The sequence below is a fragment of the Sminthopsis crassicaudata genome, chromosome 2, assembly GCF_048593235.1.
Source record: "Sminthopsis crassicaudata isolate SCR6 chromosome 2, ASM4859323v1, whole genome shotgun sequence".
NCBI lineage: Eukaryota > Metazoa > Chordata > Mammalia > Dasyuromorphia > Dasyuridae > Sminthopsis > Sminthopsis crassicaudata.
This window is the reverse complement of record NC_133618.1, coordinates 439,908,560-440,051,349: the sequence shown is the minus strand read 5'-3', so window position 1 is coordinate 440,051,349 and position 142,790 is coordinate 439,908,560. Positions and strand designations below refer to the sequence as shown.

Below are 142,790 nucleotides of genomic sequence, written 5' to 3'. Positions count from 1 at the left end.
CTGAACTTCGTGGAGCTGTTTCCACCTCTCACCTCCCGCATCCGTCTGCAGCTGATGGACGATGCTCAAATGGGTGACGTGCCCATTGCCACCCATGTCCTGGATCTTAGGCAGATCTCCCACCCAGGCCGTGCTGGTGAGCCCCCTACTCCTTGTCCCCAAAAGATCCCACGGCTCCAGAAACATCCGGAGGCATTTAGATCTAGAGTTGGAGGCCATCAAACCCAACCCCCTCATTTTACAACCGAGGAACGAGGTCCTCCAAAGTTAAAGGACTTATACACCCCTTAGCAGGCGTTTGATTTGAAGGCTTCCTGTCCCCAGGTCCTGTATCCCATTCAGGACACTACAACATACCACCAGATTCCTACCCAGCACACTGGGAAGTTCTTAATGGAGGCCCTGTTCTCCCTCCTACCCCTCCTTGCCCTGAAAGCATATCCCAGACTTATCCCAGCACCCCTTTTCCGGGAGTGTGCCCCTCAACCTCCTGGGTCAGGAACACTTCCGTCCACACTGACTGGCATCCCTTGGTCCTCTCTCCGCAGTGGGGTTTAAGCCTACCTTTGGTCCCACCTGGGTTCCTCTTTATGGGTCTCCCCCAACTGGGGGACTTCGGGATAGTCTGCATGGCCTCAACAGCGGCCAAGGCCCAGGTGTGTGGTTCCGAGGCCGCCTGCTGCTAGCTGTGGGGCTGGAGATGTTTGGCAGTGGGGCCCGTCCCGAGCCCCGCCAGGTCCCACAGGGTTCCAGGATGGCCCAGATCACCAGGAAGAAGAAAAAGGGCCGGAAAGACCGGGGTCCAGCCAAGGAACCAGAACAGCCAAATGTCACCCAGGATGGGCCAGAGCTGCCCAGTGCTGTGGAAGTGGAAGTGGAAGAACTGTATCCGCTGCCTGAGGTAGGGGCCTAAAACAGCAGGTCTTGGGCTAGGGCCTAAGAATTGGGGTCTTCCTTTCCTTCCTGGCCCTGGAAATTTTCCCATGAAGAAGATGAAATCTCTGGTAGGAATAACAGTAGCTTTGATTTATACAGCACTTTAAGTTTGTTATTCAGTTGTATCCAACTCTTCCTGATCCCATTTGGGGTTTTCTTGGCAAAGATACTGGAGCGGTTTTGCCGTTTCCTTCTTCAGCTCATTACAGAGGAAACTGAGGTAAATAGACTTCCTCTGGCACACAGCTAGGAAGTCTTTGAGGCTGAATTTGAACTTAAGGACATTCTTATTCACTGCACCACCTAACTGCCCTGCTTTAAAGTTTGCTTTATAATCTCACAACAACCTAGGGGAAGTAGGTGGTATTATTATCTCCATATTTTAAACAAATGAAGAAACTGAGGTAGATAGTGTATAAATGAGTGCTAGTAAATATTCAGGGTCACACAGTCACACAGGGTAACACAGTTAAATATCTGAGAGTAGATCTGAACACTTGTCTGTCTACTGTGCCATCTAGCTGTCTCTTTAAGGAAGCATTTTAAAATGGAAATTATTCTAAGGGAAGGTAGCCCTGAAAACCATTATCACTGTGGGCGATACCTTATTAGTTTATTAAAGTTAGTTTGTTAAACATGGGATCACAGGGCTGGAAGGGACCTCAGAGGTCATTGACAGATGAGGAAACTAAGGCCAGAGGTTAAGTGGCTGTAAGTGGTGAGAAATGGGATTTAAATTTGGATCCTCTGATTCTAAATTGACTATCTTGTCAGTGCATCATGCTGCCCTTTGGGGAGCCTCTGTCTAAGGGGTAGGAGGTGAGGGTAAGAGAAGATGACGTTAGCAAATAGATCTCTGCAGGGAAGGGACTTGTGACCATGGAAGTGAGTGCTTGGCAGGAAGTTCAGGAGGTGGGAGAAGGGTCCTGGAGGGGACAAGTTCTGCCAGCTTAAATTACGCTTCTGCAGTGGTTCCTGTTCCAATGTCTTGTCTTCTCGCCATTACCCAGCAAGCTTTGGCTGCCCAAGAAGATTTTCTGCTCTTTGCCGTTCTTTTTGAAGCCGCGATGATTGACCCTTCTGTGGGCCCCCAACCCATCAGCTTTGAGATCTCCATTGGTACAGTATCTGCCGGCATGTGCAGTCCGGGCTGACTTCTCTAAGGCACCCCGAGGTGGATCCTCGCCCGGGGGGATCTGAATCATGGGCCTTATGGAGGTGATGGAGGGTCACTTGAGGGAGATTAGGGCTGTGGTCACTCTGGAATCTGAGCTACGGTCAGTGCTGGGGATGGGGCAGCCCCAGGGCTTTGAGTCAGGATCGCTGCTGCTTTGCCAGGCAATCACTGGGGCTTCTGAACTGTGCTCATTCTGGGGTAGGAGGGGCTGGCCGACAAGAGGAATTGCGGAGCCGAAGATCACAGGGCAGAGAAGCTGAGGCTGGAGTCACGATGGATGTTCAGACCAGAGAGACCCAGCCTCTGCTGGAATTAGACCCAGAACCGGAGACCAGTCAGGGCCTAGATGAGCAGGGAGGACCTGGGGAGCTTATGGGAACTCCGGGGCTGCAACCAGAGCCCATGGAGGGTGATGGGTAGGTCCACGGGACTGGGGCAGGGATCACTGAGTTCTGGCAAGGCAAGTGGGATCCAAAGATGGTCCTGCTGGGGGTGGAGGGGGAAAGGTGAAGGTACAATAGCCTTCACCTCTGAATTTGTCTAGGCCCTACCTTTGCCTGCCCCTTCGATATGAGAAGCCATGTATTCATGTCTGGAGTCGCTGGGAAGACCATACTTGGCGCCTTCAAAGCAGCAATTGCATCAAGAAAGTAGCAGAGAGACTGGTAAGGGCAGAGCCACAGTGGGGAAGAATGCTGGAGATGGGGTCCCAGAGAAGGGAACCATGAAGGTCTGGGAGGGAAGGGTGGAGGGAGGAAGCTGGACCTTGGGGAGGAGGGTCCAGTGTCCAGGTCTCCCTTTTCCACTGTTTCTGCAGGACCAAGGGCTGCAGGAGACAGAGAGGCTGCTGAAGAGGCCAGGACCGGGGGCATGGGTACGGCTGCGGCAGGCCCTGGAGGAACTGGTGGCTGGGAGCAGGTGAGAGGGCTCCAGGGTTCTGTGGCCCAAAATGGGCAGAGGATTGTCCTAAAGTCACACAGCTAGTCTAGCACAGCAGGCTGGAGCACTTGAGGGCATTTTTCTCCCCTCCTTCTTCCATTATGGCTCATCATAGCTTGTTGCCAGTTATGCTGGCTTTGTTCCAGAGCATTTTCTCCCACTGGGACCAACCAAAGGATCATTTATTTAGCACCTACTAGATTCCAGGAGAAACAAGGACAAAAGTCAAACAAAACAGTCTCTGCTTTCCAGAAGCATATTATAGAACTATCTAGAGTAGCAATTCTGGCCCTATTTACACTCTTAAAAGTTATTGAGAGACTCTTCTCCAAGAGCTTTTGTTTATGTGGGTTTCATTTATCAATGTTGACCGAATTCAAAATTAAAACATCTTAGTATTACTAGGGAAATAGAATTTTTTCATTTAATAGTATTTTATTTTTTACAATTACATGTAAAAACAGGTTTCAACATTCACTTTTGTAAGATTTTGAGTTCCAAAATTGTTTTCTTCCTCCCTTCCTTCCTTTCACCTCCCCAAGACAGCAAACAATCTGATATCGGTTATATATGTACCAATATTTTAAACATATTTCCATACAAGTCATGCTGGGAAAGAAAAATCAAAACAAAAGGGAAAAATCACAAGCAAGAAAAAAATAAAATGAAACAAAAAAGGTGAAAATATTGTTCTTTGATCTGCACTTAGTCTCTATAATTCTCTCTGGATGCAGGTGGCATTTGGAATTGTCTATTAGAATTATTTTGGATCACTGTATTTCTTAGATTACTGTATTTTTTTTTTTTGATCGCTGTTATTTCTGAGAAGAGCTAAGTCTATCTATTACTATATGCAATTTTCTTCTGGTTCTGTTCACTTCACCCAGGATCAGTTTATAGAAATCTTTCCAGACTTTTCTGAAATCAGCCTATTCACCATTCTTTAGATGGCATTTTATTTTTCCAAATACATGCAAAAATAATTCTCAGCATTCACCTTTGCAAAACCTTATGTCCAAATTTTTCTCCCTCTCCTTTTCTCTCCTACCTTCCCAAGATGAAAGCAATCTAATGTAGGTTAAATGTGTTGAATTCTACATATTTCCATATTCATCTTGCTAAGCAAAAACAAAAACAAAAACAAAAACAAACAAAAAGCTCCAACAGATCAAAAGGAGAAAAAAAAAAAAAACACGAGAAAGGGGAAAAAAACAAACAAACAACAAAAAGGTGAAAATCCTATGCTTTGATCCACATTCAGTCTTCATAGTTTTCTCTGGATGCGGGAGGTTCTTTCCATTCCAACTCTATTAAAATTGCCTTGAATCATCTCATTGTTGAAAAGAGCCAAGTCCATCACAATTGAGAATCACATCATCTTGTTGCTGTACAATGTTCTCTGGTCCTGCTCACTTCACTCAGCATCAGTTCATGTCTTTCCACACTTTTCTGAAATCAGCCTACTCATCATTTCTTATAGAACAATAATGTTCTGTTACTTTCTATACCATGGTTTGTACAGTGATTCCTAATTGATGGGCCTCTACTCAATAGAAGAATCATTTTGACCTTGCAGCCTGCCTGAAGGATCTCTAGCACCACACTCTGAGAGCCAGTGATCTAGGGACCATTGTCCCACCCCCTCAGTTTAAATGAGAGAAAACAGGCCAAGGGAGAGAAACACAGGCAGAAAGCATCAGAAGTGGAATTTGAACCCAGGTCCTCTGAATCTAAGGTGGTGTAGTGAATAGTGTCCTGGGCTTGGAATCAAGAAGATCTGAGGTCAAATCTAGCCTTTAAGCTTCTAAGTCCAGAGTTAGGTCCCCTTTCTACTGTGCAGAGTAGCCTTGATACCCTTTTAGGAAAGAATCTACACTCTTTGATGCACTAAAACTAGAGGAGTCAAGGAGGCCAGTAATTGAACTAACCCAGTTTTAGAATTCAAGGGCAGCAAGGTGGTTTAGTGGATAAAGCACTGGGCCTAGAGTCAGGAGGACCTGAATTCAAATTTGACCTCAGACACCTCGGAGCTGTGTGACCCGGGGCAAGTCACTTGACCCTGTTTGCCTCCTTTTCCTCATTTGTAAAATGAGCTGGAGAAGAAAATGGCAAATGACTGTGGTATCTTTGCTAAGAAAACCCCAAATGGGGTCATGAAGAATCAGAATGACACCAAACAAATAATGAGCACCAATGTTATATAGTTCAACTCTTCTCTTTATTTTTTTCCTTCAGGGATCATTGGACTTTTTCCAAAACAGAATTAACAGCCAATGACATTTTAAAATTACAGGATACAAAGCTTATAGCACTCCAAGTTATTTTCTTTTACTGATAATCCCTAAGACTCTCTTTACTTCCCTTACTTCTTACCTCCACAACTCTCTCCCTAAAGTTTCTATGACCTCCCTGGCCTTTCCCCACAAACTCCCATAGCCTCCCTGATCTCTCCTCATGATTTTTATGGCTTCTGTCACTTTCTCTTGTAAGGAGTGCTAATCTTTTGGTCACCCTGACTTCTCCACATGGACCTCTGTGACCCCCCCCCTTATAACCCTGTAACCTATAACTCCTTACCCCATGCTCCCCATACCCAGGCAGTACTGTCGGGGAGCTGAGCGAAGGACAATGACCCGGCCCAATGCCCTGGATCGGAGCCGCAGGAAGCTGCTGACACATAGCATGGTAGGCAGGAAGGGGAAAGGAAGAGAGGGGAAAGGTAGGAGGGGTGACTCTTTGGATCTGTCTGTCACTTAATTGACCTTCATGTCAGCACATGGCATCCTCCCCTACCAACAGCTTGAGCCCATCTCCATCCCTGTCTCTCTCTGTCACTCAGGCTGTAGCTGCTCGGCAGGGCCTGCGTCTCCTAGGAGGGATGAGGCCCAGCAATGTGGACCAGAAAGTGATACTGGCTAAGAAGATACTGGCCAAGCTAAATTTCCTCTTCCAGGAGGTAAGAGAACCTGCCCTGGGTGGGAGGGGGGGAACTATCTTTTCCTAATTATTATGACCATAAAAACAATAGCTCTTTCTTATTGTATTTTATGATTTATAGAGTATTCACAAAAACAAGGTGAAAGAGGTTGTGAAATGTTATCTAACCCATTATTATAGGTGAAGAAATCAGGATTTAGAGAGAATAACTCAGCCAGAGTTACAACACTAGTGTCAGAGAGAACTGGTGTTTGAACCCCCATCTTTTAACTCCTCAGGCCTTTCCTTCCTTCCTTCCTTTCCTTCCTTCCTTCCTTCCTTCCTTCCTTCCTTCCTTCCTTCCTTCCTTCCTTCCTTCCTTCCTTCCTTCCTTCCTTCCTTCCTTCCTTCCTTCCTTCCTTCCTTCCTTCCCTTCCTTCCTTCCTTCCTTCCTTCCTTCCTTCCTTCCCTTCCTTCCTTCCCTTCTTTCCTTCCCTTCCTTCCTTTCCTTCCTTCCTTTCCTTCCTTCCTTTCCTTCCTTCCTTTCCTTCCTTCCTTCCCTTCCTTCCTTTCCTTCCTTCCTTCCTTCCTTCCTTCCTTCCTTCCTTCCTTCCTTCCTTCCTTCCTTCTTTCCTTCCTTCCTTCCTTCCTTCCTTCCTTCCTTTCCTTCCTTCCTTCCTTCCTTCCTTCCTTCCTTCCTTCCTTCCTTCCTTCCTTCCTTCCTTCCTTCCTTCCTTCCTTCCTTCCTTCCTTCCCTTCCTTCCCTCCTTCCTTCCTTCCTTCCCTTCCTTCCTTCCTTCCTTCCTTCCTTCCCTTCCTTCCTTCCTTCTTTCCTTCCCTTCCTCCCTCTCTCCCTTCCTTCCTTCCTTCCTTCCTTCCTTCCTTCCTTCCTTCCTTCCTTCCTTCCTTCCTTCCTTCCTTTCCTTCCTTCCTTCCTTCCTTCCTTCCTTCCTTCCTTCCTTCCTTCCTTCCTTCCTTCCTTCCTTCCTTCCTTCCCTCCTTCCTTCCTTCCTTTCCTTCCTTCCTTCCTTCCTTTCCTTCCTTCCTTCCTTCCTTCCTTTCCTTCCTTCCTTCCTTTCCTTCCTTCCTTCCTTCCTTCCCTCCTTCCTTCCTTCCTTTCCTTCCTTCCTTTCCTTCCTTCCTTCCTTCCTTCCTTCCTTCCTTCCTTCCTTCCTTCCTTTCCTTCCTTCCTTCTTTCCTTCCTTCCTTCCTTCCTTCCTTCCTTCCTTCCTTCCTTCCTTCCTTCCTTCCTTCCTTCCTTCCTTTCCTTCCTTCCTTCCTTCCTTCCTTCCTTCCTTTCCTTCCTTCCTTCCTTCCTTCCTTCCTTCCTTCCTTCCTTCCTTCCTTCCTTCCTTCCTTCCTTCCTTCCTTCCTTCCTTCCTTCCTTCCTTCCTTCCTTCCTTCCTTCCTTCCTTCCTTTCTTCCTTCCTTTCCTTCCTTCCTTCCTTCCTTCCTTCCTTCCTTCCTTCCTTCCTTCCTTCCTTCCTTCCTTCCTTCCTTCCTTCCTTCCTTCCTTCCTTTCTTCCTTCCTTTCCTTCCTTCCTTCCTTCCTTCCTTTCCTTCCTTCCTTCCTTCCTTCCTTCCTTCCTTCCTTCCTTCCTTCCTTCCTTCCTTCCTTCCTTCCTTCCTTCCTTCCTTCCTTCCTTCCTTCCTTCCTTCCTTCCTTCCTTCCTTCTTTTCCACCTCTTTTTTTTTTTTTTGGTCTTTCTCTTTCCCCCTTACAAATGTTATAAATGTTCTTCCTTTTTCAATTGGTAAACATTTATTTTCTTCCCTCTCCCTCCCCTCCCACCCCACTGAAACTGGGAAGTAGGGAGAAAAAGAAAAGTTTCGGGAACAAATATGTATTATCAAGCAAACCAAATGTGTATTCTTCCACATGAGTACCATTCCTTGCCCCTGGTCCCTGCAGTGTTACCTTTGCCTATCTCATGGTCTCCTGACTTCTTTTGGCCAACCACCTCTCTCCCAGATGTGTTGGTTTGGATGTTCAGTGGGCGGCGGCGTGTGGCCCTTGCTCGGGTCCCAGCCCAAGATGTGTTATTCTCTGTGGTAGAAGAACGTGGACAGGACTGTGGTCATGTCCAGAGCCTCCTGCTCACTGTGGGAGCCTGGGGACAAGGCTAGACCTGGAGGGAAGCAGCGGGTGGGTGGCCTGGGGTAGGAAACGGTGCAGAGGTGATAGATGTGTTTGACTCAGCTGTGTTCCTTCCCTCGGGTACCTGGAGCTCCTCCTGGTGAGGTCTGTGCCAAGCTGGAGATGCTCCTATGGCTTGGCCAGGGCAAACATGCCAAGGTCTGTACCCAGGAGCTTCCCCCAGGTTGCTGCCCCAACCCCCGGGAGGTCTGCCTCACACCTTACACCGAGACAGTGGCTCACACTTGGAAACAGGGGGTGGAGGGGAGAGAGAGGATCAGGGGCAGATCCTCTGATAAGCATGGCCCTTCTTGTCCCACCCCAGACTTCAGCTACTTTCAGCTCCGAGCTCACCTCCTCAAGCAAGGGGAGTCCTGGCTGCTGATGACAGCGGCCTCTCCGATCCCTTTGCCCACGTCCTTGTCTCAACCCAGTGCCAGGCCACACAGGTAAGGGCAACGCTGTCCCTCCCCGGACTCTAAGTAGTCGGGAGAGGATAAACAAGTGTACCGTCCTGGTGAAGCTGGATCTTCAGGGGTCAGTTCTGGGGATGGAAGTTGTGGGAGAGTTTGGGCTCTTGAGGTAGTTCCCTATCTTCTGAGTGAATGGGGAGGCATCAAGCTTGGGGTACAAAGAGCAGAGATGAGGTATTTCACTATCTTCATTCTTAGTCAATTAACAAGCACTTATTAAACAACCACTATGTTCCAAGCACTGTGGTAAGTGCTGAGGACACAAATAGGCTTAATATATAGTCACTGGCTTCAAGGAGTTTACGTTCCAATATGGGAGTATGACGCATTAAAAAAAAGAGAGAACTAGAAAGAGGAATAGGATAAGGAGGGAAAATGTAAAGTCAGGAGCGGAGCAAGGCCTGCAAAACCAACTCACACATCAAAAAAGTCTGGCTCTGTAATGTTCATCAGCCATAGTCCCCACTTCCCAGTAAAGCAGAAGGACAGACGTCTTCGTTTCTCCATTCCTCTTCTTTGGGATCAAGCTTGGGTATTACAATTTTGCACCATTTCCCCCATGACTTTAAAAACATATTTAAAACCACCAAGTTACTAAACAGCGATCCACCCTCCAGCCGAAGCATTCGTGCTCTTTCCACTCTCTCCGGCAGCCCGTAGGTCCCCTACCCTTGGTTATCCCTCCCTTCTCTACGAACCCTCTGGATGTCTCCACCAGGTCCTGGAGCAGACGCTGAGCCCACTGTGGGACGAGCTCCTAGTGTTTGAGCAGCTGATTATAGATGGTCGGAGAGAGCAGCTTCCTGCCGAGCCACCCCTTGTCACTATCAATGTGTTTGATCACAACAAGTTTGTGAGTGTGTGTGGGTACATGCCCATAGATTTGTCTGTCTCTCCGGAGTTTGTCTCCGTGTTTCAGCCCAGCCCAACTGCTACTACAGCCACCATCATCCTGTTGCTGGCTCAGTTGGGGCCTTCTTGTCCCTGCTGCTTTCCATCTCAGGTCCCTGCTCCTCCTCCAAGCCTGACTTGTTCTCCTCACAGGGTCCCCCTGTATTCCTGGGTCGAGCTCTGGCAGCTCCTCAGGTAAAGCTGATAGAAGAGCCCTACCGACGCCCTGAGCTGCAGTTCTTCCCCCTGACTAAGGGTCTTCAAGCTGCAGGGGAGCTCATTGCCACCTTTGAACTCATTGAGTTGGATTATAGTGGCAGGCTTGAGGTAAGAGTGGAATCATAGGTTTGTCTCCCCTCCCTTTCCCCACTCTCCAACAGGACTCACCTGATTTCAATTTTTTCAGTTTTTTTTCTTTTTTTTTTTTCCCCCCCTGAGGCTGGGGTTAAGTGACTTGCCCAGGGTCACACAGCTAGGAAGTGTCTGAGACCACATTTGAACTCAGGTCCTCCTGAATTCAGGCTGGTGCTCTATCCACTGCGCCACCTAGCTGCCCCCTTTTGGGGGTATTCTTAATAGTATTTTATTTTTCCAATTACATGTAAATATAGTTTTCAACACTAATTTTTATAAGACCTTAAATTCCAAACTTTTTCCCTTCCTCCTTTATTTCCTCCCTGCCCAAGACAGTAAGCAATCTGTGCGGTTACACACTTAAAATCATTTTAACCACATTTCCATATTGCTCATATTGTGAAGGAAAAATCAAAACAGAAAGAAAAACTCACAAAAGAAATAAAGCAAATTAAATAAAGGATAAAGGGGCAGCTAGATGGCATAGTGGACAGAGTATTAGCCCCGAAGTCCTGACCTGAGTTCAAATATAGTCTCAGGCACTTAACACTTCCTAATAATAAACAAACAAAGAAACAAATAAAAACAATATGTTTCAATCCACATTCAGTCTCCTTAGTTCTCTTTCTGAATGCAAATGGTATTTTACATCCCAAGTTGATTGGAATTGCCTTAAATCATTATATTTCTGAAAAGAGCTAAATCTATCATATTTGATCATCATAAAATTTTGCTGTTACTATAGGCAATGTTCTCCTGGTTCTGTTTACTTTACCCAGTATCAGTTTCTGTAAGTCTTTCCAAGCTTTCCTGAAATCATCCTGCTCATCATTTCTTACAGGATGATAATATTCCATTACATTCATATACCATCACTTAGTCAACCATTCTTCAGTTGATGGGCATCCACTCAGTTTCCAATTCCTTGTCCCCACAAAAAAGCTGCCACAAATATTTTTGCACTTGTTCTTTCCCCTCTTTTGTGGGGACAGACCCAGTAGTGAAATGGCTGGATCAAAGGGTAATATACATTTTTTCCTCTGAGGCGATTGGGCTTAAGTGACATGCCCAGGATCACACAGCTAGGAAGTGTTAATTGAACTCAGGCTCTCCTGACTTCAGGGCTGGTACTCTATCCACTGTGCCATCTAGCTGACCTTTTATCCTTTATTTAATTTGCTTTTTTCTTTTGTAAGTTTGAGGGTAATGCACATTTTGATAGCCCTTTGAGGATAGTTGCTCTCTAAAATAGCTGGATTAGTTCACAACTCCACTAAGTGCATTACCCCTCCTTTTCTTTCTTTCTTTTTTCTTTTCTTTTCCTTTCCTTTCTTTTCTTTTCTTTTCTTTTCTTTTCTTTCCTTTCTTTTCTTTCTTTCTTTCTTTCTTTCTTTCTTTCTTTCTTTCTTTCTTTCTTTCTTTCTTTCTTTCTTTCTTTCTTTCTTTCTTTCTTTCTTTCTTTCTTTCTTTCTTTCTTTCTTTCTTTCTTTCTTTCTTTCTTTCTTTCTTTCTTTCTTTCCTTTCCTTTCCTTTCTTTCTTTTCTTTCTTTCTTTTTTTCACCACATCTCCAACATTTAACATTATCTTTTTCTGTCATCTTAGCTAATCACTTGATTCAATTTAACAACCACTTAAAAGGTCCAATTCTCAAAGACTTAACTTGGTATTCTGCATTTTCCTGGCTGAGCTGAGACATATTTATTACCAATGTATATAAGAGAAGACCAGTAACATGGGCAGGCAAGCAGGTTGTTCAAGGAAGCCTTGTTCTCCCACCAAATTGAGGAGAGCAGGCTACTCTTACAACTGGGTGGAGAAGACAGAATACATTAGGATGCTACTGAAAGATTGGGCGAGAAGGATAATACTGTGTTGGAAGAGAGAAAAACAAAGTTAGGAGATTAATAAAAGTTTAGTTAGTGAGGTAGACACCAAATCATGGGAACCAAGACTGAGGAGGTGGATGGGAGGTCTCTATTGTCCTGCCCAAGAATAGTATTCTTTTCTAGGGGAACATATTTTCCAATAGTTTCTTTATGTAAACAACACTTGTTTATCCAGAAATCTTTGCAATTATTCCAAGCTCTCTAAAAGCACAACAAAATAAGAAAAATCTAGAGTTTTTCTTTCATATTATATCCTAGGATCTACACTTCACAAAGAAGGAGAGAAGAATTATATAAGACAGGGTCCCTGTCCTCAGGGGCATGAAATACCAACCCAGATAACTATGATATAAAGTTTTACATGAAAATTTAGACAGGAGCAGAGAAACGAGAAATCCAAAAGAGAGGAACTTTTGTGTCAAAAATATGGCTCCAAGGACACAAACACGTACCTGTCCCTCATTACCACCTCTAGAGCCCACATTTTTGAACATGTCCCCCTGGACACAATTCCCAAGTAACTCATTCTCTATTTGATCCCTGCCATATATCATCTGCCTTCTGCACCTTTCTAGCCCTCAGTACCAGAAGATGTAGAGCCCCAGGATCTGGAATTTCTGCGTGACACTACTTCTGGATGTCTCCATCTACCCCCAGGGGTACGACCCTTGCTCAAGGAGTTCAGAATTGAGGTATCTGGGACCCTTATAACCCCATTCTACTTGCTTCCTGCCCTGGGGCTCCTTTCCCAGAATCCCTCTCCAAATATCCTCAAACCTCATTAACTGATCCCATATACCCCCATATGCGTAGTTTTCCCTCTTTCATATCCTGCCTAGAATTATGTCCCCTCTCTCTCTTCTTGGTAATAAATATGTCTCATCTTCTCCCTACTCTCTTTCTCTGTCTCTCTCGGTCTCTATCTCTGTCTCTCTCCCTCTCTCTCCCCACCTTCTCCCCTCCTCCCCCACATACATCCAGGTACTGTTCTGGGGTCTTCGGGGGCTGGGCCGGATACACCTATTTGCAGTGGAGCAGCCACAGGTCGTGCTGGAAATTGGGGGCCAACGTGTGGAGTCTGAGATTCTGGCTAGTTACCGAGAGAACCCCAACTTCACAGAACTGGTCAAGCATCTGACTGTGGTGAGAAGCCATGGGGAGAGTGGGAGGCATCCTTTCTCCAGGGTTCTTGGAATTCCCAACATCCCTAGAAAACCCCTTGAAGTACAGGAAGTCTGATTGGGCTCATAATCTTTGGTCTGTCTTGGGGTACTGATTCATAAAACCTCAGAATCTGTTGGGGACCTACTTAAAGTTGGTTCATTGATTCCCCACCTGGACTTAAGGTCCCTTAAACCCTCTGAATTCATAACCTACTTTTTGGGTAGGTTATTGGAAATGGCTTCCTTTTTTTTTTTTTCTTGCATCTCTTCTCTCAACTTCCAAACTCACTACACAAACTCACATCCTGAGCAGAGTAAAGGGATTCCCTGAGTCTCAGTGACCACTCTCTCGCTTTGTGACTTTCCATCCCCTTTCCTTACTCCACACAGGAGCTCCCTGAGCAACCGTATCTGCAGCCCCCACTCAGTATCCTTGTAGTGGAGCGTCGAGCCTTTGGACGTACCATTCTCGTAGGTTCCCACATCGTCCCCCATGTCCTTCGGTTTGCTCTCCAGGAGCCCACAGAACCCTCTGAGGAGGATGGAGATAGGGGACTCCAAGGTGAGTGATCTTTACCTTCACAGAACCCATGACAAGGCTGGCCAGTTCAGCCTTGGCTGCGCTTTGGGGCTCAATTCTAGCTTGAAGGTTGGTGCTGCTGTCTTTGCTGCACTGGCCTTACAATACTGATTCTCCTTCTAAACCCTGCAGACATTGGCTCCTTCAAGAACATTTTCCCAATTTCTTCCCAGACTCAGTCTTTCCCTTTCTTCTTTTTTTCAACCTGGCCATTATTAGGGTCCAAAATATGTCTTCTTCCCTCCCTTCCCTCCCTCCCTCCCTTCCTTCTCTCCTTCCCTCCCTTCCCTCCCTCCCTTCCTTCCCTCCCTTTCTCCTTCCTTCCTCCCTTCTTTCCTTCCTTCCTTCCCTTCCTCCTTCCCTCTCTCCTTTCTTCCTTCCCTCCTTTTCTCCTTCCTTCCCTTCTTCTTTTCTTTCTTTTTGGTTTCAGGATTATAATGACACACATTTAAAGCTGAAAGCTTCTACCAAAGGTCTCTTTCCTTTAATTGCTATAAAAAACATCAGTCAAATCAGAGAATCACAGAAACTCAGAGCTGGAAGGCCTGAAGAGGCTTCTAGTTCCACTTGTATTTATATTTATATTATTTTCAACAAATGGTCATTCACCTTCCATAAAGATCTCCCAAATGTTGGGAAATTCTCTCCCCTTTGCCTCTCCTGTCAGTGGAGGTCCTTTGCTGTTGCTCAGTTATTTCAGTAGTGTCTAACTCTTTGTGATTTGGGGATTTCTTGGCAAAGATACTGGCCTGGTTTGCCATTTTTCTCTGCAGCTCACTTTATAGATGAGGAAACGGAGGCAGACAAGGTTAAGTGACTTGCTCAGAGTCAAAAAGCGAGTTAAGTGTGTGAGGCCATATTGGAACTCAGAAAAAGGATCTTTCTAAGTCCAAGCCTGGCAGTTTAGATTCCCTGCTCTCTCCCCAACACCGTCCTATTTTGTGATGCGAATTAAATATGGGAGACCAAATTGAGCATAAATGGATATATTAGTAAGCTAAGGAATCTGTAGTCCCTCATAGCCATTTGGTCTTCACGAAGAGTTGTTTTTTATAACTTATCACCTCACTTAGAGAACACAGCCAATCAGCAGTATTCTGCAGCAATTTAGGATAGAAAAGTAAAGCATTTCAAGGTAGAGGGAGGGTAGAGAAAGAAGAGAACCAGGAATAAAAAGAGAATATTTGGATGCACTTGGCTGGATTTATTATTAGAATAAGAACAAATTCAATGTCAGGAAACAAGGGAAAGAGACTAAATACTTTCACAATCATGAGTTCTTTTAGATGAAACTAGAGTCTCTTATCTGAGGATTTGTTACAACAGTGGATAAGCTCTTTCCCTTCAACCATATCCTTACATAAGGTTTGGGGACTTTCTAATATTAGGCCACCAGTCAGTGAGGGGATTTCCACATTGTTAGTCCATCCAGATGTTGCAAAATAATTTGGGTACTCTCTTTCTTCCATATATGACAAAAAAGTAATTAACTCCCAAGGCAGCCTATTTTATTTCTGGATTATCATTCAGATGGTTTTAATTTTTTTCCTTACAACAAGGTGAGGTCTCCTTTTTTTTAATTAAAGCTTTTTATTTTCAAAATACATGCATAAATAATTTTCAACATTCATCCTTGCAGAACCTTCTGTTTCAAATTTTTTCTCCCTCTCTTCCCCCTACCCCTTCTCCTAGACAGTAAGTGATCCAATATGTATTAAACATGTGCAATTCTTTTATACATATTTCCACAATTATCATGATACATAAGAAAAATCAGATCAAAAAGGAAAAAGTGAGAAAGAAAAAAATGCAAACAAACAACAACAACTAATAGTGAAAATGTTGTGATCCACACTTCCTACAATCCTCTCTCTGGGTGCAAATGGCTCTCTTCATCACAAGACCATTGGAACTGGCCTGAATCAGTGAGGTCTACATCTTTGCAACTTTTAGCTACTGTTTCTAGTTCTATCTTTGGTCCCAGGAGGACATATCTAATCCTTTATTTAAAGGACATCCTGAGGATATTAAACAAAAAAGTCAAAACTACATTTAAAAAGTGATTGTGACTGATTGTATAGGCAAATATATACTTTACGTTACCATTTCTGAAGGGTATGTTGTTCAACAGTTTTTCAGTTGTGCCTGACTCATCATGACCTCATTTGGGGTTTTCTTGACAAAAACACTGGAGGGGTTTGCAATTTCCTTCTCCAACTCACTTTATTGATGAGGAAACCGAGGCAAAACAGGATGAAGTGACTTGCTCAGGGTGACACACTAAGAATCTGAAGCCAAATTTGAACTAAGCTTTTCCTGATTTCTGGACCAGCGCTCTATCCACTGAGTCACTTTAACAAGTTGATATCAATAGTCAGTTTTGTTATTTTAAAAACTTACCCACTTTTATATTATCACTATTGGTTATGCTTTCCTTATCCTTCCTCACTTTCTATGTCTTCCCATATATCTTTGAATTCTTCATGTTCATCATCCCTCAGAACTCATTTTCTCTACTTACTTTAAATTCCCTATTTACTATTTTTGTTCTATTCTTTCATTTAAACCAAAAACCATTCTCCTTTATAGAGAAAACAAAAGAAACAAAAATATGAACTGAGTAGTTTTTTCTTCATGTCAACTGTTATCATTACCTTAACACATTCTGAACAGTGGTCTTTTCCCTTCTTTGTTCTTCCTGTCATCCTCAATGTAACTTAATAATTCCAAAGTATTTCCCCCCAAATGTGGAGTATATATTCTTCCACAAATAATCACAGAATTGGGGGGGAAGAGTGGAGCACAAACATAAATATGGTATTATGACACATTCTGAGAACACAGTTTCCCAATGAAACCAGTAAATTGCTCTGACACTTAACTTGTCTTGTTCCTTATAGGACAAAGTATTTCAGTTACCTGAGTCCATTCTGCTAGACTAGGGTCAATAGGGTTTTTCAGCTGCTGCTAGGCTGAGCAAGTTGCTTGGCTATAGAGAGGTGACACTTTTCTGGTCTGGACAAGTCATTCTTCTCAGGGAATAGTATCTCTGCTGATTCAATGGCCTTCTTGGACTTAGTCTTTTTTTTTTTTTTTTTTTTTCAAATTTATTTCATTATAGTTTTTTATTTACAAAACATACACATGGGAAAAATTTTCAACATTGACCCTTGCAAAACTTTCTGTTCCAAGTTTCCCCCTCATTCCCCCCACTCCCTCCCCTAGATGGCAAGTAGTTCAATATATGTTAAATACGTTAAATCCAATATATGTATACATATTTATACAGTTATCTTGCTGTACAAGAAAAATCGGATCTAGAAAGAAAAAAAAAAAACAAACCTGAGAAGGAAAACAAAAATGCAAGCAAACCATAATAGAAAGAGTGAAAATGCTGTTGTGGTCCACACTCAGTTCCCACAGTCTTCTCTCTAGGTGTAGATGGCTCTCTTTATTATTGAACAGTTGGAACTAGTTTGAATAAATCTCATTCTTGAAAAGAGACATTGGACTTAGACTCTTGAATGATCAACTGCAGGCTCACTTTAGTCATTATCTCAGAAGGATTGTCCTTTTATCTTTTTAGTTAGAATATTACCATGGTCTTTAGCTAGAGCCATGATCTTTACCCTAGGACTGGAAGAAACTTTAGCTCTGAAATATATCTCCTCCATAGGAGAAGTCTAACTGACTTAACAATCCCAAAGCTAGTTCTCTCTGCAAAGTATTCTACCTTGGCTTGTGAGAAACTGTCCTAATTCTATCAGTTATATTTCCTAGACTCCTTTGTGGGTCTCATGCAGATGAATACTTTCTTTATTATTGTCTTTATTTTCTGTAAGTAATGGAGCTATTTAAGTTTCTGGTTGTTGTTCGGTTATCCAACATTGAAGTTTTCTTAGCAAGGAATTTGATTTTCTAGTTCCAGCAAGGAGGATAAAGGGTCACATGGCTAGTGTCTGAGACCAGATTTGAAATCAGAAAGATGAGTCTTCCTGGCTCTAGACTTGGTGCTCCACCCAGCTGCCCTTTAAAGTTAAAACTTATCCTAATAAGGACTATTTATTCTTTTAAAAAATTATTTGCAAGGCAATTAGGGTTAAATGACTTGTCCAGGGTCACACAGCCAGAAAATATTGTGTCTGAGGTCAGATTTAAATTCAGGTGTTCCTGCCTTCAGAGCCAGTAATCTAGCTGCCCCAGGGATACTTATTCTCTATGGGAAGGTCTTTCTCTTTAGTTTTCAATGTTTTTGTCTTTTCATTTCTTCCAAACTCCCAGGACCACCCTTTTTTAACTAAAAGTCTTTTACTTTCCTGGTCAGCTCCTTATTAGGACTGTGTCTACAGGTCTACAAGACCTGCTCTTTCTTCCATCAGTGTTCTTTTCCAAATTTCAATTACTCACTGAATTCCCTCTGTGACTTTAACTGTCTCTTTCTTTTTATTCTTGAGTATTTTTTATCCTTCCTAAGCTGTCTTCCCCTATAGAATTTTAAACCAGAGGACACATCCTTCCTCTAAACCCTTTGATATTTACTTTCCCTAAATCTGATGGGTGTGTGTAAATTATGCCCTGCTTTCCTATTCTTTCCTGTCATGAATTCTGAGATAAAATAATCATTATCTCCCAGCAGCCTCACCTTTTCTATTTTAACAACAAATTCTTCCTTTTATTGGTCAGGATCATGCAGAGAATTAAAGTTCTCCTTTGTCACTTCCTCTGCCTTTTGAAAACTGAAATTATTAAAGCAAGCAAAAAATGTATCAGTTGTTCCACCTTTGAAAGAGAGAAAAAGAGAGAGAAAGAGAAAGAGATCCAAAATGTGCAGTTTTCTACTACTTTTGAAATGTAAATTTACATTTTCATAGTGATCAGGAAACAAAGACAAAAGTCAGTCTACATAGACACAAAACAAAGATACAAAGTTCAATTTTAGGGTTTTTCAATTTACTTAAACAATAGAAATGTTAATGTTTAGAGGAATTTGGTAATAATCTATCTTTCTGGAACTCTAAAGGTGCTTTGACTTTAGCTAGGATGAATCTGTGGGTGGTTTTTTTGATTAACAAATGGATTTTTTTCTCTTGATCCTCTACCAGCAGGGTTGCAGCATTCTTGTCTTTTTGTTCTTGAATCCCTTTGCCATCTAGTGGCAAAGTGAAGCCTATTGAGCCTTTTTCAGAATATTGATTTTAATGGCAAAAAATGAAATACAAAAGGGCTACAAAGGAAACCAGTTATGTTGAAATATAATTATAAAAAAAAATTTAAGTTCATGGGATCCAGATTGAGTCCTTGTACTATTTTACCAGTTATGTGCAGATCATTCTCAGATCTATATATTCAACCTTAATTTCTCTTCTGAGCTATAATCTCACATCTTCCATTGCTTTTTAGATAGGAACTGGATGTCCCAACAGTATAAACTGAGCATGTCTAAAACAGAACCTATCTTCCCTCTTCTCAACTTCTCTGTTACTGTTAAAGGCATCATCATTTCCCCAGGCACCCTGCTTCAATATCTTAATGATATCTTTGAGATATTATCTATGTGTTCTAGAAACAAAATCTTCAAGTCCCCTATTATTACTGTTAGTTTTTGTGACAAAGTCTCATGGAACACTCTGGCTATTGACTATTCCTGTCTGCTGTGCTAGGGGCTCTCAGTCACTGGGTGACTGAGTATGGCATTATACCTTTCTCATCACCTGAAACTAACTTGTTTAGATGACTTAGGCAAATAGAATTTATTCATCACACCCTAATACGATCTGTTATACTCAGGGAGAGGATCTCATACAGAGCTCCAATTACCAGCCATGTTGTACCTCTTCTAACCCTTTATCTCTTCTTTCCATAGCTAGTCCTTCAGATCTGGCCATAAAACCTGCACCCTTTATTTAAAAATTCATCAGAATCCTAATCAAAGTTACAGAATGTCATAGCTTAAGAAACATTAATGAGGGAAAGGAAAGGGGGAACCCCATTTGTCAGCGCATAGATAGTAAGATAATCCCATGAGGCGCAGTGTCCCCTGTAAATGAATTTACAGGCCCGGAAACCTAGATTGAAAATAAAAGGTTTATTGTAGAAATTTGGAAGTAAAGCTCAGTTAGAAAGATGCCAGGGCCAGAGGTGGTTGCTGGGCAGGCAGGAACCCTTACATGGTCGGAAGGATACCATGTGTTGGCAGGGAGAGCTCCTGCAAAGAGAGAGCTCTGCTTGGCTCTTTTATACCTGAAAGATTGTGGGTAGTTCCAAATTCTTGGCGGGCTTTTCAGTTAGCTCAGATCAGGTGAGGGCTGGGAGAAGCTGAGCTGAGGGTGGGGCTGGGCCCGGATATTCAAAGGATGCCTTTGACCAGAATTTGTGAATCAAGGTCAGCCATGGGGGTTGGGCAATTAGAAAGGAATCTTAAAGGGATCTCAACCCCCATAAACATCAAACCTAATTCTCCCAGTTCACAGATGAGGAAACTGAGTCCCAGTAAGAGAAATGATTTTATTATATAATATTATATTATATAACATAATAAATAGACATTAAGTGGCTTAATTGGGACTTTTTTGGGACACGTTTTAATTAATTTTTAAAAAGCACAGATACTATTTTATTCCTTTTGTTTGTTTCAAATTTTCTCCTTTTTCCTCCCCTCTTTCTTACTCAATGGCGATAAAACCAAAACAATTGTAAATATTAGCTATGTTAACATTAGCCATGTTCCAAAAAAGAAAGGGGAAAAAATAGACCTCAATCTGCACTCTAAATTCATTAGTTCTCTATCTAGAGGTGGATAACGTGTTTCATCACGAATCCTTTGGAACTCTTGTTAGTCATTATCTAGATCAGAATTACAAAATCTTTTTTTTTTTAAATTGTATTTAAAATGTCTGTTTTCAGTTCCAAATTTTCTCCCTCCTTTTATTCCTTCACATCTATTAAGATGGCAAGAAATATGATATTCATTATACATACAAAATCAGACAAAACATTATTTTCACATTAGTTATACTGGGAGAAAGCAAGAAAAATAAAGAACAAAAGAAAAAATGTTTCACTTTTCATTCTGAGTCCATCATCTCTATCTGGAAGTGAATAGCATTTTTCATCATGAGTCCTTTGGCACTGTTACTAATCATTATCTTGGTCAGTTACAAAATCTTCTAAAATTAATTATCTTTACAATTTTATTGTTACTATGTAGAATGTTCTCTTGGTTTTGTTCATTTTAATCTGTTACAGTTTTCCCAAATTTTTCTTTCTTTTGGGGAGGCAATCTGTGGTTAAATGATTTGCCTGGGATCATACAACTAGAGGTAGCTGTCTGAGATAGCATTCAAACTCAGGTCCTCCTGATTCCTAGGCTGCTGCTCTATCCACCATGCCAGCTAGCTGTCCTTTCCCAGGTTTTTCTAAAGCCATCCCCTTCATCATTTCTTACAGTACGATAGTATTCCATCACATTCATATACGATCCAGCCATTCCCCATTTGATGATCATCCCTTTAGTTTCCAATTCTTTGCCATCACAGAGAACTGCTATAAATATGTTTGTGCACCTTTTCCTTTTATTTTGGAATATAACCCTAGTAGTGATATTACTCTGAAATGGGATTTAAACCTAGGTCTCTTACTTCCAAGTCCAGCACTTTATTTTTTAAGCTGTGAGCTTGGGTAGTCAGCATGGCTCATTGTTCTAAATTAATCCATCTCTAACTTCTAATCTAGTCTTCATATGAAACTAGGGCATGGAATATTACAGTGCCCATCTTTATTCTAGGCAACATAAGAATCATTTTATCTCTGAGAAAGGTGCGAATCAGACCAAAGACCTCATTATCTTCCTTCTCTCCATTCCCCTTTCCTCCAGGACAGAAATATCTGGATTCCCCTATGGTATGGCAGCTGCCTGTGGCTAGGACTTCCCAAGAGCTGATGAATGTAAGAGCTGCTCTCCCTGTGGGTGAGAATGGGGTGGAAAAGGATCAGTCCCAAAGTGGGGAGACTGGGCAGAAGGAACTCACTCCCCTATCTCCCCCAGAGGCCCCTTAGGAAGCTACGTCAAGGCAGTGTCTTGGAGAAAGGGCAACAGCTACAAGAAGATGTGCCCGAGCTTGATGAGCTGGATTGGTGGTCTAAGTACTATGCCTCCCTCCAGGAGCTTGGGGACCAGGTGGGACCTGGACTAAGACAGGGAGGGAGCTATGATGGGAGAAGGGCATGTGGAAGCCAGAGGCTATGTACATACCAGGGTATGTAAGAAAGATTCCTCATCTCCTCCCATGATTCCAGATGACCATGGATGAGGAAGACAATGAAGATAATGAATACTCAGGTGAGGGACTCTTGTGCATCTCTTATTAATTGCCTTATAACCTAGACATCTCTGATTGGATAATTTCTACCTTTCTCAGATGTGCTGAACCCCTTTTCTGGGGATATGGAAGCTCAAGATGGCACCAAGGTTAAAGCTGAGGTCCCAGTAACCCAGAGAAAACCAATTGCTACTCTGAAGGTGCTAGGCTGTGATGGGGCTGGCTTTGGGGCAGGGCTAGGGAACCTGGACTAGATTCTGTAAGGTCCTAATCTATGTAGGTTTCTTGGCTGCCCTGGGCTAGGCTCTCGACTAATATAGGAATCCCACAGATCTACAACTCACCCCTGGAGGATGAATTTGACCAATTTGAGGACTGGCTACACATGTTCCCCCTATATCGAGGCCGTAGCAGTAATGATGGGGATGGAGATGAGGACAGGCCTGGATATCCCATGGGCAAGTTCAAGGTGCCAGAACTGTGTGTGGGAGAAGGGGAAGGGAAGAGAAAGAGAAAGAGAGAGACAGACCACTGTCCAAATGTAGTGATAGGATTTTTTATCCTACTCAGGGCTCCTTCCTCATTTACCCTGAGTCAAAGTCACTCTCTGAGCCTCGGATTTCACACAGGATACCCCAGAACCGTCCCATAAAGCTGCTTGTTCGTGTGTATGTTGTAAAGGTGAGCCTTTTCAGTCACATGCCTAATTCATTGATCTCTTCCTCTGTTTTATTTATGTAGCCATTTAGAGATATAAAATTTCCCCTAAGAACTGCTTTTGCTGCATCCCATAGGTTTTGGTATGTTCTCATGACATTTTCTTGGATGAAATTATGGATTGTTTCTGTTATTTGTTGTTTGATCCACTCATTCTTTAGAATTAGTTTAATTCCCAATTGGTTTTTAGTCTATCTTTTCCTGGCCCTTTATTGAATATAATTTTTATTGCACTGTAGTCTGAAAATGAAGCATTTACTGTTTCTGCCTTTTTGCATTTGGTTGTGAGGTTTTTATGCCCTAATATAATACATGGTCAAATTTTGTGTTGGTACCATGTACTGCTGAGAAAAAAATGTATTCCTTTCTGTCCCTATTCAGTTTTCTCCATAGGCCTATCATATCTAGGTTTTCTATTAACCATTCTAGTTTCTTTCTTGTTTATTTTGTGGTTAGATTTGTCTGATTCTGAGAAGGGAAGGTTGAGGTCCCCCACTAGAACAGTTTTGCTTTTTCTTCCTGTGACTGGCTTAAAATCTTCTTTTGGAATTTGCCTGCTCTACCACTTAGTGCATACACATTTAGTATCATTACTTCATTATTTACTGTACCTTTTATCAAGATATACTTTCCCTCCACATCTCTTTTAATAAGATCTATTTTTACTTTTGCTTAATCTGAGATCAGAATTGCTACCTCTGCATTTTTTACTTCAGGGGAAAGGGTGAGCCTTTTCTAGTAGCCTCTTCTGTTCCCTCACCTCTCTTCCACAAAACCCAGACTCACGACCTATGTCTCCAGTGCAGTCCTGCTTTCCTGACTTCTGATTTATTCCTGGTCTCCTAATCTCCCCTCACAACCTTTTAGGCCACCAGTCTGGCCCCTGCAGACCCCAATGGCAAAGCAGACCCTTATGTGGTGGTGAGTGCAGGCCGGGAGCGCAAAGACACCAAGGAACGCTACATCCCCAAGCAGTTGAACCCCATCTTTGGAGAGTGAGTGAAGCAGCAGATGCCAAGTATCTGAGGGGACTGGGATAAGTTAGGAATGCACATGTGTATCCAGGCCTCTGACCATGCTGGAGAAGAATTACACCAGCAGGCAGAAGCCCCAGAGCTGTCAGGACACTAAGTATGTCTCCCATCTCACCTCCTTCCCGCTTCAGAGTCTTGGAGTTAAATATCTCCCTCCCTGCTGAGACTGAGCTCACAGTGGCTATTTTTGACCATGACCTTGTGGGCTCTGATGACCTGATTGGAGAGACCAGGATTGACCTGGAGAATCGGTTTTACAGCCACCACAGAGCTAATTGTGGGCTAGCTTCCCAGTATGACCTGTAAGTTCAGGGGTGTGTGGGGGGTCAGCTGGTCCTGTAGGGGCTAGCGTGTGTGGTTGCATCTCTGACCTTTCCGTCTTATGTTCAGTATTCAAGGCTGGGCCGCCTCTGTCTGTGTCCCCAGCAGTCCTTCTGAGACTCACTTTCCATAATGAGCAAGGCTGTTCTTTATTTTTGTCTTCAAGCCAATCCACATTGTATTTCACTGTGTCCATGTTACATATCCTTATCAGCCATGCATGTGGCCATGTTAAGGTCCTTGTCAAGTCACATGTCTATGTTCCACTTTCCCACGCTAAAGTAGACATTTGCATCCCATGTCTGTGTGTCCTGTGTGTACAGGGAAGGCTACAACACGTGGCGGGATGCTGTCAAACCTTCTCAAGTGCTGGCCAGTTTGTGTCAGCGCAGTGGTCTCCCTGCCCCTGAGTACCGCCCTGGGGAGGTCAAAGTGGGCAGCAAGCTCTTCCAGGTACCCTCGGGGGCCACCTCTGCAGGTAACACACACACTTGGACTAGAGAGGAGGTGGCAGAAGCCCACCTTCGAGGTGCGTTTTATTTCTATCTTCTTGTGGCCAGGTGGGAAGGGCCCAGAGGCCTGTGAGGAGGAGCAAGCCCTGTCCGTGCTGCTGCGATGGAGGGAGATGCCCCAACATGGCTGTTCCCTGGTGCCTGAACACGTGGAGACCCGGCCCCTCTTCCACCCCAGCAGTCCGGGTCTGCTGCAGGTAAGAAGCTTCCTTCCCATGCTCTTTGGCACCTGAGGTATGGCTCTTCTCTCATACCACAGGGACTGGCGGGAGACGAGGCAGGGGAGCTCAGCCATGACTTCTGATCCCATTCTAGGGTTTCTTGCATATGTGGGTAGACATTTTTCCCAATGATGTGCCAGCCCCACCCCCTGTGGACATCAAGCCGCGACAACCAATCAGGTAAAGGGAAGAACCTTAGCTGCCATTCCTACAGCACACACAGTGACAGAGTTTGGAGGTTCCTCTCCCTGACCTTTCCCCCAATTCTTTCCTATAATTTGGCTCCTCAGAGTCTGATTTCCATCTCCCCCAAGACTTAGGAGTCAGGTTTGAGTCTGCCTTTACATCCCTGATGCACACTATGTCTGGTAAAAGGCATTTAACCTCTCGGTGCCTCAGCATTCCCATCTGGAAAATGCAGGGATTGGAGCTGGTGGTCTAAGGTCCCTTCCATCTCTAGGTCCTCGATCCTGTGATCAGCCAATAGAAAGAAGAGACAAAACTAGACAGACATGAATATGTGGGGGGACAGCACTAGAGGGAATACAAAATTTAGGGAAGACAGGACCCCTGATTTTAGGAAGCTCTTAGAGAGAGAGAGAGATTGGAAAACAAGCAGAGGGACTCAAGGGGAGATGCAGCTATTGTCCTGAAACTCTGGGAAGGACTCCTGAGGAGGCAGAATCCAAGATGACTCCATTAAGCTCCATACTCTCCTATTTATTGGGGAGGATTATACGGGGGAGGCAGCAAGGGACAAGACCAGGCCCAATTCTGACCAATGTGGCCCTGGGGTAGTTTACCGGAAAGAACTGGAGCCTGAGGTGATCCCTAGGCTTAACTCACCAGGACTAGATTCACCAGGACCGAAGGCAGGGGGTTTTGGGTCTGGGGCTGGGCAGAAGGCAGGGGTTTTGGGTGTGGGGCCAGACAGAAGGCAGGGGTTTTGGGTGTGGGGCCAGACAGAAGGCAGGGGTTTTGGGTCTGGAGCCGGACAGAAAGCAGGGGGTTTTGGGTCCGGGGCCGGACAGAAGGCAGGGGGTTTTGGGTCTGGAGCTAGGCAGAAGGCAGGGAGTTTTGGGGCCGGACAGAAGGCAGGGGGTTTTGGGTGTGGGGCCAGACAGAAGGTTTTGAGGCCGGACAGAAGGTTTTGGGGCCGGACAGAAGGCAGGGGGTTTTGGGGCCGGACAGAAGGCAGGGGGTTTTGGGGCCGGACAGAAGGCAGGAGGTTTTGGGTCTGGAGCAAGGCAGAAGGCAGGGAGTTTTGGGGCCGGACAGAAGGCAGGGGATTTTGGGTCTGGAGCTAGGCAGAAGGCAGGGGGTTTTGGAGCCGGACAGAAGGCAGGGGGTTTTGGGTCCAGGGCCGGACAGAAGGCAGGGGGTTTCGGGTGTGGGGCTGGACAGAAGGCAGGGGGTTTTGGGTTTGGGGCCGGACAGAAGGCAGGGGGTTTTGGGGCCGGACAGAAGGCAGGGGGTTTTGGGTCTGGGGCCGGACAGAAGGCAGGGGGTTTTGGGGCCGGACAGAAGGCAGGGGGTTTGGGGCCGGACAGAAGGCAGGGGGTTTTGGGGCCGGACAGAAGGCAGGGGGTTTTGGGGCCGGACAGAAGGCAGGGGGTTTTGGGGCCGGACAGAAGGCAGGAGGTTTTGGGTCTGGAGCAAGGCAGAAGGCAGGGAGTTTTGGGGCCGGACAGAAGGCAGGGGGTTTTGGGGCCGGACAGAAGGCAGGAGGTTTTGGGGCCGGACAGAAGGCAGGGAGTTTTGGGGCAGGACAGAAGGCAGGAGGTTTTGGGTCTGGAGCAAGGCAGAAGGCAGGGGGTTTTGGGGCCGGACAGAAGGCAGGGGGTTTTGGGGCCGGAGAGAAGGCAGGGAGTTTTGGGGCCGGACAGAAGGCAGGGGGTTTTGGGTCTGGAGCTAGGCAGAAGGCAGGGGGTTTTGGGTCCAGGGCCGGACAGAAGGCAGGGGGTTTCGGGTGTGGGGCCGGACAGAAAGCAGGGGGTTTTGGGTTTGGGGCCGGACAGAAGGCAGGGGGTTTTGGGTCTGGGGCCGGACAGAAGGCAGGGGGTTTTGGGGCCGGACAGAAGGCAGGGGGTTTTGGGGCCGGACAGAAGGCAGGGGGTTTTGGGTTTGGGGCCGGACAGAAGGCAGGGGGTTTTGGGTTTGGGGCCGGACAGAAGGCAGGGGGTTTTGGGTCTGGGGCCGGACAGAAGGCAGGGGGTTTGGGGCCGGACAGAAGGCAGGGGGTTTTGGGTCTGGGGCCGGACAGAAGGCAGGGGGTTTTGGGTTTGGGGCCGGACAGAAGGCAGGGGGTTTTGGGTCTGGGGCCGGACAGAAGGCAGGGGGTCTGGGGCCGGACAGAAGGCAGGGGGTTTGGGGCCGGACAGAAGGCAGGGGTTTGGGTCTGGGCCGCTGGATCGCAGGTGAGAGGCAGAGGGGACGAGGCGCAGCACTGGTCATGGGGCTTCTGTGGGATTAAGGCGGACCTCCTAACCCGCCTCTCTCAAGCCTCCGCCCCCACCCCCAGCTATGAGCTTCGAGTTATCATCTGGAACACGGAGGACGTGGTCCTGGATGACGTGAACCCCCTCACCGGGGAAATGTCCAGCGACATCTACGTGAGAAGGTGGGCCGGCAGTGCGGGCGGGGGCGGGGAGCCGGGCGGGGAGCGCCCCCGCGGGGAGGCCCTGACTCCGAGGGTGCGTTACCTCCCCCGCTTCCCCACCGCTCGCCTCTCCCAGCTGGGTGAAGGGCTTGGAGTGTGACAAGCAGGAGACGGACGTCCACTTCAACTCGCTGACGGGGGAGGGGAACTTTAACTGGCGCTTCGTGTTCCGCTTTGACTACCTGCCCACGGAGCGGGAGGTGAGCGTCCGCAGGAAGCCCGGGCCCTTCGCGCTGGAGGAGGCCGAGTTCCGACAGCCGGCGGTGCTGGTCCTGCAGCTCTGGGACTACGACCGGATCTCCGCCAACGACTTCCTGGGTATCGGCCTTTGGCCCTTTGTCTCCCCGGAGCCCACAAGCCCGCCCGCCCCGCCAGACCCGGTTCTCTGCCCTGGGCCCCGTAGGTCCTCGCAGAGCGCGCCCTGGCCCGCTCCCGCCAGCCTGGAGCTGCCTGGGCCCTCCGGGTCCTGACCGGCCCGCGCTTTGCCGCCATCCCCAGGGTCCCTGGAGCTGCACCTGCCGAACATGGTGCGCGGCGCCCGGGAGCCGAACCTGTGCACGGTTCGGCAGGCCCGGGACCGGGCCGGCCCCCGCTGCAGTCTCTTCCGCTCTCGGCGCATGCGTGGATGGTGGCCCTTCGTGAAGCTCCGGGAGCTTGAGGACCTGGAGCGGGAGAGGCGCGAGGCCGAGAGCAGGGAGAAGAGGAGGAAGAGGAGGAGGAGGAAGGCCAAGCCGGAGGACGTGGAGTTCACGGACTCGGGCGGGAATGTCTACATCCTGACGGTGCGCGGGGCGGGGGCGGGGCAGGGAGGAGGAGACGGTCCCGGCGGGCGCTCATCCCTCCTTCCCGCCTTGCCCACTTTAGGGAAAGGTGGAGGCCGAGTTTGAGCTGCTGCCTGTGGAGGAAGCTGAGAAGCGCCCTGTGGGAAAGGGGAGGAAGGAGCCCGAGGCCCTGGAGAAGCCCAAGTGAGTTCGGGTGGGCCGGGGCATTTGGGTTCCAAGATCTGCGGGAAACGCTGGAAGGCGGACAGGTGGGGGCCGCCGAGATGACCTCAGGCCTCCGCCAATCCTCCGCTCCCCTCCCCTCCCCACAGCCGCCCGAAGACCTCCTTCAACTGGTTTGTGAACCCACTGAAAACCTTCGTCTTCTTCATCTGGCGCCGGTACTGGCGCGTGCTGGTGCTGCTGCTGCTCCTGGCCCTCCTCACCGTCTTCCTTCTCCTCATCTTCTACACCATCCCTGGTCAGATCAGCGAAGTCATCTTCCGCCCCCTCCACTGATGGCCAGCCGCGTGTGGCTGCCGGCAACCCCCCCAAATTATGCCGCCGAATCCTCAGCAGGACAAAGCTCAAGCAGTTTTGGAATAAAACCTATCATAAGAGAGAGCACTTTAGTTTTTGTGCTGGAGACCTGCAGTAGAACGGAGTTTCCGCAAACAGCCTTAGTCAGTTATCCAATGAGGCATTTGTGGGCTCGGCTTTAGAGAGGAGGATCTCAGAGAACCAAGAGGATCTTCTGAAGCCCCTCCAAAGTCTCAGCGTACCAAGGGAAGCCCGAGGCAGGAATCTTGTAAAGTCGTGTTAGCCATCTTCAGCTAGACTGGGGATTCCTAGGACTGAATGGCAGATTTCTGTTCAGATGTCTTATTTATGGAGAAAGGTCACAGCCAAAGTGGAGATTGGATACCTAAAGAAGTGAGGACATAGGCTCTGGGAACTAATGCTTTTAACCTTGGGCCCAGGAGGGATGCTCCAGACTACACATGTTCAAGAGGTTCCTAAAGTGTGTGTGTTGGGGGAAGAATAGAGCGTGGAAGAGACATGTCTGATATCTCATCCACTCATCCCAGGGAACTAAAGAGAGTTCAGGAGAATATTTTACAGGCAGTTCTTTTTTACATACACAAAAGGAAGTAAAGTAGAAACGAAAATAATTCACAATAGAAAAAAAATTTTAAAAAATCATTTCTATTTTATTTTGAACACAATTTGTTGTCTGATATTTGGGAAGTTAATTTTCAACCAAACAGGTTGAAGATTAAAGATTAAGTCTGTATCTTTAAGGAGACTGTAGACTCAGGAGAGTCAAAAAGTTGTACCATTTTATTTATGGTCATCAATCCCCTTGTTCCTCATTCACTCTGTGCTGGGAATAGACAGCATTGCCTCTCAGGCATATACACAACAGCAGCCTTTGCAATGTCTTTCTTTTGTCCGTTTCATACTTTTCTCTGGGAAAGTTTGATTTTCCAGCTCTGCTGGGAAGTGGACTTTATGCAGGTGAACAGAAATCTTAGAGAAGTCAAGGAAGGGTTGAGGTGACGTTTGCACTGTGACTAAGGCACAGATGGAACCCAACTAGCATTAGAGACAGCAAAAAGTCAGAAATTCTTCCTCTCATCCCGGAGAAGCCATGGGAATTTGCATATTTTCCCCTTCACTTTCCCTTCTTCTCAGCTTCCATCCCAGTCTGAGGCTGAACGCAAGAAGGAAAAGGGGTTTGACTTCGGGGACAGAAACCTGGAGCTTTTTAGTTCCTTGGCTTCCTGTGGGTGCTGCTTTTATCCTGGTGCTTCCCATCCCAAGAAGACCCAGTTAAAGAATTAGGGTGTACATTTCCTGAGGGAAGGCTATCCTCTTGAATCCTCCTAATCCAGGTGTGATCAAAAGCAAAACGATCCTACTCCTTGATAATGCCCCATACTGGTAGCTGGTCAGCTTCTCTTCCAAGCTCAGTGCCTCCATCAGCCTCTAGGAGGAGCGAGGGAGGTGAAATTTGGGAGATCAGCATCTCTGGGAAGAGGTTCACTTTGCTCTTGACTCCTGGCAGGTGATTCCAGTACAGAAAAGAGCTTGGTTAAGTGAGAATATAACAGGAAAGACCAGGAAGAACTGTCCTTTGAGACACAGGGTAGCATGAGAGTTGAAGCAAAGAATTAGGAGGGGGGGGGGGAAGAAGAAAGGGAGGAGTGACCAGGAGACACACTTAGACCTCAATATCATCACAATACACAATTTTATCAACTCTTGGGGGTGGTGTGGGGCTAGGAGGACAGAGGTTTTATATGTTGCAGAATAGCATTCACGAGGGACAGGGCCTGAGGAAGTTGGGAGGAACTGGGAGACAGATGGACCCGAGTAAGACAGGGGTGGGCATGCAGCTCCTGTGACTATGTTGCCTTTCCTAATTCAATTTTCTTCTGGATGGCCCGAGCAGAGTGATAGATCAGAGAATCGATGAGTCCAGCAACTGGGAAAGATCAATCCATGATTAGGCAGCTGTCCAGTCCAAATTATCTTTTTTCCCTCCCACAATTATGAAGACTCCTGGCTAAATTCCAACTCTCCTTCCTCTATTCTTCCCCACTCTTCAAGTCTAAGGGCAAACATTTCAAATCCACTCCATAGCGGGCCAGACTCACCTGTGAACATGCCTCCAATGATGGCGCAGACACCAGTGAGGAAGTGGGTGAAGGATCTAAATGGGGGAGTAACCGGTGTGGTTTGCTAGAAGCCACTTGGAGAGAAGACCAACTATGGCCTATGGCTCCTCCCTGCCTCCTCCTCACCTGTGCTTTTCTGTCAGTTTGACCATCATGGGCGAGAGCTCATACAGCACAAAGACTCCAGGAAGCCCCTGGTCTCCAATCAGCCCATTGGCAACTTTCTCATGTCTTGTCACAGAGAACTGATTTGTCCTCAGCACCTGGTTTTGGGAGGGAGAGGAGCAGTAACAAGGAGTAGAAATGGTAGGGCTATGTTTGCCTCAGCTTGGTGGTCAGTCAGTCAATTAGCTTTTAAGAGCCTACTATGTGCCAAATGCTATGCTAAATTCTGAGGTTGCCAAAGAAAGGAAAAAAAAAAAAATTCCAATCCCTGTTCTCACAGAGCTCACTGTCTAAAAGATGCTTTGTAATAGACAGACAGAGCCCTGGACAGGGGAGGAGGAAGTGGTCAGGTTGTAGAGCTAGCAGCTGGGGACTCTGACTTACCTCCCCATTCACTTTCATGTATACTGTGGGCACTACCTTCACAAAGTACTGGAACATCATGGAAGCTATGAGAACAATGAGAAGTAAACTCAAGAGCAAAGTAGCAACTAAGACAAGCCTTTTGCCTGTATCCATGTAAACATTTTTGGCCACCCTCCCCTTGCCCTAAGGGGAGATCTAGAATGGCACCTCCAGCCCTAGCCCTCCTTGGTACCTTGTGGGGCAGTGATGTTGGTATCATCCAGAGGGTTCACAATTCCTGGATAATCTTCCCCAAAAGACAGACGTCGTATGTAGTGTGTCATATTGATCTGGAAATACGAACATAATATTCTGGTCATACAAAGGAGTGGTCTCAACTCAGAGGACAACCAAAGGCACTACAGAGGGAGTTTATGGTGGCCAGCCTACCCACTATCCCATGCTGACATGATTCACCAGAGCCAGTGGGAAGGACTGATGAAAGCTGATTGGTTTCAGTTATTTCAGTGAACTTGGAGATCTAGCATTCACTAAAATCAGCAACAAGGGTTGGGGGTGAGCCCCTTCTAAGTGAATCAGTTCTTAAGGGTCCTAAAAGCCAAGAACCCTGGTCAGCTGCTGGGGAGGTACTTACCACCTAAGTTTGGTACCTACATTGTCTAGTCCAAAGCTCTGCAGGTCATGAACTAGAAAGAAAAAAATGAGATAAGTAGGCATGGTTGGATCCAACTTAGTATCCTCAGGAGCTTCTTTCTCACTTTCTTCCCCAGGAATATGGCTTTCCCATATTTTCTCGTAGTCACTTTATTCCCTAAATTACTTTCTAGTCTCAATATGTGCCTCCTGAAGTTCCCAGGAAGGGTGACAGATCTGGAGAACATATTGGGGATGGAGAAAAAGTCTCTTCTTTACACCCTACTTCTGTGAGAATGGGAATGTTAGATCTTACTTCCCTAGGATCACTTCAACTGGGGTGAGGGTGCCCTTCTAAAGCAGAAGGCAAAATTTGGAGATATTGCTTTGTGGAGAGTCCTGACGAGAAGTCAAGACCCAACTCAGCCATCAAATAATATGACTGGGGTAAATTACTTCCTATAGCTTCAACTATAAATTAGAATGGACTACAAGGAAAAAAAAATTTCTTAAAGTTTTATCTTATTCTAATACTGTGATTTTCTATAGATCCCTTGCTTAAATCCCATCAGTGAGCTACAGATATGAATTTTCTGCTCTATTAGCTTTACTTTTTATTTAACTGAAATACAGCATAGAACAGAAAAAAAAAAAAAAAAAAAAGTAAAATGGAACAAAGTTACTGAGAAGTCTTTCCCATTCTAACTTCCTCTATGGTAACACAAGCTCACAGGTTTGAATCTTTCATTATTGGATCAAATGACTGATTATGGGATCAAAGGGTGAGAATGGCCCTGAAGATACCTTCCAATTTATTTCTTTACCTTATTTACTATCCAGTCTAGGTTCTTTCATAATTCTTCTAGCCCTAGTCTCTCATGTTGGACAGATCCTTGCCTTAAACATAGGCAACTTTTTCAACTGCTATAGACCTAGCTCCATCTTAACCTTTGTCAAGAAAAGGTAGAGTTACCATCTAATCCCCAACTCTTGACAGCAGGACATGCCAAAGACAAGTTTGCTCTCCCCCCTATGGAAGAGTTTGGCCACTTACTCTCTACAGCATGAACTGCAGCATGGAGGGGAAAAGGGAAAGAAAAAAGAGTGAGAGTCAGTGTTTTATAATGACAGTCCAAGAAATTAGTGTGGCTTGTATGTGTGAGAACATCAGCCATTAAGGATCTGGGATGCTCCATTCTGGGTCCTGAGCTCTACCCTAGTTTCTAGAGTTGGGAAGAGATAGTGATGGACAGTTGAGAAAGGAGTTTGGACATCTTCAACCTTGCTCCAAGACATGTGAAGGGGCAGGACATGGATTAGATATGAGCTTACCCATCTCCCTTCTCTTTCATATCCCAGAATCTTCCCATCTCAGATATATAGGCCACAACCCCAGCTCCTGAGCTGGGAAGGGAGGAGGGGAACTCAATTCACTATACACCCCCTGAATAAGGTAAACTGACTTTATGAGAGCCTCATCCCCATCTCCTCATACTGTTTTGTTTCCTGAAAGACGTCCTAACTCTGAACCCTGTCCTCTTCCCTTTTGGGTGCTGATTAAACAAGGAGGTAGCCATGTCTGTCTCCAGCTTAAGCTCTGGTGATTAGATCTTTGGGAAACAAGACATGGAGAACTTAAACCAAATTCCCTCTTCATAAATTTGTTGGAATACTTGAAGAGACACCTGCAGAGATTAGGGCAGCTAGCTACATGTTAACAACATTAACTGAGAAACTGTCTCCTGTCCCACCCACAGTGCTTTCTGATGTTACAATCTTAAGAATTTTTCCTTGAGAGCAGGAGAGCTGAGGGACAATATCTGAGAAAGATAAAGCAAAAGCAAAGCAGTCAAGCTGTTTATGCTTACAAACTTATGTGTATATATGTAGGGGTAAAGGTGGGAGTGGGATTGTAGCAGGGAGATTAGGATCTTTGGAAGAGTGGGGACAGAGATTTTTCCAATAAATACCTAGCTGTATTTTCTGAAAAAAATCTTCACTTACCATGCACGTGAGACTGTTGGAAACTTTTCCCAGGAGCAAAGTGAAAGTTCCCGGCCACCTAAAAGAAAGATTCATTGGTTCTATTCCTTCAGAACATGACCTTCCTACTTTTTATTATATTTACTGGTGTCTCTACTTAATCCTACAGGCTAGACTATAAGGTCTTTAGGAGCAGAAACTAAACACAATAGGTGATCAGGAAATATCTGTTAAATAGCTTCAGACAAAAGGACTGTCCCCTTTTGAAAGAACCATGTCTAGTCTTCCCATGAATAGGGTACCAAGAAATTATCCACATCTAAGGAAATTTAATCAGACCTCATCGCAGAGCTTTGTCCTCTTTTTTTCTGGTTCTGTGACATGACCAGGTCCTAACCTTGTTGACTTCTAGGAAGCCATAGACCTGGCAGCCTTCATTCTTCTGTTCTTGCATCTTTTGGCTGAAGCCTTCACGTCGACACTGTTCAATGGTGTCTGGGTTCTTGAAAGCCCAACCCCTCCGCCGGTATGCTTCCCGAACATCTTCACATGTGTTACAACATCTAGAAGGGAGAGATAGGGAAGGCAGACCTGGCTCAGGGTAGGGCAGAGAGGGACTGGGCCCATTTCCAGGCTCACACAAATGCAGCAAAGCCCTGGCCCAAGCTCACCCTGTGGGTGACACTCACTTGCTATCCTCAGACTCGGCACCATAGCAGCTCTCACAGCGCTCAGGATCCAAGGAGCTGGGGTCAAATACCTTTTCCTCCTCTTTCCCCAGCTCTGAGGGTAAGCAGAGCCCAAGGCATTAGCCAGGAGTAGAGGCAAGACCAGGTGATAGATTTGATAGACTCAGCTGCCATAAAGCAAGCATTTGATAAGAGTACGGACAAGGCAAGGAATCAATGGCAGGAGCCTTGTAGTAGGTTGGGGAGGCAGCAGGAAGGGTGGCAAATATTCCAAGAGCTTTAGTTCCTACCATAGGAAACCCAGAGAGGCAACAGGTAGTCAGACTCCAAATGACAGAAAAGGGCTGAGAGACCTCGGAGATCAGATCCCTGGGCGGGGGAGCAGCAGGGTAGTGTGGAATCTAGTTCCACTGGTACTAATTAGCTTTGTGACCTTGAGCTCTAGGTCATTTGATTTCTCTAGGCCTATAGGCAAGGGATTAAACCCTGTGGTTCCATGAATAGCCTTTCAGCTCTAGAAACTGACTCTCTGAGTCCTCACCCACTTCAAAGAAAGGATCCTAGTCTGAAAAGGGAGTCCCGGGGTGAGGGCAGGGTGATTGGGCCTATGTGTCCCAGTTACCATGGCGCTCGGCTTCGGTGGTTACAGGGTGGCCGTCCTTGTCCAAACGCTGTTTGTACAAATTGTGTTCCACGTCCAGCTGCTGTTCCCCAGCCACATCCATGGCATCAATACTCAGATCTAGGACCAAGGAGTTTAGATCTTAGATTAGTTCCTATGGCTGGGCCTCCTTGTGAAGAGAATAAGGGCAATGAATAGGGTACCAAGGCTGTACCTCACTTTTCTAAACATGCAAAGAAAACACAACCACATGTCAGCCTAAGAGCCGGAGGGGGAAAGTTCCCAGAATGACTTTTACCAATGGGTTTGGGACGGGATTGGATAAATGGGAGAAGGTGGGGTCAGCCAGCACTTACAGGCGCAGGGCATATGCGGGAAGAAAATATCAATATTGATCTTCAGTTTGTCCCCCCGGGACTTGTCCACATAGAGTTCAGGATGAACCTACAGGTGGGGGGGGCAGCTGCCTCAGGCTGGAGGGACCAGTTCCGGGGCAGCTACCATCAATCCTCTTCTAGCCTCCCATCAACCTCCTCCCCTGTACAAAGAACTCGGTTCCACGTCTCACTCAGATTATTTATAAATCCTTAACAGTGAATCCTTCCCACCCCTTCCCCATCCCTCCCCCACAGAGCTCCCACTGTTTGTCAGGCCACAGAGCTCTCTGGAGGGTCTCCGTCCCAGCACTCTTCCCTGGCTCCAGAGGAGCACAACAGCTCCAGGAGATTCCTCCATTTCTACCCACTGCATTTCTCCCCTTTCTCCCTTGGCTGCTTCTGGGGGAGCCCTCTCCCCAAGCACCCCGCAGACCCAGATAGTGACTCCACTGCACCCATCCTTCACTTCCTGGGATCTCCCCTCTAGCCCCAAAGAGATCCCTGAGGGGCTCGATTCAGCACCCTGAACCCTTCTTCCCCTGGCCCCATGGTCCTCCCGATTCAGCACCCTGAATCCCTTCCTACCTGGCCCCATGGTCCTCCCGATTCAGCACCCTGAATCCCTTCTTCCCCTGGCCCCATGGTCCTCCCGATTCAGCACCCTGAATCCCTTCCTCCCCTGGCCCCATGGTCCTCCCGATTCAGCACCCTGAATCCCTTCTTCCCCTGGCCCCATGGTCCTCCCGATTCAGCACCCTGAATCCCTTCCTCCCCTGGCCCCATGGTCCTCCCATTTCAGCACCCTGAATCCCTTCCTCCCCTGGCCCCAGGGTCCTCCCGATTCAGCACCCTGAATCCCTTCCTACCTGGCCCCATGGTCCTCCCGATTCAGCACCCTGAATCCCTTCTTCCCCTGGCCCCATGGACCTCCCGATTCAGCACCCTGAACCCTTCTTCCCCTGGCCCCATGGTCCTCCCGATTCAGCACCCTGAACCCTTCTTCCCCTGGCCCCATGGACCTCCCGATTCAGCACCCTGAACCCTTCCTCCCCTGGCCCCAGGGTCCCCCCGATTCAGCACCCTGAACCCTTCTTCCCCTGGCCTCATGGTCCTCCCGATTCAGCACCCTGAATCCCTTCCTCCCCTGGCCCCATGGTCCTCCCGATTCAGCACCCTGAATCCCTTCCTCCCCTGGCCCCATGGTCCTCCCGATTCAGCACCCTGAATCCCTTCCTCCCCTGGCCCCAGGGTCCCCCCGATTCAGCACCCTGAACCCTTCTTCCCCTGGCCTCATGGTCCTCCCTATACAGCACTCTGAACCCTTCTTCCCCTGGCCTCATGGTCCTCCCGATTCAGCACCCTGAATCCCTTCCTCCCCTGGCCCCATGGTCCTCCCGATTCAGCACCCTGAATCCCTTCTTCCCCTGGCCCCATGGTCCTCCCTATACAGCACTCTGAACCCCTTCTTCCTCTAGGTCCCCCAGTACAGCTGCCTCCCACAGCGCCGAAGGGGGAGTGTATTTCACTTCACCACGCTCGGCGCTTCCTGATGACGTTTCTTTCCCCCGCCCCCAGAATGCCCCTAGCGGCGGCCCCGGAGACTCACCTCCGCGGTAAGGTAATACTGCAGTTCGGACAGGAAGAGCAGCAGCATTAGGAGACCGCTGATGATAGTCACTACAGGGACCGGGGGTCAGATGTCAGCGAGCCCCTTTCCCTTGGTACTTGTCTCATCTTCCATAACCAACCCAGGCCAGCACGGGGCCTGATGTCGGGGCGAGGACAAGGGGCAAGGGGAAGGGCTCGGGAAAAACACCCCCCCCATTCCCATCCCCCGTCCCGACCCCTGACCTTGTCCCCTTCTCCTACCTGTGGCCCCACCGCATGTCTTGACCCGGAAGTCCTCCAGAGTCTTTGGGTAGGCATCGAACTGCTTCAGCTTACCCAGCGCCTCCATGGGGACCTGCCGGAAAGGGAAAGTCAGGGGACCTGCCCACGGCCGCTCACTTCCGGGAGGGGACCCCGCCCCCTTCTATCTGTGGTTGAGCTTAAACGCATGCGTGGCACTGAGGCTAATGGCTCCGCCCCTCAGCCAAAGATTTCTTCCCCTTTCCCTTCTTCCTGGGTAGTTTTCTGCGCTGGCATAGAAGGTCTGCCCCGGCCTCGGTACATCTGACCCACCCGACCCAGACACATGGCCGCTCAGTCTTGGTTCGAATCTCTTTAGTGTTAGAGAACGCACCGCCTCCCTAAGAGACCTTCCGCTTTTGGAGGGCTCTAATTATGAGAGAGTCTTCCCTGACATCAAGCCTGCACATATTTTTTTGGTCAACTTTCACCTTTGCTCTTGCCTCTGCCCCTTGGGGTCAAACTGAACCAATCTTATCAGTCTTCATTATGACAATCTTTAGATATTTGAAGAAAACTATAAAGTTTAAGAACGACTGACTACCTTACAGTACAAGCAGTAGAGCCTCCCCCAGTGCAATGATTATTGCTACGCTAAAATAGGGCTCCGGTTCTGTTCGGTCCGGGGTAGCTCGCCGTTCGCCCCTCCCCCTCTCCTTTTTCTTGTGCGCAATTAGACTTGGGGAAATTGAATTTAAAAAGGAAAACTTAAACCTTGAGACTCCAACTGCCCTTCACCTACCATTGCAGCACAGTGAAGGACAGAAAAGAACCGCTCCAGTGCTCGCCCCTCTGGTTTCATTAGAGAATCTTTGTCCAGAACAAAGAGACCTAGTTAGGTTATCGAGCCTTCCTCCCGGGTCCCAGTGGCGAGCCCCGAAGTGTTAACGCCAAGGTAACTCTCTCCCTTTGCTTGGTCTCTGAAGTGAGATAACAGCTAACTGCCTTCTCAGCTGGCGCGTCTCTGCGTCTCTGCACCAAGTGCTTTGGAAGCGTATTCCCAGTACTGTCAGCTCCAACGCCACACTAAAATCACAACGTCTTCTCACCTCAGTTTCTCTGGTATTACAATTCATCAGTGCTTCTGAACAACTTTCAGTAATACCGTATGATTTCTTGCCAGATGCACATTGCACACTGTTTATGGAAGGATAAAAAAATCATTTAAATGCCTTTGCCATTTTGATAAATTTTTTTGGTACAAAATGTCTGTACCAACTGAAAATCTGCTACTATGTATAGGATTTTCTAGTATCGGGATCAATGTTACATAAAAATTAATGTTCAACAAACACTGTATTTGCAGATAATCCAAGGAGAAGGGATGCTATTTGGTTTGTTCCAAACCAACAGCAACTAAGAAGTATTATATTTCTATATCTGTAATTCAATTAAATTGTATTTGATTGAAACATTAAAAATCTGACATTTTAAACATAAAAAGAAAGAAAAAAAGAAAAAGAAGGAAAAAAAAGAAAGGAAGAAAGAAAAGAAAAAGAAAGAAAGAAAGAAAAGAAAAAGAAAGAAAGCTATAGCTCCTTATTAAGTCTTCTCATCTCCTGACTAAATACCAGGTTGATTGGTTTAACTTTTTTCTATCAATCTTTAGCAGGGGCTTGATATCTTTCATCACTTTGATATCTCTGGATATTTTCTGCTTGTCATTGTCCTTCATAAATTGTTCCCAGATTCACAAAATAATATCCCACACGTGGTCTGCTGGTACATTGGGGTAATCTACCATTAGATTCTTAGGTGTATGTTTTCCTTAATGTTACCTTAAAACTATATCACATTTTTGGCTCATATGAAGCTATTAGACCATTAATACACTTGTCTTTTTCAGATGAACTGAACAGCTCCCCATTCTTGTGTTTGTGAAGTGGATTTTCTGAATTCAAACATAAAAATTCACATTTACTTTATTAAATGTTAACTTATGCTATTGGCCCACTGAGGTCTTCTCTGATCCTGACTTTGTCATCCTGTATTTAGCCAACCCTACTAATTGTGTCATCTATAAATTTGATAAATATACTCTCTCTGTCTTTAAGTCATCCATAAAAATGTTAAATAGTAAAAAGTGAAAGACAGATCCTTAGGTCAGTTAAATATTTATCTTATTCCAAGCTGACATGCTGTCTCATCTAGCTCACATTTCTGTATTGTGTAGGAGAATATTGGAAGATGTGAATCAGGCCAAGGAAAAATAGGCAAAAGTAGAACAGATTACATGATAACTATGGCATTAGAAAGAAAAAGTTATGTCTAAAGACATCAGAACTTGTTTCAATGTAGTCACCAATCTACACTTAAGAGGTCTGCTGGTAAAACATATCTCCCATTATTCAAAAAGAGGTAGTGAACTGTGGATACAAAATGAAATATATTTAGTCAGACACGGACAATGTTAGCTTGTTTTTGCTTAACTATTTCTTTGCTACAAGGAAGAATTCTATTGAGAAAAGTCATTGGAAAATAATGATGAATTTGTGGTAGTTTGTACTTTTTATTTACATTATTTTAGTTTCTGGATATATTGTTTTCTTGGCTTTGCTTATTCTACTCTGCATCAATTCATATAGATTTTACCATCTTTTTGTATTCAATACTTATATAATTTTTATAGCACAGTACTACATGCATGTTATCAAAAAATTTTAAACTATTTCCCAATAAATCTACTATATTTCTAATTCTTAGCTGTAATAAGGAGTGCAGCTATAAATACTTTGGTGTATATAGGAAACTGTCTTCTTATTGATGACTTCCTTGGGGTATAAGCTCAGTAATGGGGTCTTTTGTTCAAAGGGTCACTTTATATAATTCCAAATTGTTATCCAAAATGATTGTACTATTTCACAGCTCTGTCAGTGATGTATGTTCATATCTTTCATTTCGGTTTTTTTTTTCCCTCTGAGGCTGGGGTTAAGTGACTTGCCCAGGGTCACACAGCTAGGAAGTGTTAAAGTTTCTGAGGTCAAATTTGAACTCAGGTCCTACCTAGCTGCCCCAAGAGAACAATTATTAACAACTATTGTGTTTTACCTCATACTTGCAAGTTGGCAGAAATGACAAAAGTCAGTGTTGGAAGGATTGTGAAATAAAAAATACGGGGGCCAGCTAGGTGGTGCAGTGGATAGAGCACCAGCCCTGAATTCAGGAGGACCTGAGTTCAAATCTGGCTTCAGACACTTAACACTTCCTAGCTGTGTGACCCTGGGCAAGTCACTTAATCCCAGCCTGGGGGGGGGGGGAAGAAAAAAAACACTTGTTCTCTTATTATTAGTAATTTGGGGCATTCTTTCATGTGATTGTAAAAATTTTGCAATTCTTCTGTGAAGTGTATTTTTAAATCCTTTGACCACTTATCTGTTGGGAATGGCTAGCTATTAATTATTTATCTATGTATATATTTGTCTAAATTATAGTTGTATCTTGGAAATAAAAATCTTTTTTTTATTTTGAAAGGGAAAAGTTGAATTTTTTATTATATATTTTTATTTACAAGATATATAAATGGGTAATTTTTCAGCATTGATAATTGCAAAACCTTTTGTTCCAACTTTTCCTCTCCTTTCCCCCACCCCCTTCCCCAAATGGCAGGTTAACCAATACATGTTAAATATGTTAAAGTATAAGTTAAATGCAATATATGTATACATGTCCAAACAGTTATTTTGCTGTACAAAAAAGAATAGGACTTTGAAATAGTGTACTATTAGCTTGTAAAGGAAATAAAAAATGCAGGTGGACAAAAATAGAGTTATTGGGAATTCTATGTAGTGGTTCATAATCACCTCCCAGAGTTCTTTCGTTAGGGGTAGTTGGATCAGTTCATTACTGCTCTAGGAACTGATTTAGTTCATCTCATTGTTGAAGAGGGCCACGTCCATCAGAATTGATCATTATCTAGTATTGTTGTTGAAGTATATAATGATCTTCTGGTCCTGCTCATTTCACTCAGCATCAGTTCATGTAAGTCTCTCCAGGCCTTTCTGAAATCATTCTGCTGGTCATACATTCCATAACATCCATACACCACAATTTATTCAGCCATTTTCCAGTTGAGGGGCATCCACTCAGTTTCCAGTTTCTGGCCACTACAAAGAGGCTGCCACAAACATTCTTGCACATACAGATCCCTTTCCCTTCTTTAAGATCTCTTTGGGATATAAGCCCAGTAGTAACACTGCTGGATCAAAGGGTATGCACAGTTTGATAACTTTTTCAGCATACTTCCAAATCGCTCTCCAGAATAGCTGGATGTATTCACAATTCCACTAACAATATATTAGTGTCCTAGTTTTCCCACATCCCCTCCAACATTCCACATTATCTTTCCCTGTCATTCTAGCCAATCTAACAGGTATTCTCAGAGTTGTCTAATTTGCAGGAAATACAGTTTCTTAAAGGGATCCCAACCTGCTTCATTTTCATTCCCTTTCATTTGGCTTTATTGCATTACATCCTCTTCACTATCTCTTTGATCCCCTTCTCCCTTTAGATGTATGTACTCTTCCATTTTGTAACATATTCCTTCTGAGGTTCAAAAGGAGATCCCAAAATGTTGGGGTTCAAACTATTGTCATGAGGTGTCTCAAAAGAATTTGTAGACTTGAATCCATTGCCAAGTCAAGGAACAAATTTTATTATAATTATAACACCAATTGAAATGGCCTATACCCATTCCTTGAGAATATAAAAATAAATGGACTATTCCTTAAAATAATCAGGAGTATATATTTAAAATCAAGAGTAAACATCATATGTAATGGTGATAAACTGGAACCTTTCCCAGTAAGATCAGGAGTGAAGCAAGGTTGCCCACTATCACCATTACTATTCAATATTGTACTAGAAACGCTAGTCTTGGCAATAAGAGCCGAGAAAGAGATTAAAGGAATTAGAGTAGATAATGAGGAAATCAAACTATCACTCATTGCAGATGATATGATGGTATACTTAGAGAACCCCAAAGATTCTGCTAAAAAGCTATTAGAAATAATTCATAACTTAAGCAAAGTTGAAGGATACAAAATAAATCCACATAAATCCTCAGCATTTTTATACATTACCAACACAATCCAACAGCAAGAGATACAAAGAGAAATTCCATTCAAAATAACTGTTGATAGTATAAAATATTTGGGAATATATCTACCAAAGGAAAGTCAGGAATTATATGAGCAAAATTACAAAACACTTGCCACAAAAATAAAGTCAGATTTAAATAATTGGAAAAATATTAAGTGCTCTTGGATAGGCTGAGCGAATATAATAAAGATGACAATATTCCCTAAGCTAATCTATTTATTTAGTGCTATACTAATCAGACTCCCAAGAAATTATTTTAATGATCTAGAAAAAATAACAAAATTCATATGGAAGAACAAAAGGTTGAAAATTTCAAGGGAATTAATGGAAAAAAACTCAAATGAAGGTGGCCTAGCTGTACCTGATCTAAAACTATATTATAAAGCAGCAGTCACCAAAATCATTTGGTATTGACTAAGAAATAGACTAGTTGATCAGTGGAATAGGTTAGGTTCACAGGGCAAGATAGTGAATAAAAATAGCAACCTAGTGTTTGATAAACCCAAAGATCCCAACTTTTGGGATAAGAATTCATTATTTGACAAAAACTGCTGGGAAAACTGGAAATTAGTATGGCAGAAACTAGGCATGGACCCACACTTAACACCACATACTAAGATAAGATCAAAATGAGTCCATGATTTAGCAAAAAGAACGAGATCATAAATAAATTAGAGGAACATAGGATAGTTTACCTCTCAGACTTATGGAGGAGGAAGGAATTTGCGACCAAAGGAGAACTAGAGATCATTATTGATCACAAAATAGAAAATTTTGATTACATCAAATTAAAAAGCTTTTGTACAAACAAAACTAATGCAAACAAGATTAGAAGGGAAGTAACAAATTGGGAAAACATTTTTACAGTTAAAGGTTCTGATAAAGGCCTCATCTCCAAAATATACAGAGAATTGACTCTAATTTATAAGAAATCAAGCCATTCTCCAATTGATAAATGGTCAAAGGATATGAACAGACAATTTTCAGATGATGAAATTGAAACTATTTTCACTCATATGAGTGTTCCAAATCACTACTGATCAGAGAAATGCAAATTAAGACAACTCTGAGATATCACTACACACCTGTCAGATTGGCTAAGATGACAGGAACAAGTAATGATGAATGTTGGAGGGGCTGTGGGAAAACTGGGACATTGATGCATTGTTGGTGGAGTTGTGAAAGAATCCAACCATTCTGGAGAGCAATCTGGAATTATGCCCAAAAAGTTATCAATCTGTGCATACCCTTTGATCCAGCAGTGCTACTACTGGGTTTATATCCCAAGGAACTACTAAAGAAGGGAAAGGGACCTGTATGTGCCCAAATGTTTGTGGCAGCCTTTTTTGTAGTGTCTAGAAACTGGAAAATGAATAGATGTCCATCAATTGGAGAATGGTTGGGTAAATTATGGTATATGAATGTTATGGAATATTATTGTTCTGTAAGAAATGACCAACAGGATGAATACAGAGAGGCTGGGAGAGACTTACATCAACTGAATGCTGAGTGAAATCAGCAGAACTAGGAGATCATTATACACTTCAACAACAATACTGTATGAGGATGTATTCTGATGGAAGTGGATATCTTCAACATAGAGAGGAGCTAATCCAATTCCAATTGATCAATGATGGACAGAATCAGCTACACCCAGAGAAGGAACATTGGGAAATGAGTGTAAACTGTTAGCATTTTTTGTTTTTCTTCCCAGGTTATTTTTACCTTCCAAATCCAATTCTTCCTTTGCAACAACAACAACAACAACAACAACAAAATTCAGTTCTGAACATATATATTGTATCTAGGATATACTATAACATACTTAATATGTATGGGAATGCCTGCCATCCAGGGAAGGGGGTGGAGGGAAGGAGGGGAAACTTCGGAACAGAAGGGAGTACAAGGGATAATGTTGTAAAAAAAATTACTCATGCATATGTACTGTCAAAAAATGTTATAATTATAAAATTTAAAAAAAAAAAGAAATGACCTATTCCAAAAGAATTTAGCAAAGAACCAGGAGCAAAAAAGATAAATTTATAGGACAAAGTTAGAGAGATTAAGAACTTCATGTTACTTATTTGCTAATTTTATGGCTTACACATAGGTGTAGCACACAGGTGGTCTATTAACTATTGTCTTAGGAACTTGGTTTTAAGTGACCAACATTGTTTATCTGACAGTCAATAATGTTTGTAGGACTATATTATATATTGCTAAGGCCAGGAGATTCTAGAATCGTTTTCAGACAGATTTTTAGAACATTAACACTGTTAAGGCCAGAGGACCTCAGGATTACTGGTATATCTTCCCTAAAATCTAAGCGAAATATATATGAAGATAAATATATATATATATATATATATGAAGTGGTTTGGGGTTCCTATTGATCTGTGATTCCTTTCAGATTTCCAGCCCCTTCTGGCTGAGTCATATTCTCCCCAGACAAGTTGTCTTTCCAGGATGCCAGAGCCTTTGATTCAATTACAAATCCTGGTCAAAAAGCATCCCTTTGAATTCCAATAGGAAATCAGGGCTTGTCCCAGCCCCCATTCTGACTTGCTTGGGCCGCCCATCCCCCACTAAGATATCCAATATAATAAGTTTCCATTGACTAAGGTCTTTGCAGATGGACCTTGGTAGTTCACCCAGCTGCCAGGACTTTCTGTCCACTAAGAACTGCATTCTCAGTGCAAAAACTCCATTGTCCATAGATCTACCACTATAGAACTCAGTCTCTGGGTAAAATGATTTCTACCTAACAATAAACTTTCATTTTACAACTAACATTCGGGAATGAGTGAATTCTTTCACTCCTAAAATCTGTGGCCGATTTAAAGGGGATTCTTAACAACTCTTTTATAGCCACTAACCTCTAGACCACCAGGAATCTAGAACACTCTAAACCTCATCGTGTATATATATATATATTCCTAAGGGCAGGAGACTTCAGAATTACTGCTATATATCCCTTAGAAGCTGCACCCCATACACCCCATCAGTCTCTTCACTGTTTCCTTTACCAGATTTCAATCTTCACTCTTCACCTCTTTGTATACTCCTCTGTCTCCCTGTGTTTATTCAGAAATACTGGTCTTCCTGTTGTCACTGTGGCCGTTGTTGTCTGTATCTACTGCATTTAATTTTCTCCTCCTGCCAGTTCTATTGTTTGGGGCATTTGAGAAGCAAATAATTTCTTAAATTCTGATATTCTTTAAAAAAGTGTTTCAAACTCTTCTTGTTGAAGTCAATCTTTTATGCTATATAATTCAGCTCAGAACTGTAGATTAGGGTACCTTGAACTGCATCTAGATCTTCATAGCTCATTATTCTATTCTCTCTTTCTTTTTTTAGTGGGCGAAGAATAATTTTGCTTATTTGAATGCCCTTTCCTGTATTTGAAAGTCTTTTTTTCCTGTTGGCTTGCAGAACTTCTAGTTTCTGAATTGAATTGTTAAATTTAACTCTCTGTGTTTCAGAGTTGGCAAACTTGTGTTTTGTTTTGTTTTGTTCCCTTGGAGGCTATCTGTGAATTTTTTTCTATTGCAATTTTCTTTCATATTTTTAGAAATTCTGGGAAGATTTTTTTCTACTATTTCCTTCATTATGCTGTTAAGATTTTTTGTCCTGTCATGTTCTTCTAGGAGACTTATGGTTCTGAGTTTGTCTCTACACATCTGGTCTTGAGAGCAATATATTTTGTTTGCATAATGAGCGTGTTTTCTTTTATGTTGTTTTTTTCTTCTGATATGTTGGCCTTCACTTCTGTATATTTGCATCCCTTATCTATTGTTCTCCTTTTTGTTTCTTTAGTGAGGCTTGCTATTACAGATTCAGGTTTTTCTATTTCACTCATAATTTTCTGTGGAGAACATAAATTCTATTCTCAGAATTTTCAGTTTTCTTTTAAACCACTCAGGAATAATGTGTTACACTTCATGTTCTTCTCAAATTCTGCAGTTTTATATCTCATTAAATGTTAGATCATTTTCATTTATTTTGTAGTATTTATTTATAGAAGCCTAAACTTGTTTGCTAGCCTTGGATGTCATGTTTTCTTCTATTGTTATTGTTTTTCCTGTTGATATATCTATTTCTTTTCAAAGTCTTTTGAGTTTTCTTCTTGAAATCTTTGGTATAAATCTTTCAGTATTTCTTCCTTTATTTTCCTTATCACTCACTTATTAATTCCTCCCCTTCTGATTGTGGTTTTTTTAGGGACTAGATCTCTAAGTGTCTCAGCCTCTCCCATACTAGAAAATTTACAATTTTCTGTTCAAATTGCTATTTGGTGGTCAAAACTGACCTTAACTGGGTGCTGTGCTTTTTCTTTCAGGCTTAGGGTCTTACTATTTTCAGAACTTATTTTCTCTGGAATAAGCAGTTTAGAGCTTTGCAGTGCTGCTGCTTTTGTTCCTCTAGAAAAGCTGTGACCAACATCTATAGTCATATAAAAAAAATGGGTTTAAATCACTATTGACTAGAGAAATGCAAATTAAAACAATTCTGAGATACCACTACACACCTCTCAGATTGGCTAAAATGACAGGAAAAGATCATGACAAATGTTGGAGGGGATGTGGGAAAATTGGGACACTGATACATTGTTGGTGGAGTTGTGAAATGATCCAACCATTCTGGAGAGCAATTTGGAACTATACCTAAGGGGTCATCAAATGATGCATATCCTTTGATCCAGTAGTGCCATTACTGGGTCTGTATCCCAAGGAAATCATAAAGGATTTAATACAAAATATTTAATACAAAAATGTTTGTAACTATTTTTTGTGGTGGCAAAGAATTAAAAAATGAAAAAATGCCCATCAATTGAGGAATGGCTGAATAAATTACAGTATATGAAAGTATTGGAATGTTATTGTTCTATAAAAAATGATGAACAAATTGATTTTAGAAAGACCTGGAAAGATTTACATGAACTGATGTTGAGCAAAACAAGAAGAACCAGGAATACATTGTACACAATAACAGCAAGATTATGGCATGATCAACTATTAAAGACTTGGTTCTTTTCAGGAGTTCAGTGATCCAAGGCAATCCCAATAAACTTTGGATAGAAAACTCCATCTGCATCCGGAAAGAGAACTATGGAGATTGAATGTAAATCAACACATGATATGTTCATTTTTTTTTCCCCTCATGATTTTTTCTTTTGTTCTGATTTTTCTCTCCCAACATGATTCATAAAGAAATGTATATTTAGGGACAGCTAAGAGGCGCAGTGGATAGAGCACCAGCTCTGAAGTTCAAATCTAGTCTCAGACACTTAACACTTCCTAGCTGTGTGACTCTGGGCAAGTCACTTAACTCCAATTGCCTCAGGGGAAAAATGTATATTTAAAAAGTTAATATACATGTATAAGCAGAAAAATATAAAACAATACATGAAAAGCTGTGGCCAAGCTGGCTGTTGAGGCCCAAGAAAAATTCCACAGCCTAGATCTAGGTTCACCATGGCATTAGAAATAGGGAGGAAAGTATAGGGGGTAGATTTTGATGTAAGCTTGTATTGTAGTGTGGGAAGTACGGAAGAAATACTGAGGGAACTCACAGTCCATGAACATTAGTTCTTGTGTTTTGGCCTTTGTAACAAAATCTTTTTTTTTTTTTTTTTGTATTCTGATTGTCCTACACCATGGAAAACAAAATTGTTTAATCTTTGGGACATAATTTCTCTTTTGGAGAAGACTAAGAAGTTGTGAGGATCAGGGAAAATCCAGTCCATCATCTTGTTGCTCTCATGATCTGAAAGTCCCTCCAAAAAATTTCACCTTTAGGGAAAGGGACCCACATATGCAAAAATGTTTGTGGCAGCCCTTTTTGTAGTGGCAAGAAACTGGAAACTGAGTGGATGCCCATCAGTTGGAGAATGGCTGAATAAATTGTGGTATATGAATGTTATGGAATATTATTGTTCTATAAGAAATGACCAACAGCTTGATTTCAGAAAGGCCTGGAGAGACTTATATGAACTGATGCTAAGTGAAATGAGCAGAAGCAGGAGATCATTGTGCACAGCAACAACAGGAGTATACAATAATCAGTTCTGATGGATGTGGCTCTTCAGACCAGTTCCAACGATCTTGTGATGAAGAGAGCCATCTACATCCAGAGAAAGCTGTGGGAACTCAGTGTGGTTCATAACATAGCATTTTCACTCTTTTTGTTATTTGCTTGCATTTTATTATTTCTCATTTTTTCCCTTTTTGTTTTGATTTTTCTTGTGCAGCAAGATAATTATATAAATATGTATGCATAAATTGGATTTAATATATATTTCTACCATGTTTAACATATATTGGACTATTTGCCATCTATGGGAGAGAGTGAGGGAAGGGAGAAAAATTCGAACACAAGGTTTTCCAAGAGTTAATGTTGAAGAATTATCCATGCATATGTTTTGGAAAATAATAAGCTTTAATTTAAAAAAATTTAAATAAAAAAATTAAACTGTAAAAAGAAAATTCTACCTTTTAGAGTTTGATGAGATTTTTTTACCTATAACTCAGAGCTTACTGTATAGCTCCTCTTTATACAATGAAAGACAGAAAATATGAGTCGCATTTTAAAACTTGCAAACATTATTAAAATAGATCAGCCATATTTTTATTAGCCTAATCATGTTCAATTTATTTTTCAATCACATTGGTGATTTTTAATCCTTATGTTGTTTTCTGGACAAATGTACCCAGACAAAATATAGAAAATTCCTTATTCCTTTGGCCCATTTGTAGAATAAAGGCAATAGATAAATATATGCAGAAGAAATATAGAGAATAAATACAAGGAGAAGTATTATTGTAGATTGACCCTTACTCAGACTTGTCTGGTGCTTCAGGTTCAGAATGAAATGAGATACTTGGAGATCATTTAACTGTTAACAGAAGAAGATTTATTAAGCCTGTTATTAATGTACATATCAGGAGGTCCTCTCTTTTTTTTTTTTTTTTTTCATTTTTTAAAATTAAAGCCTTTTAATTGTCCTCTCACTGGGTATAGATGGCTCTCTTCATCCTAAGATCATTGGAACTGGCCTGAATGATCTTATTGTTGAAAAGAGACATACCCAGCATAGTTGATCATCACATAATCTTGTTGCCATGTACAATGATCTCCTAGTTCTACTCACTTCATTCAGCCTCTCTGAAACCATCATGCTGATAATTTTCTTTCCCTCCCCCTGAGGCAATTGGGTTAAGTGACTTGCCCAGGATCACACAGCTAGGAAGTGTTAAATGTCTGAGGTCAAATTTGCACTCAAGTCCTGACTTCAGGGCTAGTGCTCTATCCACTGCACCACCTAGCTGCCCCCTGATCATTTCTTATAGAACAATAATATTCCATAACACTCATATCCCATAACTTATTCAGCCATTCTTCAACTGATAGGCAGCCATTCAGTTTCCAGTTTCTTGACCCTACAAAAAGGGCTAATGCCCTCTCTTTCATGGTTGATTCATGGATTTTCTTTAGAACACTCTTCTCCATGGCTTTATTTTTGAATGCAACTGCCACATTCCTCAGTCACTACATAGTTGATGGCAGACAATTCCTTCTTTTTCATTTCATTTATTGGGAGTAGTCCAACACAGGAGCACATTAGAAAACAAGGCTCCCAATAATCTTTGAAAGATCAATGGTGAGTAGGAAATGAGGAAATCAAACTATCACTTTTTGCAGATGACATGATGGTATACTTAGAGAACCCCAAAGACTCTGCTAAGAAGCTACTAGAAATAATTCAAAATTTCAGCAAAGTGGCAGGATACAAAATAAATCCACATAAATCTTCAGCATTTTTATATATCACTAACAAAATTCAACAGCAAGAGATACAAAGAGAAATTCCATTCCAAACAAATGTTGAGAGTATAAAGTATTTGGGAATCCATCTACCAAAGAAAAGTCAGGAATTATATGAGCAAAATTACAAAACACTTGCCACAAAAATAAAGTCAGATCTAAATAATTGGAAAGACATTCAGTGCTCTTGGATAGGCCGAGCGAATATAATAAAGATGACAATACTCCCCAAACTAATCTATTTATTCAGTGCTATACCAATCAGACTCCCAAGAAACTATTTCAATGACCTAGAAAAAATAACAACAAAATTCATATGGAAGAATAAAAGGTCGAGAATTGCAAGGGAACTAATGAAAAAAAACTCAGAGGAAGGTGGTCTAAGTGTACCTGATCTAAAGCTATATTATATAGCAGCAGTCACCAAAACCATTTGGTATTGGCTAAGAAATAGACCGGTAGATCAGTGGAACAGATTAGATACAAAGGACAAAAAAGGGTACATCTATAGCAATCTAATCTTTGACAAACCCAAAGATACCAACATTAGGGATAAAAATTCATTATTTGGAAAAAACTGTTAGGAAAACTGGAAATTAATATGGCAGAAATTAGATATGGATCCACACTTAACACCATATACCAAGATAAGATCAAAATGGGTCCATGATTTAGGCATAAAGAATGAAATCATAAACAGATTAGAGGAACAGAGGATAGTCTACCTCTCAGACCTGTGGAGGAGGAAGGAATTTATGACCAGAGGAGAACTAGAGATCATTATTGATCACAAAATAGAAGATTTTGATTACATCAAACTAAAAAGTTTCTGTACAAATAATACTAATGCAAACAAGATTAGAAGGAAAGTAACAAATTGAGAAAATATTTTTAAAAGCAAAGGTTCTGACAAAGGTCTCATTTCCAAAATATATAGAGAACTGACCCTAATTTATAAAAAACCGAACCATTCTCCAATTGATAAATGGTCAAAGGATATGAACAGACAATTCTCAGATGAAGAAATTGAAACTATATCCACTCACATGAAAGAGTGTTCCAAATCACTACTGATCAGAGAAATGCAAATTAAGACCACTCTGAGATACCACTACACACCTGTCAGATTGGCTAAGATGACAGGAACAAATAATGATGAACGTTGGAGGGGATGTGGGAAAACTGGGACACTAATACATTGCTGGTGGAGTTGTGAAAGAATCCAGCCATTCTGGAGAGCAATTTGGAACTATGCCCAAAAAGTTATCAAACTGTGCATACCCTTTGACCCAGCAGTGCTACTACTGGGCTTATATTCCAAAGAAATACTAAAGAGCGGAAAGAGACATATATGTGCCAAAATGTTTGTGGCAGCTTTTTGTTGTAGCTAGAAACTGGAAGATGAATGGATGTCCATCAGTTGGAGAATGGTTGGGTAAATTGTGGTATATGAAGGTTATGGAATATTATTGCTCGGTAAGAAATGACCAGCAGGAGGAATACAGAGAGGCCTGGAGAGACTTACATCAACCGATGCTGAGTGAAATGAGCAGAACCAGAAGATCACTATACACTTCAACAACAATACTGTATGAGGATATATTCTGATGGAAGTGGAAATCTTCAATATAAAGAAGAGCCAACTCACTTCCAGTTAATCAATGATGGACAGAGGTAGCTACACCCAGAGAAGAAACACTGGGAAGAGAATATAAATTGTTAGCACTAATATCTGTCTGCCCAGGTTACATGTACCTTCGGAATCTAATGCTTATTGTGCAACAAGAAAATGGTATTTACACACATGTATTGTATCTAGGTTATATTGTAACACATGTAAAATGTATGGGATTGCCTGTCATCGGGGGGAGGGAGTAGAGGGAAGGGGGGGATAATTTGGAAAAATGAATACAAGGGATAATATTATAAAAAAATAATAAAAATTATTTAAAAAAAAAAGAAAGAAAGATCAATGGCAGGCTCAACAATCATATTAACCTGTTTTCTATTGTCCTTGGAAGTAATTTTTAGGGCATAGACACTTGAACAGAAAGGCCTGGAGAGACTTACATGAACTGATATTAAGGGAAATTAGCAGAACCACGAGGCCATTGTACACAGCAAGGATAAGCTTCTGTGATGTTTGTAGTTCTTTTCAACAATAAGATGATTCAGGCCGATTCTAGTGGACTTGTGATGGAGAGTGCCATCTGCATCCAGAGAGAGGACTGTGGGGACTAAGTGTAGATGACAATATAGTATTTTCACCTTTGTTGTTGTTGGCTAGTTTTTTCTCATTTTTTCCCCTTTTTCATATGATTTTTTTGTGTGTGTAGGATGATAAATGTGGAAATATGTTTAGAAAAACTGCACATGTTTAACTCATATTGGATTACTTGCTGTTTAGAGAAGGGGGTGGGGAGAAAAATATAGAATACAAGGTTTTGCAAGGGTGAATGTTAAAAACTATCTTTGCATGATTTTGAAAACTAAAAAGGTATTATTTTTAAAAAAGAAAACCATATAAAATGGTGTTCTAAAGATGAGAGAGAACAAGAAATCACAGAATTTAAAAAACAAATGGTGTTCCCTAGAACACTGAAAAGTACCCATCACAGGCATCTTGCCATTTAGTCTCGTCAACCAGATCATCATTAGTGTAGTTGTGGACATTAATGACTTTAGAAAATGGAGTCTTTTTGAGTCTTTTTTTTTTTTTTTTTTTTTGCTGAGGCAATTGGGGTTAAGTGACTTGCCCAGAGTCACATATAGCAAGTGTTAAGGTCCTGAAGTTAGATTTGAACTCGGGTCATCCTGATTTCAGGATTGATGCTCTATCTACTGGGCCACCTAGCTGAAATGGAGCCATTTTAAAAGCCCTTTTCTATTAGTATGTGACAATATAGGAGAGTTCAGATAGCTGTGGGGAAGATTAGCAAATGTAAACTGGGCTAGGTTTTTGACTAGTCTCAGCCATAAGAATAGACAAAAAAGCATCAATAAGGTCAAAAATTCTATAACACACATTTGGGACCCGGGATATCTGGTCTGTCAAATTGATACAATTGGGAACAGCCTCAGTGATCGGCATAACTGCTCTGTTAAACTTTCTGCAGTACACTATAATGGCATAAACCCAAGGTTCACTTATCATTGGGACATGCTCCCAGTTCTTATCCACATTTCTGCTGATTCCCTCTCTCTTATAATCATCTTCTGAATGGAATTCACACATTCTTCAGTGAGATCTCTGGGTTAGAGACAATACTTTTTAGCTGTGTCTTATTTATACTTGCTCCTACAAGCAACATCTCTTCTACTAATAGTCACTAAGTCCATAGTATTGTATTTCCAAAACAAGAGTTCTGTGTCCAAAGGATAATCAAATTGTGCATCCCCTTTGATCCAACAATACCATTACAAAAAGATCATAAAAAGGAGAAAGGGACCTATGTGTACAAAAGCATAACAGCTCTTTTGGTTGGCAAAGAATTGGAAATTGTGGGAATGTCCATCAAGTGAGGACTAGTTAAACAAGTTGGGTTTATGAATATAATAGAATACTATTGGCCTATAAGAATAGATGAGAAGGGAGACTTCAGAAAAACCTGAGAAGACTTATACAAACAGATGCTGAGTAAAGTGAGCAGAATCAGGAGAACGTTGTACACAGTAACTAATGGCAACATTGTGTCATGATCAACTATGATAGATTTAGCTCTTCTCAGCAATGCAATGATACAATATAATTCTAATTTTAAAGAAATTATTCAATGAGTTTTTGTACCTCCTTTTCAATTTGGTAAATTCTACTTTTGAAGAGGGTTCTTTTTTTCAGTAATTTTTATATGTCTTTCTCCATTTGGTCAATTACATTTTTTAAAGCATTCTTCTGTAGAAGTGGAAGCTAATGATTTTATGACACCTCAAAAAACAATAAAACAAAATCAAAAGAATGAAAAAATAGAAGAAAATGTGAAATATCTCATCATAAAAATAACGAACCTGGAAAATAGATCCAGGATAGATAATTTAAGAATTATTGGACTACTTGAAAGCCCTGATTAAAAAAAAAAAGAGCCTAAATGTCATCAATTATCAAGAAAAACTGCTCTGAAATTATAGAATCAGAGAATAAAATAGAAATTAAAAGAATCCACTAATCATCTCCTAAAAGATATCTTAAAATGAAATCTCCCAAGTATATTATAGCCAAATTCTAGAGCTCCCAGGAAAAAGGAGAAAATATTGCAAGCAGCCAAAAAGAAACATTGTGGAACTCCAGTCAGGATAACAGGATTTAAGCATTCATAATGAAAGGATTGGAGAGTTTGGAATATAATTTTCCAGAGGACAAAAAAGCTGAGATTACAACCAAGAATCATTGTTTTTTCTTGTATAAAGTGACAAATATAGAAATATATTTAAAAAGTTTGTACATGTTTACCATGTTTAACCTATATCAGATTGCTTGCTGTTTTAGGGAGGCAGGTTAAGAAGGAAGAGAGAAAGATTTGGAGCACATAATTTTGCAAAAATGAATGTTGGAAATTATATGTGTATTTGGAAAATAAAATACTATTGAGGAAAAAAATTTTTAAAAAGATCATGTGATAAACAACTGTAATGGACTTGACTCATCTTAGGACTGCAGTGATTCAAGACAATTCCAATTTTCTTGAGATGCCACATGCATCCAGAGAGAGAGCTATGGAGACTTAATAGGGATCAAAGCATAGTATTTTCACCTCTTTTTTCTTTCACCTGTTTTTTTCCCTTTTGATCTGATTAATTTGGAACATAAAATCTTGCAGAAATGAATGTTAGAAACTTGTCTTTATGTATATTTGGGAAAATATATTGTTGAGAGGGAAAAAAAGAGAGGTAGATTTTTATACAGGTAGACTTAAGAATCATCAGCATAGGGATGGTAATTAAATCTATGGGACTTGATAAAGATCAATAAATGAAATAATGCAGAGGGAGAAAAAGACTCAAGACAGCACCCCAAAGGACAGCTAAGGTTGGAAGCTATGATCTGGAGGAGGATCCAGGAAAGGAGAGAGAGGAGCAGTCAGATAAGTAGGAGAGCAAGATGAGGGTGATTTCCCAAAAACCAGAGTATCAAGGAGGGGAGGGTGCTCAAGAATGTTAAAAATTGATTGCCATAGAATATTATTTTCAATTTATTCAATCATTCCCCAATTGATGGAAAATTTTCAATTTTCAAAACACTCTTTTGACTTTCCCCTTCTTGCTGTCATCTTCTATCTCCTGCCTTTTATAATGGTACTCAAAAAGACTATCTACAATAGATGCTTCAGCTTTCTCTCCTTCCATTCTCTTCTTAGTACTTTATAATGCTGCTTTTGATCTTATCATTTCACCAAACCTTCTCTCTCCAAAGTTACCAGTCATCTCAGTTGCCAAATTCAAAGACCTTTTCTCAGTCTCTTCATTTCCTTGACCATTTTTCAATCTTTAATACTCTTGAGCACCCTCCCCGCCTTTAAAAAAAAAAAAATCTCTTTTTTTTTTCATGCTTAGTAGTGGTATTGTTAGGTCAAAGGATATGCATATAGCCCTTTGGACATAGATTATATCTTTTGATCATTTGTCATTTGGGTCATGGCTCTCATTTTTTATAAATTTGACTTAGTTCTCTCTATGTTTGAGAAATGAGGACTTAGAGAAATTTGCTTCAAAATTCTTTTTAGAAACTATTTAGAATTACTAGAATTACTATTTAGAATTACTGTATTTCTCTCCCATTTATTTTAATCTTTTTCTTCTTTCACTGTCTCTCTCTCTCTCTTTTTTTTCTTTTTCTTTCTTTCTTTCTTTTTTTTTTTTTCCTGAGGCTGGGGTTAAGTGACTTGCCCAGGATCACACAGCTAGGACATGTTAAGTGTCTGAGACCAGATTTGAATTCAAGGCTGGTGCTCTATCCACTGCACCACCTAGCTGCCCCCTCACTGTCTCTCTTTAAGTGTTTTGCTACTGACCACACTCTCCTCCAATATGCCCTTTCTTTTATCATTCTCCTCCTTCCTTTCCAGGGGTCCTCAAACTACGGCCCATTGGCCAGATGCGGCCCGCAAATGGCAAAATCAGACCTGAACTGACATTCAACCTAAACTCGAGGTTAGCAACACACACTTCCAGCACTGGACTGAGATGGCGGAGACAGAGTGTGAGGCGCTCCAAAAGTCTGAGGGACAGTGAACAGGCCCCTTACTTAAAAAGTTTGAGGACCACTGTGTGTATTCTATTCCCTTCCTAATTTCCTACTTTTCCTCCTACAATACAAGATAGATTTCTATACCTATATTGAATGTGTATGTTATTTCCTCTTTGAGCCAATTCTGATGAGCAAGATTCACTCACTCACCTCTCCTCTTCCTCTTCCCCTCCTACTGTAAAAACTTTTTCTTGCCTCTTTCTATGGAAGATAATTTACACATTCTACTTCTCCCTTTCCCTTCCTAGGGTTCATTACTCTCTTACTCCTTATTTTCATTTTTAAGATATTATCTCTTTGTATTCATCTTATCCTTGTGCTTTCTGTCTATATATACTCATAACTGCCATGATAATGAGAAAATTCTAATGAGTTACAAGTATCATCCTCCCATGTAGGAATTTAAACATATAAATATTAAGTCCCTTATATTACTTTCCTGATTACCTCCTTATGTTTCTCCTGAGTCTTGTGTTTGAGAATCAAATTTCCTATTCAGCTCTGATCTTTTCATTATGAATGCTTGAAAATTGTTTATTTTATTAAATATCCAACTTTTCCCTTGAAAGATTATACTAAGTTTTGCTTATGGAAATAGAAAGAACTTATGACCAAAGAAGAACTAGAGATCATTATTGATCACAAAATAGAAAATTTTGATTATATCAAATTAAAAACTTTTATACAAACAAAACTAATGCAAACAAGATTAGAAAGGAAACAATAAATTGGAAAAACATTTTTACAGTCAAAGGTTCTGATAAAGGTCTCATTTCCAAAATATATAGAGAATTGACTCGAATTTGTAAGAAATCAAGCCATTCTCCAATTGATAAATGGTCAAAAGATATGAACAGACAATTTTCAGATGATGAAATTGAAACCATCTCTACTCATATGAAAGGGTGTTCCAAATCACTACTGGTTAGAGAAATGCAAATTAAGACAACTCTTGAGGTACCACTACACACCTCTCAGATTGGCTAAGATGACAGGAAAAGATAATGACGAATGCTGGAGGAGATTTGGGAAAACTGGGACACTGATGCATTATTGGTGGAGTTGTGAAAGAGTCCAGCCATTCTGGAGAGCAATTTGGAATTATGCTCAAAAAGTTATCAAATTATGCATACCCTTTGATCCAAACAGTGTTACTACTGGACTTATATCTCAAAGAAATCTTAAAGGAGGGAAAAGGACCTGTATGTGCAAAAAATGTTTGTGGCAGCCCTTTTTGTAGTGGCTAGAAATTGGAAAATGAATGGATGCCCATCGATTGGAGAATGGTTGGGTAAATTATGATATATTAATGTTATGGAATATTATTATTCTGTAAGAAATGACCAGCAGGATGAATACAGAGAGGCCTGGAGAGACCTACATGAACTGATACTGAGTGAAATGAGCAGAACTAGGAGATCATTATACACTTCAACAACAATACTGTATGAGGATATATTCTGATGGAAGTGAATATCTTCAACAAAGAGAAGATCTAATTCAGTTCCAATTGATTAATGATGGACAGAATCAGCTACACCCAGAGAAGGAACACTGGGAAATGATTGTAAACTGCATTTTTGTTTTTCTTCCTAGGTTATTTTTACCTTCTGAATCCAATTTTTCTTGTGCAACAAGAGAACTGTATGGATCTGCACACATATATTGTATCTAGGATATACTTTAACATGCTTAATATGAATGAGACTGCCTGCCATCTAGGGGAGAGGGTGGAGGGAGGGAAGGGGATCAGTTGGAAGAGAAGTGAGTGCAAGGGACGATGTTGCAAATATTACCCAAGCATATATTCTGGCAATAAAAAGCAATAATAATAATAAAAAAAAGAAATGGAAAGAACATTGAAAAAAAAGTGGGGCATACAGCTAGACATATACAGAGGTGACACAATTTTGAGGGAAATTGAGATTTCTCAAACTATTTGAAAAAGATACCGAAGAAATGTATGTGTGTGGAAATCTAATCCCCTTATTACCCAAAAAGGTAACATAGAATATTTATAACTACCAACCCAGATGCCCCTTGAGAATAATCTATACATATGTTGATGGCATCTTCGATTGAAGGTATGAAAAGGGAATAGGCAGGTCTATGCAAATGGCATTCTATAGTATATAATTTTTTTGTTTTTGTGAGGCAATTAGTGTTAAGTGACAGACACAGCTAGTAAAGTGTCTGAAGTAAAATTTGAACTCAGGTCCTCCTGAGCCACAGGGCTGGTGCTGTATCCATTGTGCTACCTAGCTGCCCTGCAATATCTTTAGTCAATAATTGACTGAAGGGGCAGCTAGGTGGTGCAGTGGATAGAGCACCAGCCTTGAATTCAGGAGGACCCAAGTTCAAATCTGATCTCAGACACTTAACACTTCCTAGCTGTGTGACCCTGGGCAAGTCACTTAACCCCAGCCTCAAAAAAACCAACAAAAAACAATTGACTGAAAATTTTAAAGATCACCTGGATTGTCACTGGACTTATCATTTGTGGATCTTAACAAGAATCTTCTTTTTTAAATTTTAAAGCTTTTTATTTTCAAAACATAAGCATGGATAATTTGACAACATTGACTCTAGGGTAGCCTTGTGTTTCAGATTTTCTCCTGCCCTCCACCCCCCTTCTAGATGGCAAACAATCCAATATGTGTTAAACATGTTAAAATATAGGTTAAATCCAATATATGTAAACATATTTATACAATTCTCTTGTTGCACAAGAAAAATCAGATCAAAAAAAAAAAAAGTAAATGAGTAAGAAAACAAAATGCAATAAAAAAACACCAAAAAGAGTGACAATGCTATATTGTTATCCACACTCAGTCCTCTCAGTCCTCCCTCTAGGTGCAGATGGCTTTCTTCATCACAAGATCATTGGAACTGGCATCAATCATCTCATTGTTGAAAAGAGTCACATCCATCAGAATGGATTATTGTATAATCTTGTGTTGCCGTGCACAATGATCTCCTGGTTATGCTCATTTCACCTAGCATCAGTCCATGTAAGTCTTTCCAGACCTCTCTGAAATCATTTTGTTGGTCGTTTCTTACAGAACAATAATATTCCACAACATTCATATACCATAACGTATTCAGCTATTCTCCAATTGATGGGTAGCCATTCAGTTTCCAGTTTCTTTCCATTACAAAAAGAGCTGTCACAAACTTTTTGTACATACGGGTTCCTTTCTCTCCTTTAAGATCTCTTTGGGACCCTGGGCAAGTTACTTAACCCTAGCCTAAGGAAAAAAAAAAGAAAAAAAATCTCTTTGGGATATAAGCCCAGTAGTAATACTGCTGCATCAAAGGGTATATACAGTTTGATAACTTTCTGAGCATTTAATTGCTCTCCAGAATGGTTGGATCCGTTCACAGTTCCACCAACAATGTATCAGTGTTCCAGTTCTCCCACAAACCCCCAACATTCATCATTATCTTTTCCTGTCATCTTAGCCAATCTGACAGGTGTGTAGTGGTATCTCAGAGTTGTCTTAATTTGCATTTCTCTGATCAATAGTGATTTAGAGAACCTTCTCATGACTAGAGATGGTTTCAATTTCTTCATCTAAAAATTGTTCATATCCTTTGACCAGTAATATAATCAAAATTATCTATCTAGTGTTCAATTATGAATTCCAGTTCTTTGGTCACAAATTCCTTCCTTCTCCACAAATCTGAGAGGTAAACTATCCTGTGTTCTTCTAACTTGCTTATATCACTCTTTATGTCTAAATCATGAACCCATTTAGGTCATCTCAAAATGTGGTGTTAGGTGTGGATCAAGTCCTAATTTCTTCCAATTTTCCCAGCAGTTTTTGTCAAATAATTCAAAATAATCCAAAAGCTGGGTTCTTTGGGTTTGTCAAACACTAAATTGCTATAGTTATTGACTATTTTGTAATGTGATCCTAACCTATTCCACTGATTGACTACTCTTTCTTAGCCAGTACCAAATGGTTTTGAATATAGTCAACCTTGATAAATGAAACCCACATAAACAAAAGCTCTTGGAGAAGAGTCTCTCAATAACTTTTAAGAGTGTAAGTAGGGCCAGAATTGCTACTCTAGATACTCCCATATTATACTTTATATAGTTTTAGGTACGGCACAGTTAGACTGTGCATTTTTTTTTCCCATTAATTCCCTTGAAATTCTTGACCTTTTGCTCTTACATCTAGATCTGCAAAATAATTTCTTGGGAGTTTGATTGGTATGGCACTAGATTAATTTAGGTAGTTTTGTCATTTTTATGTCATTTATTGTCATGTCATAATTATGTCATTTATTGTTATTTTATTTTTATTTATTGTCATTAGCTTGGCCTACCCATGAGGACTTGATATTTTTCCAACTGATTAGATCTTTGTGTGGAACATGTTTTGAAATTGTGTTCAGAGTTCCTGACTCTCCCTTGGAAGATAGATTCCCAAATATTTTATATTATTGACAATTATTTTGAATGGAATTTCTTTTTGTATCTCTTATGGCTGGACATTGTTGGTAATATGTAAAAATGCTGTTGATTTGTGTGGATTTATTTTGTATCCTACAACTTTTAACAAGAATTTCTGATGCAGTAGAACAAAGTCACTGCCCTCTTTCCCTAACTTCTATTTATCCTGTAAGTAACAGGTATATATTGTCCTCACCCACCCCGCTGCAGAATCCCTTGACAGTTGGGATTATTTCATTTTTTATGTTTTCCCCAGGGTCCGGACACCTTATAGCCATTTAGCATGACAGTTGATTGATTAAAAAAGGAATGCTGTTGATTTGTGTGGATTTATTTTGTATCCTGCAACTTTTAACAAGAATTTCTGATGCAGTAGAACAAAGTCACTGCCCTCTTTCCCTAACTTCTATTTATCCTGTAAGTAACAGGTATATATTGTCCTCACCCACCCCGCTGCAGAATCCCTTGACAGTTGGGATTATTTCATTTTTTATATATGTTTTCCCCAGGGTCCGAACACCTTATAGCCATTTAGCATGACAGTTGATTGATTTAAAAAGGAAATTGGTTAAGTTACACAGCAAGGTAAACTTGCTGCATTAATCTACTATGACCTGGACAGAAACCCCCCACTGAGAGGAACACATATGGGAGGAGTTGCATAGGATGATAAATGTGGATTGATAGCACTCTGGACCCCTACAGAGAGCCCAAATATCTACATCAGACATCCACTGAAGTGTTTCAAGGCCTGGCCTGTAGTTCTTTGCTTCTGAACAAACTTCCCAGATTAAATAGTCTCTTGGCTTGTGGATGGCACTACTTCAGCTAGGAAGTATTGATTTCCCAGGTGCCCCATAATGGCTAGAGATAGAGCCTGGCTACTCCAGCCAGACTTCTGTTTAGGTAGCTCATGGCTAAGGTGGGTGCCTTGTACTCTACCTCCTGCTAATGGGTTAAGATCAGAGATATTGTCCTCTTCTGAATCCCTACAGCATAGGAGTGATATTATCAGCGTGCGTCATTATGCTGCCTGTAATACTACAATTTAGTGTGTGATTGTTCTCTCATTGTTCCATGTGTAGGAGTCTTGTTATTCTAAATGGATTGTGTATTCTCTGAGAGCAAAGTCCAAGTTCTGTTATATTCAACTATATATAGCAGTATAGTAGCTCGGACCTAAATCTTCAATAAATCTGTGCCAACTGACAGGTGGATATGTGGAAGGGCTAGACTGTCATGAGCTTATCACATACAAGGTGTGGATTTCACCCTGCTGACAAAAAGGACAGAAGATCAAAGGAAAATAGAAAATATTTTATTATAAGGGGTTAGGTAGACTAGATGGATTCAATAAATATAGGTCAACACCTGAAGCCATCTCATTCAGGGCTGACCTCTCTGTAAGAAGAGATGCTGATGAAAGAGGGCATCAGGGGAAGGGCTGTCCTGTAAGCAGAACTGTCCTGTGCTCTGGATCAGAGAAACTGGCTTTTCTCTAGAAAAGGTCTTCACCTTTGAGGAAACTGCAGGAAGGGGCCTAAGCCTTTTAAAGGTATGTTGATCAAGGCTTCAAGCTTTCTCAAGCTTTTCTCAAGTCCTTTCCCCGCTACATACCATCAATTACCGTAGGGTAGCGTGGGCAGATTTGGGAGTGCAACATGGAGGGGATGGCCTAGGAGATGTCAGGCTGTGGGTCAGTGATTTATCAAGCTTTTGGGCCTCTGCCTCCAGGACGTTGGCTTCAGGGGCTTGAGCTACGGCCCACAGTGAGTTGGAAAGACTGTGGTGCAGGTCTGTCAGCTCTCTGTTTGTCTGCACACAGCGGGAGATGTAGTCCTGCTTCTGCTGCCGCTCCAAAGCCAGCTGTGCCTGAAGGACGGCCACCTGTGGGAAGTGAGAGGGACACCTGCCTGTTGTCCAGAGACAAGTGGTAAAGAAATTCCTGCACAAGTCTCAAACAGGAAGTCCTCTGTTCTCCCAGATATGAGTGATGTCTAGAATGATTCTGTCTTGGGGAGAGTTATGACCTGTTTTTTGAGTCTTTCTCAATTAGATTATCAAGAGATCCCCTCACATGCCTAAGAACAGGGCTGACATGTTAATAAAAATCAGCTTACAGAAAGGATTTTTTTGTTGTTGTTGAAGCAACTGGGGTTAAGTGACTTGCCCAGAGTCACACCACTAGGAAGTGTTAAGTGTCTGAGGCCAGATCAGGACTGGTACTCTATAGACTACATCTAGCTGCCTCCTCCAAAAAGCATTTAAAAAAAAAAAAAAGACACTGAAGCTACAAGCTCTCACCTGCTTCTGTAACTCAGCTACAAGTTTCAATTCTGCAGGAGACTCTGGTTCCCTTTTTTCTTCCTGAAAAAAACATCATCTCTTTGTTGGGCTGCCACAAGCTCACCCTGTGTTTCAGCCTTCCTTCCAGAGATGGAGCAGCCATCCCTGAGGGGCTGCCAGTGCTTCAAATAGGACCAAGCCTGCTGCACAAGGCTTGGGAGGCTAACAGGAGAATAGGCACCAGGGGCCAACTGGCTGGCATGGCACGGCCATGAGAGGCTCCTCGATGGACCAAATAAGTGTCCCACTTTCCAGACAAAGCTCTTTCCCTCAGTATTCTAGATCCTAGATATCTGACAAAGAGCCCTCCATAGCTTAGGAATTAGAGGAAACAATTACCTGTGAGGCTGGTATGGGGGCTGTGGTCTTGCTGGGGGCGGGACTTGCAGCACAGGTCATGCGGCTGAAATTCCTCTTCAGTTTTTTCCGCTCCCGCTCTACCTGTAACCAGGGAAGAGACATGGTCAGGCCTTCTAGACATGGGAGTCTCCTTCCCATCAAGGAAAGTGGAGAAAGGAGGGGAAGGGAGGTATTAGAGAGAGTGTGGGGAGAGATGGGAAGGAAAGAGACTGGAGCTCAGATGGAGTGGATTCTAGGTTCAGGTGGTTGAAGGTGCTTGGGTGTGAAGAGGGATCCAATTACTTACATGCTCTAGGGTGATTCTTAACTGGAAGTTGTGTTGCTGAAGTCGGTTCCTCTCATGCTCCAGACTTGCCATAGCATCCAGAAAGTACTTTAATCTTTGCTGCCTTTGCTGTGCCTTCTCATGCTCTGTGCAAGACCCATCATCATCTAATCCTGTGGACTGAATGAGGTGCATTCCAATGAGGAAGTGTACCAAGTCAGGGAGGAAAGGTACAGAGGTCAGACTGCAGGCACGCAAGCACAGTATTCAAGGTCATGACTAAGCCAGAATAGGTGCAGGACCCAGAAATTGGCTATTGTTCCTCGTAGTTCACCTTTTTTGTGGTCCCTTACTCCCCCAGTGTACCCAACTCACCTGTCCTCGGGTTGCACCCTGGTTTCCCTGGACTTTTGGCTCTGCCTCAAGGGCAGATCCCTGGCTCTGAGACTGCTCCTCCTCGAGGGCTTGTCTTGTGAGCTCCAACTGCTCCTGTGTGGTAGCCGGGAAACAAGGACATCCCCTCAGCCAAGATCCTCACAAAAGCCCTATCTTCCTCTCACTAAACAGGAAGAGAACAGCCTATACTCTTCCCCCAAAGCCCTGCCTTAACAGTTGAACAAGTGATTATCTCCCTAGTTAAATGTTGGCTCTTTGATAGCACCAACTGTCCCACAAGTGTTTGGTACATAGGATGTACTTAACAAATGGTTAAGTATGTTTCTTTTCTATTCCCAAACCACACAATGGTTACAGTGAATGTTGCCTTTTATCTCTATAAACTTCTGGGAATCCAGGTCCATGTCTGTCATTAAATTCTTTAGGTCCATATTATGACTAGGCTGGACATATGCTACAGACTCTCCCTCTATAAATATAGGTTGAAAGGATAGACCCACCACTAGATGGAGTCAATGCGAACAGGTACCAAAAGGACTGAGTGCAGACTGGGGAGTCTTCTTGAAATAATCTATCAAGCTGGTGATCCTTCTTATTCTGAAGTACCAAATTGGAGGTGTGTGGATGTCTGATCACATGACAAGCAAAGGAAAATCAAGCAATGGCAGGAAATATCTTTTGAAAACAAAAGCAAGGGGCTAGACTGTATCATTATGGGCATCATACCATAGATGTCAATTAGTGTATTTTTGCTTGGCCCCTCCATCATGTGTAGCAGAAGTATGTCCCCATGCTACAAAAAATTTTTATTCCTACACTCCCAAAATTATCTGAGGATATGGGAGCAGGACCAGAGGGAAGGAAAGGAGTTCCCAAGTTCAATTTAACAAACGTATGTGAAATGTGTACCATGTATAGAGAACACTGTGTAAAGAGAGAGAATGCTATAGCAACTTAAGATCAAGGGTTTGTCTTCATGGGTCTCACAGTCCAGTAGGGAATAAATGTTACGTGAAGTCTGAAGGGACAAAGGCGACTGATGGGTTAGCCCAGAGACTTGGGCAGTGCCTTAGAAGAAAGCATGGTCTTAGGGATTGCATCCCTCTTGACAAGCTTAAGGTTCTGGGTTTTCTTTTTAAACTCCTGATGTTTTCTCTGAGACACATTAAACACCTGCTAACATGAGTGAGTTAGCTCTGCAAGAGAAAGGGGTCAACTTCTCTTGGCTAGAAGTATCAATGCCTTCCCGAGCTCCTGACCCTGACCTCACCAGCCCCAGAATGCCCTGGGAAGTAACTGATCCCTGGGCTAGTTTTGTGGGGCCCCTATTTTGGCCCTCCTTCCCCACCCCATAACTGACCTGATGCTGCAGCTGTTCTGTGTTTTGCTCTGCTGCTTTGGCCTGTAAGAACAGGGCTGCCTCCCGCAGGTTACAGATGCTGGCCTCACTTTCAGCCAGAGAACGTGCCAAGGCTTGAGCCTTCTCTCGCCACTCAATTTCACGGGCCTCCGTCTGCCTCAGAGCATTCCTTACCCGGTTAAGCTCCTCCTGGAGCTTGGTCTCCTCCAAGGACACAGGCAATAGCTCACGCAGGGACATTTTCATCATCTCCATCCCACAGGCTTCCTCGTCTTCTTCCTTTCTCCCTGGGCTGTGGCTATCATGGTAAAACTCCTGGTCCTGTCTTTGAGAGCCCTTCTGTAGGATCCCTCTGTCAGCCCTGGACAAGGATAGCTGGAGATGCTTGAAACTGTCTCTCAGGACTTTGCTCTCTCCCTTTTCTTCCTCTGCTCTGTCAAGCTGGCTGGGGACTGTCTCTTGTTGCTGCCCCTTTTCGTCGAGGTGCCTCAGCTCCCGGTCCCTCTGAGCCAGGGCCAGCTGCAGATGCTGGACCATCTCTTGGTGCTGCAGATGTTGCTCCCTGATCTCCCTCTCACGCTCTCTCAGGGCCTCCTCCAGGTGCCGGGCCTGCAACTGACAAGCATCTAGGGCTGCCTGCAGAGAAGCTGCACTGACTTCCAGGCGCTGGCTCAGTTCTGCCCGCTGGAGGAGCTCCTGGTCTTTCTCCTGAAGGGAAGCCTGCGCAGCTCTGAGGGCCTCCTGAAGGGCCTGCACCTGGCTTGCTGCAGCCTCTTCCCACTGCCTAACCTCTGCTTGCTGGTGCCTGTTCTCCCGATCGTTTCCCTTCTCCATACACTGTTGTTGCAGGACCTCTAGAACCTTCTCCTGTTCCTGAAACTCAACCCTGAGATCTCCCAGCAGCTCTTCCAAAACTTGGACCTGTAGCTCTGCAGCTGTCTGTTGTTGTTGCACCTTCCAGTTCTGTTCCTTGTGGGTCTCAACTGCCTGTTCACACTCTTTCAGGGCTACCCTGGCCTGCTCCAGGGATGCTTGCAGAATGCTCACCCTCTCTTCCTGGCTTTCCTGCTGTTCCCGTGCCTTCTGCTGAAAGGATTCCAGGTCTTGCTCCCTTGCCTGCAGGGCCTCCTTCACTTTCTTCAACTGGTCCTGCAGAACCCTTTCCCTGGACTCCCCTCTTTCCCGAGCTTTCTCAATATGCTGTTGGTGAGTCTCCAATTCTTGCTCTTTCTGTGTTAAGAGCAGTGTCATCTCCCCAATCTCTCTCTGAAGGCCCCACAATTGCTCTTCACGCTGTTGCCCATATTGTTCTAACACCTGGATCCTCTCCCTCTGGTACTCAGCCTGCTTCTCCTTGTCCCTCAGGATCAGTTTCATGTGTTCCAAGCTGCTGCGCTGGGCCTTGGCTTGTCCCTTTTCCTCCTCTTCCCACTCTATCATGAGTTTTCTCTGAGACTCAATTTCCCTGTCTTTTTCCTTTAAGGCCAATTTCATCTGTTCAAGATCTTCCTTTAAAAATGTGTGCTGCAATGTTATTTGTTCTTCCATGACCAGAATTTTCTCTTCTCGTAATACCAATTCCTGGCCTTTCTTCTCTAGGTCCCAAGTAAGTTGATCCTTTTGTTTCTGGAGCTCCTCCATTTGGTCCTTGTGAGATTTCATCTTCTGGCTCCTCTCCTCAAGATCTGCTGTTAGTAGAGCTCTGTGGTTTTCTAATTCTTTAATTCGTTTATTCTGTGACAATATTTCTTGACTCCTCTTCTCCAAATCCAAAGTTAAGTGAGTCAGAGTGGTCCTCTGCATTTCTCTTTGGTTCTCTAGATCCTCAATCTTTTTTTTCTGGGATTCTATTTCTTCATGATTTTCTTTTACTTCTAAAGTCAGATGTTCTAAAGTGATCAACTGGTTTTCCAGATCTTGAATCTGATCTCTCTGGGATTCTATCATTTGTGTTTTCTTTTGTAAATCCAGAACCTGAAGTTCCAGGATATTTCCCTGAGTTTCTTGCTTCTTCTCAAGCTCTTCAATCTGTTCTCTCAGTGATTTTACCTGCCTCTCTTTCTCCTCTATGGCCACAGGCAGATGTTCCAGCATAGCTTTTTGTTTTTCCAGCTCTTGGAGCTGTTCTCTCTGGGATTCCAGTGCTTGCCTTTTCTTCTCTAGATTGAGAGACAAATGTTCTTGAGTTACTTTTTGTGCTTCTCTCTGCTCTTCCAGTTCTTGAATTGTTTCCTGCAAGACTTCTAGCTCCTTCTCTCTCTTAGATAGGCAACTGGTCAGGAGATCCAGTTTTTCCTGGGCCATCTTCTGCTCCTCCTTCAAAGCCTCTGTGTTCTCTCGCTCCCTCTCTGCTTCCTCATTCTTCTGTTTCAGGGTTGAGCATGTTGCTTGCAGTTCTTCTTCAAGGGCTTCCATGACACTAGCTTGTGCTTTAGTGGCTGCACTAGTGGATGCTTGAAGGTGTTCCATCTCTGATATCAAATTTTCCTTGGCTGCCCACAACAGTTCCCGTTCATTCTGAAAATAGAAACAGAATCCTCTTAAAAACTGGACTATCCTCACCTACTATCTACCCTATAAGGCAATGCCGAAGCAAATCCAGCAAAATTTACAAAGAAGGTCATTGAAATACAGAAAATTAGATCTGAAGTCACAATGCTGAACTAGAAGCCAGCTGCAAAGTACTTGGGCTCAAAGTTGATTAAAAAAGAAAAGCCTCCTGTCTCTGGACACGGCAGTTTTCTAGACTACTAACATAAAATATTCCTTTCATCTAATTCTGCCATCTTAGAATTTTGGGACACTGGTGTTTTGAAAATAATGTTCTTCATGTCTCTGCTGGGTCCCAAAGAGATCATAAAAGAGGGAAAATGACCCACATGTACAAAAATGTTTGTAGCTATTCTTTTTATAATTGAAAATGAGTAGAACTGGGGAATGGCTGAATAAATTATGAATGTAATGGAATATTATTGTTCTATAAGAAATGAGCAGCAGGCTGATTTCAGAAAGGCCTGGAAAGATCTACATTAACTAATGCTGAGTGAAGGGAGCAGAACCAAGAGAACTTTGTACACAACAAGATTATGGGACGATCAACTGATGGTGTTGTCTATTTTTAACAATGAGGTGATTCAGGCTAATTCCAATACACTTGGGATGGAAAGTGCCATCTATACCCAGAGAGATAGTCCTCTAAAATTACCATGTAAAATTGGGAGAAGATTCTCTTATTTTGGCTGAATAATGAAAAGTATAAATAATAGGGCCCCAAATTCTATTGTGTAACAGACAGCCTGGTTGATCAAGGCTCTTAATGTCCATTTCCCATTTCCTAGGAAGTCACAAAATTAGTCCAAACATGTCTAAAGAAAGTTTGCCATATGCTTGCCACAAATGGAAGAATTTGAACAAATATATTTGTGTTGGGGTTGGGCCTAAAGATGTCAATGCAGAGAAGAAGAAACTATGGGAGATACTCATCTCAAAAAAGAAATGGGAAATGGAAGTGAAAAACTGAACTATGGCTAATATTGAAGAGTAGCCTTTGCCCATAACACCCAAACAAAATTCTTGCTCAGGAGTGAGAGAAAGAATTGAAGAGAAAGAAAATTCTTAATCCAGAGAATATAATTGAGTGAAGATCCTTCAAGGCCTTGCCAGCAATTCTGAGGAAAAAATACAGATCATAAGGCATAAGGAACAGGGCAATGTGAGGTCATAATTAAATTTGGGGCAGGTAAGTCTTGGACTCTGGGCTGCTAGGGAGCCAGGGCCCTTGGTTCCTTGTGTTCCCCTGTGCCAGTTTTAGAAGGAAACTACTGAAGCAATCCTGGCTCTGAGGCAAGTATCATCTCACCTGTGCTTCTGCTCTTTGTTGCTCAGCACTCTCCAGGCTGCTCTGTAGGGAGACCACTCTTTCTTGAAGTGCTGTCAACTCTATCTCCAAGGAGGTCTGTTCCCCATCCCGTTTCAATTTCTCTGTGGGAAGAGAAGGAGGGGATATAGAAAGAACAAATAGTAAGGGGAAGCATGGAGAAGAGGATGAGGGGAGTAAGAAAGGAAAAGAGAGAAAAGAAGGTTACAAGATTTTTACAAATTCTTCAATCTGCTGTCATTACCAGGCCCTGGCACTGCTCCCAGCTACCATTTCAATACTGTTCTCAACCTGTTTGCTGCTCCATTTAGCCAACCTGTGCTTCCCTTTTGTACCTAGTATTTCAGACATGCTGCCCACAGTAACGTGCCTAATGCATTGATGTACTACAAAGAGAGCAGAAAAGAAGCCTCCCTGGCCTAGAATCTATTCTCCTAGGGGACATATCCTTACCTTTCTTACCATTCTCCAATGGCCTTATTCACTTTAGGGTGGACTGGGCCTCCCATCTTACCTTCCTGATCTTGGGAGAGCAGTCTTTGAAGCTCCTCAACTTCAGCAGAAAACTGATTTCGTTCAGTCTCAGCTTGGGACAGTTGCTGTTCCAGCTTTTTGATCTGACACTTCATATTATCCTATGGGAGGAAATAGGAAAGATTGTTTTGGTTCTCACCAAATTATATGGTCCAGGATGAAGGCAGGGGAAGGGGATGTTTGAAAAAATAGCACCCTCCATATTAGGGTGAGACCCTAATATGAATTGTTTCATCTATTCAATTAGATTCAATTTCTGAGGTTAGTCTGATTCTTTTAAAATTCCAGAGGTTCAGGCTGAGACCAAGCTGGTCCAACCCTGAGGTTTCTATCCTCCTTACGCTTGAGATTGTTTCTCTCTGTCCTTCAAGGTCCAGCTCAAGTCTTTTTCCCCAGGAAGTCTTCAGACATTCTAAATTACAGAGTATATTATAACATTCTTTCTCTGTGCCACATACTTAGTAGCATGTACAATCCTATGACAACTCCAACATTGTCTACTAATGTTAAACACATAAAGTTCCTGTACTTTTCGATTATATATATCTTGTCTCCTTGATGAAAAGTCAAAACTCTGGAGAGCAGGACTGTAGAATATTGGGGCTGAAAGGGACTAATTTCATGGATGTGCAAACAATAGAAGACATCCAGTAAGTATTTCTGATTTGCTGGACAATTCATTGGAGGGATTTAACTTTAATAAATAACTTAGTCCAAAGACCTGTGAATAACATGGTCTTCTGGAAGATGACAATCTCAACTTCTAAAAAAGCTGTGGAATCATTGCTCTATTGGAGATCTTGAAACCAAAAGTGATCCAGTCTCGAATAGGAGGTAAGTCAGCAGAAACTCCAAAATAAGAATGGAGACCGGCACACACCTGAGCATGACGAGCCTTCCAGAAGTCTTGCTGAAGCTTGTGAAGGGCAGATGCCACATCCTCATTAGTGAAGTTAGTAAAGAAATTTTCTGCATTCTCTTGTTCTGAAAAAATGAAGGATATTATCTTCAGAAGTGGGTATCTGAGAAAAAGGGAAGATAAAGTTCAGTCATGATATATTTACCTGCTCTTCCTTTGGTCCTATAGGGCAATGCTGAAGCAAATCCAACAAATTTGCAAAGAAGGTCATTGAAATACAGAAAATTAGATCTGAAGTCACAAGTCTCTTCTCTTATCACAGAAATTTCATTCCCTTTTTTTCTCCTGGTCCCACCCCTGTCTCTACATTGGACCCCATGTTGCTACATGGACAAAATGAGCAATTACTCAGCAGCTGACTCACCTGGCCTCATGATGGTAGGGTTCCATGGAAGGGGAGAGGCGTCTCCAGCACCGCTCAGCTCTAGCTTGCTCTCAAGAGCAGTTGGAAAGGTTTGCTGTAGAATGGAGTAGAAACTGGCTAGCTGTGCCTGTGCCTGACGTCCACGTTGCTGCTCTAAAACCAAAGCCTCTACTTGGCTTTCCATATTGTCCAGCTCTAGTTGCAGCTGGGCTGCCTTGGCCTCCTGTGTAGACAGTGAGGCCCTCAACTGCTGCTCTGTCTTCTGTGATGCTTCCAACAGTTTTTCTTGATCCAGAAGAGAAGCTTCCTTTTTCTGCATTTCTTCCTTCAGAAACTGCACCTGACGGGGAAGGAACATACTCACTGGAAGAAAAGAGAAGGGAGGAGAACATCTCTAGAGGTGGTGAGATTGCACAGAGGACAGAGCACTGGAGAGCTTGAGTTCACCTACAGCCTCTCTGGGGAAATAACTTAATATTTGTTTCAGTTTCCTCAATTGTGAAATGGACATAACAGCCTCTACCTCCCAGGGTTGTTGTGAAGATCAAATGAGATAATATTAGCAAAGTACTTAGCACAGTGTTATTAACAAAGTAATCACTATATGAATGCTTATTCCTATAATGATACAATGATACAAAGAACAGATAATATACCGGATGACAGAATCCAAAAAGATCCTAACAGATTGGTACAGTGGGCCAAATAAAGTAACATTTAACAAAGATTATATATATATATATATGGCCTTATATTTTACTTTAAATAATCAACAAATGCATGCCAGGAAAAGGTTTATTTGAAAAATAAGACTTTGAAAAAAGAGAAGGTTTATTTGAAAAATGAAACTTCATGGATTACAAATTCAATATGGTGGGCAGCAATGCTAATGTGATATTAAGTGGTATTAAGAAAGACAAGTCTCAGGACTACAGAGCTGAATGATTACAATGTACCCTGTAGTGTTGTGTATATGCCTTTCTAAGTAGGAGAGGTTGTCTAGAATTGTGAAGGATCATTCCATAAAGATCGTGGCTGAATGAAGTAGGACAATTTTGCCTGGAGATGAGACCTGATAGCTGTTTTTATTTGAAGGACCACAGGCAGAATTAGGATTATGCTTGGTATGCTTGATCCCAAAGTTAAGAAAAAGGAATGGGTGAATTGTTGAAGGAAGGCAGAGCCAAGGGTTAAGGGAGAATTTCTTTAAATGAATTAGAGCCATTCCAAAGTTCAGTAGGCTTTCTAAAGGCTGCCTCAGCAGATGGCAGGATCTTATTCACTAGAAGTTTTCAAGTAAAGATTGGATGACCCCTTGAGATATGTTAGAGGAATGAGACAATGAACACAGACAGAGGCAAAGACCAAAACAGAGAAAGGCAAAGACAGAAATGGAGAAATCTAGAAAGAGAAACTAGAAAGAGGTAGAGGCTGGACTAGGCAATCTCAAATGAGAGGCAGAGATACAGAGAAACATGAACACAGAGGCTGAGGGAAGCAAGAGGAGAAGTACTCTAGTCTCTTCCAAACCTGCACATAATCTTTTACAGAGGGCATTCATGTTTAAGGTAGCCTCTGTGAATCTGTGATGGCCTGGGCCCAGGCTTCTATAAGCTGCTAGATGTACAAGACAAAAAATCTCACCTTTATTCTCTACAAAAGGAGAGACACACTGAACTAAGAAACAGAAGACTTGGGTCCTATTCCTGACTCGGCTGTAAACTAGCTATGACTTCAGATGTTATTTTCCCTTTCTTAGACTCAGTGTTTTCATTTGTGAAATGAAGAACTAACTAGATGATCTGTAAGTTGATGAGTTGATGACTAAAGACTCTTTAGAAATTAAGAAAGAGCAAATTTGGTAAAGCTGATAAAAGAGAGAAATAGCCCATTTTGGATAAACTGGGGGAAGACAAGCATACTAATATAGTGTTGGAGCTGTGAACTAATCTAACCATGGTGGGAAACAATTTAAATAAAATTTCTAAGAAACTGACTCAAAAACTGTGGTCATAAATCCCAAGGAAGTCAAAGACTTCCTTGGACGTATGTACCAAAATGTTCATAGCAATTATTTCTCTGATGGTAAAAAACTAGAAACAAAATGGATACCCAATTATTGAGAATTGGCAAACTGTGGCATATGATTTAATGGAATATTATTGTGCTATTAAAAATGACAAATTAAATTAAGAGAAACATGGAAAGATTTCTACAAACTGTTCATGAAAGAAGTTAGGTGATACGTTGGCTAGATCAGTTTGAGTCCTGACTCATTTAATCTCTTAAATTTCATTCCCCCATTTGCAAAAATGAGGAAAATAATGGCATATATCACTTCTCTTGCTCACGGTGAGCATTATATAGATGTTAGCTATTATTACAGAGTGAGATAAACTGAACCAGGAAAGTAGTATATACAATTACAAACTGTAAAATAAAAGAATATTAAAACAAGGATGAAAGTGTATCAGTAATGGCCAATCTTATTCTCTGAGATAAGAGAAATTTATCTTTTCATTGCACTGCTTATGCAACATGTTTCACACACCACCATACTTGATGCCAGTTAGTATTTAAATATTCACTATTGTAGGAATATGTGTCTTAGGGATAGGCATATTCAGAAATAACTAATATAAAAACAAAAAACATCAATTAAGAATTATAAAACTTTAAAAAGTTGAGGGCCACGCACCCAACTTTATTTTCCTCTATCTGGGAGTAAGAGGAAAGATTAGGAAGCACTAAGATACCTGAATACTTAGCTGCGCCTGTTCTCCCTGAGCTTCCTTCACATTCTGGTGTAGCAAGTTTAGCTCTTGCTTTTGGACTGAATCAGCTTCTTGTAAGATGAAGAGTATTTCTTCCTTTTCTGCCAGAGACTGAATCAGGCTGCAAATAAAGGAAGAAGCAACAGAGACATGTTCATCTTCCTGGCTGATCAAATTTTTAAAAACTGACTAACAAGATGATCTAGCAAAGAAAAGATACTGGAATATGAGAATACTCCAAACCTCAAGGAAGCTGCTTTAGTTCTAAGGTAATCATAAAAGTGGGAAGTGAGTATTGTGGAGCTATGCCCAACTAGAATGATTTCCCTTGGAAATTATCTCACTTTTCCGATTAAAACTTTTGACTAAATGGGTTCATGATCTAGATATAAAGAATAAGATTATAGATTACAAATAAATTATAAGAACATAGGATAGTTTATCTCTCTGACCTGTAGAAGAGGAAGGAATTTGTGACCAAAGAAGAACTAGAGTTTATATTAAGTTTTTTGTACAAACAAAATTAGAAGGCAAGCAATCAACTGGGAAAACATTTTTACATTCAAAGGTTGTGATAAAGGCCTCATTTCCATGGCACCGTGGATAGAGCACCAGCCCTGAATTCAGGAGGACCCGAGTTCAAATTTGGTCTCAGACATTTAACACTTCCTAGCTGTGTGACCCTGGGTAAGTCACTTAACCCCAGCCTCAAAGGGGGAAAAAAAATTATAAATTAAGGATAAATGAAATGTCCTTATACACTTAACACCATTAACTATCATGAAAACATGAGAAAACTAATAATTATTGAAATTTTGCTATTTGAGGTAAAATCTTTTCTCAGTTTTGATTTCAGATATGATTGAATTGTCATGAAACCATTGTCATGTTCATCATTCAAGGAATGTGCTGCCCAGAAAAGTGCAACCTGATAATGACTGCAAATAGATGTCTATGTCTAGAAAAGTTGAGGAGTAGGCAAGAGTGGGATCCTCTTCATTCAGTTTTCTCATTGTATTATTTCCTTTCTGAACAGGAAAATTTCCCACATAGTTACTTCTGACCCTGGTTTTGATCCCCTATGAATAATGTGGAACTTTGTTTTATGATTGGTTATTAACTATGACTGAAATCAAACAGAGGTAAGGGAGTTTTTCCCCTTTATGTCTTGTATCAGACCAATCTATGTCCTGGACGGGTCTTGAATATTGTCATAATCATGCCCCTCTTTTTCCCCAAATTTCTATAATCAGAGCAAGTGAACAGTGGAAATTTGTCATTGCAATACCATATCTATTAATAGACACAAGTATGAAAGATATTTTTAATCTATATTAGTGGTTACCATCATAGTCATAACTAGGTAAATGAGTTCTTCAGCTTGCCATCCTCTTGCTTATAATTATAATTATGTATATTATAATATTATTTTTATATTGTATAATTTTGTTATGTATAATATTAATGTATAAGTAAGTACCTCATTCTTCAAATTGATACAAGAAATCTGTATGTGTGTGTGTGTATATACATATGTCTAGGGTATTGGTGTGGGTATATATCCTCTAAAAAGAAGAATAAGACTAAAAGATTATACTTTTTTTTTAATTTCACGGAGCACTAATCTAAAAAAAAATAATAATAAGAAGAAAGCCAGCCATTCTCCAATTGATAAATATATTTCTAATTTTTTTTTCTCTTGAGGCTGGGGTTAAGTGACTTGCCCAGGGTCACACAGCTAGGAAGTGTTAAGTGTCTGAGACCAGATTTGAACTCGGGTCCTCCTGAATTCAAGGCTGGTGCTCTATTCACTGTGCCACCTAGCTGCCCCCCCAATTGATAAATGGTCAAAGGATATTTGACAATTTTCAGATGAAGAGATTGAAACTATTTCTAGTCATATGAAAAGGTGCTCCAAATCACTCTTGATTAGAGAAAAGCAAATTAAGACAACTCAAGTCCAATTAGAGAGTATGGGAGTGACTCTCTATTAAGTTGAAAAGAATGGGGAAGGGGAGTATAATGATCACATGCTGACTGTATTCTTCAGTATCACCCTTCTTGCTTATAAAAGAGGATCTCAGAATTTCACTCATTTTCAATTTAGCTCATCAGGAATTACTCACTCTTTAGCTCAAAGGCATCAGAGGATGCCTTCCCCTGAAAGCCTAATCATATAGATCAGGGTTCCACAGAGTCCAGGAATAGATTTCAAAAAGGATTACAAACTTAGATGGGGAAAAAAAAATTGCAGTATTTTCACTAGTCTAATGAAATTTCCTACAATTTTCCTACATTTCCTGCATTTCCTGCATTTCCTACAATTGTGAATGCAGGTAAGAAGCCATAGTAATATTAGTACCTGACTTTGTAACTAACAGAAATCAATGATATTTTCATCTTATATTACAGTTGTTTCAATATCTCATAGTATCATTTATACTGATCACTACTTCAAAGTACTATTTATTAGACCTGTTGATTGTACTGTTCTGCTGTTTACAGACACTATTTTAAGGTAATTTTTCCTTTAGAATTCTCTGTATTTTATGCATTTAAAAACATTACTCTCAGGAATCTTTAGGCTTTACCAGATGGCTAAAGGAATCCAGGACACAAAAGTTAAGAACCCCTGGATCAGATTGTCACCTTCCCTCATATTACCACAGAGACTAAGATTGATACTTATGGTATGATCAGCACAGAAAAGGCCAGAAACAAGGTGATTACCAGTCTGAAAAAAAAAAAATAGGAGTCTAGGACTAGGAAAGCAAGAATTAGTGTTAGATGAGTGCAATAGGAAGACATACAGAAAAGGTGAAAAAAAGATAAAGGAAGCAAAGAACCAATAATTAAACCAGGAGGACTATGAAACCAAGAAATAAGGAAATTTCCAGAAAGGGTACTACCTAGAATAATTCATTTGTCAAAAAAATGTTTAACCAACCTCTTCCCAAAGATAGGGAACTTATGACTTGCTCAGCTCATTCCATTTCTAAAGCATCTCTTGGTAGAAAAGTTCCTTATATTGAGCTGAAATCTCCCCCGCTCCCATCTAAGAAACTGATTCTAATTCTGTCCTATGACATCAAACAGATCAAATCTAATCCCTCTCCCACATGACAATATTAAGATAGGACAAGTTTTCTAGGCCCACTCACCATTCTCACTGAGCCCTCCTCTGAAGTCTAATTGTGATATAATACGAAAGAACTGCTTCCTTTACTATGATTATTATTTTTTGGGTCACCAACCTATATTTATCTATCCCTGTTTCCTGGTGTGGGAGCAAGAATATTGCTGGTTCTGGCTTAGAAGGACTTGGGTTTGAATCTTGCCACATTATTTAATATCTATCTTGGTCAAGTCAGGTTCCTTTTCTGTAAAATGGAGGGACTGAGCTTTGTTCAATTGTTTTCAACTCTTTGTGACCCCATTTGGGGTTTCCTTGGCAAAGATACTGGAGCTTCTCCAGCTCATTTTACAGATGGAGAAACAAAGACAGAATGAAGGGACTTACCCAGGATCACACATTTATTTCTAAATTATGTATATGGCACATAGAAAAAGCTTAATGGATGGTGATTTATTCACAGCAACTAGACAAGCTCTGAGGGCTTGTTACCCTTAAGTAACCCTGACATGACTGCACAGCCCTAGTTATAATAGCACCTCCTGGTGTTAAACCTATTGGTTGGCTGGCTGAGCAGTCTTGTGACATGGCATGGTAGCCAGATAGCTCCCCAGACAGCTGGATGGCTCTAACTGCCTACCTTGCTTTTTCCTGTTCCAGTATTCGAGCACTTTCTTGGGCCTCTTGTAGCTGATGTTGAGCCTCATGTTCTGCCAGCCTATGTAAGTCTTCACTAGTGACTAATTGGGACTTCAAATCTTGCACCTGGAAAAGCCAAAGGATGAGGCACCAGAAGTGATCGTTCATGTCCTTCACTTTTGTTGCTATTATTTGGTCTTATTACAAGTACACATGCAATTTCTAGTAAAGTTAGTGCCTTTCTAACAGTTCTTTTCTTCATCTCTGACAACTACATGGTGTTCATTCAAGAACCTGGGTTCTCTGCTTCACACATTACTGGGGAGGAGTGGAAGAATCTCTGCTATTCCAAAGTCACACAGCGGGCAAAAATGATCTTGGGTGACTACAAATAAATTCATAGGAAGAGGCTATAAAGAGAAAATCCCCAGGTTCTGACAGAAAAAAGAGCAAACAATGCTCACTGGCCTTCACTTCAGAACCACTCCCCCTCCCCGACAAAACGGGTCTGGAAAGCAGCTTTATACTTCTCCCATACTGCCCTGGCGGCATGTATATGTAGATGACCTGTTTCTGTAAGTTCTCTCTTTGCTGCAACAGGATGGTCGTCTCTTCCTGAAGGGTGGCAAGGTCATCCTGGTTCTTTCTTTTTGTCTCTTCCAGAGCCGTTTGAGCCTCCCACAGCTGGGCCCAAAGGCTCTCCATATTCTCCTGTGAAGGAGAAAAAGACTAGTGGGGTAGTGAATTAACGCACTTGTCTGTAGGGGCTTAAACTTTTTTCAGTCATTATTACAAATGCCTCTTGGCCCATCTGCTCTTTGATTTGAGTAGACAACTTTCAGTTCCTCTCCTATAACCATTTCTTCACCTAAAAGGACCCTCATTTTTCTTTCTATCTCAGTGACTTCAGAGATCGAGTTCTCTGACATGATGGTAGTTTTCACTCTAATAATGAACTGGGCTGGGCCCCCTACCTGTTCCTTTAAGCTCTGGGTGGTCATGTTCAATCTCATCTGCTCCAGTAGCTGACAAGCATCAGTTAATTCATTCTGGGCCATCAAGAGTGTCTCTATTTCTAGTTGTATCTATAAAGAGGGAGATGTACAATTACAGGAAAGTCATTCAATAGGATTTCTACACTTACCTCTCTTGCATCCATTAGACTTTAGCTACAATAAGACCATCTTGTTTAATGAGCTGGCACCAAGAAAAGGGTTCAATGCTGAAAGTCAGGAAGTGTCGTAACTTGTCTGACAATTAGAACCAGGAAGTCCTGAAAGTATTGTGTGTTTGTGGTAATAATCCATGTAAGATATCTGTGACCAGTGTACCACATTTGATAAATTTATCAGAGAGAAAGATAAATGTTGGAGGTAACGGCAGATTTATTCCCTACCTGACATGTGTTGCTGTCAGCCAGAGCATGACCCTCTATCCTCTGCATCTGGGTAGCTTCAGAGTCCTCCTTTTCACAAGTCTCCTCCAGGTACAATTTCTCCCTTTTCATTTGTTCTACGATGGCCTCCAATTCCTGCCTGATCTTGGTGTGCTGTATCACCTGGTCACATAAGGGAAAAGTGCATTAGCATAGCACAGATAGGCAGCATCACGTACTGATCTCAGTGAGAGAATAGAACTCTAGGAAAGCTAAAGACACCAGCTTTCTTGCATACCTAACAACCAAGGCATCATGCCTGTCAAAGCCTGAGAACTATGTGCAGTTTTCTGCTGGAAAACTTGTATTTAGGAACATTTCCTACCATCCTTATTCTGGCTTTAGGCTCTGATAAGTGACCTTATTTAAGTACCCAACAGACAGTTCTGTTCCCAAGAAGGGACACGTTCTTTTTCTCTGCTAACTAATGGACTAACTTCTAGTTAATCCAAATCCCAAGGATTCCTTCTCTTAACTTACTTCAATTATTGACAAAGCTAGATAAAATACTCTTTGGCTAGAACAAGCCTCTCTCTGACATAAGTGGGGGAGCAGAGGGGACCTCAAGGGGACACTTTCATTGTCCATCCCAAAACTTGTGCTTCCCATTCTGTCAGTAACCTTACCGACTTCTCCTCTATCAGGCGCAGTTCTTCTTCATGGGCGGCTTGTTGTCGCTGCAGAGCTGCCCGATACTCCTCTTCTATCTGGTCCTGACGTTTGGCCACCATGTCCCGTTCCTGCTCTGCCTGCTGTCGCTCTGCTTCCAGGTCCATCTGAAGGCACTTCACTTCCCCTGAGAAAGGGGAGAGAGCTTAGACCCTGACTTCATGGGCAAGATCCATCTTTCCACAAGGGAATGTGATGGACCATTCTCCAGGACTGCTCCCAGGAGCAGGCCTCCCCAGCTATTCCCAGGGCCTTTATGCCTCCAGTGTCTTCTGAAAGGGAAGGGGTACTGGGCTGGTTTGGCCCTCACCTTGGATCACCTCCTTGGCTTGTGTGATTGTTTGAATCTGCATCACCAGCTGCTCCTTGGTAACTTCCATCAGAGAGCTCTGCTGTTGAGCCTCAAACAGGCTGGTTTCTAATAGTTCTTTGGCTGAACTGTGAGATCCAGAGATCAGAGAGGATTCTCCCTTCAGCCCCCTGCCCTCCCTCCCAAGGCCCAATAGCCCTTAGGAGCTCCCAAAGTGTCCTTAGCTAGGAATGAAGGCTACCGATTTTCAACGCTGCCAATCAATTCCCTGAAAAGAGGAAGGGCAAGGAACATCCAGCTCTGGATAACTGATTTATCTTTAACTTTCTTCAGGGGTAAGTGAAATAGGAGCAGCCTGCACAGCCAACCTGCCCCCATGCTAATCAACTATAACATTAAACACCAACTAACTAAACACTAGTCATGGTGTTTGGCAATATGGTTACAAAGACAAAAATGAAGGGAGCTTAAATTCTACTGGGAGAGTCAAGTATCTATAAAAGTATGTATAAAATATATGATAAATATTCATTCATATGGAAGATGAAGGTACATTAGATTGTGGGAAGGGAAAGAGGAGATAATGAGGAAAGGTCTAATGTAGATGGCAGAATTTGTGCTGAGCCTTAAAGAACATTAGTGGTTAGAAGTGAAGGGGGAAATGGGTGCAAAGGCACAGATATGGAATGAAGCATATGTGAGAAACAAGAAAAAGGGCAATAAGCCTAAGAAGGCTGGTGAAGGCTTTTAAACTTAATTGGAATTTGTATTTGATCTAAAAGCTAGCTGGGAACCACTGGGAAAGAGAGGGGAGTTTTTGGGCTATCCTTTGGCAGCTATATGGAGAATGATTAAAGAGGGGGAACACCTGAGCTGACAATATGCCACAGGTCCCGACCTGAGTTCCAGTAGCTGCTCAGAAAGCCCTTCTCGATCCCGCTCCAAGGCTTTTAGGTGCACCTCCAGAGCAGCTTTGTCCCGAACCAAGGCCTCCTTCTCCTGGCTCAACCTCTCCAGCAGAAGCCCTTGCCGGGTTTTCTCTTGGTGTAGCTGTTCCAGCTCTGCAGTGGCCACCTCCAACTGGCGTTGTGCCTGAGAAGAACAAAGAAAAGAGGAATAAGGGAAGGAATGAGCTATAAGAGATTATTCCTTATGCCACTTCCTACTTTGGGAATAACTTTGGGGTTTAGTGAGCAAAATCAAGACAGGCAGGTTAATGTAACCTTTTCTAGGAACAAGTTTCTTAAAAATTCCAGCTTGTTCTTGATAGCATAATGATAAAAAACTGCTGATGGTGAAACTACCCTAGTCCCTCACAAAAGGCTTTTGTCCCTTGAGGAATTGATATGCATATCTATAAAATAGGGAGAGAAAAACCATAATTTTGCAAAATTAGGGGTTGGCCTTTTCAGGAACTTAAAGGCAGGAAAACTGTGGTGTAGTTGAAATCAGGATGCCACGATTCACAGTCCCCATTCTCTTCATCTAGAAAATAGACATAACCAGCCTGACACTACTTTTTTCATGGGAACTATAGAAATATGAGAAAAATTAGTTATTATGAACCTCAGATTTTCAGAAGTCTACTAAAGAGAAAGAAACTGCAAAGTCAAACAAGAGAACCTAAACTTTCTCCCTGTGGCAGCTTTTACAATTGTGGAGCAAGGAGGAAAAGAGTTAGAGAATTTGATGGTGGCAACAAAGTTGTAATTTTATTTTTGAGAGCTAATGTCACTGGTGGTTAAGGGAGCCCTCAAGAAGGGTTGTTGTATTGGGATGTTGGAGAACCCATTGCATTATGATCACAAGCTCAAAGATTTAGGGATGAAGAAACCTTTGGAAATATGTTTAAAATGATTGTACATGTATAACCTGTCAAATTGCTTTCTGTCTTGGGGAGGGGAAAGAGAAGGGAAGGGAGAAAAAACAGAACTCAAAAACAAAAATGAATGCTGAAAACTATCTTTATCTGTAATTGGAAAAATAAAACACTATTGAGGGGAAAAGTATAATCATTATGAACATCTACATTTATAAAAATCACTAAATTATATTTTAAGTTTCTTTTCAAAAAAATTTAAAATGGGGGCAGCTAGGTGGCACAGTGGATGGAGCACCAGCCCTGAAGTCAGAAGGTCTCAAACACTTCTTAGCTGTGTGATCTTGGGCAAGTCTCAGCAAAAAAAAAAAAAAAAGAAAGAAAGAAAGAAAAGAAAAAAAGAAAAGAAAAAGAAATCTTTGTCTAATCCCTTCATTAAATTGGTGATTAGACAAAGTAACACAGGAGAACACAGGAGCTAAATGGTAGTGCTGCAGTGTGTATCTAGGCCCTGGATTTCCAATCTAGTACACAATGCAATGAAACTCTGGCTGGGAGTCTGTGCTTCATCCTCTCACCTCATCCAATTCCTCCTTGGAGGAATCTTCTCTTCTCTTCTCTTCTCTCATCCTGTTTAGATCCTGCTGCAGCTTTGCCTTAATATCATTGGCTCTCTTTAGCTGCATTTTAAGATGAACCATATCTTTCCAAAGATCCTCCTTTCTATTTTTAGATTTCAGCAGCTCTATCTGCACAGCCCTCTTGGCCTTCTTTGCCGCTTCTATTTCACCACGGATAGACTGGTTTTCCTGCTCAAACTAAGTGTTAAGAGAGAAGAGTGGGAGGCAAGAAGCACATGTCAGTAAAATATACTTGTAATTTAAGGGGCACATGCTGAGCTTGGAGGGAGTAGATTCCACAAGCTCACCTGTAAGAGTTGTTGGTTTAATCCCACTTTATCTAAGGCCAAGGCTTCATTCAGTGCACTCAGCTTGACTGATGTATCCTGAAGATTAGCTACTTTTGCCTTGAGGGTGCTCTCTCTAACCTTTAGCTCAGCAATTGACTGTTCCGCCTACAAACAAAAAGATGAACATTTTCTCCTTTTCTGCCTTACTTGTACAAGTCAAATTTCTTACCCCAGCCTCTTTTTCATAAAGTTAAGCAGGATCCTCCTCCTCAAATTCTGAGCCATGAGTACCTCTCTGAAGCTATCTTTCAGTCTTCTCTAGGTTAAAGGAGATAGGTCACCCTCTCAAAGAGACATTTTCCTGCTCATCATGGCTAAGGGGTTAGTATATACCTTGGCCAGGGCTCTTGCCATCTCTGTTCTCTCTTGAGTCAGCAGCTCCTCCTGTAGATGGCTCTTCTCTAATGCCTCCTTCAGGGTAATCATTTCGCTCAGTGATGTTGACTGTTTGGCTTCCAGGCCCTTCAAAGTCTCCTGACTGTAGGAAGAAAGAATGAGAGGATCCTCACTGAAAACACAACTGCTCTCTCCTCACAGTAAATTGTCACTTCTGTGTGTGCATATTGTAGGATCCTTACTGGCAGGGACCTGTACAGGGAAACTGCTGGATTTAGAGGAAGAGTCCAGGTTTAAATCCCGAATCTGTGACTTCTATTGGCTAAGGTAAGATCACATATTGGAATAAGCGACTTCACCTATTGAGCTGTTTCTTTGTCTTTAAAATGAGAAGTGGGACTTGGATTAGATGACCTCTAAAATCTCTAATTTTCAGTCAATGACTCTATGATCCTATATGATCATTTGGGGAAAAGAGCCATTAAAATGTTTTTTTTTTAATGAGGTTCATTAAAGTCTACTAGTTGAACAAAATCCAAACCTGAGATCCAACTCTGACCTTCTAGCCCAAACTCCCCTTTCTTGCCTCCTTTTGGGGCTCTATCCTTGTAAAACTGTCATATAATTGGACCCAATTTCAGGTAGGCTTCTTATTGACCCATTTTCCAAAGAAGCATATGTTGGTGGGGAAGCTAGGTGGCACAATGGATAGAGCACCAGCCCTGAAGTCAGGAGGCCCTGAAGTTAAATGTGGTCTCAGATATTTGACACCTCCTAGCTGTGTCATCCTGGGCAAGTCACTTAACCCCAAATGCCTCAGCAAAAAAATAAAAAATTAAAAAGTATATGTTGGTAGATAGGAAAAGATAAAAGGGCAATGGCTTTGAGGGGCACTCAAAGTCAGATACCAAAGGGAAAACAGATGTAGCAATACTCACAGGCAATCCCTTTCCCGAACAGCCTGCTGCAGCTGTTCCTCCTGCTCCACCTTTTTTCCTTGAGCCAAGTCCCCCTGCAGCTGAAGCTCTGTGTTGAACCTTCGGAGACGCCAAGCCTCCTGTTCCAGAACCTCCAGTCGCTGTTGGAGCTCTTCCCTAACCTTTTCCAGGTGCTCTCGATCCCTGGGAGGAAAATGGGAGTGACCACAGACTCTTTACCCATGCCAGTCACTAGCAGGTGCTTCCTCTGAATTTCCCACCTCTTGTTATTGGGCCCAAAGATTCTTTTCTTAGATCAAAAGGGTTCAACGTAAGTACAACAGACAGCAATAAAGATCCTAAAAAGCGTGAGGTTTAAAAAAGCATTCTGCAAGGATGGCACAGACAAGTCCCAGAGTTTCACTCTTCCCTTTTCCTCAAAAGTAGCAGCAGACTGGGGCAGAAAGGCTCAGTGACCAACCAGAAAGACTGTTTACCTGTTGACAGAGTCCACTGCCCCCTGGAGGTCCTTGGTCTGTCCTGCCAGAACATTCCGTTCTCCACTGAGCTTCTGAAGTTGCTGCCTCAGGGACTCCCTTTCCTCTTCCCACTGCGTAAACTCTTGCTGCCAGAATCTCACATCCTCTTGACAGGTAGAAAGCTGCTGCCTCAGGTCCTGGAGGGAAGTATAATAGGAATCAGACAGCAAATCAAATGGTTATCTTGGTAAAGTTGAGTGTAATGAGGCAGGGCCAAATCAACAACAGAAACAGGATGTCATTAAAACTGAACTCCTGAGGTTTTGAGGCTGTCACCATTTCCAAGGCATGATTTTTTTCAGGAGTCAGGAAACTAAGGAAGAAAATCTAGGGACTTTCTTACAGGATAGGAAGGTAAAATAGCAGAAAGATCTGGAGCTAGAGAAAGAGGACAGGAAATGGGCACTGAGGCAAAGATTCTGGGCTTGGGAATGACAAATTCCTAAAATCCAAAAATTCTCATTGCAATTCTCATATAGTACTCATATGTATATATAGTATTATAATATATATATAGTACTATGTTAGGAGAGCCTGTGTCACTTTATGCATGCAATGCTATAGTGAGACAGATGAGCTGTGAGTGGGTATTTTTTTGGTACTAGAAAAACATGCATGCTTAAGAACATTAAACCTCTTCAAGGTGAGGTCACATGAGGCTGATAATTATGGAGTGTGGACAGGCCGGATGCCTAAGCCTACAACCCACAGAGTGCCCCTCTTACCTGTGCTGCCTGGTGCTGCTTGGCCATAATGGCGTGCACTAGTGTGACAGCCTTATCTGGCTCTTCGGAATTAAGATGGCAGGAGAAGCCACTGAACTCCAGCCCCAGGGAGCTCTCCACTCTAGTATCTTGCTTCTCACCGTCATCTACCACTACCTGAAATACAATTTCCAAGTATAGCTACTCAGCCAGCACTAAAGGGGAACCTTTCCTATAGTGGATTCTTTAAGGCCCCACTGACCCATGTTTTCAAAGTCATAGAGGCACAGTTGAAATCTGCCTCCTTTTAACTTCTAGTTATAACTAGTCCTTATTCTCACCACTAGAATTACTTACAACAAGGCAAATTAATTCCTGTTTCAAGCCCTTTATTTTTGAAAATTATGTTTCTCCTTAACCTTCTCTTCTCCAGGCTAAACATCTTCATCTCCTTGTACATATAATGCTTATATAGCATGACTTCCAGACCCTCCACCATTCTGTTCTTTTGACTTCAGTTTTTCAATGTCTCTCCTAAAAATATGTTACTTAATACTGGAAACAAAGGTATTTGGTTTAACTAGTGGGAATATTGCCTCTCTTCTAGACACTACTTCATTAGTGCAGCCTGAGACAGAATTAAACTTTTTGGCTTCTGTGTTATATCATTGACTTGAGTTTGATTTAGCGGGAAAAAAATACAGACACTCTTCATGTTAACTGTTATCTAGAGATCTTCCCCATTCTACACTTCTGCAATTGACTTTCTGAACCTAAATAATGGAGTATATGTTTATTTCTATCAAATTTCTTCTTGTTAGATTCAACTCCTCTTTTTAACCTGTTGAGATTTTAGAAGAGGGGAGAGATATGAATCCATTTTGCAACATACTAGTGAGCCCTTATTCTGAAAGAAAAATAGGATTCCATTGTCCCAACCCTAAACCCAAAATCCATTATGTCAATAAGATATATACTGAAGAATGAACACTTTATAGAAAATAAAGGAAAAGTGAAAAAAATTTCACTCAGGATCCCAAAATAGTTTTTGGCCTCAAACATGCCATCGGTGAAGAGAAAAGACATCTCACTGGGTAGGTACAGTATTTACCTCGTCTAGTATTTTAAAATGACCACTTATTTACTTATCTTATTATTTATTACTTATTATTTACTTTATTTATCCCTCTTATATTTCAAATTCAAATCTTCTCTCTATATATAACCTCAAGAAAATTCACCCATTAAGTCCTAAGCTTAAATTGATGAATTTCTTTGAACTGTGAAGAAAAACCCAAAAAAAGAGGAGGTGGTTACACAAGGAAGATATTTCTGGCTTACCCATACCTGAGTTATGTTCTTGATCACTTTCTGAAGAGACAACTTCTCATCCCAGGCATTTTTGGTAAGAGATGTCTCATGTTCCATTAATTCTGAATGATTTATCTCCTAAATGGAGAATGGAACATAGATATGAGCTAAGAATTTGCAAACTGCAGCTGTATCCCAAGTCAGAAATTGATTCTAAGTCCCACTGCCCTCAAATAGCCAGTATTTACATAGCATTTAAAAATGTGCAAAGTAGTACTCAACAAACTAACCTCACAAAAAACTCTTTGTGACCTACATCTCCATGCAGTTGCTTTAAGTATTTTAAAAATTGCTTTTACTGATTGTCAATTTTTTTTACATCACTATATTTTCCCCCAGTATCCCTCTTCCTCTCACTCCCAGCTAGTTATCCCGTATAGGATATATATCCTATATAAGTAGTATTTTTTTTAAAACAAAAAAAGAAAAGGGGGAAAATCAGCATAATTGATCAATATATTGAAAAAGTCTGAGAATATATACAATATACCATATTTATGGACCTCTGAGCTCTGCTGAAGGGAGGGATGAAGGGAGGGATCTTCTCATATTTCTTTTGGGCCATGCTACTATATAAGGTGAAGTGATATGTCTATAGTCATATAACTAGTAACAGAAGAGAAATTTGAAAGGTTTCTTCTGACTGGGTTTATTATTATTATATTTATTTATTATTAATTTTTATTAATTTCTAGGCAATTATAAATTATAAAAATAATTATAAAATGATTTCTAGACAATTGGGGTTAAATGACTTGCCTAGAATCACATAGTTAATAAATGTTAGGTTTCTGGGTCTGGATTTGAACTCAGGTCCTCTTGACTCCAGAGGTAGTGTTCTATCCATTGTGCCAGCTAGTTGCCCCTGAGTTTAGCATTCTTAACACTAAACCATTATACCCAATCCATGTTCACCTTGGTCACCCAGAGAAACCGGGCCCAAATAAGAAATAGGTACTGCCTTAAGAGTAGCAAAAAATGCTGTTTGAGGCCAAGTATTGAGCCAAAAAGATGTTAGAAGCAAGGCTTAAATAGATTTCTCTTTAAATTCCTTCAGTTGTGTCAATGCTGATAAATACTTAATTCTAAGAGGATTTAAGTAGGTTCAGTTCTTTGTAAGTGATAGTATGAATACCTTGGAACTATAGGATATTAAAGTTGAAAGGGATTTTAGTGATCAAGTAATCCAATTTCCTACAAATCCTCTATTAGATCAGTCCCTGTTAAGAGGTCATTTAGTCCCTATAACACCCTAGTGAAAGGAAGTTCATTACTTCACAAGGCAGTCCTTTCTATTATTAGAAAGCTCTGACAGAAAGTGCTCAAAGTTAAGATTCTATACTGGTCTGTCCCCTGTAAGAAAGTAAACGTATTCCTATCAAATGATAGTCCTTCAGACATCCTGGCAACACATCCTAGTATTTCATATGATATGACTTTGAGACTACTCAGTAGTCTCTCCTATTTTCTTTATGCAGATTTCCTTTTAAAATATTAATCAGCCTCACTCTGCTGAGGGAACATAATAAAAATTGCAGAGTTGTCCTAAGGATCTTCAGCTTTTGGAAATTTGGGTTCTTAAGTCCAAACTAAATCCTTCAACTGGTTACTCTGGTATAAGCAATCCTAACTTGGCTTATACAGGAGAACCAGGGTCCTTCACCTCCAATTTCTTCCAAACAAAAACTACATACCAGGATATCCATGGTGTCCTTAAGAGCCGTCATCTTCTTCTCTTGTTCCTCATTTTGTTTTTTACTTTCAGCCAACAAGGCAGAGAGTTCAGTCACCCTAAAGGGAAATACACAACAAACATTACTGTTGAATATCAGTTCACTGTTGAGAAGAGAACACCCATCAATACTCCCACATCTCTGTGATACTCCCAGAACCCTCTCTGTATCAATATCACACAATACTATTGCCTAGATTCAAACCAAAAGCAATTCAGAACACATGCACAAATTTACCACAACTCAAGGCTGGAACACTTGCTTTAGGGCTTGAAAGATGAAGGAAAGCCCTGGCTGGGAGCTCTCCAGGCCCAGGTTAGTCTTGATGTCAAGTTCCCTGGAGCCAATAAGAACATTAGAATCGCCACTATGGGAAAGTCTTGTGATCCCTCTAGAATTCTATTTCTATAGAGTCACCTATTAGTATGTTACAGTTTAAAGCTATTTTATCAACTTTTAAATATAAAGCATATCCTCAAATTTCTTTATTTTTATGAACCACTGATTACAATTTTGGTCATTCATTTTTGAAGTCATTTGTATTTTCAAAGTCTGTCATTTTTATAGACACAGCTATCTACTTTGTAGACTGAAATTGCCTAAATTACCTTTTAGCCTTCAAGGTTTTTCCCTTAGTTCTGATCCTTTGAAAGTGATGAATTTCTCTGGGTTTACCTTTTCCATTCCTATCATGTCTTTTAAAAATTTAATTATATCTATACTTCCCAATCTGTCTTTTCCTGTCCTTTTATTCCATGGTCTACCAACAATCTCATCCTCCGGTTCATTTTAGCTGCCTTTCTTGAAGCCTTTTTAGATTCCTTATGCTTCAGAAGTGTGATGATGAGATGAGTATATAAAGCTTCTGAATGCCATCTGGAACAAACATAGGTTTGTGTTGCTTCTAATCCCCTTATGACTGATATTCTGGTTAGGATTTTTATTTCAGCAACAGCACAATAACTCATTATCTTCAGAAGACTCATAGGCCTTTTCCTGGATGGAAAATGACAGCCCAGAATGCTAGATAGTTGCATTTGTATTTATCCACACTTGATCACTTGACACACTTTTTTTCCCAGATAAAGTTTAGTTGGTGTATTTTATTTCTGATAGTGAGATGTTATATATGGAAACAGGAGGAAAGAGACTAAGGACTTTCTGTAGAATCATAGTCTTTGAATGTTATTCTCCTATTTTGTGATCCTAAAATACTTTAAGGAAAGGACACATCACCTAAGATCTGCAAAGTGACCCCTTCTTATGATCCCTTTCAAGGTTCCATGGGATTTTCAGATGTCCCATTATTACCTCAACAGCTAGTCCAGTAGAGGCACAATTCCAAGAGGGAAATCTAAGATGGGGGAAAAAACATCCTCCAAAAGAAACAAAGATCAGCAATATGTCACAATTGTAGTTTAACTGCATTTTCCAGTTGGCATCTCTTCCTTTATTCTAATGAAGACGTGGCTCCTTCTTTCTATGGGTACCCTTGATTCCATTACTTTCCATTTTCTCCAGCAAATTGTCCCCACAGTAATCCCCTCTCTCTCTGATCTTTAATCCCTCTTTCCCCATTTCTAATGCCCTTTAATCCTCCATTTCCCCATTTTCTATAAACATACTCAAGTGTGCCTCATCCTTGAAATTTCTCTAGTTTCTACCATTCCATTTTTTAAATTATTCTCCCATATTTTCCCTCCCTTTTTCATTCAGATTCCTAGAGAAAAAGCTGCCAATACTCATTACCTCCATTTTCTCTATCGTCAATTATTTGTAATGTGCTTCATCATTTAAATGAAATCACTACCAATGCTACCCAATATTATGACCTTTTTCTCAATCTCATTCTTCCTGATGTCTGTAGCATTTGACGCTATCTTTTCTCTTGGATTTTTGTGGCAGGGCCCTCTCCTTGTTCTTCTTTTACCAGCCCGATGACCCCTCAGTTTCCTGAAATCTTCATCCATGTTTCATCCGCTAAATCAGGAATTCTTAAAACTTTTTCCATTCATGACCCCTTTTACCCAAGAAATTTTTATGTGACCTCTAGTATAGTAATTTTATATAACTGTTACACAAATCAAACATCTAATAATTATAATTTTGTGACCCTCATATTCAGTTATAGACCTCATACAGGGTTGCAAACCACAGTTTAAGAAGCTGGACACTAAATGCAAGTATTCCAAGTCTCTGTCCTGGGTTCTCTTTTCTTCTCTCTGTATACTATCTTACAACTTCAGTAAGGTTCAATTATTATCGCTCTGCAAATAACTCTTCGATCTATAAATCCAGCCCTAGGTATTCCTGAGTTCTGAACCTTATCACCAGATGCCTACTGGACATTTCAAACTGACTATCTCATAGGAAGATTCAAACCCACTCATTTCCCAAACTTCACTATTTCTGTCAAAGAAATCCTTCCAATCCCTCCAGGTTCCCAATCTTGGGATTTTCATTCTTACACATCCTACATATCCAATCAACTGTTAAGTCATCTTTCTCATATATCCCTTTCTTCTCATTCACCTAGTTCCAGTTCAGGACCTCTCACCTTTACTACTATAATAGCTTCCCAACTGGTTTTCCTGCCTCAAGAGTCTCTCTATTCCAATCTATGTTTCATGTAGCTACAAAATGATTTTCTAAAGCACAAGTCATACTATGTCAATGCCCTGCACAGAACTATTTTTCTAATCTCCATTATTCTCTTCATGCATACTATACTTCAGACAAATCTCAATGTTCTTTATCCATTTCATTTCTTCCATTGGTATCTTTAAGCTCAATTAGTATTTCCTCTACTCCTTCCTCACCTCTGCCCTTTAGAATGACTATTTTCCTTTGAGACTCGGCATGGCTGTGCCTCTACATGAAACTTTTTCTAATCTTTCCAGCTGCTATGCTTTCTTCCAGAAATTTTCCTTTTCCTCTTTTGTATAACCTATTTATATGTGTCCATGCCCCCTCTGGTAGATAGTTTCTTTATCATCTCTGCACTCTCCCATGACTAGCCCAATGCTTGGCATACAGTAAGTGGTTAACAAACCCAGGAGGGGTTTAGGTTACTACCCACCTATTTGGCATCAACATCAGCTTCTTGTTAGGGTTGCTTTGCCTTTAATATCCCTTTCTAAGGCTCCTATCATCTCACCTATCCTGAAGTTCTGTCTTCTCCACATTTCCTCTGGCCTTCAGGAGGATAAGTTCTTGGCTTCTTTCATGTATTTCCTTCTCCAACTCCTGGATTCTGGCTAGTAGTTGCAGATGGGCCCGCTCACTGCCAGCCAGTCTCCCTGACCCTTGAGGCTCTTGGGATTGTAATTCCAAGCTCAGGTGCAGGCAGCTGGTTAGCAGGGAACCCGACATCTTCATATGTTCAGCCTTTAGTTCAGCCAAGTCCCTGAGGGAATACAAAAAAATCTGGGAAGAACTGGCAAAGGGTGTGATGAAATGAAGCCTACTAAACCCTGAGGATGCTATTTCTGGAAGGAATCAACTGCATCCATTTGTCACTATTCCCGCAAATATCCCCTCTGCTCCAGTCAGACAATTTTTCCCGAGATCTTACTGCTATACGTAACATTCATATTCTTATGTCCTGCTATTCCTCCATCTCAAATAATCTTTTTTTACTTTGTCACTAATTTCTGTTCAAATTCCATCCTAATAGACATTGGAAAGGAGGAGAATATGCTCCCATTCCTTATTCCCACTTAAGTTTCAAATCCTCCCATACCCTTCTCCTCACTGACCTTTCAGTGGCTGTCTTCATTTCCAGGAAGTAGCGGCGGAAGGTCACCACCTCCCGCCACAGGCTGAGAAGCCGGCCATGTTCCCCTTTCATGTAGCCCTTGAAGAACTGAATGTTTGGAAACTAAAGTCATCTCAAAGGTCAGAGGTCAGAGGTCACCACTGCCAGTCCAGGAGGTATGGAACCTATTCCAGCTCACTGTCTTCTACCAGACTAATGATGTCAGAAAACTTCCATCCCAGCTGGGCTCCCCCCCACCCCTATAGGTAAGCAGAAGCTACCTCTGTAGGAATGGAGTCTCTGGATTATCAATGAGACTTCCTACTCAAGAATAAGCCATCGCAGTACAGAACCGAGCTGAGACCCCAAGGGGGCTACTATAAAGATTCTGAACACTCACAATGCAATTTCCTGATGAGCCCCCAAATTAATTCTTTCTAGCTCAGTTTCTGGACTATGACTATCACTGTGAGCAAATTAAATCCCGTGTCTTTCAATAGCTGGCCTGCCTGGGCTCCCTGCACACCTACCTTCCTCTCCATTTGCCAGTCACTCTGTCGCCTTGCCAGCTCATCCTGAGCTTGGCTCCAATCCACTGTTAATTTTCCCATATCCTCCTGAAGTGCTTTGTTCACCACATCTGCGTTCTCCAGGTGCTGCTGAAGCTTTGTGTTCACTTTCACCAAACTCTCAGACCTGATTTGGGATAAAGATAAAAACATATTTACACTTATATTTACTAAGTGTGGTTCAATTCCCTAACCTCTGAGGGTGCAATGGCCAACACTGGCCCTGGCCCTTATCAGTAAATGTGGCAGCTAAAACTAGGGGTCCCTTATCCACGTGGTTGCCCAGTCTCCACAGTGAAGAACTTGGGGTCCTCACCTCTGGTGCTCTTCATCCAACCGGATCAGCAGCTCGTCAGCATTTTCCCACCTCTCTGGAATAGGGCCCTTAACCATATAAAACAAAAAAGCCTTATTTACCTCTAACCAAATCATACTACTTAGACCAAAGCCTTCACACCCCTCCCCCGATTTTCTTCCCCCTTCTCTTAGTCAGGTTCACTCTGAAGATGTTTTTCCACAGAAAACAGCAGGCCATAGGAATATCCCCTGAAGGCCAACTCTCCCACGGGTAGCAGGTGCCCCAAAGCACAAGCAATTACTTAGCCCTCATCCTTGGCATGTGCGGGTTGAGGTGGGCACTCAAGCATGCACACACAGAGAAACATACATACACAGAGCTCAGCCAGCCCTGGCACCTGCAAGAAGACAAATTCATTTCTTTTCTCCTGTTTCACAGGTTTCAGCTTGCAAGCAGAGAGGTGCCAGAAGCCTCACAACAGCACCTATACAACTATGCTTCAAGAGGTAAGGGGAAAAGGGACTGATGCTGATCATCCCCTCATCAAAGGCAGAAAATAGGAGCCAACAGAATAATGAAGACCAGTAGGCATTTAGTAGCAAAGGAGTGAGAGTATTCATCGAATGCCCAGAGAAAACACAATACTCAAGAGCTCACATTCACTTACTCCTATGTTCTCTAGACGTGACTCCAACTCCTGACACCAGTTCCGGTATTGTAGTACCTAGAAAAAAAAAAGAGGCCCAGGTTACTCGGTGGATGCTGCTGGCACTAACTGGGGTTCCTCAGCAAACCTGGAGAGGACGGTGTGAATTATCAGAGTGGATTGAGACAATACTAGTTTAGAGCATGTGCCTAGATTCTCAAGAGAAATCATTTATTTATGAACAGAGCAGAATTCTCATTTTGCACATAAAAAGAACTAAATAATTCCACTTAAAGTTGCTAGCCTACCATCCTCACCACCTGAGAGGGCTTTCTTCTTAGATATGTCCCTTCCTTTTCACTTGTCCCCAGCTCTCCCCACAGCTACTTCACCTTGGCTTGCAGTTTTCTCACAAGTACTGCTTGCCTCTGCTGGGCCTCCTGGGAGATCTTCAGCTTTTGCCAGGAAGCAGCCTGGTTCTTGGCCATCTGCTTCTGCAGTGCCAGGATCTGCTTCTCCAGCACCATATGTGGAGGTGGGAGCTTCACGTCATGCCCTTGGTCTCTTGCCTCCATTTGAGGACCAGACACCAGGCCAGTGAGTCTTGTCTTTCTGCAGCAGGAAGCACATGCCTATTCTGCTGACACTTTGGCAGGTTTTATCATCATGAGTGCATTGCTCAGATTTTTTCTTGGGCTGTGGGACAGGAGCACAGGAAGAAGGTGGTCAAACCTGCCCAGACTCTTGGCAAAGTTCAATAGAGTGGAAAATAAGTGGGGCAGCTCACTCTCCTTGAGAAGTAGATGTGCCAAAGGCGGGACATGTAGGGCCAAATGTAGTCTATGGGCTTCAGTCTCAATGATTCAGAGGCCCAGTAGAGAAGGCAGTCAAGTTTAAAGTTTTTAAAAGAACTCTAAAATGGAAGCCAAGAGATCTGGGGTAAAGTTCTGGCTTTGCTACAGCTTGATATGTGAACAAGTCAACTCTCTCTTCATTTTCTCCTTAAAGTGAAAGACTTCCCTTATATTAATTTTAAGATCTCTTTCAGCAGCTTAAACTCATTAGGTTTGTGTCCACCCAACTTCTTTGAATGTGTTTTTTCATCTAAAAAACACAGTTGAAAAAATAAATTATCTTATAAAACTTTAATGTAGGACTATAGAAATGTAACATTCTACTAAAACTGCTCTAGTCACCAATGACAATCTCCAAATGCCCTGGGTCTTTTGACCTCTACAATTTGACACTATTTCCTACTTAGTGCTCCTGAAGGTTCTGCTTTCAGAGATGCCTCATTCTCTATCTTGGTTTTTTTCCTTCATTTCTATCTTCTAGCTACTTTGATGTAGTTGTTCCCCAAGGGTCTACCTTAACCCTTCTGTCTCTTTCTTGTTCTCTCTCTGAGCAATCTCATTTAATTCTTAAAGCCTTAATTCCCACTTTAAATCACAGGACTAAGAGAGGCAAAAGATAATCCGTGTCCTCAATGATCTCACAAAGATCTCTGATGGGAAAAACATGCAACTATAAAACTATAAAAACATGTATAACTATACACAAACATCTATATACAAAATAAATAGAAAATTAAAGAAGGGAAAGCACTCAAATTAAAGAGATGAGCAGAGATTTCCTGAAGAATGTGGAATTTTAGTGGGGGCATGAAGGAATTCAGGAAGAATCAGGTTAGAAAGTTCCAGGCATCAAGGACAGCCAGAGAAAACACCAAAAGTATCTTATTTGATAAACAGCAAAGCTAATAGTGTCAATGAATTGAAGAACTGAGGTATGGGGGTAGATGAGGGTATAGTGTTAGGTTATGAAGGACTTTGAACAGATTTTGCATTTGATCCTAGAGAGCATTGCCTAAGGAAGATTGAAAAGAGGGAGAGTCTGGGGGGGAAAGATAATGGGTTCTCTTTTAGACATGCTGAATTTAAGATGTCTATTGGACATCCAATTTGAGAGAGCCTGATAGGAAGAGCCAGAACAGAAGGAACATTAGTGCAAGGAAAGGGAAAAAGTTGGACCCAGAGTCCAGAGGAGAAAGTGAGTAGTACACCGAGTGGAGCAATTCACTCTCCTAGGACTTCTACGCTCTAAAACATTTCCAACTGGATATCCTACCAGAGCCTCCAACTCATGTACTGGCTCAGCTCTTCTTAGCTACTTTCTGCTCCTCAAAACGTGATTCTCTCCTTGCCTCATCCATTTCCCAAATTCAGTTACAAGCTGTGTTGATTTCACCTTCTAACATCTCCTGCCTCTGTCCTTTCCTCCTCGGTTCCACTGCCAGCAGCTAGTACACCCTCATTACAAGTCTATGGCAAACACTTAACAGATCTTTTTGCCTCACTCATTTACCATATATTTAATCACTTAATGTTTGCAGACCCACTTGAGGTCTATGCCCTCAATTGATCAGATAAGGAAAGTAACAAAAAAAATTTTAATAAGAATTTGGACTAAATCATTCTAATCCATTTCAAGTGCTATGATTCTTTACTACATATAATGTAAGGGGGGGATCTGGTTCATGAACAAGCTGGCATTTGAATCAGCCTTCCGGGAATGGACCAGCAATTCATTTGGCAAACTCTAGAAATCAGAAATACTATGAGCAAAGGTAAGGGAGCATAATTACAGGGCATTTGGGGGGAATCTAGTTTGAGTGGAACATAAAATATACTGAAGGGAAAAGGTAAGATGGTACCAGACCGTAAAAGGCCTTCAATGTCTTTTACCAAGAATGGGGATTAAGAGATTTAAATAATATCTATCATTACCCCCATTTTACTAAGGAGGAAACTGAGGCTCACTACAGTGAGAGCTAGAACCAGCATTACAAGCCCGACTCCTGACTCATAACATTTCCTATAACGGGCGCACGGTAAGTTCTTCAGCTAGTTTTACCAAAATTTCACAATCGCTATCCTGAATTCTATGAACTAAGGAAAACAAGGCCTACACAGGAGCATCGTATGGGACCAGGACTCTGGATCTGGAGTCAAGAACAAGAATAGCTATAATTTACGCAGCATTTTAAAGTTACAAAGTGCTTGACATACAACAACCCAGTTAGTAAACTCTTTTATTTTCCCCATTTTACTGATGAGGGCACTGAGGCTAGGACGGATGAAGCTGACTTGCTGAGAGTGACACTCCTGGGTTTTCCTGCTTAAGGTCCAGCGCTCTCGTCTATTGCACAACTGAGGTTCCAAGGCCAGCTGTGACCCTGGAGGGGAGGTGAGCTGCCTCCGCTCTCCCCCTCCTTCCCTCCCTCCCTCCGCAAAGCAAGGGCCTGCCAGGGATGGATGTCCTATACAGTTCTGGGCAGTTCGAAATCCATGACCCTTGACCTTAAGGGGCTCATAGCGGAGCAGGCATCGTCTTTAGCAGCCCCTCACCGGCCCTGAAATCCTCCAGGGATCTTAAAAGCCCCCGGACTTGGGGGACAGCCTGAAGACGCAACCTCCCTCCCCGCAGTCCCACGCGCGGACCCGGCCGTTTGACACAGCCCCGCCCCAACCTGCCCTACCTCAGCCTGTGCTCGCTCCCGGCAGCCTCCGCGGCGGAATCTGCGCGCCAGCGTCCTCCCGTAAGGAGGGCTCTTTTTACCTCGGGCCAACGGGGCTAGGGCCCTATCCGGGGCGGGACGGAGATGGAATTGGACTAGGCCCCGCCCCCCCTCAATCTCTCCCCCATCCCTCCCCATTCTTTTCCCGCCTTTTAGCCTCCTAGCTGCTCTGCGGGCGGAACGCAAATCCCTAACCTTTGACTTCCCCTCCTCCTTTCCCTCCAGGCGCTGCTGGCCCGCCTACTGCGCAGGCTCAGAGTTGACCCGCGGACGCTTTCCTAGGACGCAGAATAGGAACTGGAAGGCGTCTTGCAAGCATATTTTTGGGTGTACGGCTATCGTTTTTACAAATGGGACGCTGAGGCCCGAGGGGACAATTAATGGGGGATGGGGAATTTATCAGAGGGGAACATTTGTGGAAAACCAAGTCAATAACCGAAGCACACATCCCGCGTCTCCCAGTCCTGCAAGGCCTACTGCGCCTGCGCCCCACGGCCGGTCCTCCCCTCCCTCCCTGCTCGCTCGCGGGCTTTGGGCACTGAATCCTAGACTGCTTTGCAGCGATCCCTGCTGCGCTTTTGCGCCCCTGTCTCCTCGGGCCGGGGCTCCAGGGCTGGAGTCGCTCGTCCAACCCACGCTTCTTTTGCAGGCTTCTCGGGACTTGGCTCCCGTCTTGCCGTGAGAGCAGGTCTCTGCCCTCAGAGACCGCCTTCCACGCAGCAGCCCAGGAGTTAGGCCAAAGGCAAACCTGCGGCCTTCTACTGCGTCCCTGAGAGACTGAGCTTCAGTATCTCTCGGTATTCTTTTGCATTTCTCCTTATTTTGCAAAATGTTTCCCACTTACATTTTAAATAATAATTTTTTAAAATTAGCTCCAAATTCTCTTCTTCCCTCTAGCCCCTCCCTAACAATTGAGAAGGCAATCCATTATACAAAGTATTTCCAGATCAATCTTGTTGGAAAAAAAGAACCTCAGGTAGATGGAGATATGGAACTCAGGTTCTGGGAAAAGAGCAGGACAAGACAGATTTGAGGCATCCACATTGAGATGAATAAATGAAGAGAAATCTCTTAGAAGAATAGAATCTGGAAAAAAGCCTTAGACGATATCTATGATGTAAATTGTGTCCCCTTCAACCTTTGGGGGAGCCCTGAAACTGTCCCCTTTAATCTGTGAGAGAAGGATGATAAAGGGGTCTCAAGCTCCCCCCTGGCAGGGGCCATGCCCTTCTGTCCATAAGGTAAACAACCAGATAAGTAATTTCATTCAATTGGAGATCTTGGCCAGGGGCATAATCACCACCTTCTACTGAATTGAAGATTAGTTACTCAAACCTCTTCCACTGGCTCAAATTGTGAGTTAAGTGATCTCCTTCAGTTGGTCCTCTAGAGAGTGGCTCAAACTGTGCCCCAGCCCCAGTCCAGGGTGTACCTGATATAATCAAGGGTTGGCCAAACCTGTCTTGCAGAGGACCTAACAGGACCTTGTCCACTGCAGAAGATATCTTCTCAGTGTAACTCACCTTTGCGACATTCCTTGCCCACTAAGAAAGCTGTCTTCCTAGCAAGCTGGCTTCTTAGTGTAATTAAATCCATCCTTTGGCACAAACCTCCTGCCTGTATTCATTGGGGCAAAGCCTGCCACCGTCCAAGGGAATCCCATTGCTGTTAGGAGATCTCTTTCTCTCTGTTCTCACACCTCGTCATTATGACTTTCTCTCTCTGTTTTTGTCTTTGTCTGTCTGGGTCTCTGTCTCTCTGTCTGTTTCTCTATCTCTGTCTCTGTCTTTCTCTCTTGGACTTTATTAGAATAAAATTACCCTTTTCATGTCCAGCTGCTGCTCCAACCCCAATGGACTTGTTACTCATTCATGGGTCTCATAAGAACAAAAAGTTTTTTTTGTTTTTGTTTTTATTTTTTTCTGGGAGGGTTACCTTTTCACATACCCTAATCCAATCACAGGTACTTTTCCCTAGCATCCTTTATCCAATTTTTTCCCCAAAGATACAAAATCTCCTCTGAGATCATGTAATTTTCATGCTCCTGTGTTTTTTTTTTCCCTTACACTCCCTTCTCTATATAAACTCTTGCCTCACAATGCTGGTTTGCCCTTCTTCCTTAGAATACATTTTTTTCTTCTTTTTTTTTTTTTTTTGTTTTGTTTGTTTTTTGTTTTTTGTTTTTTAATTTTAATTTTATTTTATAGTTATAACTTTTTTTTTTGACAGTACATATGCATGGGTAATTTTTTACAACATTATCCCTTGCACTTACTTCTATTCAGATTTTTTCCCTTCCTCCTCCAACCCCCTCCTCCAAGCAGTCTTATATATGTTAAATATATTACAGTATATTCTAGATACAATATATGTGTGTAGAACCGAATTTTTTGTTGCACAGGAAGAATTGGTTTCTTCTTTAAGGAATAAATGTCCATGCTTGATTTGGAGATGGTTTAAGTTCGATTCCTTTCAGAAAAACCACTGTAACCCATGCCCCAGTATCCCAATATTTTTGGCATACCCCCAACATAAGTATAAGCAATTAGTCTCACATGCTCCATTATCCAAGTGCATTTGCTCAGTTCTAGCCCTTTACAAAAAGGTAGAAAGGGATCAGATTGTAAGGAGTTTTAAATACAGGTGACTCTATATTTGATCATGAATATAATAGGGAGTCCAATGAAGTTTACTGAGTGGGGATCATACTGAGTATGATCAGACATAACCTTTAGGAAAGGCAGAGCCATGGTAGAACAGCTAAAAGAAATAGATCAGCTCTTTGCCTAACAAAACTGCACAAAGATCTGGAAAATGTCCCTGATTGAATCCTGATTTAAAAATCCAAGAAAAAAATCACAGTGTATCATATTTCCAGCTTAAGTCTGCATAGGGAGATAGGCAAAAGGATCTGTGGACTCTGGACTAGGTTTGGCCAGAGGCATGTTGCATAGAACATTCCAATAACTGGCAAAGAGAATTGAGACCAGAACAAGAATTCTCAGAGCTCAGCTTTGTGTAGAATGTGGAAACAGATTTCAATTGGCACTTCATCACTCTACTTAGTTACAGGTGACAGATTTAAAGCAGACTGAGTAGGGGAGCTATGCCTAAGTGTGGATTTCCAGGGTAAGAATCAGTAGTGGGCCTTAAGCTGTGTGCTGAGCTGGGAAAAGTTCAAAAGCAAACCCTAGCTATGAGGCTCTGATACTAGGAAATCTGCAGGGTCTTCGTTCCAACCTCCGCATGTCTGTTGTAGAATAATAAGTTCAGTAATCCTAGACCAAAGCAGAATATATAACTGTCACTTTGAACCTACAGGGCTCTCCAGCTGGCTAATCACAGTTGAGTATAGTGGCAGTGTACTGAAATTACAAACAAGGCAAACCCATAGGTCCTTTGCTCAGACCTAAATCCAAGATAGGAACTTGAAAATCTTGGAACAAGAGGGAAATGATTATACCACTTGAGGAAATTGACGAGGTGCAAATGATGAGGTGCGAGAATGGAGGGTAAGAGATCCCCTAACAGCAATGGGATCCCCTTGGACAGTGACAGGCTTTGTGAAAGAATTCGCAAACCCCATTGAATACAGACACGGGGTTTGTGGCAAAGGATGAGTTTATTTGCACTATGAAGCCACCTTGCTAGGAAGAAAGTCTTTTTAGTGGACAAGGAATGTAACAAAGGTGGGTTACACTGAGAAGAAGATATCTTCAGCAGTGCGCAAGGTCCTGTTAGGTCCTCTGCAAAGATAGGTTTGGCCAACCCTTGATTATATCAGGTACACCCTGGGCTGGGGCTGGGGCTGGGGCACAGTGTGAGCCACTCAATAGAGGACTATTGACTATGAGATCTCCAACTGAATGAGATCACTTAACTAGGAGTTTGAGCCCCAGGCCTAAATTTTCAACTGAAAAGAGATTACTTCTCTTGGGACTTTCCATTATGGATAGAAGCGTGTGACCCCTCCCAAGAGGCTGAGAGAGTTTGAGACTCAGGAATTCCCCCCAAAAAAAGGGGATGAAGTTTCAGGGTCCCAGGTTAAAGGGGACACAATTTACATCAAAATGAAACACTGAAAGTGTTCAAGTCACTAGGCTGAGTTATCCCTAGGCCCCAGCAGAAAGCAGCGAAGGAGACAAGAAGACAAAAGATAGTTCCGAAATTCTTCCCAGAAGTGCAAAGAGTCAGTCCTGACAAGGCTAAATGTAAAGTTCAAAAGTAGGAAGTAAGCTGGAAGAATGAATAAACAAACAAACAAAAATTACCATAAAGTATTATTATAGTGATAGGAACTCATAAGACAATTTAGAAGAAAATGATTCCAAAACATTCCCCCAAAAGCAGTGTGGTTACAAACCCAACCAGGATTTCTGGAAGAGTTAAAACAAAGTTTTAAAAAGCTGAAAATGTATTTATTTGATTTATAATAGCTTTTTATTTTTCAAAAACATGCAGATTTAGTTTTCAACATTGACTCTTGTGAAACATTGTGTTCTATATTTTTCTCCCCATTCTCCATCCCCCAGACAGCAAGTAATCCAATATAGGTTAAATGTGTAATTCTTCTAAATATATTTCCACATTTATTATGCTGCACAAGAAAAATCACATCAAAAAGAAAAAAAAAGAAAGAAAAAGACAAGTAAATAAGAAGATGAAAACATGTTGTGATACACATTTTAATCCTCTTTCTGAATACAAATGGCTCTCTCCATCACAAATCTATTGGAATTTGATAAATGGTCAAAGGATATGAATAGACAATTTTCAAATGAAAAAATTAAAACCATTTATAGTCACATGAAAAAATGCTCTAAATTACTATTTGAACAGAAAAATGTAAATTAAGACAACTCTGAGATACCACCATACACCTCTCAGATTGGCTAAGATGACAGGAAAAGATAATGACGAATGTTGTAGGGGAAGTGGGAAAACTGGGACATTGATACATTGTTGGTGGAACTGTGAACAGATGTAGCCATTCTGGAGAGCAATTTGGAACTATGCTCAAAAATTATCAAATTGTGCATACCCTTCGATCCAGCAGTACTTCTATTGGGTTTGTATCCCAAAGAGATCTTAAAGAAGGGAGTGATCCACACATACAAAAATGTTTATGACAGCCCTTTGCGTAGTGGCAAGAAACTGCAAACTGAGTGGATCTCTCAACTGGAGAATGGCTGAATAAGTTATTAATAAGGTAAGAGAGAAATATGTATATGGTTATAACTTATGAATAAGTTATATGAATGTTATGGAATATTATTGTTCAATAAGAAACCGCCAGCAGGATGATTTCTGAGAGGCCTGGAGAGACTTACATGAACTGATGCTGACTGAAATGAGCAGAACCAGGAGATCATTACACAACAACAAGATTATATGATGATCAATTCTGACAGACGTGACTCCTTTCAACAGCGAGTTGGCCAGTGCCAATGGTCTTTTGATGAAGAAAGTTATCTGCACCCAGAGAGAGGACTGTGGGGACTGAGTGTGAATACAACATAGTATTTTCACCTTTTTTGTTGTAATTTGCTTGCATTTTGGGTATTTTTTTCTCATTTTTCCTTTTTGATATGATTTTTCTTATGTAGCATGAGAATTATGAAAATTGTATATAGAAGAATTGCACTTTTAACATATATTGGATTACTTGCCATCTAGAGGAGGAGGGAAAATTTTAGACCACAAAGTTTTTCAAGGGAGAATGTTGAAAATTATTCATATGTTTTGAAAATAAAAAGCTTTAATAAAAAAGAAACATAAATTAAACCAAAAACAAGAACAAAAAACCAGCATGTTAAAATTGGCCAAAATTTTAAAAATTTAAAATTTAAAATTTTGGCCAAAAGAGTCAAGTCCATCACAGTTGATCACATAATCTTGTTGTTGCCATGTATAGTGTTCTCTTGGTTCTACTCACTTCACTTAGCATCAGTTCATGTAAGTCTCTCCAGGCCTCTCTGAAATCATCCTGCTGATCATTTCTTATAGAGCAATAATATTCCATTACTTTCATATACCAAAACTTGTTCAGTCATTCCCCAACTGATGGGTATCTACTCATTTTCCAAGTCTCTGCCAATACAAAAAGGGCTGCCAAAAACATCTTTGTATATCTGGGCCTTTTTCTCTTTTTTGATCTCTTTGGGATATAGACCCAGTAGAGAAATCACTAGATTAAAGAACTGTTCAGTTTTGGACTCTGTGATCCAGGGACATTGAACCTTTTGCTGTTCTTAATTATTCCATCTCCTAATTCCAGGCATTTCCTCTAGACATCCTTCAGGCCTAGAATTCTCTTTTTTTATCTTCACCCTGATTTCCTTCAAATTTCAACTAAAATCTACTCTAATAAGCTTTTCCCAGTCCTCTTTAATCTCAGTGTTTTGGTTGTTGATTTCCCCCCCCCCAATTTATCTTACATATATATTATGTGTACATAGTTTTCAGGTTGTCTTTATTAGAACTTCAGCTTTTTGAGAGCAGAGACTGGTTTTTGCTTATTTTTATATCTCTAGCATTTAGCATGCCTTCAACATAGCAGACATTTAATGTTTATTTTTGTTGCTATTGTTGTTGTAGTTGTCAGGATGAAAGATAATTAAAGACTGACATTGGGTAGTGGCAGTGTAAGTGAAAGAAGTGGAGATATATGAAGACTGTTAAAAGGATAAAATGACAAAATTACATATATGGGGTGGATATAAGGATTATACCAAGTCCATGAGGCCCGGGAGGATAAGAACACCAGATGAAAGGGCTTAGGTGGAAAGATGAGTTCTGTTTTAGACATAATGAATTTTATTTTATTTATTTTTTTGTGAGACAATTGGAGTTAAGTGATTTGTCTAGTATCACACAGGTAGTGAGTGTCAAGTATTTGAGGGTATATTTAAACTTGGGTCCTCCTGATTCCAGGACCAGTACTCTATGTACTATACGACCTAGCTGCCTTGGCATGTTGAGTTTTAGACATTTATGTGATATCCCGGTTCATGTATCCAAAAGTCAAGTGATAATATGGATAGGGAAAAGAAACCACGGATGGACATATAAATATGAGAATCATCTGTATTGGTAATTGAACCCATGGAAACTAATGAGATCACCTAGTGAAATAGTATTGGGGGAAAAATGGCCTAGGATTGAGTTTTGAAGGAACATGGAGAGTTAAGAGAACAAAGAAATTAAGAAAAGAGTAATCAGAGGTAGAGAAGTAGGAAGAGAAGTAGAAGAAGGCAGTTCTATGAAAACCCACAGAGGCAAGATATGTAGGAGAAGAGGATTTTTCAATAGTGTTAAGCTAGATTGAGAAGACTAAGCACTGAGAAAAGAAGATGTAAATAGCAGTATTGGACTTTGGCAAGGAGAAAGGCTACCTCTTTATCAGAGGAAAGGAGATTGTTGGAGAGGAGATATAAGAATGATATAGAATGAGGGTCAAATTTCCATGATTTTTTAAAATAAAATTTGAGGCAAGGTCCTTAGCAAAAAGAATTGGCCATGGAAGACTTGAAGACTTGAAGAAAGATGAAAAGATCTAGAATAGCCACTATGGTGAGAGAGATAATGAATCAATTAGGGAGGTACAAAAAGCTGAGGTCCAAGTTGAAATCACACATAACATAAATTCGTACATAGTTGTGTGATTTTGTCTACCTCAAGTGAATTCTAGCAAATGAATAGGAGCAAAGGAAACAGATGCTTCAAGTAATCTATATAGCTTGGGGAAAATATAAAGGGTACGGGGCTTAAGTGTAGGGGATAATAAGGAATTAAATTGAATTGTCAGAGAGTTGAGATCTGAATTCTGTTATTATTTTGTCTATTTCTACACAGAAACCCTGTGATAGTTTTTGGTATTAAGAGTATATCTAAAGGTCATGTTCTTATTTTTAAATATTAGCACAACTCAATTATGAGCAATGCAGCATTTAAACATATTTGAGAGACATAATTTCTGAGAATTTCATTATTTTGTCAATAATGCCAACATTTTAATAAAAGAGTAGTCATTTAGTCGTCTCTCTTAAACCAAAGACCATCATGGTCACAGGCTCAAGCTGATATGTCTTTCTGAAAAAGAAAATTGCCACCCCAGGGTGGCAATTGACTCTGTTATGACCAAACAAGAATTAGAAAACACTATGAAAGGCAAAATGGACAACTTTGATTACATTAAACACAAACAAAACCAAAAGAAAAAAATTAAAAGAGAAAATAAAACTGGGGAAAGTTTTTTACAGCCAGTGTTGCTGATAAAGGTCTTATTTCTAAAATATATAAAGAACTGTGTTAAATTTATAATAATACAAGTCATTCCCCAATTGATAAATGGTCAAATGATAGGAACAGACAATTTTCAGCTGATGAAATTAAAGCCATCTAAAGGCCATATAAAAAAATACTCTAAATAACTATTGATTAGAGAAATGCAAAATAAAACAGCTCTGAGGTACTACCTCACAACTCTCAGATTGACTAAGATGGGCTTGCTTTATATCATGCTATTCTAATGAAGTTTTTAATTGTTTCAGCTAATTTTTGGGGTGATTTCCCATGGTTCTCTAGTTAAACTATTTTATATCATCTGCAAAAAGCAACTAACTTTGCTTCAAATCCCATGTATTTTCTATGGTATCTTTCCATAGTGTTCCATGAAGCCTTCCCTGATCATTTAAGTTCTCAATCAATATCTTAACTTTCCTTTGAATTCTTAAAGCATCACAGTTTAACACTTGTTTCTTGTATTGCTTTATGTCTGGTTCATGTGTGTGTAAAGTATTGATCAAAAAAGTTCTTTGCTTAACTTGATGAGCTCATGGAGAGGTCAGCCTTTGGGACATTGCATCGATTTATGAAGGATAAGAATAATATTCTCTTTGGTGCCTCACAGAAGATCAGCCACAGTAATTGAGGATGAATTGATTGGCTTGAATTATTGTTGGGATGACCTGCTCCCCCCTTTTTTTTTTCTGGGCCTAAATGATGTGTGTGTGTGTGTGTGTGTGTGTGTGTGCTGTGTGTACCTACACAGATTAGTTGCAGATTTGTCCTTGTCTAAGAATGACCCAAAATTTGATAATGATCTCCCCCACCTAGGAGCTCCCAGAGGCATTGTCAAATGGTAGTCACATGTACTTACAACCTATTTGGCTGAGCTGAGAGTTCTTGGACTCTGAAATTCAAGTTTAAGATATCCAGCCTTCTAGAGAGTGAAGAAGGAATTCCTGGGCAGTACCAGACTCATAGTTACCCCCCCCCTTAGTAACCCTAAATTAAAAAGTTGAGGGGTTCAAGCTTTCTATAGAGAGGAGGGTTACTAGGCAATACCAGCCTTTTGGAAAGAAAATAGAATGCTTGGAATACAGCCTTTTAGAGAAAGTCAGGGAGCTCCTGGGCTGCACTGGAGAGAAATTATAAAATTAGATACTCAGCAAGGTATGAAAAACATGAAATTTTGTCCTCTTCTATTTTCATGAGCAGTTTAGACAGTGCAGGTCTGATGGAAAAGGGATTACCTTGCTAACAGTTCATTTTTCTTCAGGGTGGAGGGTAGATTCCAAATCCTATGGATTTCTGGAACTCATAATTGTGAGGACTAAAGAGGGATATCTTAGAACTCACTAAAATGTCCAGGACTGCTTGTGAGAGGAAAAGAGAAAGATGGATGGTGCTTTGACAAAAAATCAAAAGGGGAAATCCCTTTTGATAACACTGACAAAATCAAAGAGGGCAATCTCCTTTGATAATACTGACAAAATCAAAGAGGGCAATTCCCTTTGATAACACTTACAAAATCAATATCCCCTTTGATAACACTGATAAAATAAGAAGGCAATTCCCTTTGGTAAGTAGATCTTATAGATAAAAGACACAAAGGGGGGGGGAGTAGATGTCTCCCTTCTTCTAGAAAAATCTAGATGTTAGTATCAGAAAATAAAATTTGGAATCTTTTAGACCAGGGAATTTTAGGCCAATTTTTATGTTGATATACTATCTACCATGTATATCTATTATCGACATCTCTATCTACAAACAGAAATCAGAAGCCAATTTTATAAGATGGATTCTAAAACAAAAATCAATTCATGGAGCAGTTAGATGGTATAGTGGGTAGAGCACCAGCCCTCTAATCAGGAGGAAAAGAGTTCAAATCTGGCCTCAGACACTTAACATTTCCTAGCTTGTGTGTTCTTTAGAGTCCTTGGGGAAGGTGATATTCTCCAGAAAAGAAAAAAGTTTATACTGGTTGTTTGGGTTTCTGTGGGTCCTCTAAGTGTTTTTTGCAATTCCAGTGGCTATTTCCCTCTCTGTTTCTCTTGAATAATGCTATCCAGGCTCTTTTATTGGTCGTGGCCTTCAGCTAGGTCAAAAATTTTAAAATTATCTCTCTCAGATCTATTTTCCCTATCAATTGTTTTTCCAAGGAGGTATTTTACATTTTCTTCCATTTTTTCATTCTTTTTAGTTTGTTTGACTGATTCTTGATGTCTTTTATAGAGTCATTAGCTTCCATTCCCCCCATTCCAGGTGTTTTTTTTTTTTTTTTTTTTTTTTTTTTGCTGAGGCAATTGGGGTTAAGTGACTTGCCCAGCATCACACAGCAGGAAGTATTAAGTGTCTGAGGTCAAATTTGAACTCAGGTCCTCCTGACTTCAGTCAGGGCTGCCACTCTATCCACTCCTACTCTAGTTTTTAATGTGTGCTTTTATTTAGTTAGCTTTTGTATCTCTTTTTCCATTTGATTAATTCTACTTTTCAAGGTGTTTTCTTCAGTGAATTTTTTTTTGCACTTGGTCAATTGTATTTTTTAAAGGTTTTACTTTCTTTTTCTAAGCTATTGATTGTCTCTTGCATACCTCATTTCTTTTCTCATTTTTTTCTTTAAACCTCTCAGTTGCTTTTTAAAATCTTTTAGGAGCACTTCCAAGACTTTTAGCTGGAGACCAATTCATATCACTTTTTGAAATTTCCTCTGTGGACATTTTGTCCTCGTCCAAGTTGGTATTTTGGACTTCCCTGTCACCATAGTAGCTTTTTATGGTCAAGGTTCTTTTCAATTTCTTGCTCATTTTTCTTTCCTTTTCTTTTGGTATTTCTAAAATGGTTGGAGCTCTTTCCCTGGGCTAACAAGTATGCTGTCTCAAGCTTCCTGTGCAGCTCTGAATCTTGGTCTTGAGCACAGGGGCGCCTTGTGTTTTCAGGGATTCTTTGCCTGCTCTTTTCAGGAAATTGCCTGGTTTCCAAGAATTTGCCTTCTGAGCTGGTATTGGGGGCTGCCTTATTGGTCTGCTTCTCAACTGAGCCAGGTCCAAAGGTCTTAGTTGCTGATCTGCTATATGTAAGACCCTCTCACTGACTTTGCCAAATACTGTCTGAGCTGGGTTGAACACTCCTTTCACCCCAGTGAGACTTACCTTTCTTGAAGTTCTTCCAGTCTATCATGAGCTGGAGAGTGGTTTTATTCTGTCAGACTGTTCAGAGGTTTGGTTTCATGTGGTTTTCAAAGGAAACTGGAAGTGCTCCAGCAGTTTCCTGGCTTCACTCCATCACCTTGGCTCAGACTCGAAGAAGTCCTGCAATTCCTATGAAGTGGAATGAACACCCTTCTTTATCTAATAGGCAGTGTTTAATATGCATCTTAAGTGAATTTGGGGACCATTTCATCCACATTTGTAGAGACCTAGATAGAAGTTATGGTCAATATTCTTAGAGGCATCTATGGTAAAGACAAAATTAGTCCCAAATAGTGATTTTGGGGGAAGAACTCTCTCCAAGATTGAATCCTACTTTTTTTTGTACACTAAGAGTTTGGGGGTGACATGCCATGAATTATCTCTCTTAGTTTTTATTTTTTCAACTATTTTGTAATTTTTTTTTTAAAAATTAGTTTTATCTCATCATATTTCTAATCATTTTACTAATAAGGCCAGCCAGTTATTAATAAAAAATGTTCATTAGACCAAAGATAATCAGACCAAAGACAATCATGGACAAACATGTCCATTAAACACGTCATTGGGACTTAAGAGGGCAGACAATGTGAGAAGAAAAAGAGAAAGATGGTGCTGTGACAAAAATCAAAAGGGGCAATCCCCTTTCATAACATTGACAAAATCAAAGAGGGCAATTCCCTTTGACAACATTGATAAAATCAGAAGGCAATCCCCTTTGATAAATAGACCTTATATATAAAAGACACAAAGAGGAAAAATAAAAGTAGATGTCTCCCTTCTTCTAGAAAAATCTAGATGTTAGTATTAGAAAATAAAATTTGGAATCTTTTAGACCAGGGAATTTTAGGCCAATTTTTATGTTGATATACTATCTACCATCCATACCTATCATCTATATCTCTATCTACAAACAGAAATCAGAAGCCAATTTTATAAGATGGATTCTAAAACAAAAATCAATTCATGGGACAGCTAGATGGTATAGTGAATAAAACACCTGTCCTCTATCAGGCCTCAGATACTTAACACTTCCTATCACTTCCTAGCTGTGTGATCTTAGGCAAGTCACTTAACTCTAATTGCCTGTCAAAAGAAGAAAAATGAATTTATATAAAATTGCCAGATTTAACTAACAAAAGCTTCTACAATGGATAAAAAAATACCAATTTAAAGAAACTCCATTTTAAAACAGTGCATTATATGAAGTAAATTATCTACAATAAAACATTTTCAAGTTCTAGCTCTGTTCAAATGAATAACAAAAGTAGATGCTATAAGACAGAACAAAAGCTATTCTTCTAAGAATTGTACTGATATTCCTTTCTTTAACAGAACAAACAGTTCTCATATTAGTTAAATAAAAGAATGTCCTAGCTTCACAGATCTATGCATCATTTGCCTAATTATCCCAATAGCATTGAGAAATTAAAGGATTTTAATGTAATTGGGGATATATAGCTAGGAATATATGTCAAAGGGAAACACTTAATTACTTGTTTGGAAGATATAAAAGGACTAAAATTCTAGGCCAATAGCTCAGATCTCATACTTACATCTTGCTATATATAGTAACTCAGTAACTGCTCCCAAAATTAGCTTATATAAAAGTTTTAACATTGTTTTCATCCTTGTTATCTGACATGATTATGTCATTTGCCACAATTTTCCATGAAAGAAATTTACTATAAAAGGATAGGGGCATAAAGTAAACTTCATTTCAATTCTAGGCAAAAATTGTGTACTTGGTCAATTTGTATCAAGCCAGATGGGATATTTTCCATTCAAGAAATGTCATGTTGGAGAAATTGAGTCAGGAGAATCCTATCATAGTTCATGCCAATAGTCATTCTCCCAGCCTTTCCAATGAAAACTCCACCTATAGTTTATGCATATAAAACTCCATAGAGTTGCTGGCATCATGGATCATTATTACCTCAATAGAATTCTTTGGTGATCATACCTGGTATAATCAATAACAGTCCTATAAGATCTTAAATAATAATTTCCAATAATCAAAGTTTTAGGTGTGTTCAGCTCTCAAGTATTACATATCCTGGATAAATAAGTATTGATTATAACTTTTATTGTTAATAATAAGAGATTATGTAAAAAAATTTAACAAATAATTTTAACAATTTTGAGTTACAAACTATTCTTGAGAAAGCAAGCAATTTGATATTGATTATACATGTGGTCATGCAAAATATATTTTCATATTAGCCATGTTGCAAAAGAAAACACAAACAAAAAATAATAAAAATAAAATAATAAAAAATGCATTTAGACTTTATCCCTGAAAATGGATAGCACTTTTCATTGTGGGTCCTTTGGAATTGTCTTGGGTCATTGTCTTGATTAGAGTAACTAAATCTTTCATAGTGGATCATCCTTGAAATATTGCTATTAGTGTCTATAATCAATGATCTCCTGGTTCTGCTCATTTCATTTTGTATCAGTTCATGTGTCTTTAGGTTTTTCTCAAATCATTCTGCTCCTCAATTCTTATGGCAAAATATTCCATCACACTCATATATTATAACTTGTTCTGCCATTCCTCAGTTGATGGGCATGCTATCTATTCCCAGTTCTTAGCCACCACAAAAAAAGAGTTGCTATTTTTTTTATTATAGCTTTTTATTGACAAAATATATGCATAGGTAATTTTTCAGCATGGACCCTTGCAAAAATTCCTGTTCCAACTTATCCCCTCTTTCCCTTCACCCCCTCCTCTAGATGGCAGGTAGACCAATACATGTTAAATATGTTAAAGTATATGTTAAACACAATATATGTATACGTATCCATACAGTTATTTTGTTGCACAAGAAAAATTGGACTTAGAAATAAGGTAAAAATAACTTGAGAAGGAAATCAAAAATGCAAGGGGACAAAAATAGCAGTGAAAATGCTATGTTGTGGTTCACACTCATTTCCCAGAGTTCTTTCGCTGGTTCAGTTCATTATTGCTCTATTGGAACTGATTTGGTTCATCTCATTGTTGAAGATGGCCACATTCATCAGAATTGATCATCATATAGTATTGTTGTTGAAGTTATAATCATCTCTTGGTCCTGCTCATTTCACTCAGCATCAGTTCATGTAAGTCTCTCCAGGTCTTTCTGAAGTCATCCTGTTGGTCATTTCTTAGAGAACAATAATCTTCCATAACATTCATATACCACAATTTATTCAGCCAGTCTCCAACTGATGGGCATCCATTCAATTTCCAGTTTCTGGCCACTACAAAAAGGGCTGCCACAAACGTTTTTGCACATGTGGGTTCCTTACCCTTCTTTAAGATCTCTTTGGAATATATAAGCCTAGTAGTAACACTGCTGGATCAAAGGGTATGTACACTTTGATAACTTTTTGAGCATAGTACCAAATTGCTCTCTAGAATGGTTGGAATTGTTCACAATTCCACCAACAATGTATCAGTGTCCCAGTTTTCCCACACCCCCTCCAACATTCAGCATTATCTTTTCCTGTCATCCTAGCCAATCTGACAGGTGTGTAGTGGTATTGCAGAGTTGCCTTAATTTGCATTTCTCTGGTCAATAATGATTTGGAACACTTTTTCATATGAGTAGAAATAGTTTCAATTTCTTCATCTGAAAATTGTTAGTATCCTTTGACCATTTATGAATTGGAGAATAGCTTAATTAAAGATTTGATATTCATATTTTCCTTTGGTCTCTGGAATATAGACCTAGTAGTGGTATTCCTGGGTAGAAGGGTAGGCACAGTTTTATCACCTTTTGGGCATAGTTGCAAATTGTTTTCCAGAATGGTTGGACTAGTTCACAACTCTACCAGTAGTACATTAGTGTCCCAATTTTTCTATATCCTCACCAGCATTTTTTTTCCTCCTCCGGGTAATGTTAGCCAATATGATAGGTGTGGGGTAAATGCTGATGATGTGTATGGGTTCATTTTACATTATGCAACTTTGCTGAAATGATTATAAATTTCTTAAGAGTAATAATTAGTTATATTAATGTTCTGTTGCACAAGGCTGTGTACAAAAGGCCAATCAATCAGAAAATATGGGATCTCTTAGAAGAGTGTTGGATTTGAAGTCAGATTCACATCCTGCCTCTGACAATAACTAACCATGTGGCCATGGGCAATTCATTCCATCTGAGCTTCAATTTCTTGTTTTTTAAAATGGGAATAATAGTACCCATCTAACAGTGTGATTGAAGCTCAAATGAGATAATGTATGAAAGTGCTTTACACACTTTAAGACACTACATAAAATGTCAATAATAATTTTTAATAAATGCTTGTTGATAGATTGAATCTCTTTTTTAATTGTTTAATTTTTTCCGACTCTCTTAATGGTCATGTTTTCTATTGAAAATGTCTACCTTGGGCTGATCTAAGATAATTAATGAGAGCAGAAGCACCTTAATGGAGTTACCAGGATATAAATCAGGGTCTCTTTCTAGCTGGCTACCTAGCTAGACTTTTAAAATTTTTAGTGCTAGGTTCACTTTATAAACCAAAGAGTGAAAAGAGGACCAGCCTGGGGAGTCAGGTAAAGGGTTTTAATCTATTTCTTAACCTCAGCCTATAGCCTTAAATTATAGCCTCTGTTTCTTCTGATGTAAAATGGGCATGAGATTCCCTGCCCTTTCTAATTCTGAGGGATATTGTGAAATTCAAATAAAATATTAAATAAGGAACATTCTCTAAAATGAAAAGCTTTCTACAAATATAAGGGTTTACAAACAAAACAAAACAAAACAGCATACTCACCGATGGTCTTTATCTAAGTGGAAGTAGCAATAAAGCTAATGTTTAATAAAACACCACCCTCTTTTCTTTTAACAAATAATAAAAGCAAACACTTAGAAATACAAATATTTGTAATCAGATTTTTGTGTTGTTTTGATTAATAGTTTGCAAGACTTTATATTTTGTTTTGTTTGTTTTTGTTGTCTGCTTTAAGACAAAATTTATTAATAGAAAAACCAAATGTAAGACCTTACTATTATTTTCACGCCTTGCATTTCAGACAGAGTGACTGCTTCCTAAGGCTCTCTTGCTCTGCCTAGAGTTAGACATTAATATTGTTGACATATAAGGGAGACATAGCGGGAGACAGGGAGGGGGGAACCAGTGCTCTGGGTTCCAGTAATTAAAGATGTCGGCACTGCCAGAGGCAGCATCTGGTTGTAATTACCAAAGGGGACAGAAGTGATTAGTCACCTTTTTAGTAAGAGCCAAATGTGTCCCTTGGGCATTTCCCCTGAGAGTGCCTCCTACCCTGTCCCCAGACCTTCTCCTCTGCCTTTCCCCATGCCAGAAACCCCCTCCCCATTGATAAAGTGTTTTGAGGGTGTTCGATGTCTTCCAGATTGTGGTGTGTTAGAAGGCATGAGAGGATTGTCTCCAAGGAGTCTCAGAAGAGAATACAGTGAATTCTATGAGTTTTCCTATAATCTTCTTAGCTTTTCTATTATGGATTTCTTGCTGCCTTGGTCCTGAAGTGTCCCTTACCTCACAATCTTGTTCCAAGACTTCACAGCACTTTTGTTCACCTTTGGTCCCATTTGGTACCAAGGGCTAAAGCAAATGTCACATCATTCAGTCTTACTCCTAGGGCTTGTGATGTTCAATGCAATAGCCAGACCACTCAGCACTGGGTATTACCAGAGACAAGTTTTGCTTTTCCTAAACCTTAGGATTTAATAGATACTTAGATCTAGGATCTTACTGGCAATGACAGTGGAAGATTCATTCAAGGACAACTTGAACTTGGGATGGTGTGAGTATATATATATATATATATATATTTTTTTTTTTTTTCTTCTTTAGATTTACTATAACTTCTCTTCCAGCCTTCACCTCCTCTGTTCCAAAAGTCAAGAAGCTTGAGCTAAATTTGGGTCTGGATGGCTTTCTAAGATGAATTAATTCCTAAATTATTGATCTGTTGTTTGGAGTTGTAGTTGGATTTGGGACCTTTGGTAAAGGTTCAGCTCTTTGATTTCTACTGTCCCCTTATTCCTGGAACAATAAGGGAAATATACTCTATACTTGTAGGCTCCCAGTTCTCTCTTGGCTTGAAAGAGTTGGGTAAGAGCTATTGTAATGTGGCAAACAAAGCACATCCACCCTAAGCTTCGAGGTTTCAGGGGCCAGAGTGTTGGACTGAAAGTCAGGAAGACCAAGTTCAAGTTCAGCACCAGACATTCACTTACCTCCTACCTGCCTCATTTTATCCATCTGTAAAATGGAGATAATAATATCATCTATCTCCAGGGACTGAAAAGATGAAGTGAACTGATGTTCATAAGGAGTGATTTGTAAATCTTAGAGAGCCATTTAATGGCAGATATTATTATTATTATTCCGAGACTAAAACCACTTCTTCTACATTAAGCCCCTGCCAGTGCCGGCTTCAGCTTCCAGGGAAATGCCGGGTTTTCGATGTGGCATTTTAAGAAACACCTGAATTGCCCCATAAATCTGTCTCCAGAGTGATGAGAGGCACCTCAGAAGCTTCCCTTCTCCTGCAGGGGTCACTGCTGCTCCAGGGCTAGGCAAATTTCGGTGCCCGATGAAGGGCGAACAAGTCCGCTAACTGGGAGGAACTCGGGAGCAGCCTTTGCAGACCATCTCCACCTATGTCCTCTGCGGGAGCGGGGTCTGCAGGGCTGGCGTGCCCAGAGGGATATTCTAGAGCCCGGGTATCCTTTAAACTCTTTTTTTGTGGGACAGAAGGGGGTATATCTGTCTCCCGGTCACCGCAAGTTTATTAAAATAAAAGGAGCTGTTAGTAAATACTGCTGACTTTGTTACGTGCCCCCTCCGTTAGGCCCCAGACTCAGAGGCTGGGTTGTAACTACTTTAAAAACACTCCAAGGACTTGACTTTGAAAACCCAGACTTGCTTCCCCCCCTCTCCAACATGCCCCCACCTCTACTCCCTTTGCGCTGGGGCTTAAGACCCGGGAATTGTTTTCTCCTTTGGAAGGGGCTGGCTCTGAAGACCCCGTACTCTTCCCAAGGCTCCAGGGCAGCCCCTGGACATGAGGGTCCCACTGAGCAGACCCCCGCCCCCATCCCCCGTGTGAGTCACAGTCCGTGAAAGGGCAGAGACGACTTTTTTTTTTTCTTTCACATAAATATATCGTACTTAAATTAGTTTAGACAGCATGACATCAGAGAGTAATTAAATTGGTTTTTGTTGGAATTCCGTTTCCAATTCCTGAGTTCAGGTTTGTAAAAGATTTTTTTTCACTGAGCACCTGCAGGCCTCTGTGTGTGTGTGTGTGTGTGTCTGTGTGTGTGTGTCTGTGTGTGTGTGTGTGTGTGTGTGTGTGTGTGTGTGTGTGTGTGTGTGTGTGTGTGTGTGTAGTATTTTCACTGGAAAGGATTCAAAACTTTAAAAAAAAAAAAACAAAAAAAAAAAAACTGGAGCCCAGAGGCAGCATTACGCCATTCTTCCTTCTTGGAAAAAACCCTCAGACTTAAAACAAGCCTCCTTCAAACCCTCCGTCAGTCCTGCAGGAGAAAAGGGGCGGTCGGCTTTCTCCTTTCAAGAACGAGTTATTTTCAGCTGCTGACTGAAGACGGGCGCACGTCTGGATACAAGAGCGTTTCCACTATGGGACTGGATACAGACGCGCAAGAGGCAGATTTAAAGCGCCCCAGCCCGAGGAGAAAGCCCTTCCCGCTGCCGCTGCCGCTGCCGCTGCCGCCGCTGTCACTGCCGCTGCCGCCGCTGCCCTTGAGGTTTCGTTCCTTTCATGGTTTCTCCTGCCAGACCAGAGGTACCTTCGCCGCTGTTCTCTTTGGTGCCATTCAGCGGCAGGTTAGAGGATGAAACTCCCAAGACTCCTCACTCTCTTGCTCTGGCACCTGGCTTGGTTGGACCTCGATCTTATCAGCACTGTTCTGAGTGCCCCAGACCCGGCACAGAGAAGCTCAGGGTCCAGACCGGGACTGGCCAAGGCAGAAGCCAAGGAGCGTCCCCCTCCTGCCAGAGGCGGCTTCAGGCCGGGGGGACATGGCTTCAATGGGGCAGCCACTAATGCCAGGGCAAAGGGCAGCGCCAGCCACGCTGGAGGCCTCCTACCCAAGAAGGACCAGCCCAAAAAGATGCCCTCGAGAGCCGGAGGTCCTGAGCCCAAGCCAGAAACCCCCCAGGCCAGGCAGGCGGGAGCTCGGACTGTGACCCCCAAAGGGCAGCACCCCGGTACCAAGGTTCCTCCAAAGGGTGGCCCCAGCTCCGGTACTTTCCTACTGAAAAAGGCCAAGGAGCCAGGGCTCCCAATCGAGCCCAAGGAACCTTTCCGACCGCCCCCAGTCACGCCCCATGAGTACATGCTCTCCCTGTACAGGACGCTGTCGGATGCTGATAGGAAGGGAGTCAATGGCAGCGTGAAGCTGGAAGCTGGGCTGGCCAACACCATCACCAGCTTCATAGACAAAGGGCAAGGTGAGAGGCGATGTTGACCCCAGGCCAAGGAGGGATGTCCAGGGGAGTGCACCAGTTACACATGCCGAAGGTTACCTCTTGTATTGTTGTGCATCTGGTTGTGGGCTCCATGCCCTAGAACGTGGAGCTGTAGATGTCAGAACAGGTTCATCCTCTCTAGGTCCATCAATTTACAGAAAGAAAACAGGTTCAGACAAGGTGAGAGATTGGCCAGGTCACAGTGAACCAGCTGGGATGAGAATCCAGGATCCTGGTTCTCAGTCACTTATTCTTCATTTTCGTGAACTGGCTTCCCTTAGTTCTAGATGAAGCTAGATCTGAGGTGTGTGTTGGGAATTTTGAGGGGAACAGGTGATTCATTGCAGAGGAGATTCATTCAGCTGGATGAGGGGGTGGGAGAAGAGTATCATCAATACCAGTACTTCTGTCCTAAACAAAGCTAGAGGGCTTGGTACTTTCATATGTAACTCAAGAGAACATAGGCTCTCCTCATTTTTTTGCAGCTATAGTGTTCAAAATCTTGTTTCAATCTGGACACTTAACTCTTGTAACCTCATACAAGTAAGTTACTTTTGGGGGTTGGACTAGAGTGTTTCTAAGGTCCCTTCCACTTATGAGTTTCTGAAATTCTATGATTCTTAGAATTTCTACTTGAGTGCCTTCTGGGAGGGAGTTTGGGGAAGGAGGAGAACATTCTCATTAAGTACTTGATGTTGGGGGAGGGGGTGAAGCTGAGCCAGGCTTGCTCAGTGGCAGCAAGTCTGCTTGGGGTGGGGGAGGTATCCTGGCTGTGTGCCCAGATAGGGAAAGCTGTGATTCCTTCAGGACTCATAAAGTAGTCCCCATGTCCCCTACCACTGAAGCTGCTCAGGGAGGGGAGATGAAGAGTTTAAAAGTCCAATTAGTCACCTTCTGGGGCAACATATGAATACTCTCTGGTAGCAAATTGATATTTAGGATGGACAACATACTCATTCTGACATAAATTGAAATTGTCACAGACACATATCCTTTGAATGATCATCTAATCACACAGGACATTGGCTTCAACAAAATTATATTCTGTCTGTCTTCCATGATATACAAATATGGAGGATAGAATGTGTTTACACAAAAGACATGACACACTTGCTTACATGTATATGCCCACAATGGACTTAGTTATTTAGGAAGTTCTCTTCATTTGTATATTCTCAAAACGTGGGGTCCCAGCCCCTGTCCTAGTGGACCGATGTTAAGTACTTTTCTTAGATTCAGTATCCTCTCTAGAGACGCTGCAAGAGCATCAAGAATGATCCTGGTTTTTTTCTCTCTAGATGACAGAGGTCCTGCAGTCAGGAAGCAAAGGTATGTGTTTGACATCAGTGCTCTGGAAAAAGATGGGCTATTGGGAGCTGAGTTACGGATCCTGCGGAAAAAGCCCTCAGATGGGGCAAAGCCATCTCTCCCTGGGCGGCCAGCCCAGCTGAAGTTGTCTAGCTGTCCCAGTGGCCAGCAGCCGGGCATCTTGCTCGATGTACGTTCTGTGCCAGGTCTGGATAGCCCCCGTTGGGAAGTGTTTGACATCTGGAAGCTCTTCCGAAATTTTAAGAATTCAGCTCAGCTGTGTTTGGAGCTGGAGGCCTGGGATCGAGGCCGTGTCATGGACCTACGGGGCGTGGGCTTTGACAGAGTGGCCCGCCAGGTCCACGAGAAGGCCTTATTCCTTGTATTTGGCCGTACTAAGAAACGTGATTTGTTCTTTAATGAAATTAAGGCTCGCTCTGGCCAAGATGATAAAACTGTGTATGAGTACCTATTCAGTCAGCGCCGGAAACGGCGGGCCCCCCTCACAACACGCCAGGGCAAGCGCCCCAGCAAAAATCCCAAGGCCCGTTGCAGTCGCAAGGCTCTGCATGTAAATTTCAAGGACATGGGCTGGGACGACTGGATCATCGCCCCCTTGGAGTACGAAGCCTTTCACTGTGAAGGACTCTGTGAGTTTCCCCTTCGCTCTCACCTGGAACCCACCAACCATGCTGTCATCCAGACTCTCATGAACTCCATGGACCCCGAATCTACTCCCCCTACCTGCTGTGTTCCCACCAGGTTGAGTCCTATCAGCATCCTTTTCATTGATTCTGCCAACAATGTGGTCTACAAGCAGTATGAGGACATGGTTGTGGAGTCCTGTGGCTGCAGGTAGCAGCATCGCCCCTCTAAGCCACCCACTCTTCTCCATGGTCATGGCCACTGTCCCATGGTCCTTTCTTTTCCATCAGTTTCTTCCCACTTCCCTTTCCATGACTCTGGCTAGAGAGCCCCTCACCAAAGAGCATCTCTCTCAGAAGAGGGAGCCCCATCCTACTCTGATACCTCCCTGACCCCAGCATCAGGGCTGCTCAGACTTCCAGAGATTGCCTATGCCTAGGAAGGCAGACTTGAGAGTGATGAAGATATCAAGAGTCAGTTTTCTTCAGGACATCCCCTCTCAGTTCCAGACATTGTGAAGTCCGGCTTAGCACCTTGGAAGCCTTGGAATCAGGAGTCAGGATAAGCAAAAGTCCTTGGTTTTTATTCTTGGTCTTTAGGGGTAGAAGTAAAGGGGATGGACGCAGGATCTCCTCGACCTCCCTTATCCTCATTCACAGCCAAAGTGACTCTGGTTCATCTTACTCTGCCCCCTAGTCCCTCCCACAATTCTCTGTATACACCAAACGATGGAGCCAGCACAGAATAGTGGGAAGGGCCATTTCCCAAGCATATGCCAATAGAGTATTGTCCAATCGGTAATTATCCTTATGTGCTCTGTTGTCTGATTCCTGTGCATCACCTCAGAGTTTTAGCCCTCTACAAGACATTCCACAAAATATCCTTTCCTCACTCTCAGGAACCCAGGGAAGTCTGACTGTTTCCTGGACTCTGCCTGGAAAGATAGCATTGGGTCTGACTCCACATACAAACACAGTGTATGGTGACTTTTTCTGTTGCCAGCTTGACAGAAAGAGCAACTAAATGGGCAAGGGTGGGGGAGCAGGTATGAGGGTTCAGGGGAAGCAGGGATGGGGGAAAGGGAATGATTGTTATATTGTTAGATTAAACTGTACATGGCCAAGATAAAGAACAAAAACACATTTTAGAGCTGTTATTGATTCAGTCTATCTTATTAAAGATGATATTTCCTCCATTCAGAATAAAATTGGGGAGGGGGAACCTTAAATTTTGTCTCCAGGCCAAGGAAGGTGGTGAGAATATTTGCCTCTCCAGCTCTCCCTCAATCTGGGCTGTAAACTGCCCAGAGAAAAAAGGCTGAGCCTAGCAGCTCCCTTCTGATTCCATTTCTTCTGCTCCCAAAGTTATTTTGGCTGGAAACTGCCTGCTCTCGGTGAAAACGGCCATCTCTCTATTGATATTTCTCATTAATGTATTATGTCTGATCAGGTTGTGGAAAAAAAAGGCTGTTCAGTCTTTAAAAAAAATACAGAAGGAAAACAGTGATAACTTCATTTATTTACCAGAAAGTCTCATCAGCACTAAATGACTCCTATACATCATCTTAAGTGACTTCCTCAGTGTGGGACCTTAGAAATAGAACCCTCATAGGCATGAAGACTCAAGAGATATGGGACATTAGACTCCCTGAAATGTGGGGAAATCATATATGCAGTGCTCCCTAAGGTATAAAGACATGGGCTTGGGAACCGAAGAATAGGGAGACAATCACAGGTAAGGGAGCTTAGAATGTGAAACCTTCCCAAACTAAGGAATGTGAGTCTCTTTTAGATGCAGGCACTTAGAAATGTGGGCCTTTCAGGTGTAGGTACTTCAAGGTTTGGAAGCTCCCTCAAGTTTGATAAATTGGGATAGTCAATTTCTTGAAATGTGTGGAATTTAGAGTATGGTGTTCCCTTGGGTGTGGAAAGTTAAAATATGGAGACTGGAAGATTAAAATAAATCATAGGCAGAGGACTCAAAATGTGGAGCTTCTTCAGATGTAGGGACTTAATATGGTGAGCATCAGAAATGGGACTGGGGTTTTGACTACACATCAGTTTCTTTCAAGTGACCCAGACTCTTAAGCCCAGGTATATGCTCAAGATTCTCCAGAGCTGGACTTTTGATCCCTTGAGCATCTGGTCTGAGTCAGGCTCTACAGTGAAAATTTTTATATCCTTGTCCCACAAGGAGCTGGCAGACCAGAGAAGGAGTCAGGTATCCAGACACAATAAAATATCTATGGAGCTAAGAGGGTGTACTTGTAATCCTTGCTACTGGTGGGATCTGCCTCAGGTTGATGGATCACTTGAATTTAGGAATGTGCTAACCCAATTCAGTGTCCACAATAAATTCTTAAGATAGGGGTTACCCATTTGCCAAAGGAGAGGCAAACCAGCCTACGTCTGAAAAGGAGCAGGTCAAAACGAATGGCTACTGTATCTCTATCCTAAGCTAGATGGGGAAACCCAGCCTTCTAAAACAAACAAAAACAAAAAACATACAGAGAAGCTCTTTTCTTAAGCAATCAACTCTTAGCTAGGAAGGATCAGTTTCTATCTTGGAGGGTTGGGCTTATTTTTATTGTGACCTGTAACTATTAGGGGAAGATTATAGAGTATAGAGAAATTGCATTGCTGTCTGGCAGGGGCAGGGTGGGGATTGGAGACATCAGGGGACTAGAGAGACATGAGAGTGAGAGAAGAACAACTTTAGACTAATTATTCAAATATTTATAGAAAATATAGAGATTAAGTAAAAGGGAAAGTATGAGAGCCTGGGCTGATGAATATTGTAGGAATCCAAGGGGAGAGAAAGTGAAAGATCAAAGATGTGACTAATTTCTAGGGACATCCATATCTTGGACTATAACCCTTTCAAGATTCCTTGGAAGTTTGGGAAGTAGAGACAGCACTATATGATGCCTTCTACTTGAAAAAAGCTTGGGTCTGGAGTTCTTAGTTCTGACTCTGGAGCTGACTAGCTGTATGATTTTGAGCAAACAACTTGCTCTTCCTCAACCTCAAACTTGCCATCTAAAATAAAGTCCCATAGCTTTATGGGACTAAATTTCTAGTCCTCAGGGCTAGATATTTTTCAACTGATATTTTTGGTTTCTAGGATTCTAAGAGCAATAACTTCAGAGTGGGCTGTACATGGACACTAAGAAGTTGCCTATCTTCTGGAACTATCAAAAGAGGACAAAGAGGAAGAGCAGAAAATGGTCACACAGTTCTCTGTATAGTTAGGTTAGGGAATCTGGAAACAAGGAAATTGGTTGAATATTATAAGATGAAGGATGGAAGCCTTTCCCCTTTCTACTACTTCAGAGTCTCTGGTATAACTAATTACCTTAGGTATCATCAGAATACTTCATACAACCTCACTTCCCAAGAGGGTACCCCAGATGACATCATTCCCCATTAGTTTATATTTATTCCAATCTTTTATTTCTCAGTTATACCCTGGGCATACTGCCCTCTACTCTCAGGAACACAAGTTAGGTGTCTGAGGTCTAGCCCAAAAACTAGCTAAGGTTGGCTAGGACCAGAATTAAGAAGTTCAATCTGTCAGAGTCCCTGGTTATAAACCTGGTTTAACTGGGGCTCAGTATCCACTTCTCTAAAATAGAGATAATATATTGTATATTCACAGGGTTCCAGTGAGGCTTTGCTGAAACCAGGGCATGTGACATATAACTGAAGTTCCCTCTCTGATCAGAACCTCTTGTAATTCTTCCACAACTGCAATCCTCCTAAACCTGCTCCTAAATCCCTCACTGTGGTTTCTAGTCATTTAATCCCTTCCATTCTCTCAATGTATTACTCCTGCTTCAATTTTACTTCCTTCCCTTCATAGTCTTGGCCTTATAGTCGTATATTCCGACAGTGAGCTTTTCTTCTACTTTTGAGTTCTTTATTACTTTATCTTTCCCAATTGCCTAGTCCTGGATAATTCTATCAGTTGGTCTTTTCCAATCCTGATACAGAACGCTACTGGAAGAATTCATGAAACCATCTGTCTGCTATAAATTTATGTTAAGCAGCCCTCAACTGGGCCCCTACTGCTACAAGGCAATCCTTTCATTTATCCTTATTAGCTGCCAAAGATATTGGTTTGCACTAGAAATGCATGAATGAAAGTCCACTGGAAAAGTGGATTCAGGATGCCTTTTCTCAAATTGTGAAAAGCAATTGGATAGGCAGTTCATTGTAAGGATATATTTATATGCATGCATACATACATATGTATATGCTTGTGTAAATGCATGTATATATATACATATATGTCACCTGTAATATATATATATCTATGTATATATATATCTATCTATGTATATATATATATATCTATGTATATATATATATATATATATATATATATATATGTATACTGGGCCAATAAATTGCAGAGGAAAGATGCATGTAAAAGACATTGCACATAATAATCCTGAGCTGTTTCCTGCCTCAAAACTTACATTTTAAATTCTAATCTACTCCCAGTAACGGCTGAGAATCATAAAACAAAGATTTAGACGAATTAAATAGCAAGTTACCCAAACAGTAATAGAAAGGGTAGGTGTAGGTAGGCTTCAATGTATTACCAATAATGATTTACACCCAAGAAATGTAATAAACTATGTCATTATGGGTATGAGTGAATAGACTAGGAGGTGCATTGGCCATGCAGGAAGAAGGCAAGATGATGAATAACTAAAGAACTGCCCTGAGACATAAAAAAATTAATAGAACCAAAGTAAGAGCTCTGGTAGACTGGGTAGAACGTTTATAGAGAATGTACAGAAAAAAACCTTCTTAAGAATCATCTAGGATGAGAAGGCATGAAAGAGTTGCAATCTTAATCAGTAGAGTGTATCTATATGGATACATTCAATTGTGAAGTAAAATAATTAAAGTACTGGTTTCCTATTACATTCTTGCTATGATTATTCCAAATTCTTTCTTTCTGCTCAAATCTCTAACTCTACTATCTTCTTTCTTGGTGGATGATTTTAATCCCTAATTTACTGCAATTGAGACTATCAATTTCCCTTCAGAAAAAATCCTCAAAGCTTTCAGTCTCTGTTCTGTTTTCCTTCTTTCATAGCAGCACTATATCATGGAGAGATTACCAAATTTGGGTTCAAAAGAGTTTAAATCCCAGTTTGTCTATTTACTACTTATGTGACAAGTCATTTAAACTACTGGCACAGTGGATATAGTATACCTGTAATTGGGAAAACCTGAACTCAAATCTGTCCTCAGACATTTACTACCAGTGTAATCCTGGACAAGTCATTTAACAGCTGTTTCAGCTTCCTCATTTATTAAATGAGGACAATAATAATACCTATCTCCCAGGATTGTTGTGATAATAAAAGGAATTTTGTAAGCCTTAAAATGCCACATAAATGTTAGTTATCATCCTCCTCTTATTTGGACCTCAGTTTTCTTATCTGAAAAATGAAAGTCAGCCCCTGGTTTATGAAACACCTCCCAACTCTAAATCTGTGCTGCTTTGTATTTGATTTCAGGGGATGAAGTGAGTCTCCTCTGCCAAGGCTAATCCTTCCTTCTGTGCTCTTTAGCCCAACCTTGTCCATCACTTTCAAGAGTTTGCCTGATCCCTCAATTCCTTTCTCATTCATCTTTCTCCTTTCTCAAAAATCTATTCCTATTTTCCTTTGACATACTCTTAAAACACTCCCAATACCTCAACTTTAGTCTTTTCATCCTTTTTTTTCCTCTTTCACTTTAAAGTTAAAAAAAAAAAAGTCAAACACTTCCCTAATGCATCTTCACTCTTACAGTTTCCTCAAAGCTCCATAGCCTGACTTCAGGTTTTTGATGCCGCCAAAGGTGCATAAGCAGTGGAATAAGTGCCTCAATATGCCAATGCACTTTGGGCTAAGCATTACTACTGCCATTTCCTTTATTCTTACCACCCTGTGGGAAATAGTCTACCTAAGGTATCAACAACTTCTTATTTGACAAATTTCATAGCCTCTTGTCAATCCCTATCCTACTTGACCTCTCTCCAGTATTCAATATCCTTGACCACCCTTTCCTTCATACTCTTTTCTCCCTTGGTTTTTGCTACTATGTTCTTTCTTGAGCCTCTGCCCTCATTTCTGACTATTCCTTTAGTTTCTTCATTAATTGCTCCTCTTGTCTGGCCCTTTTGACGTGGCTATCCCCCAAGACTCTGTCCTTAGCTTTCTTTAAGCTTTATGTAGCTGACTTTCAAATCTATATTTCAGCACCAAAAGTTCATCACAAAATGTTGGGGCTCGGTCATATGACAAATTCCCAATAGCCATTCTATTTGGCAAAAGAGAGGTTCATTTAGAAGAGGTTACAGACAAAATGAAGAAATACATTAGACACCAGAAATGATAAATAAGAAATAGAGATGGGAAATCAATTAGTAAGGAAAGGAGTTTTAACAATTAACAGTGGAAAAGACAAGTTTGCTAGTGGAACTCACAATTAGCCAGAAAAAGGAAAACACTACATGAAGTTGGAATATCCCCTTAATTGGTAGGCTAAAGCCACAAAGGAGTTAAGTACCCTGAAAGAGTCAGTAAGAAAGAGAAAGATGAAGGAAAGATACTATGTGGCATGTGAGAGAAGTGAGGGAAAAGATATTAAGAGGCAGAGTGCTGTGGCAGGTTATAATCTATGGTACCCTTTAGTAAAATGCAGTTTCTTTCCTTATGTCTTTTAATTAGATCTATCTTTGCTTTTACTTGATCTGAGATCAGGATGGCCACCCCTGCTTTTTTTTTATTTCACCTGAATCATAATATATTCTGCTCCATCCTTTATCTTCATTCTGTATGTATCAGTATGCTTTAAATGTGTTTCTTGTAAACAACATATTGTAGATTCTGGCTTTTAATTCAGTCTGCTATCTGCTTCCCTTTTATGGGAGAGTTCATACCATTCACATTCACAGTTAAAATAACTAATTCTGTATTTCCTGTCATCTTATTTATCCTAAGTTATGTTTTTCTCTTTCCTTTCAGGGAATAATTTTATCAAATACTTCAGGCTCTCTCTGTCAAATAAGTAATTAGTTGCTTAAAATCTCCAAAAGTACTGTAGAAATGTCACCTGCTTTTATAATTTCTTTTAAGGATGAAGGGAATACATTTTTAGGCAACAAGGAAAGAGTCAATTAATAGTTAAAAAAAATAAAGATGAGATAAAATGTGCAAGCTTCAGAAATAGACAGGAAAGTAAGGAATTAGGAATACAAAGTCATTTATCTTAGCATGAAGGTCCACTTCTCCTCTTGAAACTGGGGGAAGGGCACATGTGTGCCAGAGATGGTATTAATTTATAAGAGTGATTCCTTGCAATATGCTCAGACATACTTTTTGGGTCTGGTCAACTGTGTGGGAGCTTTAGGGTCTGTTTTAAAGTAAGTCATTACTGAAAGGATTTGACTTTTGGTATTGTTCCCTTGCTTGTCACCATCAGCCCTCTGCATAGGATTAGGGTGCTGTTAGAAGAGATATCTTCTCATATCTTTGTTTCAATTCCATGTTTCCTTTCCTGAGGAGAATTGAGCATTGACCTTGAGATGGACATGTCAGACTTGTGATTTTGTGAGGACGAAAAGTTCTAGGTCCATTGTGTAAAGCTAATTGGCTTCAGGAGTTTTCTTAATAGAAGAACATTACTGTTGACAAGAAAAGAATTGGCCCAAGCCTAATCCATTTTACTAATACACATGTGCCAGTAGTTGTTTGGTCAGCCTAGATGAAATAGATTCCATGTTCATATGAGTTTCAAGTACTAGCCTCTAAGCATACTCCAATAGTAATTATAAATTAAATTACTGAATCCTAATTTTTAAAAATCAACTGGGTGCTTGTAAATATTGTATTTAGCATTTCCTTCTATTTGTAGGAAATAAATATTTGATTTATAATGTATATTGAGTATTTTTTTAATTCCCCCAAGAAGTCTTAGATGTGTACCAAACTTAAGCTATCATATGTAAATTTGTCCCAGAGGTGGAGTTTTAGTAAGCCAAAGAGTATGAGAATAGAAAATGTAAGCCCTTTGGAGTAGATCAGGCTCCTCCAAGACTGAATCCAATTGTATTGTTTAAGTGGTTTTGGAGCAGAATAAGGCCCTGAAGAGGAGAAGGAATTGAATACAATATCCCAGGCTTTTTGGGCTTTTCAGCAGTTCATCAAAGATTAGATGTGTACAAAGAAAATTAGAATAATACCAAAAACCCCTACAATAATAAAATAGAATACCCTACAGATGGTGATGTTTTGCTAGTGCTTCTATTTGTAGATGACATGCCCTAATATACTACATATGAGTTCAGCCTATAACTTACACTGGAAAAACAAAATACATAGAGAGTAGCAACTGTCCAATCAAACAATCAACAAACATTTATTAAATACCGTGTTTCCCCGATAATAAGACCTATCCTGAAAATAAGACACCCACATACTCTTTAATATTCCGCTAAAATAAGCCCTCCCCCGAAAATAAGCCCTATCGAACTTACTATGAAAACGGTCATCATGGTGATCCCCTGCGCTATATGCTGCGTAGCGGTACCTTCAGTAAGCAGCGCCGCCCTCCCCTCCCGGGTGAAACGCACGTCGCGCTCCGAGCTGCATCCAATCAGAGCTGCAGCAGTGAGCGCGTCATCCTCTTCTTCCCTGGTGATTTGCTTGCTGGCGCTACTGAGAGCAGCGCCGCGGAGTAGAGCTGAGACAGGACCATCTAAAAACTCGGTAAGTTCAGTAAGCGATGGAGAATAAAATAAGCACTCAGGGGGCATGATGGAGGCTAAAAGGGGCATGATGGAGGCTAAAATGGGCATGATGGAGGATAAAAGGGGCATGATGGAGGCTAAAATGGGCATGATGGAGGATAAAAGGGGCATGATGGAGGATAAAATAAGCCCTCCCCTGAAAATAAGCCCTCTGGTGTTTTTTAGTCCCAAAAAAATAATAAGACAGTGTCTTATTATCGGGGAAACACGGTACTTACTATGTGCCAGGTGCAAAATGGATAGAGCACCAGTTCTGAAGTCAGGAGGACTTAAGTTCCAATCTGATCTCAGACACTTAACACTTCCTGGCTGTGTGACTCTGGGCAAGTCACTTAACCCCAATTGCCTCAGTGAAAAAAAATTGCTTCACATAAGATACATATTGAGTAGATAGAAAGTAGCAAATAAAACACCAATACTTGGAAAGATCAGGTAGAGATAAAGTTTAAAGTAAGTCTTGGATTAAGTTGGAGATGAGAAGGATCAGACATTAGGAAGGAGAGCATTCCAGCCTTAGGAACAGCTAATAGTATAAAGGGATGCGGCCAGGATATAAAATAAATATTGGATGTGAGAAACAGCAAATAAGCCACTATAACTGGATTGTAGAGTGTATAGAGGGGAATAATATGTAGAAAAAAGGGAAAGATAGGAAGGAAGGGGTCATGTTATACATCACTCAGAAGAGTTTATATTTGTTCCTGGAAATGACAACTATGTGGAAGGTATATTGGAGTAGGAAAAGACTTTAGTTAGGGAGACCAAGCAGAAATTTTCATAAGAATCATTCACAATGACCAAGTAGGATTTATACCAGAAATGCAGGACTGGTTTAATATCAGGAAAACTATCAGCATAATTGATCATATCAATAACAAAAGCAACAGAAAGCATGTGATCATCTCAATAGATGCAGAAAAACTCTTTGACAAAATATAGTACCCATTTCTATTAAAAATACTAGAGAGTTTAGGAATAAATGGAGTTTTCCTTAAAATGATAAGCAGCATCTATCTAAAAACCTCAGCAAGCATCATATGTAATGGAGAGAAGCTAGAATCATTCCCAATAAAATCAGGGATGAAACAAGATTGCCTATTATCACTGTTATTATTCAATATTATACTAGAAATTATATATATATATATATATATACATATTTATGATGAGTAGTAAATGAGGAGGTGTAAATTGTGGTCTAAACAGAGATGGGTCAGTTCCTTTTCTCTCTCTCCTTCCTTCCCCAAAGTAACCAATGGCAGGTTTGGCAGCAAAGGAATTTGCTACTTAATGCTGTATGGAAACATAGTCTTTATTGATTAGAATGGAAACACCGGAGAGCCGGTGGGCAAAATGGCTTCATGGTACAAGGCCATTTGCAAAGAGAAGATTTTTGGGTTCTCTCTTTTATGCAGTGATGTAAATAAGATAAGGATTCTCTTGTTATCTTTTGAGTAGAGACAGAAGTCTCTTCCCCTGCTGTGACATTTGGTCTGTTTGAGCAGATTAAAATGGGGGGCTGTAAAACCCTGGCCACCTCAGATAGCCCAAACTAGTTTGACCACATCAAAGTCCAAGTCCCAAATGGAGTTGGAGATCAAACAAAGAATACCAAAGGGGCTACCGCCCTCAACATAAATATATAGCAATAAGAGAAGAAAAAGAGATTAGAATAGACAATGAAGAAACAAAACAAGATAAGTTATATTTAGAAAATCATAATCAACTAAAAAAAATACTTGAAATTATTAGCAACTTTCTCAAAGTTGCAGGATATAAAATAAATCCACATACATCATCAGAATTTCTATATGTTACCAACAAAGTCTAATAGCAGGAGACAGGAAAGAGAAATTCCATTTAAAATAATTGTAGACAATATAAAATATTTGGTTAATATGATAAAAATGACAACTCTACCTAAATTAACCTACTTATTTAGTACCTTATCAGTCAAATTGTCAAAAATTATTTTATAGACCTAGAAAAAAATTACAAAATTCATGGGAAGAACAAAAGCTCATCAATATCAAAGGAATCAATGGGAAAAAAAAGTGAAAGAAGATAATCTAGCCATACCAGATCTCAAATTAAATTATAAAGTGGTAATTATCAAAACAATCTGGTACTGGCTAAGAAATAGATAGTGAATTTGTGGAACAGATTAAATATAAATTTCAGTGAGGCAGCTAGATGGCATAATGGATAGAATACTGGCCTTAAAGTCAGGAGGACCTAAGTTCAAATGCGGCCTCAGACACTTCCTAGCTATGTGACCCTGGACAAGTCTTTTAACCCCAATTGCCTAACACACACAAAATTAGTAAAAACAAACCAAAAAAGGATAAATTACATTATAATAAATGACAATAATAAACTCAAAGTTTCTAGCTTTTGGAACAAAAATTCATTATTTGACAAAAACTGCTGGGGAAAATGGGAAAAAGTATGGCAGAAACTAGATGTAGACCAATATCTCATACCATATACTAAGACAAAATCCATATAGGTACATGATTTACTCATCAAAGGTGATACAATAAGCAAATTAAGAGTGCATTGAATAGTTTGTTAGATTTATGGATAAAGGGAAAATGTAGGACTAAAAAAGATAAAGAGCATTACAAAATGTAAAATAGATAATTTTGATTTTATAAAATTTAAAAGTTTTTGCACAAACAAAATCAATGCAACCAACATTGTAAGGAAAGCAGAAAACAGGAAAAAATTTTGTACAAGTATTTCTGATAAAGACAACAATGTTTCAATATATAGAGAACTGGATGAAATTTATAAAAACACAAGTTATTCCTCAATTGATAAAATGTCAAAGGATATAAACAGGCAGTATTCAAAGAAATTAAAGCTATCTATAGACATATGAAAAAAATGCTCTGAATATTGCTATTGATCAGAGAAATGCAAATTTAAGAAAAATCTGAGGTACCACCTCACACCTATCAGGAAAATGTTGGATGTTGGATGGCATGTGGGAAGACTGGGATATTAATACAGTGTTAGTGGAGTTGTGAACTGATCCAACTATTCTGGAAAACAATTTGGAACTAAGCCCAAAGGGCTAGCAATACCATTGCTAGGTCTATATTCCAATGACATTGCAAAAAAAAAAAAAAAAAAAGAGAAAAGGGCCTATTTGTACAAAAATTTTTATAGAAAGCTCTTTTTGTGATGGCTAAGAATTGTAAATCAAAGGGATACCCATCAATTGGGGGAATGGCTAAACAAGCTGTGGTATATGATTGCTATGGAATACTATTGTGCTATAAGAAATGACAAGCAGCATAATTTCAGAAAAACCGGAAAGATTTACATGAATTAGTTCATTGTGAACAGATCCATGATAATAACCAGCAATATTGTTTGATGAAGAACTGCACATGTCTTATTCTCAACAATAAAATGATTCAGAATAAACCCAAATGACTAATGATAAAGTATACTATCTACCTTTATCTGTTATGGGCCAGAACTCTGAACTTGAAACAAGGATTCTTACAATGTACTAAGTGGAATTGATGAGACTATGGTTATCTAATTTAGCATGGTGCTTAATAGTTCTCTAAGTTCAGTATGATTGATTTAGTCTTATAACAAATAATGGTTTCCTGGTGATATAATAATTGGTTTATACTCAGTGTGGAGCATATAAGCAGGGACTGAGAACCACAGAAGACAAGCTCACTAGAAGCTCTTGGAGCCAGGGAGACAGATTCATTTCCACCTTCCGTCAGGCTCTGGGTGGCAGCTTCCTCTCCTGTCTGAAAGGCTCTCCAGAAAGCTGCCCAGCATCAGGCAAGGAGATAATAAAGGATTTGGACTTTAACCCCTGGCTTCTCGTGGTGATTACTGAACTGAAAGGAAGGCTGCTCCCAGAGACCCCAAGAAAACCAAAACCGAGAACACTACATCTATCAATATTAGAAATAACTGCTATTGCTTAAATACAGACTAAATTTTGCTATTTTCACTTTCATTTTTTAAATTTATTCAAATCTTCTACTACAAAATTACTAATATGGAATATTTTATATACTTGCCCATGTATAACCTAAATATGATTGTCTACTGTCTCAGGGAAGTGAAGGATAGAATTTGGAACTCAAAACTTTAAGTAAAAATGTTGAAAAATTTTGAGGAAAAAGAAAAATGGTTGTATTTTGAAAGATAATGATTTTTTTTTGGAAATATTGAATCTTACATGCATATGGAATACACATATGATTATTCAGCAAAAAGCCCAAAGATGTGGTCCAGAGAAATGAAGAGAATCAAGAGAGAGGTCAGGGCGGTAAAAATCATCAGATACTGCAAGCAAGACCAAGAAGGATGAGGACGGAAAACGATCAACATATTTGGCAATTAAAGAGATTGGTATTTTTTGAAGAGAGCAGTTGCAGTTGAGTGACAATGTGGAAAAAAGAATTGGAGAAGTTAAGAAGTGAAAAGAGATGAATAAGAAAAAAGTTTTTTTTAAAGGTATTTGGCTTTGAAAGGAAGAAGGACAACTTGAGGAAGTTCAACAAAGTTCTTGTTGTTGTTTTAAGAATAGAAAAGACCTGGCCATATTTATAGGCAATAAGGTAGAAACCTAGAAGGAGAAGATACGAAAGGAGACAATAATATCTTTTTTTTCCCCCTGAGGACTTGCCCCGGGTCACACAGACAGGAAGTGTTAAGTGTCTTGAGACTAGATTTGAACTCGGCTCCTCCAGTATTCTGGGCTGGTGCTCTACCCACTGCGCCACTTAGCTACCCCCGTCACTTAACTCTCAATGACGTAGGTGACTAACTCCAACTAGATAAATTACGGAACAGTGGAGCAAGTTACCTTACTGGTTACTTTCTATATCTCCGAAAGACCTGGAGGGGAAGGGGGGCTGTGAGAGGGCCCTGGGAAGGAGGGCTCACAGGGCGGAGGTGGCGCAGTTGGGGCGTGGGGGAGTGGGGTTTGCTCTATGTCTGGGAGAGGAAATCCGGGAGGGAGAGAAGGCGGTGGAGGGTGTCTGAGGGAAGGAGGTGGTGCGGTTTATGGGGAATCTTGGAGGATGGGGAGGCTGAGAGGAGGAATGGGGTCTGTGAGGGGGAGGGGAGTGAGCAAAGCTATGAAACAGTTTGGGGAAGATACAGCACTTTATGCTGTGAAGGGTTCTCATGGAGGGTGGGGGTCTAAGGGAGGAGGGTGGACAGTAATAACATGGAATAGTCAATAGGTGTGTATGAAGCAAGGGAGAAAGAGCCTGGAAGACGAACGGGGGCTCTGTGAAGATTGGCTGGCTGGGGTCCCAAAGCAGGGAAGGTTTGGGGTGGGACAAGGGGCGGTCTGCGTTGGGGAGAGGGCGCGCCTATAGACTTCGAGTGCTGGAAGAGTGATCCTTGCGAGAAGATTATGGAAGCAGAGGAGCAGGACTAATCCAAGACAACTCATGGGGTGCGCCGTTGTGACGCAACTGCAGGGAGGGGGGCGGGAATATCGCTTTGGGGGCGCGCACCCGCACGCGCGCCTACGGTGGGCTGTGCGCTTGCGCCGCCCGACTCCTGCCGGAGAAAAGGCTTCCCTAGCCGCGAGTGAACTCCGGAAATTCACCCTTCCACCCGGAAATGTTTGTTGACGAACATGGCGCTGTTGTGGCGAGTCCTTGTGAGTGATGGAATGACTTTCCGTTTTCCCTTGGCTGGCCCTGGGGTACGGGGCAGGGGCGTCCTTTCTTCGGGGGCCGAGGAGGGAGGCAGCGGCTGCCAGAGGGGACTGAGATTTCGGGCCCGGAGCAGGTGACAGGCTCTGGTTTGGGGAAACTGAGGCATGCTCTCCAGACCAGCATCCCCCGTGTGGACTTTGGCCCTAGATGTGGCTCCTCCGGAGGAGAAAGATTTCAGTCCCCTCGGAGGGGTCTCAGCCACCCTAGGTGCATGTCCCCGTCACTAGCCGCAGCTGTGTGACCTTTGCATGGGGTTTGGACGTAAGTCACCACTGAGAGGGACTTAGAAACCCAACGAGGCCCAGGTCCGCTTTTTACAAAGGAGGAAACTGAGGCACAGTCCTGCTACTCACTGCTTACCTGTGTGACCTTGAAGCAAGTCGCTTCACTATTCTTGAGTTAACTTAGTTCGTTCGTCTCTTGAGAAATAAAAGGGGAGATGAGGTTCAAGGGACCCTCTCCAAATTCTCTTCCAGGTCTTCCAAGCCATTTAACTGATAAGTGTTGAAATCCAGGATTAGTCTTCCACCCCTTCCCCTTCACATAGACAGTGCCATGACCTTAGCCAGCCTGGAGTACTGGAGAGACTCTCCATGAACGAGTCCTGTAGTGGGGAGATCGTGTGGGGGACCGGGAGAAGTGCTGGGGATTGGGAGGGAGAGAATTTGCATTGGAATAACGGCTCTGCTATCCGCTGCTTCTGTGATTTTAGCCAGGTCACTCTTTGGACTGCGTTTTACTCCCCTGTGAGATAGTGGGATTAAATTAGTTTTCTCTAAGCTTTCTCCCAGGTTAAAGTCTTACTATATTGTGTTATATAATGTAATATGAATCTAGCAGCTTCAGATTCTTAAGATTTTAAAATCTAGTAGTACAAAGTCAAATTTGTGGAAAAAGACAGGAAGGGGACTTAAGGTTCTATTGGAAACTTCCCCTACCAATGTGGATCTGCAGCTTCTTAAAAAGTTGTCTAAAAATAATATTAATGATATTATTAGTTAACATTTTTATAGCTATTTAAAATATGCAAATAATTTTACAAATATTTCATTTTATCCTTACAACTACTCTGGGAGGTAGGCATTTTTCCCATTTTACAAATGACTTGTCCAGGATCATGTAGGCAGTGTTTGAATCAGGATTTGAACTCTAATCTGACTTCAGTGCTAAATCCATTTTGCCATCAAACTGCAACAAGTTAAACGACTTACCCAAATTTTCTTGGCTCCAAGACCTACTTTTGTGGAGAAAGATCTATGAGAAAATGCTTGGAAGATATTGTTATTAGTCCTTCATTCTTGAAGAAAACCATGCCATCAGAGAGATGGTGCCATGGCATGCAGGTGAATTGGATTTGTGAAGGAGGGCTGTGCAGGCCACCTCCCTCACTTTGTCCTCCAGAGCCATTTGAGTGCAGTGACCAGATATAGATCAGGACTGGAGATGGCCCTGGAGCCTGTGATTTAAAGTTAAATAGCAATTGAGGTAGAGAAATAGCTCAGAAGATAACTAATCTGTCATCATACTGTGCTGCTTTCTTGAAAAATTACCTCATCTAAACTAAGTGCCATAGACTCTGCTTCTTTCCTCCAAAACTACAAAATTAGACTGCCTGGAAGCAGGAACAACCTTACATTTCCCTTAGCTTTGAGCATAGAATACTCTCTGCACAAAGTAGGCACTTCATATCTGTTGAGTAAATGAATAAGATTATAAGCTTACTGAGATACCCAGGAGATATAAAGTTACAAGGTAAGGCCATGAAACCCAGTGATTATATCATATATCATATCTGCCCCTAATTTTTTTTTTTTTTTTGGCTGAGGCATTTGGGGTTAAGTGACTTGCCCAGAGTCACACAGCTAGGAAGTGTTAAGTGTCTGACATCACATTTGAACTCAGGTCCTCCTGACTTCAGGGTTGGTGCTCTATCCACTGCGCCACCTAGCTGCCCTAATACTGCCCTAATCTTATAAAATTTAAAGCGTTATGTCAATGTGTCAGTCATTTGTATTATGACTGCCATAGTCTTCTAATTATTCCTATTTTTGCTTTCTCATTCCATTTTAGCCTCCATGTAAGTAGTTTTTTAAAATAGTATTTTTACCATGTTATTCTCTTGTTCTTTATCCAAACTGATTTCCTTGATGTTCCCCAAAGATGCTTTTCCTACCACTTTATGCCTTTGCTTATTTTTTGAATATCCTTCTCTGTTTATTCAAATTATACTAGTTTTTCAAGATCCATTTAAAGTTCTGTTTCTGTCATGAAGACTTCCAAAGTTATTTCACTTCATAGTGATCTTTGAATTCATTTAATGATAAAATTTGGGAGCTAGGAGAGACTTCAGAAATTATTTAGTTCAATTTTAACCTGTCATAAACCCCTACAAAGTAGAATAGTTAAACTTGCTAGCCTTATTATCCCTAGTTTTAACCTCTGGAACCACATACTATCTTTTTAATCCCACTTCCATCTAGCTATTCACATTCTTACTCTTATGGCTTATTGTATGTCTATTTCTTTTTCTTGAAAGCATCCAAAGAAACTTTTATTGCCATTAGATATTCAAGTTACAAATGTCAGTGTAATAGTGAAGTGGAATGTACCAAAAGTGTCACTTTCATTTTTGTTCTTTATTGAAAAGGTCTGTTTTTGGAATGCAAATCCTCTTCATCTGTCCAATATATAGTGATTACTGCAAGAGTCTTAACTTATGAAGTATAAATATTGTTTAATAATATTCTCAGCTATTTTCTTTTATCCATTGGAAAACTAAGGTTATTTAAAAAAAAAAAAAGCTTTATTAATTTTCTGTTCATACCTTTGAAAAAAAGAAAAAAGCAAAACCTTTTTGACAAGTATACATAATCAAGGAAAATAAATTCCCTCATGAAAAGCATGAACTGCTCTTCTAAACACTTATAGGGATAGAAGACTATAGTCTTATGTAAGGAAATGGTAGCCAGGTATGGCTACCTGATTTCATTAGCATTTGAAGCTTCTGTTGAGAAACTACTTCTACCAGTGTAGAAGGTTCACAACTTAACTACAATTTATGGTCTTAGAGTTGCCTGATATACTAAGAATATTTTAATTTTTTTCAATAAAATATATATTTTCTTTTTCTTCCACCTTCTTGCCAGTCCTACAAGACTGTAACAAATTGTAACAAATAGCTATAGTAAAGCAAAGTAAAATCCATCATTGGCTATGTCCAAAAAATATCTATCCCAAGCTATAATCTCAATCACCTCTCAGGAAATAGGTAGCATATTACATCATTTTTTCCTCTGGAATCATGGTTGGTCATTGCACTGATCAGAATTTTTATGTCTTTCAAAGTGTTCACCCTCTGTTCTGTATCATCACTTCTTGCAAGGCTTCCCAGGTTTCTCTGAAACTGCCTCCTTCATGATATTTTATCCACAAGAGGCAAGATTGCTCACTGAATAGGTTAAGAGCACATCGGGGATTAATTAAAAGAAAATGAGGAAAAGGAAGAGTAAGAGTGGGAGAAGAGGAGAAAAAGAAAATGAGGGAGAAGACAGAAAGGGAAATGAGGAATACAGTTGCTTCATTTGGATTTGTAAATCATTGGGAAAATTTTTTTTTTGTGGGACTGGCTCTGGTGCCTTTGGGCTACAAGACTAAAATTGGTCAAGAGCCTGAGAGTATATAATTTTGATAGAAGTTTGTTTCCTTTTTTCCCTCCTCTAAAACCTTTCAAGGGTTATTTCAAAAGAGATTTTGAAAATGTTTATCTTTTTCTTCTACCTTATTTCTATTTACTTAATTGCTACCATTTACCTGGGAGCTAAGAACAACTAGTTCTACCATTGATTGTTACCTTTGACAAGCCACTTAATTATTCTACCTAAAGTTACCCATCTGAAACAAGGATAATGTCAGTACTAAATGTTTCATAGGTTTGTTGTGATGTTGATAAGAAGTATATAAATGATTTGTAAACTTTGAAGCATTATATAAATGTTATCTGCTGTTTTCATTGTTGTCATTTGTTGAAGACAATTAAAAGGTACCAAGGTAAGCACCAGAATACTGAAAAGAGCTGGATTTGGAATTTGAGGATCTGGGTTCAATCCTGACTGCAGCTACATAGGATAGAATATGTGTGACTTTGGACAAATCACTTAACCATAGACCTCAGTTTCCTCATATGGCAAATATGGAATTTGGAATGATGTGGCTCCTGGGGTCCCTTCTTACATCTATGTTCCTTTGTTATTAGAGCAGATTCTTGATTTGAATGGAAAGTCAGTCACCATTCAACAAGCATTTATTAAACTCTTAGCTATCTGCTAAGTTTTGAAGGCACAAAGATATATAAAAACATCAAAGATTTTATATTCAGATGGGGAAACATTTCAGTTACTAGGGGCATACAGAATATATATGGAATTGATTGAAAGTTATCTAGGGTGGTGGGGGAAGGCAGTGGCAACTAGTGAGACCCAGAAGAATTCCAAAAAAATGAGATTTAAGTCAATTTTGAAGGAAATTAAGATAACTAAGAGGCCAGGGTGAGGGGGGAGAGAGCAGTTCAGCCATGGGAGATAGTGTAAAAGCATAGCAGTAAATAGGCTAGAGTAGCTGTATCCTAATATGTGTGGAGGGGAGAAAGGTATAAGAAGACTAAAAGGTCTTTAAATACCAAACATAAAAATTTCCAATGAGATAGTTTACATCTTTTCCTATTTTTCTTTTTTTTTAGTTTTGCTTTATTGTATCTTGATTTCTCATAAACTCATTAGTTTCCATTTGCTCAGTTCTAATTTTTAAGTAATTATTTTCCTCATTGAGCTTTTGTACTTCCTTTCCTTTGGCCAATTTTGCTTTTTTAAGGCATTCTTCTCATTAGCTTTTTGTATTTCCTTTTGTATTACTCTCAGTTCTTTTCCTAATTTTTCCTCTATATCTCTTACTTGATTTTCAAAATCCCTTTTGAGCTTTTCCATGGCTTGAGCCCATTTCTTATTTTTCTCGGAGGCTTTGGATGTAGGAGCTTTGACTTTATCATTTCCTGAGTATATCAAACATAAGATTTTATATTTTATCATGGAAATAATAGAAAACCATTGGAGGTCATGAGCTGGGGTGGAGTGACATGATTAGACTTATGCCTTAGAAAAATCATTTGGAAAGCTGAATAGATGATTTAGAGCAGAGAGAAAGACATGAGCCAAGGAGACCATTTAAAAGGCTGCTACATAATCCAGATAAAAGCTAATGAGGAATGAACTAGGATTGTAACTGTGAGTAGAGAAGATATGTCAATGAGTCAGTCAATAAACAGTTATTAAGCACCTACTATGTGCCAAGCACTTTGCTAATCACTAAGAATATAAAAAGAGGCAAAAGATGGTTTCTACCCTCAAGAAGCTTACAGTTTCATTAGAAAGACAAACAAATACACATAATATTCAGAATAAATAATAAATACTTAATATAGAGAAGGCACTGGAATTAAGATGGATTGAGAAGTGCTTTCTATAGAAGAGAATTTTAGTTGGGCATTGAAGAAATTCAGGAAACTCAGAAGGTAGAGATGAGGAGGGAGAGCATTCTAAATATGGAGGAATAGGCAAAACTGGATCTGAGAAAGCAGAAACAAGATTCAGCATCAGATTGGATATATAGGGTTAGAGAAAGTAAGGAGAAAAGAATGATACTTTGGTATCAAGCCTAATAGGATGGATGTTGATAAAAGGGGAGAGTTTGGGAATTAATCAATTCTGTTTTGGACTTGTGTTTGAGATACCTGCTAGACTGGATATCCAGTTTAAGATATCTAAAAAGCAGTGGGTTACATAGAAGTGGAGCTCAAGAGACTAGGATTGCTTATATCTGGGAGTTATCTACATTGCTCTGGTAATTGAACTTAGGGGAGTTGATAAGATCAATAAGACAACAGAAAAGGTCCTAGGATATTAGTGCTTTGAGTGACATCTCTAGTCAGCTAATGTGACATGGATGAAGGACCAATACAGCAAGAGACAGAGAAAAATGTTTGGACACACAGGAGAACTAGGAGAAAATGTCATGGAAGCTTAGAGAGGAGAGAAGAGTATTCAGGAGAAGGTATTCTAGTGTCAGATATTAGAGAGAAGTTAAGAAGGTTGTATGAAGATTGAGGAAGAAAAAGACCATTAATTTGGCAATTGACATCTAAGATCTCTTCATTCTAATGTTATGATTTTAGTGTGTAAGTTGTAATTCTTTTGGTAGTATTTTAGGGCTATCCTACTTAGTTAGCTGCCCCTCTTCTTTTTCTTCTTTATCTCCTTGGCCTCAGTTTTTGCATGGTCTTTTCCTCTTAAGTGTATTGAAGAAGAAGATATTCACACTGAAAATGTCATGTAACTTCAGCATTGCAAATGTTCCTGCTCATTATCAGAGTGCTCCTTTTATTGATTGTGTTGCCGTTGCTATTATCTAGTGATAGATGCTTTGTAGAAAACTCTTCAGTACCCTTAGGAAGCAATAACCGTATTCAAATGATTTAAAGCAGAATTGAACAAATTTGCTTTATATTTAGGAGCTACTGCAGAATCTAAGAAGCAAATTTCATAAAATCACAATACTGGAAGTGTTCAAAGGAATTGCCTTGCATCACCTCATTGTTGAAAAGAGCCAAGTCCAACACAGTTGATCATCATGTAATCTTGTTGCTATGCTTTCTTGGTTCTTTACTCAGCTTCAGTTCATGTTAAGTCTCTCTAAGCCTTTCTGAAATCAGCTTGCTCATCATTTCTTATAGGAAAATAATATTCTGTTACATTCATACACCATAACTTAATCAACCATTCCCCAACTGATGGGCATTCATTCAAAAAAAAGGGCTGCTACAAACATTTTTACACAGTTGGATCCATTTCCCTTTTTTATGATCTTTTTGGGATACAGAGCCACTAGAGACACTGCTGAATTGAAGGGGATACACAGTTGATTGCCCTTTGGGTATAGTTCCAGATTGCTCTCCAAAATTGTTGGATCATTTCACAACTCCCTCAACAATGCATTAGTGTCCCAGTTTTTCCATATCCTCTCCAACATTTATCCTTATCTTTTCCTGTCATCTTAGCCAATTTGAGAGGTGTGTAGTGATACCTCAGAGTTGTCTTAATTTTCTTTTCTCTAATCAGCTGTGGTTTAAAGCATATTTTATATGACTAGAACAATTCATTTTTGTTTTTTATAACAGCTTTTTAAAAAAATACATACAAAAATAGTTTTTAACATCCACTCTTGCAAAACCTTTTGTTTCATATTTTTCTCCCTCCTTTTTTCTCTTCTCCTTCCCCTAGACAGTAAATAATCAAGTATGGGTTAATTATGTGCAATTCTTCTAAACATTTTCACATTTATCATGCTACACAAGAAACATCAGATCAAAAAGGAAACAAAATGAGAGAAAAAAACAAGCAAACAAACAAAAAAAGGTGAAAAGACTATGTTGTAATCCATATTCAGTCCCCATAGTTCTTTTTCTAGGTTTAAATGGCTTTCTTCAAGTCTATTGGAATTGATCTGAATCACCTAATTGTTGAAAAGAGCCATGTTCATCACAGTAGATCATTACATAATCTTGTTGTCATGTACAATGATCTCCTGGTTCTGTTTACTTCACTTAGCATCAGTTCATGCAAGTCTCTGCAGGCCTCTCTGAAATAATCCTGCTCATTTTTTCTTATAGAACAATAATTCATTACATATATACCACAACTTATTCAGCCAGTTTCTTGCTACTACAAATATTTTTGCACATGTGGGTCCCTTTCCCTCCTTTATGATCTCTTTGGGACACAGAACCATCTGATCCAATCTGAGAGGTGTGAAGGCACACATTCACTTTTGAACATATCCCTTGGCCTGCTATAGCAAAACATTTCCTATAATAAGTATTTTAAGGGGAAAAAAAGAGTTTAGTAAGGCCAACTTAATTAATATGTCAACCACACCTGATAGTATTTTCAATGTTGCCTTATCATAGTCCCCCACCTCTTAGTAAAGGAAAGCCAGTATATTTTCTTAATGGTGAAGTATGGTCATTAGTATTATATAAAGTTATTTTTTTTCCAGGACCAATCTTAATGAAGTTTAATATTTAAATTCACATTTATTTATGATTTATTATTGATATTTATTTGTGATTCTAGGTAGATAAATGAGCTTTTGGGATACTCTGTATAAATTTGTCTTAACGATGTTACTATATAAATTGTTATTTTTGCTCACATTATTGTGGCACAAGTTCATACATCTCTTCCCAGGTTCTTCTGAAACTGTCCCTTTGGTCATTTCTTATGCACAAAAATATTTTAATTCATTCATAAACATTTTGTTCAGCCATTACTCAATTGATGGACATTCCCTTTGCTTCCAGTCCTGCTATTAAAAGAGCTGCTATAAATGTTTTTGTGCATATGTATCCTTCTCTTTTTTTGATCTGTTTGAAGTATAGGCCTAGTATTAGAAGCAGTGCTTTAAAGGGCATGCACAGTTCAGTGACACAAAGAGGCAGAAAGCAACAAATTGCATAAACAAGTCAGACCATTCCACCAAATCGGAAAAGTTCTCTTATAATTTCTATGAAGATATTTTCCTATCCTCCTTTACATATCCTCCTCTTGGTGATTGCTTCTGGGTCTACCAACTACTTGGTAGCAGCAAAAAATAAA

At 41.0% G+C, this 142,790-nt stretch overlaps 5 protein-coding genes across 15 annotated transcripts in view; 3 read left to right on the top strand and 2 right to left on the bottom strand.

Moving 5' to 3' along the window:
* The window catches only part of LOC141552890 (fer-1-like protein 4), a 33,166-nt gene extending 4,548 nt beyond the window's left edge, over nt 1-28,618 (top strand). Inside the window, 34 exon segments of the mRNA XM_074284813.1 lie at nt 1-136; nt 549-901; nt 1,947-2,055; nt 2,316-2,529; nt 2,658-2,778; nt 2,931-3,031; nt 5,650-5,737; nt 5,892-6,027; nt 7,941-8,071; nt 8,169-8,286; nt 8,289-8,339; nt 8,431-8,460; nt 8,463-8,554; nt 9,297-9,431; nt 9,623-9,796; nt 12,286-12,402; nt 12,692-12,853; nt 13,264-13,435; nt 21,327-21,397; nt 21,498-21,629; nt 21,749-21,791; nt 21,871-21,971; nt 22,103-22,240; nt 22,342-22,452; nt 23,356-23,483; nt 23,654-23,824; nt 24,167-24,321; nt 24,404-24,552; nt 24,671-24,756; nt 27,098-27,196; nt 27,312-27,553; nt 27,734-28,017; nt 28,100-28,200; nt 28,329-28,618. The exon segment at nt 1-136 is cut by the window's left edge and continues 51 nt beyond it. Coding sequence (XP_074140914.1) covers nt 1-136; nt 549-901; nt 1,947-2,055; nt 2,316-2,529; nt 2,658-2,778; nt 2,931-3,031; nt 5,650-5,737; nt 5,892-6,027; nt 7,941-8,071; nt 8,169-8,286; nt 8,289-8,339; nt 8,431-8,460; nt 8,463-8,554; nt 9,297-9,431; nt 9,623-9,796; nt 12,286-12,402; nt 12,692-12,853; nt 13,264-13,435; nt 21,327-21,397; nt 21,498-21,629; nt 21,749-21,791; nt 21,871-21,971; nt 22,103-22,240; nt 22,342-22,452; nt 23,356-23,483; nt 23,654-23,824; nt 24,167-24,321; nt 24,404-24,552; nt 24,671-24,756; nt 27,098-27,196; nt 27,312-27,553; nt 27,734-28,017; nt 28,100-28,200; nt 28,329-28,515 — 4,638 coding nt within the window. The 3' untranslated portion in view covers nt 28,516-28,618.
* A 568-nt stretch (nt 28,619-29,186) lies between these two features.
* Nucleotides 29,187-38,380, bottom strand: ERGIC3 (ERGIC and golgi 3). Of its 2 annotated transcripts, XM_074292506.1 has the most exons (15): nt 38,163-38,291; nt 37,382-37,475; nt 37,119-37,189; nt 35,492-35,579; nt 35,136-35,255; nt 34,514-34,607; nt 34,222-34,387; nt 33,846-33,903; nt 32,896-32,910; nt 31,863-31,894; nt 31,441-31,537; nt 31,227-31,291; nt 30,804-30,940; nt 30,657-30,712; nt 29,187-30,484 (listed from the first exon to the last, which is right to left on the bottom strand). In XM_074292506.1, exons 1-15 carry the CDS (start codon nt 38,220-38,222, stop codon nt 30,405-30,407), a joined length of 1,233 nt encoding a protein of 410 aa, XP_074148607.1. In that variant the 5' UTR covers nt 38,223-38,291; the 3' UTR covers nt 29,187-30,404. The 2 variants fall into 2 exon arrangements, with proteins under 2 accessions (XP_074148607.1, XP_074148608.1); XM_074292507.1 differs by lacking the exon at nt 32,896-32,910 and having other exon boundaries at nt 38,163-38,380.
* Nucleotides 38,381-62,340: 23,960 nt separating this feature from the next.
* On the bottom strand, nt 62,341-97,767 carry CEP250 (centrosomal protein 250). Of its 9 annotated transcripts, none has more exons than XR_012486729.1 (34): nt 97,623-97,767; nt 94,477-94,780; nt 94,106-94,162; nt 93,457-93,524; nt 93,102-93,267; nt 92,573-92,679; nt 91,972-92,220; nt 88,776-88,872; nt 87,058-87,159; nt 85,732-85,887; nt 84,965-85,143; nt 84,489-84,671; nt 83,548-83,692; nt 83,173-83,319; nt 82,823-83,062; nt 81,324-81,517; nt 80,426-80,553; nt 80,073-80,242; nt 79,408-79,569; nt 78,986-79,096; nt 78,579-78,722; nt 78,013-78,137; nt 74,222-74,360; nt 71,466-71,805; nt 71,247-71,276; nt 71,063-71,166; nt 70,163-70,283; nt 69,631-69,752; nt 65,772-68,288; nt 64,391-64,504; nt 64,037-64,188; nt 63,730-63,831; nt 63,349-63,411; nt 62,341-62,931 (listed from the first exon to the last, which is right to left on the bottom strand). XR_012486729.1 is itself a non-coding variant. In XM_074292497.1 (34 exons), the coding sequence occupies exons 2-34, from the start codon at nt 94,657-94,659 to the stop codon at nt 62,668-62,670; spliced, it is 7,188 nt and encodes a 2,395-aa protein (XP_074148598.1). In that variant the 5' UTR covers nt 94,660-94,780; nt 97,623-97,767; the 3' UTR covers nt 62,341-62,667. The 9 variants fall into 9 exon arrangements, 8 of the variants coding, with proteins under 8 accessions (XP_074148598.1, XP_074148601.1, XP_074148600.1 ...); XM_074292497.1 differs by having other exon boundaries at nt 64,037-64,195; XM_074292500.1 differs by having other exon boundaries at nt 64,037-64,195; nt 65,946-68,288.
* An 18,831-nt stretch (nt 97,768-116,598) lies between these two features.
* On the top strand, nt 116,599-121,136 carry GDF5 (growth differentiation factor 5). Its single transcript, XM_074292496.1, has 2 exons — nt 116,599-117,586; nt 118,903-121,136. The coding sequence occupies exons 1-2, from the start codon at nt 116,968-116,970 to the stop codon at nt 119,769-119,771; spliced, it is 1,488 nt and encodes a 495-aa protein (XP_074148597.1). The 5' UTR covers nt 116,599-116,967; the 3' UTR covers nt 119,772-121,136.
* A 12,753-nt stretch (nt 121,137-133,889) lies between these two features.
* Nucleotides 133,890-142,790, top strand: part of UQCC1 (ubiquinol-cytochrome c reductase complex assembly factor 1) — a 130,987-nt gene continuing 122,086 nt past the window's right edge. The window contains exon 1 of one of the 2 annotated variants that reach the window (XM_074292485.1): nt 133,890-134,030. In XM_074292485.1, coding sequence (XP_074148586.1) covers nt 134,007-134,030 — 24 coding nt within the window. In that variant the 5' untranslated portion in view covers nt 133,890-134,006. Of the gene's footprint in view, nt 134,076-142,790 lie in introns of both variants that reach the window. The other variant, XM_074292484.1, reaches the window with a different exon arrangement.

Coding starts and splice junctions, on each gene's coding strand:
- CEP250 (XM_074292497.1), bottom strand. CDS start 94,659: ATGGAGGCAAGAGACCAAGGGCATGACGTGAAGCTCCCACCTCCACAT. Junction 93,268..93,456: donor TTGGATGAAGAGCACCAGAG/GTGAGGACCCCA, acceptor ATCCCAAATCAG/GTCTGAGAGTTTGGTGAAAG. Junction 69,753..70,162: donor GCTCTCCCAAGATCAGGAAG/GTAAGATGGGAG, acceptor CTCTTCCCACAG/AGAAATTGAAACGGGATGGG.
- ERGIC3 (XM_074292506.1), bottom strand. CDS start 38,222: ATGAAACCAGAGGGGCGAGCACTGGAGCGGTTCTTTTCTGTCCTTCAC. Junction 34,608..35,135: donor CACCGAAGCCGAGCGCCATG/GTAACTGGGACA, acceptor GCTTACCCTCAG/AGCTGGGGAAAGAGGAGGAA. Junction 31,292..31,440: donor CAACATCACTGCCCCACAAG/GTACCAAGGAGG, acceptor TTGTTCTCATAG/CTTCCATGATGTTCCAGTAC.
- GDF5 (XM_074292496.1), top strand. CDS start 116,968: ATGAAACTCCCAAGACTCCTCACTCTCTTGCTCTGGCACCTGGCTTGG. Junction 117,587..118,902: donor CTTCATAGACAAAGGGCAAG/GTGAGAGGCGAT, acceptor TTTTCTCTCTAG/ATGACAGAGGTCCTGCAGTC.